General features: G+C 44.4%; 1 long non-coding RNA gene across 1 annotated transcript; it reads left to right on the forward strand.

The window, feature by feature from the left end:
* Window positions 1–28,305: 28,305 nt before the first annotated feature.
* On the forward strand, window positions 28,306–117,892 carry LOC137503815 (uncharacterized). The gene is made up of 3 exons (XR_011019344.1): window positions 28,306–28,392; window positions 96,900–96,956; window positions 117,823–117,892. It is a non-coding gene; the product is annotated as an uncharacterized lncRNA (long non-coding RNA).
* The last annotated feature ends 26,287 nt before the right edge of the window (window positions 117,893–144,179 follow it).

Below are 144,179 nucleotides of genomic sequence, written 5' to 3' on the forward strand. Positions count from 1 at the left end.
CAGAACAAGCTGGCAACTATGTTTTACAATGCGTTTAAGGGAGACGTCACAGCACAATGCAATAAAGGTACCACTGCCAGTAATCCTTCTCCCATGTCCACGCAGGCAAGGACAGGACCCTCCAGCGATCTCATGGTGATGTCGGACATGCGGACATTCCTTAGTCCGGATTCACCCTCCACCAACGCCTCAACCGGCAGGTAGCGGACTACCTGGCCTTAAGTGTGGATGCAGACACTGTGAGCAACAATGAACCCTTGGACTACTGGGTGCGCAGGCTTGACCTGTGGCCAGAGCTGTCCCAATTTGCCATCCAACTTCTGTCTTGCCCTGCCTCAAGCGTCCTGTCAGAAAGGACCTTCAGTGCAGCTGGAGGCCTTGTCACTGAGAAGAGAAGTCGCCTAAGTCACAAAAGTGTTCAGTACCTCACCTTTATCAAAATGAATGAGGCATGTATCCCAGAGGGCTACTGCCCGCCCGAAGACTAAGTCAGTCCCCACACACAGCATCTCTGCTTGCACGCCGTGTGACTGGCTGCCTTCCCCAAGACTAAGTCGGTCCCCACAAAGCATCTCTGCCTGCAGGCCGCTTGACTGCCTTCTCCGCCACCACCAACAGGGTCCAGGACTCCAGGCGGATTCCTGAATTTTTAAGGCTGCTGCTAGCAGCCAGTGGCCACTATAATAATTTTTCTGGTACGTGTACATTCCTGCCTTATTTTTCTGGCTACACTGTGGCTGCAACAACAAAACAAAAGGCATGTACATGTGTCAATTCCCCTTCGTGATCGTTACCTTGCCGCAGTGAAGGGGCTTGCGTATCACAATGAAGCAATGACCGTCGGCTATATGAGTGTCTCGGGTGGGGGTGGCACACCAAAGATAATAAGGTCTTTGCTTCATTGTGGAGAGACCAAATTCAATCAGCTGGACGGTCACTGTTGTTCTGTCATTGAGCTACCTCAGCCCGGCGACCATATGGGCTTGAAAACCCGCCATGGCCTGCACTCTCGCCATGGTGCGCACCAGTCCAGCACGGCCGTCACAACACAAACAGCTGTTTGCGGTGCGTTACACAGTGAGTTTGGTATGTCAGTGTGAAGCAGTACTCTAATTACACTCACTGATTGGTGTATACACATGCAAGATGTTTTAAAGCACTTTGGGCCTCCAATTAGCATGCAATGTGATTTCTGCCCTTAAAACGCTGCTTTGCGTCAAATCCATATTTTTCCCCGGGACTTTTGGCATCTATCCCACTTATCCATGCAAAAACTCAGATGTTAAACCCCTTGAAACATATTTTCCATCACTTTTGAGGCCAGCATAAAAGTTTCTAGATTTCAAAGTTCGCCTCTCCATTGAAGTCTATTGCAGTTCACGAACGTTCGCAAGTTCACGAACGTTTGTGGAGGTTTATGAATCCGGCTTGCGAACCTAAAAATCTGAGGTTTGGGCCATCTCTGAACTTGTTACATACTAAATTCCATAATGTCATATTTGGCCACTAAGCCATTCAATCAGCAGATTATATGGACGTGTGAGATATTACTTCTCATTTCTATAATGTATCTAAAATATGGGTCCTCTTCTTCACAGATTTCCTAAGTATGTTTGATTAAAGTTTTTGATATACAGAAATTGATTGGTGTAATTCTTTGCTTATTGATTTCTCTAAAAAAAAAATGCAATGATGGCATTTCATTAACTCAGAAATGGCCTAGTATAGCTTTTATCTCAGTCACCATTTCAGTATGTTCTATTACGTACCTAAATGCATTGAACTTTTTTTTTTAAACTAGGCTGATGTTTTTTCACTTACAAAAGCTCCATACTTCTTTTAGGTCTATTTTGAAATTAATTGCACATGGTTGTCATGGAAAAGCTTTTAGTCGGGACAGAATCCATTTGTGACAAAGTCTTCAAAAAGCCTGTTAGCTTATTTAGGTAAAGCACCCCAGCTTACATAGGCAGGATCATTTATATAAGTCCAGGGAGGACATTTGTCCGTCATTAAAGAAGATGGTCCCTGCTCCAGGTCTATGCAGGTCACAAGTAATGACATGACAAAGGTTATAACATAGCACAAGGTAGGATGCACTGATAAAATACTTTAATGGGTTAGAATGTGTTACATGCAGAAAAACAAAGTTAACAAAAAACTTATAAAGTAGACCAGTGGCTTCACCATGGAGAAATCTGGTCAAAGAACAACGGCTTTGCAGTGCTCAAAAGGTATATTCATTTGTATACATTAATTTACGAAACCAAATAGATGACAGCAATCTTTGACATTCCATGTACCAAGAAGTAATATAATTAACTACTTCAGCCTACAGGGTTGAAATTTTTTTGCATCTGAGCAACTTTCACCTCCCATTCATTTGCTAATAACTTTATCACTACTCGGCACAATGAATGGATCTATATCTTGTTTTTTCCGCCACCAATTAGGCTTTCTGTGGGTGATACATTTTGCTGAGAATTAATTTATTGTAAATCCATTTTAACAGGAATATTAAGAAAGAAATGGAAAAAAATCATTATTCCTCAGCTTTTGGCCATTATAGTTTGAAATTAATACATGCTACCATAATTAAAACCTATGTACTTTATTTACCAATTTGTCCCGCTTATTACACCATTTAAATTATGTCCCTATCACAATGTATGGCGCCGATATTCAATTTGGAAATAAAGGTGCATTTTTTCAATTTGCGTCCATCACTATTTAGAAGCCCATAATTTAATAAACCATATTGATATACTCCTTTGACATGAATATTTAAAAATCTCAGACCCTTAGGTAACTATTTATGTTTTTTTTTTTATTATTATTATTGTAATTTTTATTTTATTTTTTTATTAAAACTTGTATGTGGGTATTTTTTGGTGTGGGAGGTAAACAGGGGATTTTTAATGTTTAAAAATGTATTTATTTAATTCAAAGTGTGTTTTTGGTGTAGTTTGCTATTTGGCCACAAGATGGCCACAGTCAAAAAGTCCTGGGAGCGATCAATCTCGCTCCCAGGAAGAAGAAAGAAGACCAGAGCTCAGAAAAGCCGCAGTGTGTGAAGAGACGCTGTCGGCTTTTCTCCGGGGGGGGGGGGGGGGGGATCGATCAGTGTAAGGGATTTATAATCCCTTTCATTGATCGATGGGCTAACAGCCAGCAGCAGGGGCGCGCAGGGGGGGTCCGCGGGAGCGCGTGCGACCCGCGGGAGTGCGCGCAGCCTAACTGGATGAAAATTTTCGTCCAGTTAGGCCGATGTGGTTAAACATCTAATCCATATAAACATAAAATCTTGGCCAATTAGAATGTCTTCTGTGCATTGGCTACCTTTTTAAAGTCTTAACAGAAAGTCCACATTCAAATAACATGTACAGCCCTGAAACATGTGGCTATCCTGGATGTTTACAGGCAGCATTAACATTAGGCAGTGACCCAGAGACATGTCACAGAAGCAGGATTACTGTATTTCTCTTTGGCGGCACCAGCGATGACTCTTTTGAAAACATAGTTGTATGCCTTTACATTTGCTTTCCACTGGTTATTTTCTGTGTCTATATATTGTATGTTATTTGAATACGGACTAATTGTTGAGCTTCTAAAGAAGTGTAAAGAGTTGCCACCCACGAAAAACATGCATCAAGTGATTTAAAGAGAATCTGTACTCTAAAATTCTTACAATAAAAAGCATACCATTCTATTCATTCTGTTCTCCTGGGCTCCTCGGTGCTGTTTCTGCCACTCCCTGCTGCAATTCTGGCTTGTAATTGCCAGTTTTAGGCAGTGTTTACAAACAAAAGACATAGCTTCTAACCAGCATGTGATAGGCTGAGAGAAGCTCAGTCTGTGACACATAAAGAGACTGGAGGGGGCTTGGAGAGGGTTTGTATAGCTTCTATCCTATCACAAGCAGAGCGGCACGTTCCTGCCTGAGTGCCTGAGCCCGATAAAGTCGACAAAGGACAGAATAATTATATAACAGAGATAATACAGCCACTGTGCAACTAGGAAAGGCTGCAGTAAGACAGACCACATTAGAACATGTATAGGAACTTATAGGATAGAAGAAACAAGGCTGAAAATGTTGTTACAGAGTCTCTTTAACAGTGCGCAGAGGATATTTTAATAGGTCAAGATCTTATATTTATATGTATTTGATGTCTTCCTTCCTGTCGGTTAAGTGGAGATGTTGTGTCTGCAGTGTCTTCAACAACTGAAGATTGTTGTTTTTTATTTAGTTTATATTTATACAAGTGAATCTAACTTTTGAGCATCAGAAGTCTGTGACCCTTGTCAGTGTTTAAACTAGTCTCCTTTATTTTTTTCCTACTGTGGCTGATGTGTTTAAGGGTTATTCATTAGGATTATAGGTGGTTGTATTTAGCTTCATTAAATATAAACTTACCCAAAAGGGGAAAACAAGTTGGGGAGTAAAGAAGAACATATAGTAAGTGAATATAACTTTTTAGTGCCACAACCTTTTCTGAGAACCAGGTTTCTGTTCATCATGTCTGTTCTGAATGTTATGGATACAAAGTGTTTCTGATGGCAAGGAAAATAAGTATTCAGGAAGAGTGGACTAAGACATATAATGTATGGGTAGGGAAACTGTATTAATCTCGCTTCATTATTTGATGGTTATTATTTTGAGAACCTATTTTCCTATAAGCTCCGTCTTGCTATGAAAGTATGAACCTGATATCACTTCATAGTATTTAACCACTCATGCTCCATGCTTAACCACTTAAGGACCACAGTACTAAACCCCCCTAAAGACCAGGCCATTTTTACTGAAATGGGCCATGCAACTTTAAGGCCAAGCTGCAGGGCCGCACAACACACCACACAAGTGATCCCCCCCCCTCTTTTTTTCCCCACCAACAGAGCTTTCTGCTGGTGGGGTCTGATTGCCCCCCAATTGTTTATTTATTTTTTTTACAAATATTTATTGTCATTTTTTAAAAATAAATAAACATATTTTTTTTTCTCACCCTCCCTTCCTCCCTCCCCAGCCTATCACTGCCGACCGCTCTCTTGTGCCCCAGTGGGACAGCCGTGTCACCCAGCTGTCCCCAATACAGCTCTGCCTCAGATAGCAGCGCTGTACCCAGTAAAAAAAAAAGGCGGTTTCGCCATCTAACATCTAGCGTTCGCCGCTGGTAAAATTAAGGTGGGGTGGAGCTCCGCCTCCCAAGCAGGAGTTGGGCGCGCAGCCTGCGTGCGATCTCCTGCAGTAGCCGGCCCCAGGACTTGACGCCATTGGCATGACGCGGTCTTTAGGTAGTTAAATCTTTGGATGGATTAGAGCACATTAATTGTTTTGGTGGCATTGTGGATTAACAATAAACTTTTGATTCTACCCTACTTGAAATGCATATACTTTATGTATACATGCATGGGTGTGTGTTTATTTTTTATTGTTTCTAGTGTTGAATAGAGTGGTAGACAGTTCATGAATTAAACAATTGACTTATAATTAAAAAATGACAGAAAAAATTATATTAAGTGGATAAATAACAGGACAGAGCAACCAACTTTTTAATCCCATCCCACCTATTCAAAAAGATGCTAGTAAATGAGATAAAGGACCAATAACTATTTATCAAAATCTAACCAACATTAAGCCACAAGACACAAGACACTCAATATTTGTAAAAACATTTAAAACGTACTGACTAGTCACAAAGGGGACACATATGATGGCTTCTAGTAGTCCAGAAGTGCACTTCTCTGGACAAACTAGTGCGCAGTAAATCAAAATCATTCTCATATAATACCATATAGTGTAGACTGCACCATCCTCATCTGAGCAATGGCATCTCTTGCCTGTGCATACTGTGCGCAGCCTACACAGATTTACAATTCACTTGACCATAAAATGATATAGAACACTTTAAGATGGTTCAAAGATCTGAGACTTCTTTATAAAAACAAAAAACAATGTAACGATATGCTGAAGAAATACACTGCTAAGGTCCAGTGTACAAAGCTGTCTGTGTGTTAGACAAGTAAGAAAGACATCTACATAGATTTACAGAGACGTTCAAGGGAGTGAAATTAGTCACCAGCACAGAGAGGGCTTTATCACTATAAGAATAATCCGAACTTGAATTCTCTACTGAATGAGTTGGTAATGGCCAACAGCATAAGTGAATTTAAATGTAGATTGGATGCCTTTCTTACTAGTAATGGCATCTCTAGCTATAATTAGTAGGATCCATTAGTGCAGTCATTGATCCAAGGAATTAATCTGACTGCCACTGACAGAGCCAGGGAGGAGTTTTTCCCCCCTGTAAGGAAAGTGTGTGCCTCATTGGGGCTTTGTATTGTTTTCATCTAGAAGATCAACAGTATGAGAATAATATTTTGAATAGAAAGAGTTTTAGTTTGTTTCTACCGTCTCTACTTTTTAAATCATTTTTAGTGTCTTATTGTTCAGCAGTCACCATTATGAAAATAAAATCTCAATACTTCCTATGAATAGACAAGGCAGTGCCACACATAAATATTCAATTGGTTGTATAAAAAAGGGTGGCATGAAGCCCTGTACTTTCCACACTACTCACTACTTATATATGAGAAGTTACTGTGTAAACCAGCTTAGCGGTATGGACGAGCTCAGCTCGTCCATGACCGCTGCGCTGGATTGCTCTGGCCCCGGTGGGACGATTTTCATAATTTTTTTTAAAACACGCAGCTAGCACTTTGCTAGCTGCGTGTTTATACCGATCGCCGCCGCTCGCTGCTGATGCGCCGCTACCCGCCACGTAACAGGGCCCCCCCCTGAGACCCCGTGCGCAGCCTGGCCTATCAGCGCCAGGCAGTGCTAAAGGGTGGATCGGGACTCCCTCCGACGCCATGACGGGGATGACGTCGACGTCATCCCGATTGTCACCATGGTGACGGGGGAAGCCAAACAGGAAGTATCGTTCTGAACGGAATTTTCTGTTTGCTCTGATCACCGGAGGCGATCGGAAGGGGCGGGGGGATGCCGCTGCACAGCAGCTATCATGTAGCTAGCGCTACCTCAGCCCAGACACCATATGGGCTGGAAAGCCGCCATCACCTGCACTCTCATGGTGCGCACCAGTATAGCACGGCTGTCACTACACAAACAGTTGTTTGCAGTCACTGCATACCTTTCACTGCATCTTTGACTGCACATTGTATTATACCTGGCAGTCAGTGCATACCTTTCACTTGAATGGATGGCAGACTTGTCTTCCATAACAGATTCTCGTTAAAGGATTTAAAATGGATTCATCTCATATACAGCAGGGCCTCGAAAGTCCTCCTGTATTGTTATTTTTGGTCACTACCTCGGGACATGCATGCCATGCCTGCTGCCTTCCTTGGATGTGTGGTGGTAGCCATTCCTACTCCTTTGCCCACAGCGTGCCTGCTGCCTTCCTTGGATGTGTGGTGGTAGCCGTTTCTTAGACTCCCACTCCAGACCATTACCCATGGTCACCATGCTACTGAGAAAGTACCATCGAAAGTTTCACACAGTTGAATGAATGGCAGAATTGCCCTCCATAACACATTCTTGACAAATGCTTTTGATTTGGTTCGTCTTGCGCTGGGTCAAGGGTCCATGTGACCACAAATGCCTGGTCTGCAAAGCACGGTTAGTGCAGGTACAATACTTATACAGCAAATGGGTCCTTACTTGGATGTGTGGTGGTGGTAGCCAGTTCTCAGGCTCCCACTCCGCACTGGAATTGAACCCTGATTCCCCCGCCATTACCCGTGGTCACTCACAATGGCAGACTTGCCCTCCATAACAGATTCTCGTTACAGGTACTGAACAGCCAGCAGAAAATGTAATAAAAAAAATAGATGTAAGTTTTAACCATGCTAGAGAAAGAACCATCGAAAGTTGATAAGGCAGTCAGACATTACCTGATATCACTGAGGAAGAGCAATCTCGCCATGGTGCGCACCAGTCTAGCACGGCCATCAGAACACAAAAAGCTGTTTGCGGTGCGTTACACAGTGAGTTTGATGTGTTAGTGGGAAGCAGTACTCTAATTACACTCCCTGATTGATGTATACACATGCAAGATGTTTTATAGCACTTTAGGCCTGCAATTTAGCATTCAATGTGATTTCTGCCCTTAAAACGCTGCTTTGCGTCAAATCCAGATTTTTCCCTGGGACTTTTGGCGTCTATCCCACTTATCCATGCAAAAACTCAGATGTTAGACCCCGTGAAACATCTTTTTCATCACTTTTGTGGCCAGCATAAGTGTTTCTAGTTTTCAAAGTTCGCCTCCCCATTGAAGTCTATTGTGGTCCGCGAAAGTTTGTGCGAACTGAACTTTTGTGGAAGTTCTCGAACCTAAAATCAGAGGTTCGGGCCATCTCTATTTATTAAGCCCCCATCTTCTCCCAGTGCACACTGGGAGACCAGGTGTTGTTTCTGCTTTGTTTGGAACACACAAGAAACAAAAATTCTGCAGTGGTGCCCATTCATAGCAGTAAAGATGTTGCCAACTGTGATAGATTTAAAAATGTAAATCAGGGTGACGTTTTATGCTGGGCAAACACTGATTAAATAATTTATAATATTGTTTAAAAAAACCAATTTTATTCATTACTTTATATTCAGTAGTGTTTCCCTTTAAGACATTTATCACGTGACTTTGAGGTTTTCAGCCAGTTTACCCAAATCTATTTTGACTGATTATGCTAAGCATACCATCTGCTTTCTGTCACGTATGGGTACACTAAGATCAGTAAAAGGGCACAGGTTAGCTAAGGGGCAATAGGTGGAACGTATTACAATGTGTAAACATATTCCATGCCTTTTTAGAATGTTATGCATTCCCTCTACAATGTGTGAGGTTGATTCCTGTGATACTGATATTTCTAGTGATACAGGCAAATGTCAGCAGTAGCAATCTGAGCATGGACAATCCAGATGAAAGTGCTGAGAATATATTCCTCAGAAATCTTTCTCTTGCATCTGTCCTTGGTATGCTTCAATGTAATTTACTTCTCTAAGTTGCTCCCTCTTTCAAAACAGAATTCATCGTCACCAGAGTTCAGTGGCTGTGTGCTCTTGCCAGTTATCACTGTGGTAACAGGATTTATTCTCTTTGTCTCTTTCAGGGTCCCTGAATTCTTCCTCCTTCCCTGTAAAACAGTCTTTTTAGACAGGCTTATTAAAATAACAAGATAAATTGCTGAGAAGATTCATGATTCTACCAAGCAGTCCAATTTCTACACAGACGTAATTCATTTAGTGAATTTCTATGAAGGCTCTGGGAGATGGAATGGCTTCAAATCCTTATATCTCTTTGGTTACAGATAAGTGCAGAGTTTGAAAAAAAAGCAGTCTAGTCCACATGAGGATTGTTCTATTTTAGAACTGTTATTTTAAACAACAGGAAAATTTCAATAAGTCCCAGCAATATTTCACTTTAGTGTCAGCGGTGTAGCAATAGGGGATGCAGAAGTGATAATAATATTTGCCCTTTGGGGCAACCTTATTTACCCACTGTTCATTAGTGCTATAGTGGCAATGAGCACCCTTACCTCTTCTGTAAATACTGGTTACCATTAACCATTTCAGCCCGCATCTTATGCATCAGAGCAATTTTCACCTCCCATTTATTCGCTAATAACTTTATCACTTCTTAACACAATTTATTGATCTATATCTTGTTTTTTCCACCACTAATTAGGCTTTCTTTGGGTGGTACATTTTGCAAAGAATTTTTTTTTATAAATGCTTTTTAACAGGATTAATAAGAAAAAAATTGAAAAAAATTAATTATTTGTCCATTATAGCTTTAAAATAATCCATGCTACCATAATTAAAACCTATGTATTTTATTTGCCCGTTTGTCTTGGTTATGACACCATTTAAATTTTGTCCCTATCACAATGTATGGCGCCAATATTTTATTTGGAAATAAAGGTGCATTTTTTCCGTTTTGTGTCCATCACTATTTACAAGATTATCATTTAAAAAATGTTCATAGTATACCCCCTTCAAATGCATATTTAAAAAGTTCAGCCCCTTAGGTAACTATTTATGTTTTTGTTTTTTTGTTTTTTTTTTATTCTAATTTTTGTTTACACTAAAAATTTTATTTGGGTAATATTTTGGTGTGGGAAATAAACAGTTAATGTTTAATGTTATTATATGTGTAAATTGTAATGTAAAAAATATGTAGATGTAGTTTTACTATTTGGCCACAAGATGGCCACCTTGAGTTCTTTTTTTTTCCACCTTGTGCTTCTCGCTAACCGGAAGCACAAGGAGAATTTTATAAATTGTATTACTGTTTAATAGCTATATTGCAGCAATTTGGTGTGCCGCGATTGTGGTTGGAATAAAGTTTTACTTGCATGTCAGGTCTCGCCATTTCTGTGTGTGCTGGCTTCCTGTGTGTAGCCTAGTCCCCTTGCACAGAAGTGGATGTGTTTTGTGCAAGGAGATTGGGCAATGCTCCAGTTGCCATAGCACACAAACCCGACAGTCCCGCCTACAGCGCTTGCAAACACCGGAAAATTGTGCCGCAATTCACAGCCAAAAAAGACCCACAAAACACTTGCACTATAGCAAGCACTGCTTCCAGTGGACCACTGGCCTTAAAACTTTGAAAATATATAATCCGCCACAAATATGTATTAACCACTTCACCACTGAGGGGTTTTACCCCTTGAGCACCAGAGCAATTTTCACCTTTCAGCGCTCTTTCCATTCATTTGTCTATAACTTTATCATTACTTATCACAATTAAATGAACTATATCTTGTTTTTTCCACCACCAATTAGGCTTTATTTAGGTGGGACATTATGCCAAGAATTATTTTATTCTAAATCTTATTTTTCAGTTTTCGCCATTTTAGTTTTTAAATAATGCATGCTACTGTAATTAAAACCCATGAAATGTATTTGCCAATTTGTCCCGGTTATAAAACCATTTAAATTATGTCCCTATCACAATGTTTGGCGCCAATATTTTATTTGGAAATAAAGGTGCATTTTTTTCAGTTTTGCCATCCTTAATTCAGTTTTCATCCATCCCTAATTACAAGCCCATAGTTTATAAAGTAACAGTGTTGTACCCTCCTGACATAAATATTTAAAAAGTTCAGTCCCTAAGGTAACTATTTATGTATTTTTTTTAATTGTAAATTTTTTAATGTTTTTTTCATTACAAAAAAAAATGGGGAGTGTGGGAGGTAATGAGTTAATTTTTTGTGTATAAGTAATGTATTTGTATGTGAAAAATGCTTTAGGGTGTAGTTTTACTATTTGGCCACAAGATGGCAACAGTAACTTTTTGTTTAATGCGACCTCCAAGCGCTTGGAGGAAGTACTAGGAGGCTGGGAAAGTTTTTTTTTTTCACAATGATTGCGCTGCTTATCGGAGAAGCAGCGGATCATTGCGGGGCTTAGATCAACTAACGGTAATGTATTTTCATTGATCTCCGGGCGAGCGGCCGGCGGCATGTTTACGAGCGGGAGTGTGCGCTAGAGCGAGCGGGAGCGCGGGCAGCGGCGGGAGCGCGGAAAGTACGGATTTCTCCGTCCCTGGGGGTGAAAGGATGGAAAAAGAGACTGAGAAATTAGTACGGGCGGGGGTAAAGTGGTTAATATAATTATTAATACAAATAATATCAACCAAAATAAGTATTTCAGACAAAAAAATGACTTTACATATGTATCTAAATAACAGAAACATTACATATAAAAAGTCTACAAGCAATGCATTAAAACACACAAAAATAAGCTAAAATGTAATAGCATAGTGCCCTTTGCACAATGTGCCCTGGTATCATAGTCTCAACATATAATGTACATCTACAAATATGATTCAGTATGTGTCAGTACTAAGAGCCAGTTAAAGTGGTTGGGTGATGATAGCTCAGCAAAAAAAAAAAAAAAAAAAAAAAGAAGAAGAAGCTGGAAGACTGGCAAAGAAGACAGGAACAGAAGTTTGGTAATCATAAATGGACATGTGTATAAGGCCCTGTTAAATTCAGTGCTGGGATTCAATGTTTTTAGTGTTTACTGTTTATAAAGATTTAAGGAAGTGTTGCTTCTACGTTTATATGTAATTTATCATGTCACTCACATGCATGTCTAAAGTCAATGTTTAGCCCTTTCATACACTTCCATCAGACCTTAACTTTAGAATGCTGCCATGGTGATAATTCTACAACTACGTCTAGCATTCAATATGAAATGTTCACAAATATGTAATTTGTACAGTTCCCACACAGAAACAGACTCTTTTTTTGTACCTGAACAAAAAAGTTAAGAATGTTATTTTTTTTATTGCACTTAGAAAACAAAAATATTAGCTAGACTACCTTTTTTATATTGGGTCATGAAACATCTTGGTCTGAAGAACATGGGCATTCACAGAAAAACATTTTTGTGGCCCATAAAACAGCAGGCAATGGTCCCGGTGCAAGAATACACAGATGTTGAGAAGATCAACGACAGCACTTAAATTGTTGCCTAGTGTCCCATGCTAAGATAACACACTTGTTGTGCAATCTCATCCTGACCTTTTTGGCACAGGTTCCTGTGCAAAGCTCAAATTTATCTTCAGACTTATAGAGGTATTTTTTGGAGAAATTTATTGATGGGGATTTTTTTACGTTTTCCGGGGCATGGGACAGTGGAAGGTTTGGAGGAGGAAAAGTATTTAGAACAAAAAGGGTTATGTCAGGTCTCTGGCAGGGAGATGTTTAGCAGTGGGAAATTTGAGGGAATAGTAATGTTGTCTGGAGAAGGAATGAGTTGTGCTAGGCTTGGGGTAAAATGTTTTGCCCGAGGGTAAAGGTTATACCATGTACTCTGGAGGGATAGGAATTTAGACTGAAGGGGTTATTCTTGGCTTATTGTGCGTGTGTGTGCGCGTGCGTGCGTGTGTGTGCGTGTGTGCGTGTGCGCGTGTGCGCGTGTGTGTATGTGTGTGTGTGTGTGTGTGTGTGTGTGTAGGTGTAGGTGTGTTTGTGTGTGTAGGTGTGTGTGTTTTTAAAGTGGGGGAAGTATTTTTTGCCAGAGCAAATTGTAATAGGTTTAGAAAGGTAGGTAATCTTTCTCACTGAAGTAATTCAGTAATTCTCACTGAAGTAATTAGACATTTAAGGTATATTGAATTGGTGGCAAAAGCTAACAGGCCAGCTGCATGAAAGTATGCAGTGCTAACTAAGCCCTCAGACCAAATATTGTCAGGGGAGAAGTATATGTGACACAGCAAACATACTAAATAGAAGGTGTCTCTGCTAAACAAATCCCTAGTTCAGTCGCTGTTTTTTTTAATGCTTTATTCTGTTTCAGCTGCTGTGGCTATGTAATTACTGATCCCTAGACTGTCCCAAGTCCCAGTGGAATGGCAATAACTTACATAAGGGCAGTATCCACAGATAGGCGACTCAATGGACGGCACAGATGAAGATCTTGAAGAAGTTTAATCTTGCAGTGTAGATCTTACAGTGACAAATTCCATACATCAAAACGAAGTAACTTTACCAGGTACAGAGAGAAGATGCAGCACATGCTTACAGATACTTGTCTGAAGAGATACCAACTATGGGAGGAGTGGCTACATGGGTGGAACAAAACTACAGGGAAGGGAGAGGAACAAACTAGCTACAGGCAAACTTAGCTGCTGAACATCATAACACAAGTCCATGTATGTGGGACACAACACTCCCCGCCTGAAATCTTTAGATTTCACTAATATTATAGCAACATTAGTCTAATGTTAAGTTCATAGTTCAATAAACTTGTCCTCAGAAACCTTTAACATAAAGCGTAATATGTTGGCGCTATATAAATCTAATAAATAATAATAATAATAATAATAACAATAAACATAGCAATCTTTTGCTTGAGGAAGTCTCATTAGGTTTTCTTGACAAAGTTATTGTGATACAACCCATCTTCAAGTCAGAGAGGTCACAATATGTCAAACCTCAGCTGACTCACAATTGTAATCCAAGGGATAAACAGTTTCCAGGAGTTTCAAGTCTTGCCTTGACCTGAAGAGTGTTCTTCATGAGGTAGTAGCAACACCACCTCAGTAACAGGTCTGAAGAAGATTTTAGTTGTACCTCCTTTGGTAATCTTTACTTCGACCTTCCTAACTTTCCCATCTTCGCTGGGAATGGCCTTGAAAATAAGTCCAGTTGGCCAGTCATTGCGAGAAACGTCTTTATCTCTCAGTAGCACAAGGTCTCCTTCTTGAAGATTTGGCTTAGTCTCTTGCCATTTATGTCGGCTCTGAAGAGTATGCAGATATTCCTTCCTCCAACGGCTCCAGAATACATTTGCCAGATGTTGAACCTGCTTCCACTGACGTCTGGGAATGTTAGAGCAGTCCAAGTCCACGGGTGGTAGTAGGATGTTGCCAACCTTCTGAGTGAGAAGTGTTGCAGGAGTTAATATTGTTGGAGAATCTGGATCTGAGGACACGGGTACTAGTGGTCTTGCATTAATTATTGCGGAAACTTCAGCTAGAAGAGTAGTCAATGTCTCGTGGGTAAGTCGTCCTGAGTCTAACAACATGGAATTTAAGATTCGCCTTGTAATTCCGATCATGCGTTCCCAGGAACCTCCCATGTGTGAAGAGTGAGGGGGGTTAAAAACCCATGAACATCCACTGTTTTTCAAAAAATTATCAAGTTGCAGTTCCTTGCAGGCTCCAACAAAGTTGGTTCCACAGTCAGACCTGAGTTGCCTGACAGGTCCTCTAATGGCGAAAAATCTTCGAAGAGCATTGATGAAACAGGAGGAGTCCATAGACTCAATTACCTCAATATGCACAGCTCGTACACTTAGGCAAGTAAACAGTACGGCCCACCGTTTATTGTTAGCCATGCCACCACGGGTCTTGCATGCACAGACCGACCATGGGCCAAAGACATCCACTCCAACATAGGTAAAAGGCGAGCATCAGTTCCATACTCTTGTTCACCTTCTTGGGCAGTTCTTCTCAGTCCGTAGATTGCTACTGAAGGTGAAGGACTGTTCCCGAATACATGCACCTTCATGCAGTAGTCTATGACCTTGTCATTTAAGTCATTGTTTCTGTGCCATAGGAATCTAAGGTAATTCCTGTCCTGCTCACGGACAATGAAGCAGTGAAACATTTGTTGGATGTCAGCCATTACTGCTATAGGCTCTTGTCTGAATCGGATTAGCACTCCTATAAGGCTGTTGTTCAAGTTGTGCCCAGTAAGAAGAACATTGTTCAAACTGACTCCTTCATATTGAGCACTAGAGTCAAATACTACTCTAATTTGACTAGGTTTGCGGGGGTGGTACACACCAAAGGATGGAAGATACCAGCATTCTTCTCCCTCCTTCAATGGTGGAGCGGGTTCAACGTGATCATTTTCTAAAATCTTCTGCATAAAGGATACAAAATGTTTCTTCATCTCTGGTTTCTTCTCAAAGGAACGTTTTAATGAAGCAAATCTGGATACTGCTTGCTGACGGTTGTTTGGCAGTCTCTCTCTAGGTGTACGAAAGGGTAGAGGGGCTACCCAACTGTTTTCTTGGTTTTGAGTGAATTCCTTATCCATGATCTTGAGAAACTCTTTGACTTCAATGGCAAGTGCTGGTTTTTCATCATTACTAGTTGTAATGAACACTGTGTCACCAAAGCAATCTTCCTGGTGATGGAAGATGGGTTTACTGTCACTGGTGATGTTGAATCTCTCCTTAACACTGTAATGATAAGGACATGGTTCGAAAAGAGTTTTGCGCCCATTAGGTAGAATGTAAGTTTTGCAAGAAGAAATGTTGGTAGCTCTTTTCGTTCTGTTTACACACACATTTCCAATGACAACCCAGCCAAGATCAAGGCGCTGGGCATACGGAGCATCATGGGAACCATTTATTTGCTGGCGTGCTTTATGCACCCTTAGAATGTCTCTGCCGAGCAAAAGAAGAATTTCTGCATTTTCATCAAGTGGTGGTAAGTGTTTGGCGACAGCTCTTAAATGTGCATGATGAAAGGCAGCTTCAGGTGTAGGGATCTCTTCTCTGTGGGAAGGAATCTGGTTGCATTCAGCAAGGGTAGGCAGTGGCAGTTCTATAGTACCATCAAGAGACGCTATCATGAATCCATTAGCTCTTCTCCCTGTCACTTCTGAAACACCTCCACATGTGCCAAGTGTGTATGGCAGGGAATCTCCTTTAACTCTGAAGTGATCAAAGAATTGTGACTTGGCAAGTGAGTGATTGCTCTGATCATCCAGAATTGTATATAGTTTCATGGCTCTTTCAGGCTGTCCCCTGGGATACACTCTGACTAGGCATATCTTTGCACAAGACCTGTCACAAAGATCTTCTCCACAAACCTCAGTGCATGTAGAAGAAATTAAAGTAGAGTCTGCTGTCTGATTCGCATGCTCCCCACCATGATTTGTAGCAGGATCAGAATCTGCAGAAGAAGAAGTATGCTGAAGTGGATGGAGTGCTTGTACATGGGTATTGCTTCCACGATCTTTACATTTGATTTCAGCCTTACACTCTTTTGCAAGATGTTCTGTTGAAGCACAGCACTTAAAGCAAATCCCAAGTTTCTTTAAAATTTCTCTGCGTTCTTGCAATGGCTTTTTTCCGGAACCCAGGGCAGTTCTTAAGAGCATGTGGTTTCTTATGAATTGGACATTGGCGATTGGGATTATCTGTTTTATCTCCTTGTCTGCCCCTTTCAGGGTTATCAGCAGGATCAGGTAGCACATTAGTCTTTTTAACTGACACGGGACCCCTGTGACTCCTGGGTTTATTCAAAGCAAATTTGTCTTTAGCGAAATTTGAACCCGAGATGTTTGACTCATTGAAAAAGAAGCTTGGATCATTCTTGGTTTCTGCAATGTTCTTGATGAAGTCACAGAAGTAGAAGAATGGTGGGAAAGAAACCTTTTTCTCTTTCTTGTACTTTGAACCCATGGTTGCCCACTTCTCCTGTATTCCATATGGCAGTTTTGCAGCAATTGGATTCACACCATGGGCAGTGTCAAGATACCTAAGGCCTGGGAGGTGATGATCTGCCTTAGCAAGCTGTAGTTCAAGCAAAAGATCACTCAGTTCCTGAAATGTCTGATTATCCTTACCAGATATCTTGGGAAAGTCTTTCAACCTTTTAAGCAGAGCATCTTCTACAGCTTCCGGACTACCATAACTCTGGTATAGGCGTTCCCAAGCTGCATGTAGGCCTGCAGATGGATTGTCAACATGAACAGCTTTCAGTCGCTTCACACGTTTTCTTGACTGAGGGCCTAGCCACTTTATTAACATGTCAAATTCTTCACCAGGAGGTATTCGCAGGTCGTTTGTTGCAGCCTTAAAGGTAGACTTCCATCCTCTATCATTTTCAGGGTGGTCATCGAAGCTTGTGAGGCCAGTGCTTGTGAGCTCACGGCGAACCATGTATCTAGCTAGGTCTGACACATCAGCACATGGTGGCCTAGGGAAGTATGGATTTGCATGGGGGTTTAAGCCAGGAACAGGTTGAAAGTCCATTGCTACGGCAGGATGTGATTCAGAAGTAATGTTGTTTTCAGGAACCATATCAGTAACATGAAGAGGTGATGGTAGCTTGGCTTGGATGCTGGTCCCTGGGTTGTCAGCCAGATACTTAGTCTGAGACTTCACACTGTGGGAGTGGTTTCACCACAATGATGATTTATTCGAGAAAAGGTAAAGATTTTTCATGGGAAAGGGGATATCAGCTACTGATCGAAATTAAGTTCAATCCTTGGTTAAAGTTCCTCTTTAAGGTTCTCTAAATTCCTTCATCAGATGAGAGCAGACCGCTCAATCCAGCCCCATTCCTCCCACTGCACTAAATGTGTAATTCTCCTAAACACACACACACACACACACACACACACACACACAAACCTTACCCCGAGTATATGAAAAAAAAATCATTATTATTATTATTTAATATTGATATAGCATGGACAACACTTTACAGAGTACATAGTAATGTCACTAACTGTCTCTCAGAGGAGCTCACATTCTAATCCCTATTATAGTCATATGTCCATCATAGTCTAAGGATGATTTAGGTGGAAGCTGAAGTCATGCATACTTCTCATAGTCCTGCCCTGCCTGGCATAAACCACCATTTATCACTTTTTTTTGTTACATAAGATATAGGTAAGGTGAGGAAAATGTGAGAAACTCAGGAGTAACAACTTATTTATCATTGCCTTTAGCTTTTCACAAATCAGCATCATACCCATTTGACCACCTGGCCTGTGCTAAAGAACTATAAATAAGCTGAAAACCAACATTTACATAATCATGGTAACATGTTGCTTACTTGGCATGAAAGACAAAACGTTGATAAATTAAAATTATAAAACATGGTGTATGCTGTTAGAATGTTCATTTGATGTTCATTTGCAGGAACCTCTTTGATTCTTCTGCTTTCTTAAATTCTACCTTCAAAGTATTATTACATGAATAGAAGTAGTTAAGTTGAAGGAGTTAGTCTATTCTCTGTGGTACAGACAATATATGAAAACTTTGCCCCCCAAATTTGCTCTGAGCGGGCCCCGGGGGGGGGGGGGGGGGGCATCCAAACTTTCGCAGGAGGGCCCAATGATTTCTAGTTACACCCCTGCGTTGTTGATTGTTTCAGCAACATGCAGTGTATGCAATGCCCAGGGGCATCCGAAGTGCATGGACTGCGCTGTTTGAAGTCCCCCATTCATGCGTTGCTATTCACAGTGGAATCACAATGCATTGCTTCATGCATTCCTGCGTGTTTGGCCTTTGATCCCATTCATGATAAATTAATAAGATCTCAAACGCATTGGGAAGAGTTGTGTTGCAAAGAAGTCTGGTGTGTCTCGACAGACAGATTGCATTAAATGCAGAGTGCAGGGGGAAATGGAATGCAGGTGGAAGTGTAGTGGCCTACACTTTTTTCTAGGGGAACATTTTTGTTCTTCTGTTTAAAATAATTTTTCAGCACTCTGCACTTGTAAAGGTAGGTAAAAAAAAAGTACCATGGAACTTATTTTGTATTTTCTTTCTTGCTGGTTGTTTGAATTGCATTTTATTGATAAGATGTGAAAATATCTCCTAGGAGAAAACTTGGGAGAAAAAGGGAATTGTCTTGTGCTCTTTTTCATTGAAGAACTTTTTTTTAATGTGTTTTTTTTTGTTACATTTAACTTATAACTTATAACATATAACTTAGTGGCAAAAGGTAAGGGGTACTAATGCACCAGTGTATTCATTTGGCGTGGAGCAGGGGCTAATATCTGTGTCCTCCCTGATTATTAAGGGGCTTCTGGATTCCGACAAAAATCTCCCATTCCTTTTTTTTTTTACTTTTTACAGACTCATGTTTGTAAGATATCCGCAATTTTAAAAATTAGGATGGTAAACACTGGTAAAGGGGTAGAGTTCCACTCTTGGTGCTCTGCCCTCATGGTCACCCAATCTTCATGGTGAATGAAGAGTTAATAAAATAAATTTATTTTCTTATTGATTAAAAACAGAAAATATTGATTCAGCTTGTAAGAATTTTATGTTAACATTTCCTGTGTCATTCTTGTCAGATAAAAACATCCCGCATGTATTAACATACAGAAGAAGGAGCATCACTAGCTTTTTAGACAGTGATCATTGCAACCCTCTCCAGGAGCACAGTTATGTCCAGGAATCACTTAGTGAGTCTGTGATCTGCCATTATGTGCTATGCGAGTGTTTGCCAGCACACATACATGTGGCCTAGTTGATGTTGTAAATACGTAATAAGGATCTTTTTTCCTAACTTTGCTTTGCCATGATCTTGATCAATCAGGTCCATTATGTATCTCATCAGGAATAAATAATGTAGCCTAGCCGGCAGTTAACGTCTAATCACATGTCCCTTCCCTAACATAATAACTCTCTTATCATAAATGGTAGACTCATACAAACACATTTCAAGCTGGTAAGTCTAAATGCCATTGATTTCCTGCCATACCTTTTAAACAGCTGCAAAATACAGTTAATTATGTTGCCAATGAATGTAACTAGAAGCTTCGCAATCTGACTTAAGACACATGCAATCCAACTGCAACAATGTGTAGAGTGCTAATAACCACGGTCTCTGATGATTTATTTATTGCCTGGTTATTTTTACTTCATTAACTATTATTATTGTTGTCACAATGTGAAAAATTAGATTTCCATTGAGGATTTCATTATATCTGTCTGCATTATTCTAGCCTTAATTACACAGCAGCTCACTAGGTTTAGATAAAAGTAGAACACAAGCAGTGCTGCTTTAGCATGTGTTTCCATGGTGCCTTACTAGCATTCCCTGAAGTGTTTCCTGTGGGATCAGCTGATACATCCAGGACAACACCTTCCTGTTTCTCTACTGTGTTTCTATTGCAAGGTTGTTATCCTCTTTTTTAACTAATTCAGTGCCATTCCACACGAAACATATGCCTGTGTGCATACAATTGTGCCAAAAGAGAAAAAAATAGGGACTTAGGGAGGCAACTTGATCCCATAAATACAGGCATCAAAACAAAGTACTCAGTGTCACTTGGGATAAACAGTGGCATGATTCAATTAACATTTCTCCTGAGTTTCCTCTTAGAAGATGTGTTCTCATCTTATTTACAAAATACATTTCAGCACCTAAACAGTGAAAAAGTATTAAAGAGTATTTAAGGAAAGTTATGTTAAACTGTCTTTTTATGTCAAGTTATCTTCTAGAAGATACATTTCTCTATAAAATAGCTTTTAAAGAGACACTGAAGCGAAAAAAAAATATGATATAATGAATTGGTTGTGTACTATGAATAATTACTAGAAGATTAGCAGCAAAGAAAATATTCTCATATTTTTATTTTCAGGTACATAGTGTTTTTTCTAACATTGCATCGTTCTCTAATATGTGCAGATTACACAACACTCAGCATTCAAAATGATTCTTTCAGAGCAGTCTGTGAACTAATGACCTCTCCTCTGACAGAGAAAAAGTAAACAGTTGAGATAATAAAAGTCAGATAACAGCCCTCTCCACGACTTTGAAAGTAAGTCGTAGAGCTTAATGGCTTGTTTGCATAGAGATAACAACTGGAGTTTTTTTTAACTCTTCCTGTACTGGAAACAATTAGACTGATGTATCTGATCTTAATGTTTTATTTCTTAGCTGTACTACACATGCAAATCATAATATCATAATTTTTTTTTCGCTTCAGTGTCTCTTTAAGCATTTTACAGTACATAAAAGTTGGTACTACTGTATCAATTTTGAATATTTTTTTTTTTTGCTTGCTGGTGGGTTAAAAGGCATTTTATGACAATGGGCTCGATTCTCTAAAGCGTGATAACTGCTATCACAGCAGTTATCAGGCGATCTGCCGCATGCAAAGCATCAAGATAGCCATACACTGGTCGATTTGCCATCAGATTCGACCAACAGACAGATCCCTATCTGATCGAATCTGATCAGAGAGGGATCGTATGGCTACCTTTACTGCAAACAGATTGTGAACCGATTTCAGCCTGAAACCGATCACAATCTGTTGTGGTGGTGGTGCATTTTTTTTATGGTCTGGCCACCGGGGGGGGGGGGGCATAGTGGTAAGGGGGGGGGGGGCACATCTGGCTGCCCATAACAGAGGGTGGGGGTTCCAAATCTGAAGGGGAAATTATTATTGGGGCCCATCAGGTTAACGGGTGGAGGATTTCATAATGGGGGTCACACCTGATGGTCCTGAGGTACATAACTGAATGCTGGGGGCACATATGGCAATAATGGGGCGGGGGCGCTAATCCTGGGGGCACATCTGGCTATAATGGGGAACACTGATCCTGGGGACACATCTGGCTATAATGAGGGGTGCTTTATTGGGGTACGCAGCTGTATATATATATATATATATATATATATATATATATATATATGTGGGGGGGGTAGCAAATGCGGGGACATATCTGGCTATAATGGAGGCTGATATTGGGGGGCACATCTGGCTATACTGGGGGGGGGGGTCTTATACTGGGCACACATCTGGCTATCTATCCTTGGGGGACTTAATACTGATTGCATGTCTTTTACCTACTGTAGCACTTTTTATTTTTTACTAGAATTGAAGAAAACCTGAGAAATAATGCAATTTTAATGTGTTCCCCCCTTTTTTCCCGCTAAAATGCGCAGAAAAAAAAATTCTCGGGACAAAATATCCCCCAATGAAAGTCTAGTTTATCCTGAAAAAAACAATATGTAGATCATTTACGTGTCGTGAGTAGGGATAAAGTTATTGCTGATTGAATAGGGACATAGCTAAAATGTCAAAACTGCTCTGGTCAATAAGGGGAAAACAAGGTCTGGATGCGAAGTGGTTAAGCACACCTGAAGCGAGAGGCATATGGTGGCTGTTATATTTATTTACTTGATACAGTAGTACTTTTTCACTGTAAAATGCTTAAAAGCTATTTTATAGAGAAAATGATCTCCTAGAAGATAACTCAGGAGAAAAAGTGAATTACATACAGTATAGGCCACAGTCCCTATTTTAGAACAATATCCCATAATTCTTTGTTCCCCCTGTTAGAAGTGCAGACCTGTAAATAAATTGGTATTTATCTACTAAAAATATTATCTTAAAGCTCAGCAAGTAAATATAAATTGATCAATGACAATTTCAACAACAGTCAAGATGACAACACTAGACTTATCTAATGTTCCCTAAACCTATCATGCTCTTTGAGTGCTATTGAAAAAACAACAACAAAAAAACGCTTTACAAATGATATTGTATTATATGGTATTGTTTATCTTAAGGAATGCTAGGTTTCCCAGTGGTTATTGTGATTATGTCAATGACCTATTTATACTGTTTTTTTTTGGGGGGGGGGGAGGGGCTTAGACCATAGCAAACATGGCCAACAAAAATCCCCTTGTAGCCAGCTGGGAGCCTCCAGACGTGCCAGTGTTTGTTTAGTTAAAGGAGAACTGTAGTGAAAGGGATATGGAGGCTGCCATATTTATGTCCTTTTAAGCAATACCAGTTGCCTGGCAGCCCTGATGGTCTATTTGCCTAAAGAAGTGTCTGAATCACACCAGAAACCAGCATGCAGCTAATCTTGTCATATCTGTCTAAATTTGTCAGAAACACCTGATCTGCTGCATGCTTGTTCAGGGCCCATGGCTGAAAGTATTAGAGGCAGAGGATTAGCTGAATAGTCAGGCAACTGGTATTGCTTAAAAGGAAATAAATATGGCAGCCTCCATATACCTCTCACTACAGTTCTCCTTTAAGTCTGATGTATGATCTGGTTGTAGGTATTAGAGATGGCCCGAACGGTTTGGCCACAAACTTATTCACGCGAACTTCGGTGGTTTGCGTTCGCAGTGAACCTCAAACTATATGCTAGTTTGACCCACCCCCTATACTATATCATTAGGGTCAACTTTGACCCACTACATCACAGTCAGCAGTCACAGGGTAGCCAATCAGGCTACACTCCCTCCTGGAGCCCCCCCTAAAATGCAGGCAGTGTCAGCCTTTTCACTCACTCGTGTGGCTGCAGTAATTAGAGAAGGGAGAGAACCTGTCTGCTGACATAGGGAAAGCTTAGTTAGGCTCTTGTGTTAGGCTTGTTAGGTTGCTCCTTCTTGTTGATACTTATTGCTAAAAAGCACTCCTCATCCTCAACAGCTCTTTTGAGAGCTAATGTTGTTCTTGTGATCTTTTTTTTTTTATGTGTGTGTCCCACAGACACGGGTGTTGCATATACAGCCCTGTCAGTCAGTCTCAGCTGCTGGACCTTGGCCCCTTGGTAATGCCTACTGTGCCTCTGCTAGGCCCAGCACATTCAGTGACTACCTGTGTGTGACAGCTGCACATTTGTAATACCAATCACTGCAAACCAATACCCACCTGTTTAGTGCACCTACCTACCTACGTGAGCGCACGTAGTGTTATATACCACCAGTCACTGCACCCGTTGACGGTACCTGTGTGTGTGACAGCTGCACATTTGTAATACCAATCACTGCAAACCCACCTGTTCAGTGCACCTACTTACCTATGTGAGCGCACGCAGTGTTATATACCACCAGTCGCAGTACCTGTTCATGGTACCTGTGTGTGTGACAGCTACATATTTGTAATACCAATCACTGCATACCCACCTGTTCAGTGCACCTACCTACCAATGTGAGCGTACGCAGTGTTGCTGCACCCGTTCACGGTACCTGTGTGTGTGACAGCTGCACATTTGTAATACCAATCGCTGCATACCCATCTGTTCAGTGCACCTACCTACCTAAGTGAGCGCACGCAGTGTTATATACCACCAGTCGCTGCACCTATTCACTGTACCAGTCGCTGCACCTGTTCATGGTACCTGTGTGTGTGACAGCTGCACATTCACATTTGTAATACCAATCACTGCAAACCCACCTGTTCAGTGCACCTACCTACCGACGTGAGCGCAGTCAGTCCCTGCACCTATTCACGGTACCTGTATGTGTGACAGCTGCACATTTGTAATACCAATCACTGCATATCCACCTGTTCAGTGCACCTACCTACCTACGTGAGCGCATGCAGTGTTATATACCAGTCAGTCGCTGCACCTGTTCACGGTACCTTTGTGTTTGACAGCTGCACATTTGTAATGCCAATCACTGCATACCCACCTGTTCAGTGCACCTACCCATGTGAGCGTAGGACATGGTTGACTATTTAACACAGAACACCTCATCTTCCGCAGCCACCAGCGCTACTACAAGCAACACATCCACTGCATTTGACAATTCGCAGGAGTTATTTGGTGGGGAATTAACTGATTCACAGCCATTATTGTTACAAGGCGCTAAGCAAGTTACACAACCTCATATGTCTGAGTTAGGTGACACTATGGGCCTGATTCACAAAGCGGTGATAACTCAGTTATCACGCCTAAAAGACTTTAGGCATGATAACCTTTGCACCACACTGGTGAAAAGCCAGTTTAGGCATGATAAGTTTAGGCATGATAAGTTTAGGTGTGATAAGTTTAGGCATGCTAAGTTTAGATAAGTTTAGATCGCGCGCAAAGTCCCGCACGCAAAGCAGCGCCATTAAACTCTATGCGAAGTGCACCAGACTTTGCTAGAGCAAAACTTTTGATCAGCTGTGCACTGCGGTGCTAACGCAGTTGGTGCTAAAACTTATCACGCCTAAACTTATCACACCTAAACTTATTACGCCTAAACTTATCACACCTAGGGCTCGATTCACAAAGCGGTGCAAAGTGTTAGCACCATGGTGAAAAGGCCCTTATCACGCCTAAAGTCACTTTAGGCATGATAAGAAGAAACTCGCGCGAAGTTGCCGCGCGTACGCGCGTACGCGCGTAAGTGCGCGCGCAACACCCGACGCTTCGCGCGAAGCTCCCATTAAGCCCTATGGGACTTTGCGCGAAGAGCAGGAAAAATCGGTGATAACTCAGTGGTGAAAAGGTCATCACGCCTAAAGTCTTTTAGGCGTGATAACTGGGTTATCACCGCTTTGGGAATCGAGCCCCTAAACTTATCACACCTAAACTTATCATGCCTAAACTGAGTTTAGGCATGATAAAGGGCTTTTCACCAGGGTGCTAACTGTTAGCACCGCTTTGTGAATCAGGCCCTATGGATGTAAGGTGTGAGGAGGAGGATGATGACGTACCTGCTGTTGGTGCAGTTTGTGAGGTGTCTGAAATATATACAAAAATAGATGTTGTGCTCCTCCAAATGAAACTAGTCAATAATTAGTCAATAATTAGTCCTCTACCGGTTCGCATACACAGGGAACCCAGAGAAAGGGGCAGCTATGAGTATGCCTTCTTCACTGCCTTTAATTCTCAGTACAGAGATATTGAAGGAATTTTTAAGAGAAATTGGGGAATCCTGCTGAGTGACCCTGTGCTCAGAGACCATATACCGACGGCCCCTAAATTTATATACAGACGGTCGGAAAATCTGCAGAGAAAGTTGGTGAAAACATATATAGAGGAACCAGATGAAGGGAACGGGGGTGTCGACTTATTGGGACAGAGGTTTTTTTTTCCTTGCAGAAGATGTAATGCATGTATGAACACCAACCCCCAAAGGTATAATGAGGTTCAGTCTAGGGTCACTGGAAGAAGCCATAAAATCAAAGAATGTATTACATGTGCCAATACCCATGTGATATACCTGATCTGGTGTACATGCGGGTTACAGTATATAGGGCGCACCAAAAGAGCTCTGAAATCCAGGATTAATGAACATGTGAATAATATTAAGAAAGGTTACATGAACCACAGTGTATCTAGGCATTTTGCAGAGTGCCATGATAAAGACCCCCAGCATATGTCATTCTGCGGAGTACAAAAGTTGGTAGGGAGATGGCGTGGATGTCACAAAGTGAGGGAAATATCCAAGTTGGAGACCAGGTGGATACATGATATGAGGACACTGACCCCCAGAGGGTTAAATATTGAGATAGATTTGAACTGTTTTCTGGCGGATGACTAGTGTGCATTGAATATTATGGGAGATATATGTAGTCTACTGATTAATAAATATGATGGTTAAGGGGAAGTGAGAAGGGATGAAGAAAGTAGTGGGGTGTGGGTTAAGAGTATGTCTCACTAACTGACACTTAATTGACACGTAATATGTTCCACTATAATTGACACTCAAATGGAATGTATTGTACACATTGTATTGAACAGAAGTGGCAGATGGAGATTTGTATAGATGCTAGCACTTTATAGTTTATTTTTAGATAAGGTGTGATGTTTAATATGTATTAGAGTTATTGACATCTGGGAAGGCCCTCTCAGTGTCAACAGCTTGCACGGGACAGAGGGTAAGGGTAAACACATACATATTTACGTGAGGCGTAGTTTACAGTTTGGAGGGAGGAGGACTGGGGCAAGCTAACTTGGAGGGCGTTGCTAGGTGGTAACACATCAGCGCTGTTGTAAGCCAGTGGGCGGAGAGCTGCTAGGATTACCCGAGAACTAAGGTGAGGATTATGGGGCGTGGACTTCCTAATGAAGCCGGGGAACGAAGGGAGGGTTCCGTGCTACAGATCAGCATGATGGGTAATGTAGTTTGTTTTAGCCTTATGCCGGATAGGTTCCCCATTGGAGATACGGAGAGTCAGGTGGGTGGGGACATAGGGATTCTGGGTACTGTAGTTTCTAAGTGGACAGACGATTATACGTAATACGCAGCACACAGGCTACAGACGGCGCTGATGGTGATTGGAGAATCATGATGATAAAACCTCCGGTGTGCCGTCCTATCATTAGCCCCTGATGAGTCCATGTGACGAAACGCGTTGGGCGGAGCTTAGGACGGCACACGGAGGTCTAGAGGATTGCTTCCAGGCAGGGCCGGATTATCAACCAGGCAAAACAAGCAGCTGATTAGGGCCCCATAAAGGTCTAAAGGGCCCCATCAGCATTTATTCTTGTATCTTTTTCATGCCTGTTGCTGCGGCTAAGAGGCCCCATCAGCATGTAATCCTTCCTGTTAACTGCCTGCCGCTGTGCTGATATTGGTCCCCCCCTTTCCAAAAACAAGCTTCCATTGCCATGGTGAGGAGACGCTCTACCAGTCGGCAGAGAATCAGCGTTGGTCGCATCAGTGTGCTGCTCACTGTGGCTGGCTGACGCTGGCTGCTGACCTCATCTTTAGTGGCCCTCTCAAGAGCGGGAATAGGAAACGTGTTGTGACAGCAGCAGGAGGAAGCAGAGAACACTGGGGAAAACAGAGGAAGCCGCAAGATCTGATCAGCAGGAAAGGTAGATGTGGCATTTTTGGCAGAGATGTGCGTGCCCTCTTCTGCTGTGAGCTGTTGGAAGAGATCGGGTTTTGCCTATGTACTGGGAGGTGAACCTTGTTCCTCCTTCAGGCAAGCCTTGGGCAGTGTGATGGGTCTGTGAGTCAGGGGTGTGCTGGGGGCGATCCAGGGTCACCAGTGCTGGGCATGATTAGGATGACTTATTAAGCAGGTGGATCGTGGCAGGCAGGAACGACTATCTGCAGTAAGTAACCTGATCCACCTTTCCTGTGTGCTGTCATCATATACGTGTGCTGCCTGATCACACAGCTGACACAGCTATGCTCTCCTCCTGAACGAGTCTCAGCGTGGCATAGGTATGGAGCTGTGCTCCTTTACAAGCAGCCTCACGACCTGGACCTCCAAGAATCAGTCTGCCTCATGTGTAATGTGCCTGTGCATTCCAGGCATTCTTCCTCCAGGGCTATGGTGTGTGTGGTTGTCGAGGTAACCAGAGCCAGCTTCTTCGATTGCTTTAGGAAAAGACCGGAAGCACTACTATCTCCCCAGTTGCTGAAACATGCCTTCTGTTCTGGTCGTGCTTTGGGAGTATGTCTCCCCTCAGTGAGTACACACAATTTACCCCCTGCTCTCTAGACACCCTAGCATGCATTGCAGCTAGCTACAGCAGCAACCTATAGTTATATAACGTACTGTCCTGTGCAATTCTCAGCTACTTCTGGACTATAGTAGCATGTTGGCATTTTTGTCTTATATAAACTGTGTGTGTGTGTGTGTGTGTGTGTGTGTGTGTGTGTGTTCTAGGTGTGTGTGTATGTAGTGTGTGTGTGTGTGTGTGTGTTCTAGGTGTGTGTGTATGTAGTGTGTGTGTGTTCTAGGTGTGTATGTATTGTGTGTGTGTGTGTGTGTGTGTGTGTGTGTGTTCTAGGTGTGTGTGTATGTAGTGTGTGTGTGTGTGTGTGTGTGTGTGTGTGTGTGTGTGTGTGTGTGTGTGTGTGTGTGTGTTCTAGGTGTCTGTGTATGTAGTGTGTGTGTGTGTGTGTGTGTGTGTTCTAGGTGTGTATGTATTGTGTGTGTGTGTGTGTGTGTATATTGTGTGTGTGTGTGTGTGTGTGTGTGTGTGCGCGCACATGTGTTTGTGTGTGTTATATATGGGTGGGGGAGCAGAGGGGGTTGAGGGAGGGGGGCCCTAATCTGCAACTTTGCTTAGGGCCCCATGTGGCCTTAATCCGGCTCTGCTTCCAGGACGCTGGAATGATTTGTACAAAGCTGTTTTAATACTGTGAAAACGTGAGTGTGATATCACATTTCTTTTAACCTATTAAAAGTCTTTTATTGCGCTATGGAAGCGTATGTTTAGTTTTTAAGGAGGAAGTTTTCTGCTGGGGAGAGGATCCAGGATCTGATTGTTATTTGATATAACCACATGTGAGAGTGCTGTTTGTGATTGAGCAGCCAAAGAGTTTGGTGAGTGCGAATTTCAGTGACACCTGGGTGGCCCAAACTAGTGGAATATATCACGGTGTGGTGGATTGATTTACAAGAGAGGTACACTGCCATTGAGGGATGTTCATGGTGGAGGTTGGAACATAACTGGAAGTCCTGCACCATTATTGTGTTTCTGTTTTTTATGAGGGAATATCCACCAATAAGTCGTTGAGGGTGAATGGAGCAGCCCAGAGGAGGACATGTGGATTATGACACAAGCGCTGTGAGCTGTTTGTAATTGGGCAGCATCTCCATCTGGTGAGCGGTTGGCATTACTGTTGTTGGGTGCTTGATAAGTGATCTCTTTGAGATGAAGGTGGAGGTGCACTTGAGTTAAAGGCATACTACACTATTGTGCCCCCCTTTTTATCTTTTCATGTTCCCTTGAGGTACTTATAAAGACACAATGGAGATATACACCACTGAATGGACAAGAACTGTTACTGTCTGGCAATAGTGATTGAACTGGAACTGGTAAACTGGGAACGACCCTAAGAAACCGTATTGAGCGCATACACTTTTCTGAAATATATATGAGGTGTCTGAGGCAAGCGAAGGTAGGGAGGATGATTATGATGATTATGATGATACGGATGCCACGTGGGACATAGACAAGATGACCAAGGGGACAGTTCAGAGGGGGAGTCAGAGAGGAGTAGGAGGAGACAAGTTCCTTAAAGAAGAAGGGGGAGCTCGTCGTCAGAAACAGCTGGTGGCAGTGTCTGGCGCCATGTATCGCCACCTGTGGACAGCCAGCCAGCCAGCCAACATACCCTTCAATGTCAGCTGCTGATGCCACCCTAGAACCCACACCCCTGGGCTCAGCGGTGTGGAAATTGTTTCGTGTGTCTGCATCAGATCAGTGCAATGCCATCTGTTCTCTCTGCTGCCAAAAATTGAGCCATGGAAAGGCTAACACCCACGTAGGGCCAACTGCCTTACGAAGGCACAGGGAGAAAAGGCACAAACTGCAATGGGATGACCATCTGAGGAAAAGCAGCACACAAAAACAAAGCCACCCTCCTTCTCCTCTTCCTCCTTCAGGTGCACCATCTTCAGCTGCTTTCTCCCTTGCACCTTCACAATCACAGCCACCCTCCTCCACACCGCCTCTCACCTTGAGTGCTTCCTGCTCCTCTGCACACAGCAGCAGCCAGGTGTCCGTGAGGGAAATCTTTGAATGGAAGAAGCCAATGTCTGCCAGTCACCCCCTGGCCCGGCGTTTGACAGCTGGCTTGGCGGAACTGTTAGCTCGAAAAGCTGTTACCATACCAGCTGGTGGACTCTGAGGCCTTCCGAAAATTTGTGGACATTGGGACACCGCAGTGGAAGATACCAGGCCGCAATTATTTCTCCAAAAAGGCGATACCCAAACTGTACCATGAAGTTGAAATGCAAGTGGTGTCATCTCTGGCAAACAGCGTTGGGTCAAGGGTCCATCTGACCACGGATGCCTGGTCTGCCAAGCACGTTCAAGGCAGGTGCATTACTTACACAGCCCATTGGGTCAACCTGGTGACCGCTGGCAAGCAGAGCGTACGTGGCTGTGCAGCTGACCTAGTTGTGACACCTCCACGGCTTGCAGGCAGGCCTGCTGCCACCTCCTCTCCTCCTGCTACATCCTTTTCGCTGTCATCCTCCTCCTCCTCCTTGGCTGAGTGGCAGTTCAACTCTACTGGTGCTGCAATCTCCTCCCCGGGGCCTATGCTGCATGCCAGGTACGGCGGTGTCACGCTATCTTAGACATGTCTTGCCTCAAAGCAGAGAGTCACACTGGAGCAGCTCTCCTGGCTGCTCTGAACAAACAGGTAGATCAGTGGCTGACCCCGCACCAACTGGAAATCAGCAAAGTGGTGTGTGACAATGGCAGCAATCTCATTTTGGCTTTGAATTTGGGAAAGTTGACACATGTACCCTGCATGGCACATGTGCTCAATCTATTAATTCAGAGATTTGTGTCTAAGTACCCAGGCTTACAAGACGTCCTGAAGCAGTCCAGGAAGGTGTGTGGGCATTTCAGGCGCTCTTATACGGCCATGGCACGCTTTGCCGATATTCAGCGGAGAAACATCTTACTGGTGAGACGCTTGATTTGCGATAGCCCGACTCGCTGGAATTCAACGCTCCTGATGTTCGATCGCCTGCTACAATAGGAGAAAGCCATCAAACAGTATCTCTACAACTACAGTCAAAGGACATGCTCTGGGGAGATGGGGATGTTCTGGCCGAAGTACTGGACACTCATGCGATGCCTGCAGGCTCATGCGGCCGTTTGAGGAGGTGACAAACCTGGTGAGTTGCAGTGAAGGCGCCATCAGCGACTTGATTCCATATGCTTTCTTCCTGGAGTGTGTCGTGCGTAAAGTGGTGGATCAAGCTGTGAAGGAGAGTGAAAAGGAACAGGACAGGAGGAAGAGTTGTGGGATCAATTCTCAGCAGAAGCAGATGATTCCTCAACACCTGCGGCAGCACAGAGGGGGGAGGAGAAGGAGGAAGAGTCGAGTGGGGAAGAGGAGTCAGATGATGAGGAAGGAGGTTTTTTTGGGGGGGGGGGAGGAGGCAGAAGAACAACCGCAGCAGGTGTCGCAGGGGGCTTGGGCTGCTTAACTTTCCCGTGGTATTGTTCGTGGCTGGGGAAAGGAGGAGAACTTACCTGACATCACTGAGGAAGAGCAAGAGGAGATGAATAGTACGTCTGCATCCAAATGTGTGCAGATGCGCATCTTTCAAGCTGTCCAGCCTGTTGTGGAACCCCCGTATAAAAAAAACTCAAGGGGAATGAGCTCTACTGGGTGGACACAAAGTAGCGGAGATGTTTCCAAATCACCAGAAGGCAGAAAGGATGCAGCACTTGCAGAACAATCTGGCAACTATGCTTTACAGTGCGTTTAAGGGTGATGTCACAGCACAATAGAATAAAGGTACCACTGCCAGTAATCCTTCTCCCATGTCCATGCAGGCAAGGACAGGATGCTCTAGTGATCCCATGGTGATGTCAGACTTGCAGACATTCTTTAGTCCAACGTCTCGCCTTGGCCCTTCCGGATCCACCCTCCACTAATGCCTTGACCGGCAGGTAGCTGACTACCTGGCCTTGAGTGTGGATGTAGACACTGTGAGCAGAGGTGAACCCCTGGACTACTGGTTGCGCAGGCTTGACCTGTGGCCAGAGCTGTCCCAATTTGCCATCCAACTTCTGTCTTGCCCTGCCTCAAGTGTCCTGTCAGAAAGGACCTTCAGCACAGCTGGATGCATTGTCACTGAGAAGAGAAGTTGCCTAGGTCACAAAAGTGTTCAGTACCTCAGCTTTATCAAAATGAATGAGGCATGGATCCCGGCTACTGCCCGCTCGAAGACTAAGTCAGTCCCCACACACAGCATCTCTGCCTGCACGCTGTGTAACTGCCTGCCCCATAACTAAGTCGCTCCCCACACAGCATCTCTGCCTGCAGGCCGCTTGACTGTCTTCTCCACCAGCACCAACAGGGTCCAGGACTCCAGGCGGCTTCCTGAATTTTTAAGGCCGCAGCTTTAATAATTTTTCTGGTGCGTGTACATGCCTGCCTAATTTTTCTGGCTGTCCGCCGGCTATATGAGTGTCTCGGGGGGGGGGGGGGGGGGGGGCACACCCAAGATAATAAGGTTGTTGCTTCATTGTGGACAGACCAAATTCGATCAACTGGTCAGTCGCTGTTGTTCAGTCATTGAGCTACCACAGCCCGGCGACCATATGGGCTGGAAAGCCGCCATCACCTGCACTCTGGCCATGGTGCGCACCAGTCCAGCACGGCCGTCATTACACAAACAGCTGTGTGCAGTGCATTACACAGTGAGTTTTGTCTTTCAGTGTGAAGCAGTACTCTAATTACACTACCTGATTGATGTATACACATGCAATATATTTTAAAGCACTTTAGGCCTCCAATTTAGCATGCAATGTGATTTCTGCCCTAAAAAAAGCTGCTGTGCGTCAAATCCAGATTTTTCCCCGGGACTTTTGGCGTGTATCCCACTTCTCCATGCAAAAATTCAGATGTGAGACCCCTTGAAATATCTTTTCCGTCACTTTTGTGGCCAGCATGAATGTTTCTAGTTTTCAAAGTTCACCTCCCCATTGAAGTCTATTGTGGTTCGAAAAGTTTGCACGAACCGAACTTTTTGCGGAGGTTCGCGTTCAAGGTTCGCGAACCTAAAATCAGAGGTTCGAGCCTTGCCTAGTGGGTATTGCCAAAAGATCCAGAGGACCAGATTGTCTCGGCTGAGTATAGACTGAGCACATTGTTCCTCTACTTACTTCACACACTGGAAGCTGTTCTGCCATACAAGCCATAATTCTTCCACACTCCTCCATGGCAGCAGAACACATCCTTAGCCTGTAGGCTAGTCATGCTTCTGTGCAGCACTCAGCCCTGAACTGTCACTTGAGGGATTGCATTCTGGGCAACAAAAACTGTCTGTATTAAGTGAAGATTGCAACCCTTAGTTTGTTCATGAAACACCCTAGCAAGGGTAGCTGAAAAGTAAGTGGATTAGGGATTGTAAGACTGCAGTGGTACACATAGACCTGTAGCATGATTGAACATAACTGCAGCAAAAATGTTTTGTTAAAATATACAGGCAATTCCACACACATTATAAACCATCTGTGAGGTTCTGTATATGTCTTGAAAAGTTACTAATTCCCTGCTTTTTCAGCAGTCCAGAAAATGCTAATATGGCCAAAGTTTTTCAACTTATCTCACCTAATAACAGTCAGTTTTTAAAAGGAACCTGAGGTGGGAATCTACATTAAAATAAACAATGCTACCTGATCCGAAGGGCTGGAGCATCAGGTAGTCGCCATTCACTCCACTCTTTGCTGCTCCTGTAGCCTGCAATGTCTTGGTTTCGGTCTCTGTGACCCCTAGGGTCACGACGCTGTAAGAAGTGTCTTCACAGTGTGTGTCTTCACAGTGTCTGGAAGTGTTTGTCTTCACAGAGAAACGTGCAGGTAGGCGGGGGAGCGGCCAGAGAAAGACAGAGCTGCCCAATGGCAGCTAGGGAAAGCCTGCAAGAATGCCCCCAGTGGATATTTTGAGCAGTGAATGCCTCTCCTCCCTTAACCTCGAGGTTGGTGACAATTGTTGTCGCTAATTTTGGAGGTGAAAGCAGTGGGGGGCAGAGAGTGGTGGTGGGGGGGGGGGGGCAGAGGCATGTCCTGCAGCAGGGAACATGCCTCTGTGTCCCATATGTGCCCCCCCTGCCGCACTGCCTTGGGTACGCTTTAAGAAATCTACACTAGGTACACAGGATTACTTACATTTTTGAGTTTAGAAGAAAATTATTCAGGCAAAGTCACTGGGCCAGATTTATCAAGAGTGTCTGAGACAAAATGTTAGTAGGTTTTTAGAAATCCATGCAGAACTGTCTCAGGCATCTTGAGAAATCATTAGATAGTGCAGATTCCTTCTAAAACTGTTGTAAAATAGGAGGAGCTAGGAAGGTCTCTCAGACAGTGCAGTGTGTGAGGGGAATTGCTGTTGCTGAGGTAACCAACAAGCCCGCTGTATTGATAGCAGCAGGCTCTGAGGAGAAATTCAGCAGGGGGGAGGAGCACATCACATTATGTCTAGCTTGCACTCTGTAAGCATGTCTAGCCTGTAGTTCTACATCTGCAGAACTGCTAACACTTCTTAATCTGCGCCAGTTTAGGGGTGGATTTGCACTTTTCTTAACTGTAGTGCAGCTCTAGAAATTCATGCTAAACTGCCACTATTACCTAGGATTTAAGAAGGTTCTTATTATCATGCAGAACTGTTCTCCTTGCTGGATAGAACAGATTAAGAAGAAAAAACTGTTGGTAATGTGTTGATAAATCTCCCCCACTGACACTACGTCTACTCTCAGTTAAAGAAAACCTGTATTGAGAAAAACCTCCCCTGGAGGGTACTCACTTTAAGTGGGGGAAGCCTCCGGATCCTATTGAGGCTCCCCCCTTCCTCCTTGGTCCCACGGCAGGGGAGATAAAGATCCCCGAACAGTGGGGATGTAAATAAATACCTTCCCGACTCCAGCGCAGGCGCAGAATCGGCTTTCCGCCTCGGAGATAGGCGGAAATAGCCGATTGCTGTCAGTCCGCTCTACTGTGCAGGCGCAAGTCTCTTGTGTCTGCGCAGTAGAGTGGACCTGACGGAAATCAGCTATTTTCGCCTATCTCCATGCGGAAAGTCACAACAGCGCCCCCGCTGGAGGCTAGTGTTGGGCGAACATCTAGATGTTCGGGTTCGGGCCGAACAGGCCGAACATGGCCGCGATGTTCGGGTGTTCGACCCGAACTCCGAACATAATGGAAGTCAATGGGGACCCGAACTTTTGTGGTTTGTAAAGCCTCCTTGCATGCTACATACCCCAAATTTACAGGGTATGTGCACCTTGGGAGTGGGTACAAGAGGAAAAAAAAATTAGCAAAAAGAGCTTATAGTTTTTGAGAAAATCGATTTTAAAGTTTCAAAGGGAAAACTGTCTTTTAAATGCGGGAAATGTCTGTTTTCTTTGCACAGGTAACATGTTTTTTGTCGGCATGCAGTCATAAATGTAATACATATAAGAGGTTCCAGGAAAAGGGACCGGTAACGCTAACCCAGCAGCAGCACACGTGATGGAACAGGAGGAGGGTGGCGCAGGAGGAGAAGAAGGCCACGCTTTGTGAGACACAACAACCCCGGCCTTGCATGAGGGCAAGAAGCGTGCGGATAGCAGGCTTTGTACCGCCATGCAGTCATAAATGTAATAAAGATAAGTGGTTCAATAAACAGGGACCACGCGGCAACGCTAACCCAGCAGCAGCAGACGTGATGGAACAGGAGCAGGCGCAGGAGGAGAAGGCCACGCTTTGTGAGACACAACAACCCAGGCCTTGCATGAGGGCAAGAAGCGTGCGGATAGCATGCTTTGTACCGCCATGCAGTCATAAATGTAATAAAGATAAGTGGTTCAATAAACAGGGACCACGCGGCAACGCTAACCCAGCAGCAGCAGACGTGATGGAACAGGAGGAGGCGCAGGAGGAGAAGGCCACGCTTTGTGAGACACAACAACCCAGGCCTTGCATGAGGGCAAGAAGCGTGCGGATAGCATGCTTTGTACCGCCATGCAGTCATAAATGTAATAAAGATAAGTGGTTCAATAAACAGGGACCACGCGGCAACGCTAACCCAGCAGCAGCAGACGTGATGGAACAGGAGCAGGCGCAGGAGGAGAAGGCCACGCTTTGTGAGACACAACAACCCAGGCCTTGCATGAGGGCAAGAAGCGTGCGGATAGCATGCTTTGTACCGCCATGCAGTCATAAATGTAATAAAGATAAGTGGTTCAATAAACAGGGACCACGCGGCAACGCTAACCCAGCAGCAGCAGACGTGATGGAACAGGAGCAGGCGCAGGAGGAGAAGGCCACGCTTTGTGAGACACAACAACCCAGGCCTTGCATGAGGGCAAGAAGCGTGCGGATAGCATGCTTTGTACCGCCATGCAGTCATAAATGTAATAAAGATAAGTGGTTCAATAAACAGGGACCACGCGGCAACGCTAACCCAGCAGCAGCAGACGTGATGGAACAGGAGCAGGCGCAGGAGGAGAAGGCCACGCTTTGTGAGACACAACAACCCAGGCCTTGCATGTGGACAAAAAGCGTGCGGATATAGCAGCAATGCTTTTTGCCGCCATGCAGTCATAAATGTAATACAGATGAGAGGTTCAATAAACAGGGCCCGGAAACGCAACACCATCCCAGATGTTCATTGGTCATGTTACTTGGTTGGGGTCCTGGAGTGTTGCGTAGTCATTTCCAATCCAGGATTGATTCATTTTAATTTGAGTCAGACGGTCTGCATTTTCTGTAGAGAGGCGGATACGCCGATCTGTGACGATGCCTCCGGCAGCACTGAAACAGCGTTCCGACATAACGCTGGCTGCCGGGCAAGCCAGCACCTCTATTGCGTACATTGCCAGTTCGTGCCAGGTGTCTAGCTTCGATACCCAATAGTTGAAGGGTGCAGATGGATGGTTCGACACAGCTACGCCATCTGACATGTAGTCCTTGACCATCTTCTCCAGGCGATCGGTGTTGGAGGTGGATCTGCACGCTTGCTGTTCAGTGGGCTGCGGCTGCATGGGTGTCAGAAAATTTTCCCACTCCAAGGACACTGCCGATACCATTCCCTTTTGGGTACTAGCTGCGGCTTGCGTTGTTTGCTGCCCTCCTGGTCGTCCTGGGTTTGCGGAAGTCAGTCTGTCTGCGTACAACTGGCTAGAGGAGGGGGAGGATGTCAATCTCCTCTCTAAAGTCTCCACAAGGGCCTGCTGGTATTCTTCCATTTTGACCTGTCTGACTCTTTCTTCAAGCAGTTTTGGAACATTGTGTTTGTACCGTGGATCCAGAAGGGTATAAACCCAGTAATTGGTGTTGTCCAGAATGCGCACAATGCGTGGGTCACGTTCAATGCAGTCTAGCATGAATTGAGCCATGTGTGCCAGAGTCCTACCAGAATCCTCATCATCCTCTTGTGAGCGTTGTGATAGTTGTTGTGATGCATCATAGTCGTCACCTTCCTCCTGGTCTGCTTCTGCTGACCATTCGCGTTGAATTGTGGAAGTCCAACGTGCACCGCTCTGGCCCTCGTCAGTGGTGGCATGAAATTCCTGCTCCAACTCCAGCTGTTCCTCCTCCTCTTCTTCGTCATAGCTGCTGGGGCCAGCGTTCCCTGAGGCGGATGGCCTGATGTTGGTACCATCACGCTGATCGTTTTCTCCTTCAGATTCCCCCAGTTGCATCATGACAGCTGTTTCCTTGATTTTTAACATCGACCTCTTCAGTAAACACAGCAGTGGTATGGTAATGCTGACTGAAGAGTTGTCACTGCTCACAAGCAACGTGGATTGCTCAAAATTTTGGAGGACTTGGCAGAGGTCCAACATGTTGGCCCAATCGGATCCACAGAAGCTTGGCAGCTGGCCGGATGCGCCTCGGTACTGCGCCGTCATGTACTGGACCACTGCACTCTTCTGCTCGCAAAAGCGGGCTAGCATGTGCAGCGTAGAATTCCAGCGCGTAGGGACATCACACAGCAAGCGATGGTGGGGGAGATTGAAGCGCTCCTGCATCTTGGCGAGTGCCCCCGAAGCAGTACTGGAATTTCTACAATGTTTGGACACTCGACGCACCTTCAACAGCAGATCGGGCACGCCTGGGTATGTCCTCAGGAACCGCTGAACTACTAGGTTCATCACGTGCGCCAGGCAAGGGATGTGTGTCAGCTTAGCCAACCTTAAAGCGCGAATGAGATTACTCCCATTATCACACACAACCATGCCCGGTTTCAGGTCCAGCGGTGCCAGCCACAAATCCGTCTGTTCCTTTATTCCCCTCCAAATTTCCTCCCCTGTGTGCTGCTTATCCCCAAGGCAGATTAGCTTCAGCAACGCTTGCTGACGCATGCCAACAGCTGTGCTGCACTGCTTCCACGATCCTACTGCTGCTGGGTTAGCGTTTCCGGATGAGGTACAGCTTTGAGATGCGTTGGAGGAGAAGGAGTCAGAGAGGTAGGTGCTGCTGTTATCCAGTGGGAGGGACGGCGGTGCAGCTGTTTGTGGCGTGGGCAACACCCGTGCCGTAGCAGGTGAGGAATCGCTGCCAGGCTCCACAAGGTTCACCCAGTGCGCGGTAAGGGAGATGTATCGACCCTGGCCGAACGCACTCGTCCAGGTGTCAGTGGTGAGGTGAACCTTGCAGGCAACGGCATTCTTCAAGCTTCGGGTTATTTTGCTGACCACGTGCTCATGCAACTCAGGCACTGCAGAGCGTGCAAAGTGGTAGCGGCTGGGAACCACGTAACGTGGGATGGCCACTGACATCATGCCCTTGAAGCTGTTTGTCTCCACCAATCGATATGGCAGCATTTCGCAGGCCAGAAGCTTGGCTATGCTGGCTGTTACTGCCACGGCCCGGGGGTCATTTGCTGGCAATTTCCTCTTGCGCTCAAACATCTCCGACACAGACAACTGAACCGTAGCGCTGCACACGGAAGGGCTGTTGGTTGTTGTGTTTGATGAACACTGGGAGACCTCAAGAGCACTACTCCGGAAAGTGACAGTGTCAGCGTCGTCTGATGTTTGTGAATGTTGTGAACCACGCAATGGCTGGGCTACTGCTGCTGCTGAGGCGGGTCTGGTGGTGAGTCTGGTGAACCCAAGGGAGGCAGTGTTGTTTCTGGTACCCTGTCCTGACGCGTTTGCCCAAAGAGTGGGATGTTTGGATAGCATGTGACGGCTCATGCTGGTGGTGGAGAGGTTGTTAATATTTTTCCCCCTGCTCAGGCGGGTCTTGCACACCTTGCAAATCGCCATGGTAACATCCTCAGTGCAGTCTTCAAAGAAAGCCCAGACTTTGGAGCACCTGCCTCCTTGCTGGCGATTTCTGTTTGCTCCTCTTTTGCCTCTCACTTGAACTTCCACGCTTGTGGTGCCTGAAATTGCGCGCCGCCTACCTTGTGGCACAAGGCGAACTCGTGCAGCAGTGTGTTCTTCAACAGACTCATCTGTGCTGCTGCTACGACGGCGATGTTCTCGTTCACAAACAAAATCTGGGTCTCTGTCCACATTGTCCATACCCTCCTCTTCCATCTCCTCAAACTCGTCATATGTCATTGTGGGCCACCGCCGTGGAGTAGAGCTCCCCACAACAACCTCTGCGCAGCACACTCCAACGTCGTCTTCCAGATCTTGTCGGCCGACCTCCTGCAATTGCAACCCCTCCTGCCCAAATTGCTCTGGGATTTGGGTTTCCGAGTCCTCTTCGGACTCGCCTTGTATTTCAGTGCGCGGTGCATTTCCCACAGTTAACGGTTGTGAATCCAGGCACAACATTTCTGGCTGTTCCTCCATTGACCTTTGAAAGGTGGAAGTTTGTTGGGCTGGGAATAGCTCCTGCGAATACCCCATTGTGTCCTGAGGTAATTCATCGGACTGGTTATCTGGCAGTTGTGTGCGTGGTGTCGCTGCCGGTTGTGTCAGCTTTGTGCCCACTGGCTCCTTGTAACTGGCTGAGGACTCGGACCTCGTGCGTGATGTGCTGGTGCTGCTTAACCCACTGCTGGACGCTTGAGAGGTCATCCAAGTAATTATCTGGTCCTGTTCTTTTGGATTTGTGAGGGTTGTTGTCCTGGACAACATGGGCGGTATTGAGTGGGTTTTCTTGGGTGCTCCCCTGTGGCCTGTACGTGAACCGTCAGGGGAAACACCTCTTCCCTTGCCCCTCCCTCTTTCACCGGATTTCTTCCTCATTTCACTTATCCTTACAGTACACGCTGACTGGCAGCAGTACAGTGGCAGTACAGAAATGCTATACAGTACCACTATTCCCAGCAGCGACACAGAGCACAATGCTATACAGTGACGGGTGAGCGGTGTACCACTATTCCCAGCAGCGACACAGAGCACAATGCTATACAGTGACGGGTGAGCGGTGTACCACTATTCCCAGCAGCGACACAGAGCACAATGCTATACAGTGGCGAACGAGCGGTGTACCACTATTCCCAGCAGACACAGAACAGTACACAGAATGCTATATAGTGTGGCTGAACGAGCGGTGTACCACTATTCCCAGCAGACACAGAACAGTACACAGAATGCTATATAGTGTGGCTGAACGAGCGGTGTACTACTGTTCCCAGCAGACACAGAACAGTACACAGAATGCTATATAGTGTGGCTGAACGAGCGGTGTACTACTGTTCCCAGCAGACACAGAACAGTACACAGAATGCTATATAGTGTGGCTGAACGAGCGGTGTACTACTGTTCCCAGCAGACACAGAACAGTACACAGAATGCTATATAGTGTGGCTGAACGAGCGGTGTACTACTGTTCCCAGCAGACACAGAACAGTACACAGAATGCTATATAGTGTGGCTGAACGAGCGGTGTACCACTATTCCCAGCAGACACAGAACAGTACACAGAATGCTATATAGTGTGGCTGAACGAGCGGTGTACTACTGTTCCCAGCAGACACAGAACAGTACACAGAATGCTATATAGTGTGGCTGAACGAGCGGTGTACTACTGTTCCCAGCAGACACAGAACAGTACACAGAATGCTATATAGTGTGGCTGAACGAGCGGTGTACCACTATTCCCAGCAGACACAGAACAGTACACAGAATGCTATATAGTGTGGCTGAACGAGCGGTGTACTACTGTTCCCAGCAGACACAGAACAGTACACAGAATGCTATATAGTGTGGCTGAACGAGCGGTGTACTACTGTTCCCAGCAGACACAGAACAGTACACAGAATGCTATATAGTGTGGCTGAACGAGCGGTGTACTACTGTTCCCAGCAGACACAGAACAGTACACAGAATGCTATATAGTGTGGCTGAACGAGCGGTGTACTACTGTTCCCAGCAGACACAGAACAGTACACAGAATGCTATATAGTGTGGCTGAACGAGCGGTGTACCACTGTTCCCAGCAGACACAGAACAGTACACAGAATGCTATATAGTGTGGCTGAACGAGCGGTGTACTACTGTTCCCAGCAGACACAGAACAGTACACAGAATGCTATATAGTGTGGCTGAACGAGCGGTGTACTACTGTTCCCAGCAGACACAGAACAGTACACAGAATGCTATATAGTGTGGCTGAACGAGCGGTGTACTACTGTTCCCAGCAGACACAGAACAGTACACAGAATGCTATATAGTGTGGCTGAACGAGCGGTGTACCACTGTTCCCAGCAGACACAGAACAGTACACAGAATGCTATATAGTGTGGCTGAACGAGCGGTGTACCACTGTTCCCAGCAGACACAGAACAGTACACAGAATGCTATATAGTGTGGCTGAACGAGCGGTGTACTACTGTTCCCAGCAGTGACACACAATGACTGGGGGGGACCCTGGCTAGCGTGGCTGGAGCGCGAACTACCCTGCCTGCCTACCCAAAGCTAAACCCACAGACAAATGGCGGAGATATGACGTGGTTCGGGTATTTATTTACCCGAACCACGTGACAGTTCGGCCAATCAGAGCGCGTTCGGGTCCGAACCACGTGACCCGTTCGGCCAATCACAGCGCTAGCCGAACGTTCGGGGAACGTTCGGCCATGCGCTCTTAGTTCGGCCATATGGCCGAACGGTTTGGCCGAGCACCGTCAGGTGTTCGGCCGAACTCGAACATCACCCGAACAGGGTGATGTTCTGCAGAACCCGAACAGTGGCGAACACTGTTCGCCCAACACTAGCTGGAGCCAGGAAAGGTAAATAAATCAGCACTTATCAGCGCATGTCAGGCTTGTCGAGGGAGGATTCCAGGACGCTTTGGGGGAGCCAGTGCTGGACTGCCTGCAGCTACAGGGGAGGGGGAAGCCTCATTGGGACTCTGAGGCTTCCCCCTCCCGAGGTGAGTACCCCCCAGGGGAACTTTTTTTTGATACAGGGTCTCTTTAATCCAATAAACATTAATGACCCTACCACATCAAGTTAGTTGCATTGTGATAACATCACAATGCAACGTGGCTGAAAAGGCGCAAAGTGCATTACAACTGCAGTGTGGCAACACAACGCGTCTTACCACTGCAGTGTGGCAATACAGTGAAGCATACAGTACAATGAAATATGCCTCAGTGCTACTGCATGCAATGCAATTATATTGTAATGATATGCTCACTTTGAAACATTAGCAGTGTGGTGCAGTGGAATTCGTTGGCATCTATAATGCAATGCGTTACCATATAAAGCCCTTGTTAGCATTTGCAGTGAACTATACATTGCTGCATACTTCTCTACTGCATATGTTTTGCTTTGAGGCAAATGTGCTTTGCTGACCGCCAATATGCTTTTGCTATTTGCTCTCTGGTGAGCCTGTGATATTGAAAGGACAGCTCCAGCAACTACAGGTGGATTTGATTTGAGGTTATCAAGGAGAGGCTATGCAATGCTAACCCACTGCATTGTATCCATTAACCCATATGATAATTTACACCAGTGTTTCTCAAACCTGTCCTCGTGACCCCCCAACAGTGCACATTTTGCAGGCAACCTCACCTACGCACAACTAGGTGGAGTCCATGTAGCTGAGACACTAACTACCCCACCTGTGCATAGAGGAGGTTGCCGGCAAAACATGCACTGTTGGGGAGCCACGAGGACAGGTTTGAGAAACACTGCCTTAGACTGATACTGGATCTAATGTTTTCCAACATACGGTCACTGTATGTATGTTGTTTGAGTGGGAGGGTTTATGTGTGACGGGGAGGCCATTTGATGCGCTGTGATGTAACTTATTTGTTTGTTAATAAACGATTGTTACTTTTTGATTATGAACATTGTCTAAAGCTGGCCACTAATGATCCAATCTTTTTCATCCAATCTTACGATTTCTATGTAATATAAGGTAACTGCCTGAAGTATCCATTCAGTATATTCACTCAATTTACCCTTATACTACATAGATTTGGTAAGATTGGATGAAAAAGATTGGATCATTAGTGGCCACCATAAGGATTATTTGTGGCATATTTGGTGTGCTCCACCTATATTAGACCTATATTAGACCACTTTCCATAATGTTTAGTATTAAGTATACTATGTATGTACTGTATGTATGTACTGTATGCTTCACTGCAGAGATGAGGTGTAATGGGGCCCTAGGAAAAAGATTACATTTTGCGTCTTTTTGGTAAGCCAAAGTAGAAAGAGGCCAGAGAAGGCAGCAGTTTGGCCCCTTGCCACCCACTGGGCCCCAGGTATCTGCCTAGGTTGCCTGGTAAATGATCCTGCTGTGCTTCACTGTATGCATCATGCTGCATGCATTTAACACCCAATGCGACTTTTCCCCACCCTTGCATTGCAAATCTGCTTTTGCAAGCTCCTCGCAATATCTCACCATGAACACAGCCTTGTGATTCCTTTTTCTAACCACAGCAAGGCTCTTATTTATAGCAATCCTTCCAGGGAGCTGCAGAATCCATGCACATTTGATTTAATATAAATCAGCATGATCATTTGTTGTTGGGAGGCCTTTTTGCCAAATGTTGTCAGTCACATTTATTAGCAATGTGGAAACATGTGTCAGTTGTAAAAATTACATTATACCAGCATGCAATGTAAAACTTCCTAATTAGTCATTCTCTGTTCAGCGTCATTGAAGGGAAATAATTGTATGTTTAATTCAATTTCAAACAGTGATTATACTGTACATGTTGCTTAACAGAAGCAGCTCCGTTTGATTTAGATATGTTGCTGTGTGCTGTATCTGTAAATAATGTTAATAGGCATAGATTGTCACTAAGCATATCAGTTACTGTGTTCATCATTAGCCTGAGAGTAGCACAACAAACAGCTGGGATTTTTACAAGCATATAGTTATTTGCATAAAACAGAGTACAAAGTCAAGCCAGTGATTCCAGTAGCAATTAACAAAAAGCCCAGCAAGCACCACTAGTGTTGCTGCTCATTTTTGGATCAAATGTAGAACCATCCTGTATATAGTATCTATTCTGTTAAATAACCTTGTGTGTCTAGAGTATCCCATAAAGAACCCGTGAGAAAAAAAATATCCAAGTTAGTCATTACAGTAAAGGTAAGTTTCTGGATAATCCAAAGGTCCACATCCCCCTTGCCTGTACCGATCCAGCTTTGAGACCCTCCGAATATATTCCACAAGAACTTGAAGAATATGTTCTTGCAGATGCACTCCTGTCCATGTACAAGCGTGGCTGCACTTCCCAGGTGCAGGTACAGCCCATGTGTGCACAGTAGCAAGGAGCCGCTCTTGCACTGCAGAGAAACCCATGCATGAGCAGCTTTGAGCTACTGTGCAGACGCAGGCCCTACTTGTGTCTGTGACGTCGGCTGCACTTGTACATGGATAGGTGTGTGGTTGTAAAGAAGAAGGGGGTCCCAGCGACCATTGCTGGGGTGGATGAGGATTGGAGAAGCTTCTTGTTCATTCAGGGCCTCCCCTCAAATTAGCTAAGTATCTCACATTACTTTTTGTCCCCACACGTTTTCTTTAACCAGTTCCAGCCAGCCCATTGTGCTGGTGTGCGCTCCCCCTCGGCACCCGTGTATATGTATTGTCTGCCCTGCAAAATGGATTGTTTTAAAACTTCTGATTTGCAGGAACTAGTTAAGGCAGTCTACTAGGCAGAATCTATGCACTAGGACTTTCATAGGCCCAGTTGTTCTAAGTCAGTTAGTTAAGAGGTATGGGGTCTCAGAGAAAAAACAAACACATATATCAGTAGATAAATACTGCCTGTACTTACATAACATATGCATTGCACTGTCCACATTTTGATTTCTGTGATTTTTATATAGTATATAAAGAGATTTATGTTCCTGACAGTTCCTGACGGTTTCCATCTTTGACTGTCTGTGTCTGAAGACAATCGCGATGTACAGTGGTGTAAGGAGCTGTGGGCCCTGATGTAAGTTTTACTTTGGGGCCCCCAAAACACTCTATACAATATATAATATATAACAATATACAATATATAACAATTGATGCGGCGCACACCAAAACCTGCCAATGGCAACTACAGTGTCAGAGGTACAAGAAGGAATGGGGAGCAGTTTGTTAATGATTACCACTATTCAAAGTATCTATAGAAGGGATTAATATGACCACAGGACCAATAGAGAGCTACTACTGAAGTTCAGGGAGGGCCCTACAGGGCTCCAATGCGGTTGCAACCTCTGCACCTCCTATTGCTACGCCCCTGGTGATGTAATATCCTCCCTTACCCTTCTTCCTCTCTTTCTCCTGATTTAGTATGCATTAGCCCTCCCAACTCCCAGCCCTCAGACACTCCAACCAAGCTCTGTAGTAGGAAATTAATTCTAATTCACATAGCTTGGGTGGTAGTGCTCAACCCACAACTAACAACACTGTCTTTCCGTGCAGTATGCTCCTGCCAGGCACAAAGAAGAGCAGCACTGGCTGGCTGCTTGTCAGTACAGGCCAGTGTCCAGCACATGAAATGCCGCTCATCCACTTGGTGAAGCAGAGATAGGACAGATGAAGTGAAGGAGATTGTGCGCTGGCCTGCAGGGACGATTAGCCACGCCCATCAACTCTACAGCACAGGGATTTTACCGTAAAATGACATGCCAGTATAAAGTATATTCAGGGATAGCAGCTTTCAAGCTGTGAGGAATATTTTAGAGCAAAGTAGAAATGCTGACTTTCAGACCACTTTAAGATTTTAACATTTATTAACATGCTCAAACTAAGTGGAGTAACTATAGTGACTGTGGGGGTCCCGCTACTCCCCCTTCTGCAGCGCAGTGAAGCAGTTTAATATTTACCTGCTCTAGTGCTGCTTTGTGTCGTCTCTGTTCTTTCTGACAGCCACATGCTCTATCCTGCATACCTCTAGCTCTGAATGCATGTCATGTGATTGGAAGCTGGAGGTATGGAAACAGAGTGTGTGACGGGCAGGAACAACAGAAGAGACATAATGCATCACTGGAGCAGGTAAATATTATACTGCACTACTCTGCTATGTGGAGAGAGGGTGTCGGAGGGGAAATGTGAAATGTGTGTGTGTGCGTGTTTTACCAGCCACAGGGGAAGGGGGGGGGGGGGGGGGATTGGATCCCAGGAGAGGTCCCCATGCAAATTTCACTGGGAGGTCCCATGGGATGTTGCTGCACCCTGGCTCAAACTAAAATGTTTTATCCAGAAACATAGTCACCAGTGTGCTTTTCTGGATGGGATGGCAGTGTGCTGTTCTTTTGCTGCTTATAATGATGCACATTTGAAGCTCTTGAGGGCCACACAAAATGGAGGGCTGCATTTGGCTTGCAGACCTTGAGTTTGACACGTGTCCTAGATACAGTGGCGTCCCTACCATAGGGCAGCAAGGGGCGCCCTGCATCGGGTGTCGGGCGCCCCAGGGGGTGTCATCAAGGCCTCCCACAGAGGACTGTGCACTGTGTGCAGGACAGGAGGGGGAGCAGCACGGAAAGGAGGGGTGGCGGGGAAAGCGGCGGGGAGGGGGGCCGGACCCCCCACCTCCCTCACCTGGGTCCCCTCCTTCTGGCGCTTCCCCCTCCTAATTAGTAGCAGCGGGCAAGAGGACTTACTCACCTCCTTCCTGCGTTCCAGGCGATGGCAAATAGCGTCATCGTCAAGTGACGCTGGTCTCCGCCTTCTCCACCGCTCACTGTGCTTCCTGATTGGCGGAAGCACTGTGAGCAACAGAGAAGTCGGAGACCAGCGTCACGTGACGATGACGCTATGCGCCGCCGCCATCGCCAGGAGCAGGTGAGTGAGTCTTCTTCGCCGCTCCTGCCCACTGCTGCTTATTAGGAGGGGGAAGCGCCAGAAGGAGGGGACCCAGGTGGGGGGTCCGGCCCCCCTCCCCGCCACCCCTCCTTCCAGGCTTTCCTCACACTGGGGGCAACTATACTAGCTATACTGGGGGCAATTATACTAGCTATTCTGGGGGCAACTGTACTGGCTATACTGGGGGCAGCTATACTAGCTATTCTGGGGGCAACTGTACTGGCTATACTGGGGGCAACTGTACTAGCTATTCTGGGGGCAACTGTACTAGCTATACTGGGGCAACTGTACTGGCTATTCTGGGGGCAACTGTACTAGCTATTCTGGGGGCAACTGTACTAGCTATACTGGGGGCAACTGTACCAGCTATACTGGGGGCAGCTATACTGGGGGCAACTAAACTAGCTATACTAGGGGCAGCTATACTGGGGGCAGCTATACTAGCTATACTGGGGGCAGCTATACTAGCTATACTGGGGGCAGCTATACTAGCTATACTGGGCGCAGCTATACTAGCTATACTGGGGGCAGCTATACTAGCTATACTGGGGGCAGCTATACTAGCTATACTGGGGCAGCTATACTAGCTATACTGGGGGCAACTGTACCAGCTATACTGGGGGCAGCTATACTGGGGGCAACTAAACTAGCTATACTAGGGGCAGCTATACTGGGGGCAGCTATACTAGCTATACTGGGGGCAGCTATACTAGCTATACTGGGCGCAGCTATACTAGCTATACTGGGGGCAGCTATACTAGCTATACTGGGGGCAAATATACTAGCTATACTGGGGGCAAATATACTAGCTATACTGGGGGCAAATATATTAGCTATACTGGGGGCAACTAAACTAGCTATACTGGGGGCAACTAAACTAGCTATACTGGGTGCAACTAAACTAGCTATACTGGGGGCAACTAGTTTTACTGGGGGCAACTATACTAGCTCCACTGGGGGCAACTGTACTAGCTAATACTTTAAAATACAGTTAGCTCCGCCCTCATCTGGTCATGACCACGCCCATTTTTTGCCGCGAAGCACGCTGCAGGTTGTGGCAACGCCCATTTTTTTTAGGGGGGGGGGGTGTCTTTTAATACCCAGCACCGGGTGCCAAATGCCTTAGGTACGCCACTGCCTAGATTATCCAAGTAAGAGAGAGATGAATAGTGGGTGACACGAAAGTTTGATAGGAAGGAACAGCAGGGTGGATGATACATACCAAAAAGTACGCATATACCAAGAGTGTTTTTTATCAAAAAATTGTATAAACTTTATTAGTATCCAAATATAAAAATTGTGTTAAAAGTTGCCCAGACCTCAATACCTGACTACCCTCTGACTACCAATTGGGAGCTCCCTACATACATACCAACCACACATGCCAAACATCAGAGCCCCTTGAATGCATACACTGAGGTGCACCTCAATACATAGAACAGTGGATGAGAACGTTATTCAGTATAAGTTCCTCCTCACATATTGCTCTAGCAGATGCTTGAATAAAGATCATGAGTGTATCACATTGCTTTGTTCAAATGTTCGCTTTACTTCACTTCTCCAGTGATTCCTGATTGGTGAGATTCCAACTCAACTGGTGGATATATAACACACAGATGAAAGCTCAAGTAGCAAAGCGTAGCAAGCTAGCATTAGAGCAGCATTAATGTCAGCAATAGTCATGTAAGCTTCCGCTCAGCTGGATGCAGGGTGACCACCCTATTGGACCCTAGATGTAAGTGGATAAGGCACCTGATCATGTATTTTGTCTGCCAGTTACAAGAGTCCTTCCTCCCGTCTCACACTCAAGCTAATTCATGCCAGTGCACCTAGCAGATAACTGGTGGAAGCAAAGACAACACCACCAGCACTTCTGGCCATGCAGGTGAGCTGTTGAATCTGGTGAGGGAGATCCACGCTCCATGAACATCAGCAGTCATTGCCAACAGGTAGTTTGTATTGTGAAGGACTACATGGGGTCAGTTAGTGTGCCTGATACCATGTGCAGCGATAACAACATTAAGTACTCTCTTACCAGACTGGATACCTGTATAGCTGGAGGCTCACTCAGTAGATGCTGAGAGTATTGTCTAGGCTCTATTACAGCCTGGTGGTTTCTTAGTGGGCCTTCAGTGCTGCAGGAGGGGTTGTCACCTTTAGGAAAACACATCTTTCCACCTCAGACAGGCTAACATTCCTTAAAATGAATGAATGCTGGAAAGGCTGGAAGTACCTGGCCTCACCACAATATGCTTGTAAGACTCACTGGCCGCTCATGGCAGCGGAACGCCGAGACCCACGCTGAGGTGCAAGCCTCTGGGTCTCGGCCTGTCTCTGACATCACTGGAGCACATGGCGCTCAGCTCCCATTGGATAAACGGCGGATGCTCTCTCAGTACGCGCTCTGCCGCTGTAAACAATGACCACGTGCGCACACAGCATGTCAGCTGATCTGCTGACAGGCTCTCTGTGGATTGGTCACTTTGGATTCCTTTAGTTCTGATTGGTTAAGTGCTAGTATAAATGTAAGATGAGCACCCTCAGTTATCGCCCGTGATACCCTATGCTGGGCTTGTTGCTGAGATTGCGCTCACACCAAGTACTTGTCTTGCTATGGACTTGTGCCTGTCTCTTGACTAAGCTTCTTCTAGATTGGATACCCGTCATCGACCCAGCTTGTTCCTGACCACGCTTCTGTATTGGATACCTTGTTACCGACCCAGCTTGTTGAAAGGATTCGCATGAACGCTGCCTGTATTGACCATGGCCTGATTGGCCTTGCATCTGTCTAGTGATTACTTCAGCCATTCCCTGTTACCTTGTCTTCATCTGGATTGCTTCAGCCTACAGGCCTCAGGTGACTATTCAGTATATTGGATTACATAGCATTGCTGTGTTTGGTGATTGCTGACTGCCAGTCTGTATGCTACATCAGGGTATTGTAGTTGTATTAGACAGGAGCTTTCGCAGGTGTTAGGGCTGGGTTATATGTCAGTCATATGGGCATACAGTCTGACTCACAGCAGGTGACCAGGCCAGCCTGATACTTGTAATGATCTGCTCTGCTGTCTGCACAGGCAGACAGCTGTTTGACCATTTTGTAAATCTGAGTGCTGCAGGTCCCTGGAAAAGAGACCTGTCTCCACTCTGCAAGCTGCAGAGTTGCTGTTCTGGGGAGGAATTTGCATCCACTTGTCATGCAAATTGCTTAGCTGCTTCCTCTGATGGCTTGCAGTATAAAAAACATTTTTTCCCAGAATTCCTTGCTGGTCATCATGGTTTGTTCCTACTAACTTACTTGGAGTCTCAGCCTCTGCTAATTGTTTGCTAAGTTTATCTTAGAGTAATTCCTTGGGAGTGCACTAGGCATTTCTTCTAGCGTAGTCTACTAGTCAGGTTGTATTATCTGTATTGCCTTGTATTGTCTCTCTGTTACGATTGTCTTGTCGCCAGCGGCGGACGACAGGAAATCATTCTGTCTGTCTGAATCACATCCGCCCTAGTGGTAGTGGCGGTGGTTCCTTCTGTACTCTGTCTGGGAGTGTAGGCCAGAGCTGCGGTTGATACTGGTTACTCCTTCTGTCTGTCTTGTCTGGATCGCATCCGCCCTAGTGGTAGTGCCGGTGGTTCCTTCTGTATTCTGTCTGGGAGTGTAGGCCAGAGCTGCAGTTGTTACTGGTTACTCCTTCTGTCTGTCTGTCTGTCTGTCTTGTCTGGAGCAAACGCTTGCTGTAGTCTCGGTGAGGTAACCGTTTAGCAAGCGTCTGCGTGCTCTATTCATTTCCGTGTTTCATTGGTTAGTTAGGGTTGGCGTGTTTTGTCTCTATTGCGCTTTTCGTGCGGAGACCGCGCCATTAGCGTGCTTTGTCGCTGTTGCGCTTTTCGTGCGGCGACCGCGCTCAGCGAGTGCGTTTGTTATTTTCCTTAGCGTTCTGATCATTGTTATTTGCTGTGTCTTTCTTGCTACACTCGTGCTCTGTCTTGCTCGGTCTTGTGTCACTGTTGGCAATCGCCACTCTTGCGATTGCGTTCATACTTGGTTTCCGCTGTTGTGTGTTCACCGTCGCCAAGTGGCGACTAGATTGGTGGACACACATACATTCTGTCTCTGTGCTCACTTTCTCTCTACAGGTGTTTTGCACCAAAGCTGGGTTCTGCTATTTTAAACGCTTGTGGAGGATTTCCGCAGTGTCAGCGCACATCCTGTGCGCTGACCACGGAAATAATTCCCCAGTCGTTACAATACTCATGTACTCATTTATTTACGGTAATTATGAATTTATTTATTTTCTTTTTTTCATCAGGTCTTAGTTGACTGAACAATCAAGTATATTTAAATTTAGGCACTGTTTTTTTTATTACATAGGACAAAGCTCTCATTATAATCCATTGTGATTCCTCCAGCTGTGGCAGTATTTTGGTTATGCTAAATTCACTTTCTACTTGATGCTAAATACATAATGTTCTACTCAAGTCGATTTATTTTTTATATGTTCTTTCATAATCGCTCAAAATGAGAATAATATCAGAACTGTATAACATACACACAACAGCATTTTACATTCTGACCTTGACAATGTGGTTCCTGAATCCTACAATAAGCTTTTATTTGTGGCATTGCTATTCACACTTTACCATTTACTATTATATTATTTGCAAGAACCTCTCTCTCACCACTTATTATTAAAACATTTTTTTAGGGATCACTCAATAAACTTAATTGTTTTCAATCATATTGTTTGTCAGAATCTCTGTTGCCACTTGTTGAAAACATTTTCTATAATTTTTCGGCATCTCACCGAATAAACTTTATCACTTACAATCATATTAATTGCATGAACCTGTCTCACCACTTATTCTAAAGAATATTTGTGTGCTTTATTTGTTTTTGGTAGTATGAAAGGAATTGGCAGCACTCATCAATTAGATCCAATGTGCTGCCTTGTGGTCGATGTCCCTCGGCCCAGGGGAGCAGAATATAAGTAGACAAAAAGCAGAAAACAGCACTGCCTTCAATTGCATTATAACTTCTTGTATTCTGTACTTAAATAGCTTCAATTACATGAACAGAGCTATCATACACAATGTTTCGAGAGGAACCTCCTCTATTTTTCAAGCTAGCTAACCCTCTAACATTTAAAGTTGTTCCCCAGCTATTTATACCAAAAAGTCCCAAAGAAACCAATCAAAATGCCGGGGTGCCACTGCGCCAAACAATAGATCCAGCCACACAGGATGAGAGCATAGGTCACGCCCATGCACTAGACAAACCTGACGGGGAACTTACCAGTGTGTGGATGCACTAATGACTGAACCACATCTGAAAACCGCTGACCAATGACAGGCTTCGTCGCTGTTCAAAACACCAGAGTAATAGGGAAGAAAAACCTGGAAGCACCCCACATAACACCTGTGATGCTTACAATTGCCGCCTTGACTAGACCTGATGGAGAAAAGAGAGCTTGAAAACCCACCCACCATGTAGTGCACAATACTGAACAGGCACATTCCACTGTCACCACAGCACACCACACCATCAAGGGAAGGGGGCTATTGTAAATGTCAAAGGTGTGACATGTGGTGCTTCCAGGTTTCTTTCCTGTTACTCTAGTGTTTTGAACGGCAACGTGGCCTGATATTGGTCATTGGTTTTCAGCTGAGGTTCAGTCACTTGTTGTTAGTCTATGGGTGTGACCTATGCTCTTATCTTGTGTGGTTGGTTCTAGCAGTGCCAATTAGGTGTTAGCATGAAAAATAGAGGCGGCTCCTCTCAAAACATTGTGTATGCTAGCTCTGTTCTACATGTAATTGAAGCTATTTGAGTATGGAATAAAAAAAAAAAAAGCTATATCGCAAATTAAAGACAGTGCTGGATCCTGCTTTTTATTTATTTTGGGGGTATCACTCAATAAATTTCCTAGGTAATTCTATTGCAAGTGCCTCGCTCTCCTAAACCGTAAAAAATGTACATACTGTACGTGTTATATTTCTCACCTTCTCACCTCATCCTGGCTCCAGCAGCGAGTCAGGCTGCTTCTAGGAGCCTGTGTGAATGGACAAGCAGCTCACAGCAGGTAAACAACGTCTCTCCTACAGGCTTGCGTGGATGGAACCCCACTGTAGTTGCCAGGTGATGGGTACCATGGGCTTATGCTCCCCTGCTCTATCCATGAACCAGTAAGTGACTGACTATTCTGAGTAAGTCCCTGTAGGGGGGTCTAGTGTCCATTGGCTGGCTACTGCACTGAGGCCTCCAGATTGGAGGCCTGGAGTATTTAAGGGTGAAGTCAGCAGTAGCTCATTGCCCATTGATAGCATTAGAGCTAGCTGCTAGGCATTCCTTGGTAAGCTTCTATTACTTGTCTGAGCCGTTGCCTGTATACTGACCATTCTATTGTCTGTTGCCTGAACTGTCTCCTGCCTGCCTGATCACTCTCTTGTCTCATCCCTGTATTTGTCTGATCCTATGTGTATAACCTTTGGCTTACTGACTTATGGGAGCCTCCTCTGCCACATAAGGCTCCTGTAGGCATGAGCCTACAGTGCCTTATGGAAAATCCAGCCCTTTTCACAACTTCACATGAGCATAACAACTTATGGGTGACAAGTCCTCCTGATTATACTCCTTCTACTATTATGTAAAGATCTGATATTAGTTTTACTATTGCCTAAGTATTCTGGGGTTCAGGTCCTGGCCTCCTGGGAACTTCTGTTGCCATTTTATTACCTGCTGCAGTTGCAACACGTATCTGATGTCTTTTGCTTTATCTTATTAAGGCTCTTACTACAAAGGAGCTCTGCTCATGAAATTACCAAAACTTACTACAATGTGAAAGACTTGAAACTTGCAGAGCCTGTAGTGTCCCCCTGCTCAAGATAAGACATATGCAGGCCCATCTGCAGTCTGCTAATGCACATCTGAATGATCCAGATTCCAGATGTCCAGATGAGAACCAGGTGAAAGTGTTGTGGTCAGATGAGAATTGAGCTCTTTGGCATCAAGTCTGCAGATAGTGTTTAGGAGTAGGAATGCTCTCTATTACCACAACATCAGCATCTCCACCGTCAAACATGGAGGTGGACATATTATGCTTTGGGGGTACTTTTTCTGCTAAAAGGACAAAACACCTTAACCACATGGAAGTGGCTGTGGACTATTCAGTATATTGGATTACATTGCATTGCTGTGTTTGGTGATTGCTGACTGCCAGTCTGTATGCTACATCAGGGTATTGTAGTTGTATTAGACAGGAGCTTTCGCAGGTGTTAGGGCTGGGTTATATGTCAGTCATATGGGCATACAGTCTGACTCACAGCAAGTGACCAGGCAAGCCTGATACTCATGTATTCATTTATTTACGGTAATTGTGAATTTATTTATTTTCTTTTTTTCAACAGGTCTTAATTGACTGAACAACCAAGTATATGTAAATTTAGGCACTGTTTTTTTTATTACATAGGACAAAGCTCTCATTATAATCCAAGTACTGTCAAATCTTGGGTGAGCACCTCCTACCCTCAGCCAAGGCATTGAAAATAGGTCGTCGATAGGTATTCCAGCATGACAATGATCCAAAACACATAGCCAAGGCAACAAAGGAGTGACCCATGAGGAAGCACATATAGGTCTTGGAGTGGCCTAGTCAGTCTTTGGACTTTAATCCGATTGAAAATCTGTGAAGGGAGCTGAAGATCCAAAGTGCCAAACATCAGTCTTGAATCCTTGCAGACTTGGAAAGGATCTACAAAAAAAGTGAGACAAAATCCCTCCTGAGATGTGTGCAAACCTGGTGGCCAGCTACATGAAACGTTTGTCAACAAGGGTTTTGCCACCAGAGTGCTAAGTCATCCTTTGATAGGGGACCAATACTTATTTCATTAATTACAATGCATGTCAAGGATTGACTTTGGGGAACTGGGTTCTTGAGGGTTCTTTTTGTTGCTAATCTGTCTCTCACAGCTACAATAAACCTGTCATTACAATTATAGACAATTATAGGTCATTTATTGGTCAGAGGGCAAACAAGCAAAATCAGCACCACGCCTCCCTTGAGAAAGCTGGCCGTCTGCCAGCGAAACATGTCGGGTCTCCCGGCGTGGTGATCCATGAGTTGCCTTCTGTCCTTCCCTCCTCTCCACCGTGGTTTGCGGGATGCAGTCCGTCGCATCTCATCTGCCCTGCCTCTTGTGCATGATCCACCGATCCAGGATAGAACTCTGTATGCTCTTGAACAATCTTCTCTGTCTGACCATCTGGACGGTAGCCACGTATGGCTGGATCTCATGCAACATACATGAACGCAGGATGGGTAACATATACATCTACAGCACAGTAGCCTCCTCTTGTTGATGTCATATATGAGATATATTTTCCTTGCACGTGAGTCCCTGAAGGCCAAGTTTAGCTTGGCTGTTTCAGCGCGTTTGAAATACCAACATCGGCTTTTGCTGTTTTCCCTATATACCGGCTATGAACTGTTTATAGTGTACCTATGTTTGCTGCTCAAGTCAGTGATTATCTTTTGCCAGTGACTGGCCCATAATGCAAAGTGTTTTTGTCTGCTGCTTATGCTGAACTTAGAGCTATGCATCTTTGTCTTAGCGCATGTGGCTGCTATCTATGCTGAACTTTGCCTGCATGGTCTGTTTGCATATAAACTGTTATTCAATTCATTGATTCTTTGCTTGCCTGACTTGCTATTCAATGTGTTGAACTGTGCATCGATTATTGGAGATACTAAAACTATTGTGACGTCATTTCATGCTATATGGGTAACTGACACATAGGTGTCATCATTCCATGCAGGAGATTGTGCTACTACTACCTTAATAGAGGTTGTGTATGTATGAGTGTGTGCATGACGGCGCCTGGGGTGAGTGGGGTGGCCACCTGGTTACTCTTTTTAATTAGTTGTGTGTTTTTCTATATTTGATCTGATTAATAAAAATGTAAATTTTTGATATTTTTATAAAAACCATTGTGGTCATTTGACTTAATTTTCCCTCATGTTCTATCCTAAAGTTTTTTACATACTTATTTCACTAATTACAATGCATGTCAAGCTTTAACTTTGGGGAACTGGGTTTTTGAGGGTTCTTTTTGTTGCTAATCTGTCTCTCACAGCTACAATAAACCTATCATTACAATTATAGACGGGCCATTTATTGGTTAGAGCAAATGTATAATGAAATGTATAATAGAATTAGACCTTTCATTCTACGTGTGGAAAAGCTAAACTGTTTCCAGTGTCCATCTGTATTTAAGCAAGGATTGCTAAATTAGCAAGAAAGTTCTGAATTTTCCATACTAGTTCATTGGTAAATTGATTTACCTTTTTAAAACCTAGAAATAGTATTTTGAAGGCCCAATGAAAATATATATTTATCCATACTGCCAGCTGGTAAAATGTGACACTTAAAAAAAGATGCAAGACAAGATGATGTCTTTCTGCAAAGAAAACAAGAGAAATACTCTTGACAGCACTGACCAAAAGATGTCTCCACCCTGTCATGAAAACTATAGCTGGTATGACAGACAGGAGCAAGTCAAGGAAGCATATAGCATGACAGGAAACCATGAGACAAACATGACATTAAACCATAGTTTCTCTAAACAGAAAAGTGAATGCAGAGAGCACAGACATTTGTGTGTTTCACATCACCACTCACATTTATGCTGTCAAGAAATATCAAGATCCAACTTTAATTATAAGAAACACAATATAGAGTTTGCTTAACTTAGGAGTAGATCTTTATTCCCATGTGCCATTTCTAGGATCTGTACAAGACAAGGTTAAAGAAAGAGATAGGGACTGTAGATTTGTTCTTAACTTGAATCCGTTCATAAGTCGTGGCGTTTGAAACCGCTTCTTCAAACTTCCCCCATGGAAATGACATCATTGCGACGGGATCGGGCCGTTCATATTGGCGGGGGGTTTGTAAGTCGGGCGTCTGTAAACCGGGGACTACCTGTATTGGACTATTCTCCTGGCAAACTCAAAGCGCCAGAGCTGCAGCCACTAGGGGGGGGGGCTCTATAGGTTGTAGCAGCGTTAGGGAGTTTTGCCCAAGGTCTTCTCACTGAATAGGTGCTGGTTTACTAAACAGAAAGAGTCACGGTTCACACCCTGGATGCCTGTGTCAGAGGCAAAGCTCTCTGTGCATTCCCAGGCCACATAACACAAGTCAGAGTAGGCAATACTGTTAGAGTAAAATATGGTGGTGATAAATGAATTAAATCATTACCAAACAAGGGTGGTAGGATATTGGACTAACCTCCTCTAAAGAAGACCAAAGAAGACCACAGTGTGAGTCAAAAATATATCTTTACCAGACAAAATGTCTCGGGACAAACCCTATTCCTAAGGTCACAATACAAACAACACAATAAGGCTATATCAGAGTCAAATGCAGGGCAGTTTCTAGGCTAAATTGCACCCAGGGCGAGGGTGTAAAAATTTCGCCCCAACCCCTGTGGGCTTGCGAACCCTTACTCTTTAGGGACAGTCACACAGCCACAGGTCACAAGTAGATCTACCTACTTACTAGTGACCAGCCGCTAATCCAGGAGGAAGCAGGGAACAGGAAAACACACAAGTGAAGAGAGTCCGGAAAGCCGACTCCTTCATGGGCGCCGCGCACTGACAGCCTGCATTACTACTACAGGACATCAGGTACCATCACACGGTGGTGACGTGATGATGACTTGATGTCTAACGCTGGCAGCCCAGGAGGAGTCAAGGAAGGTAATTGTGCTGGTAATCTTCTTTCTTCTTCTATTTGGCTGCACCACATGTCACCAGCTCCCTAGAGGTTATGTCCTTCTGCCTGCACCCCCCTTTCTTCTACTTGCCGTCTGCACTCGGGGCGGTCACCCTGCCCGCACTGACCAAGACACAGCCCTGGTCAAATGCCTCCTACTATAATGTGAGGGGAATGGGAAAAGAGTTTAAATGTTGAATTGGTATCCAAGCCAGTAGAAAGTAAATGTGTGTGTGTGTGTGTGTGTGTGTGTGTGGTGATTGGGGGGGGGGGGTGATGCTACAAACAGTAGGTGTGCTTAAATGGAGTGGAGTGGGTAAAACATTGGATGGGAATGCATACAGTGAGGAGTAAACTGCTAGATTAGCATGCAGCAAGATAGTGAGAAAAGTGATGGATACTAGAGATGACCCGAACGGTTCGGCCGCGAACTTATTCTAGCAAACATCGCTGGTTCGCGTTTGTGTCGAATCAGTGCTGCTGTATTACTGAGAGAAGGGAGAGACGTTGGAGAGATAGGGACGGCTTAGTTAGGAGGTCTGTTAGCTTGCTCCTTGCTGATACTTATTGCTAAAAAGCACCCCAAAACAGCTCTTTTGAGAGCTAATGTTCTTGTGATGTGTTTTTTTTTTTTGTGGCCCACTGACACTTGCATATACAGCCCTGTCTGTCGCAGCTGGCCCTTGCTAATTGCTATACTGTGCCAGGCCCAGCACATTCAGTGCCTACCTTTTCACTGCACCTGTGTGTGTGACAGCTGCACATTTTTAATACCAGTCCGTGCCGTGCATACCTTTCACTGCACCTGTGTAACAGCACGCAGTTTTATATACCAGTCACTGCATACCTATTCACTGTACCTGTGTGTGTGACAGCTGCACATTTGTAATACCAGTTCATGCATACCTTTCACTGCACTTGCGTAACAGCACGCAGTTTTATATACCAGTCACTGCATACCTATTCACTGTACCTGTGTGTGTGTGACAGCTGAACATTTGTAATACCAGTCACTGCATACCTTCCACTGCACCTGTGTATTCGCACACTGTTGTACCAGCAGTCAACTTCTCACTGCACCTGTGTGACCGCACAATGTTGTACCAGCAGTCACTGCAACCTTTTCACTGCACCTGTGTAACCGCACATCGTATTAGTCAAGTCAGTGCATACCTTTCACTTCATCCCCGCCAATATGGACAACACAAGTGGCAGAGGCAGAGCCAGAGGCAGGCCACCCGACAGATCTGTTCGAGGTCATGCTGTCCTGATATTGTGCGGCCCTCGACCAAAGTACAGTGTTCAGAAGAAGGCACGTGCTATCAACCCCCAATGCTGTTAGGACGTAGTTGACTATTTAACAAGAACACCTCATCTTCCTCAGCTTCCGCACAGAAGCGTGACATATCTTCCTCCCCCTGCTCTGATTCTGGCACCCCACTTAACACTCCATCGGCAGCCATCACCAAAGTGCCATCCTCCCAGGGCTCAGCAGTGTGGAAATGTTTTTGTGTGTCTGCCTCAGATAAAAGCAATGCCATCTGTACTCTCTGCCACCAAAAATTGAGCCGTGGAAAGACCAAGACCTGCGTAGGGACAACTACCTTACGAAGACACATGATGAAAAACCACAAGCTGCAATGGGATGGCCACCTGAGGAAAATCAGCATATAAAAGCAAAGCCACACACCGCAGTGGAAGATACCAAGCCAGAATTATTTCTCAAAAAAGGGGATACCCAAACTGTACCGTGATGTTGAAAGGCAAGTGGTGTCATCTCTGGCACACAGCGTTGGGTCAAGGGTCCATCTGACCACAGGTGCCTGGTCTGCAAAGCTCGGTCAGTCCTGCCTGAAGACTAAGTCAGTCCCCACACACAGCATCTCTGCCTGCACGCCATGTGACTGCCTGCCCCAAGACTAAGTCGGTCCCCACACAGCATCTCTGCCTGCAGGCCGCTTGACTGCCTTCTCCGCCACCACCAACAGGGTCCAGGACTCCAGGTGGATTTCTGAATTTTTAAGCTGCTATAATAATTTTTCTGGTGCATGTACATGCCTGCATAATTTTTCTGGCTGCACTGCGGTTGCAACAACAAAACAAAAGGCATGTACATGTGTCAATTTCCCTTTGTGATTGTTACCTTGCCACGGTGAAGGGGCTTGTGTATCACAATGAAGCACTGACCGGCTAAATGAGTGTGTTGGGGTTGGGGGGCACACCTGATCCAAGAAGATAATAATGTCGTTGCTTCATTGTGGACAGACCAAATTCGATCAGCTGGACACTCAGTCACTGTTGTTCTGTCATTGAGCTACCTCAGCCCGACCATATGGGCTTGAAAACCACCATCGCCTGCACTCTCGCCATGGTGCGCACCAGTCCAGCACGGCCGTCACTACACAAACAGCTGTTTGCAGTGTGTTACACAGTGAGTTTAGTCTGTCAGTGTGAAGCAGTACACTAATTACACTACCTGATTGACGTATACACATACAAGATGTTTTAAAGCACTTTAGGCCTCCAATTTAGCAATGCAATGTGATTTCTTTCCTTAAACCCTGCTGTGCGTCAAATCCAGATTTTCCCTGGGACTTTTGGCATGTATCCCACTTTGTCATTCCCCCTCTAGGTGTTAGACCCCTTGAAACATCTTTTCCATCACTTTTGTGGCCAGAATTAGTGTTTGAAGTTTTGAAAGTTCGCCTGCCCATTGAAGTCTATGGCAGTTCGCAAAGTTTGCCGTTTTGCTAACTTTTTTCGCATGTTCACGTTCGAGGTTCGCATACCTAAAATCGGAGGTCCGAGACAACTCTAATGGATACATGTGCAGGTACGGAGGGGAAGGAGTAATGGTAGGGAGAGGGGGGGGGGGAGAAATATGGAGGCAGAGAGGAAGAAAATGACTGAATAAGTATAAAGGTAAGCTGGGAGTAAAGTGAGCAGGGAGACAATGTGCTTTATATAGTAGATATGCAGGCCAGGATGGGGATGAGAATCCTTGATGATGTAGCAAAATGACTTGGTGTTTTGTTGCTGTGTTTGGTCTTGCTACTCTGTAAAAATGTTTACATTGTCCTTGGTGACTTCAGCTCAAACAGCTGCATTTGTTCTACACAGGTTATACAGTTTGATTCAATAATTGCATTTTTAATGTGTATGCTCTCTTATGGATCACTAGCATATTTGCTGTCATTGGTCATTTACCCTCCAGACTTTATGCTTGCAAATTCTTCCTGAAAAGAAACCTAAACTTATGTGAAAAAAATGCTTCCTGGGCCATGATATTTGATTACTTATGAGCTGAATGGAAACTGAGTGTCTGCAAATGGACTGTATAAGCTCTGTATGCACAGTACTGGCATAGTGCATCAAACAGCGTACTCTATGATGGCTGCAAATAAGACTGAATCATCTGTTATGTCTGGAACAGCATAGCTGCAACATTTGGAAGAGTTAGTTTTAGTGGCTGCCCAACCATCATGTCCATAGATATGGAAAATACAGCATTTGCATCCTTTTATTTAGTAAGGATAGACCTTCAGAAGTAAGCAAATTCTCTGAATATCTGACCCAGTCATAGTCAATTGAATGCTGTATTTATGTCTGAAGGCTTATCCCAGGGATTTCAGCTATTAGCCAATGCTAACTTAAATGGGGACAACTAGGCCTCACAGCAACCATCTTTAATAGGGCAACTAGGCAGGCACCAGGCTAAATTACTCAAGGCCTATACACAATTAATGATGGCAAGCAGGGTCCCACCTTAGACTTAGTGTAAAAGCTCTCAAGCTCATTGTTATGCCTTTCCTGGGTCACCCAGGCAGCATGCCTTGGTAAATATCCACTTGGAATGTTGAAGGACCACTATCCCAAAAAATTGTAAAATATACATGTGGTTATAAATATAAGTACAATTATCCCAGATTAAAATGCACAAAAAAATAGATTTTTCCTGTTGCTTAAAATAGGAAGTAAAATTCTGAGGTTCTTACAGGTTTTGGACTAGTCCATATATAGAGGATTCTCAGTATTTCCTTTATTCTTTACAAAAGCAGTCCCTGGAAAGGATCTATACAAAGATATTGGCCAGCCTGCCTACGCATGTGCACACTATTTTGGCAGTTAGACTGAACAACTGCCATTCAGTAAAAGCCTTTGAAAATAAAGAAAACACTGGGAATATCCCATGAGGAGATAGACTAGCCCAAAACCTGTCAGATCTGATTTTTATTACCTACTGTAGGCAACAGGAACATAAGAGATAAGTAATTTGTGGTGCTGTTACAAATCCTCCATGTCCCTGTTCTGCATGCAATAAAGCTATGGCCAAATGAATGGGAGGACCGCTGAAAGGTGAAAATTACTTGTGTCCGTAAGGTGAAAACTACCTGATGGCTGAAGGGGTTAAATCACAAAAGTATAATCAAACTTTAAGGTCTATGTCCCACAAAAGACAATGGCCTTGATTCATAAACAGCAGTGCGATAAAAAAATCTTGTCGGGAAAATACCGCACTCTGTATTTTCCCGGTCTGTGTGCTAATTCATAAAGATTTCCCCAGCTGCCCTTGGAGGTCGGTAAATTACCGCAGCCCATTGAGCGGTAGAGTAGAGCAGTGTCTCGATTCTCTCTTTGCCCTGCAGAAATGAATCACAGAGACGGATCTTTCCACTGATGACTCAGACAGATGAGTCACACAGTCTTTCCCTGCCTGCTTAAAGAGAATCTGTATTGTTAAAATCGCACAAAAGTAAACATACCAGTGCGTTAGGGGACATCTCCTATTACCCTCTGTCACAATTTCGCCGCTCCTCGCCGCATTAAAAGTGGTTAAAAACAGTTTTTAAAAGTTTGTTTATAAACAAACAAAATGGCCACCAAAACAGGAAGTAGGTTGATGTACAGTATGTCCACACATAGAAAATACATTCATACACAAGCAGGCTGTATACACCCTTCCTTTTGAATCTCAAGAGATCATTTGTGTGTTTCTTTCCCCCTTCAGCTATCTTCCACTGAAGTGTCAGGCTGTTTCTTCCTGCAGAGTGCAGACAGCTCTGCCTGTCTGTAATTCTTCAGTATGTGAAAGCCCAGCCAGCTCAGAGGAGGATTTATCCAGCTTGTAAAAGATAAGATAGCAGAGTGAAGCTGCTCTAATCTAAATAACACACAGGCAGTGTGCAGAGAGGGGCCTGGATGGGGGAGATGCATCACAGAACCACAACACTGAAGAACTTTGCAGCCTTCCAGACACAGGCTGACAAGTCTGACAAGAGAGAGATAAGTTGATTTATTACAGAGACTGTTATAGTAGAAAGTGCTGCAGTAAGCCAGAACACATTAGAATAGCTTTTGGAACTTGTAGGATGATAAAAAACAGGATGCAATTTTTGTTACGGAGTCTCTTTAAATGATTCACACAGAGGGCTCTCTGGCTCTCTCCACTGATGACTCAAACAGACTTCGGCTCTCTGCACTTTTGCATTCATCAGAGCTGTCAGAGCTGTCGGTAACTTGTTATCGCCTCACCAGAGGCAACTACCGCCAGGCTTACCGCTTGTTGAAGGCTTTATGAATTGACATTTGCTGACAATTTACTGACATGTGTTGTCGGTAACTGCAGCCAAGTCGGTAATTTATCTCCCTGGTCGGTAATGTCAGCTTTTCATGCGGTAACAGCCTTTATGAATTGACACATTGCTAAGTGGTCGGTAAAGTCTGCTGTTTTCAGCATTACCGCATGAGGTAATGCTTTATGAATTGAGGCCTAAGTGGCAATTGTGGAATCTGTAAAAGTGAGAAGGAGACTCCATGCAACTAAAGCCTGTGGCACTGAGGGACTTACCGCTTCATCTTTAGTCATTAACAAGTTAGCGAGCAGTAGAGGTTTTAGTCACATCACTGACTAAATTTGATTTGGGCAGCTTATTTTAGTAGATATTGCTTGTTAACCACATGGCTGGCATTAGCTTAAAGTGGACCTGAACTTTTGCACAGGACAGAAGGAAAACATAGATAAATACACCCTGTATGTATTTAGAGAGTTTAGTCTCTCTAATTTCCCCTCATCTGTGACTAATCACAAGTTGTAATTTGATCTTTCCCCTATGTCAGCTGACTGCCACGGCAGACAAGCTTATTTGAAAGCACAGGATGTTAACACTATTTCTGCTACCATGAAATCAAGAAGTACAAACACATCCTGCAATAAAGCTGCAGTGTGTCAGCTGTAACAAAAATGTTTTTCTTTAAAGGATATTATGCTGCTGTGTATCTTTAACAGCAAAGAGGACGTTCTGAGTTCAGGTCCCCTTTAACTCATTGCTTGAACTGTTTATGGGTTTTAAATCCAGTGCATATTGATTATGGTGCTCACTGATATTGCTTTAAAAATCTATACGTATTTTATATTTTTACAGCTGCGAGTTGTAAGCCTACATGAATTCCAAATGCATTAGCAAAAGATTTAATAGACTGAAAAAAATAATGTACAAATAAAATGAGTTTGGTTGGAAAGAAAAGCAAGGCTGTTGCACTATATCTTGATTAAAGTTATTATTTTTGATACTCAGAAATAGATTTAAGATCATGTGTGCCATGTATTGTTGCCACATTGCCATTTTCACAGAGAAATGTAATTTTGACAATAAATACAGGTGTACATTAGCAATACATGCTCTTGTCAGCCCATAGAAAATTCAAGTTTTCCCTCCTATATAATTCATCTCTATTGATCCCTTAATTTAATTTTCTCAGCACAAAATTCAATTTCAAAACCCAGTAAAGCACAGCTTTATTTGAAGCTATTCGATTGGGCTCAATATTTTACAGTTTCACTGTGTTTAATTCATTAAAGGGTTTTCTATCTTTTATCATCATACTGTATATATATATATATATATATATATATATATATATATATATATATATATATATATATATATATATATATATATATATATATATTTTAAACAATATCATGTTCATAGTATATTTGTTGCGTTTGTGCTATAAATTAGTAATAGCACCATACATTATGGGACTAACAATGTTATTACTTTGTTCTCTGTATACCCTTAAAGAGACACTGAAGCGAAAAAAAATTATGATATTATGATTTGTATGTGTAGTACAGCTAAGAAATAAAACATTAAGATCAGATACATCAGTCTAATTGTTTCCAGTACAAGAAGAGTTAAGAAACTCCAGTTGTTATCTCTATGCAAAAAAGCCATTAAGCTCTGCGACTTTCAAAGTCGTGGAGAGGGCTGTTATTTGACTTTTATTATCTCAACTGTTTTCTTTTTCTCTGCCAGAGGAGAGGTCATTAGTTCACAGACTGCTCTGAAAGAATCATTTTGAATGCTGAGTGTTGTGTAATCTGCACACATTAGAGAATGATGCAATGTTAGAAAAAAACACTATATACCTGAAAATAAAAACATGAGAATATTTTCTTTGCTGCTAATCTTCTAGTAATTATTCATAGTACACAACCAATTCATTATATCATATATTTTTTTCCGCTTCAGTGTCTCTTTAATGTTGAAGGGTTTGTGTACTTTAATACTGCTTAGGGGAGGAAATGAGGAAAAGAAGGGGCTAGCCCAGATGTGCCCCCAGTATCGGGCAGCCAGAGGTGCCCCCAGGATCACATAGCCGGAAATGCTCCCAGTATTATTAGGTATGCATTATGCAGGCAATCTCTATGCGACCCACAGGGTGTCACCATGAGGCCCGCAATGGGTCCCCTTATCACCAGACACTCCCAGGCACAGCTGTGTCAGGTGTCTTGTGGGTAATCCAGCATTGAGCATGCCTTTCTGGCTATTGGGCCTCCCTGGTTGTGTGAACACATACCTAAATTGGCTATCCTATGGTAGCACTGCTGCTCTGACAGGGCACAGAAATGTAGTGAATGTTGTGCAGTCAACAAACCCGCAGTGCATAAGTAATGTTCCCATTGCTATGGTAATGCACATGATACTGGTAATGTAGCCCATGTTACCATAGCTACCCGAGTGTTACCATGTACCATGGGATGCGCTGATCCTGCAGTGTGTGCTACTCTAGGCTAGGGGCATTCGTATTGGTAAAATTGCTTTATGATTTTATCAGACAGCAGTTTTACCGTAGGGTAGTAAATCGACCCCATGGAGCGATAAATGTGTATGTACAGTCTGAATCCTACGTAAAACTAGACTAGACTAGATGTGCAGGGTACATATAAAGAATGTTAATACTTCATGATCTTTCATACGAGAGCTGTGAAAAAAAAGAATAATAATAATAAAAGAAAACTTTATGGTTAGATTTTTAGCTTTTAACCACAAAATAAGACATAATTATCTAATGTCTGCAAATAACTTCAAGCTTAAAGTGGTCTGAACGCCAGCATTTTTACTTTGCTCTAAAATATTCCTCACAGATTAAAAGCTACTATCCTAAACATTTTTTTTAAGCAGAACATCACTGAAATGGTTAAACAAAGCACTTTGTCCTGCTATTCAGCTTTAAACCTGCATCCAAACTAGTGATAACAGTATCTTTGTTTAAATTCCATTGTTGTTACAATGTGTGTAAACATAGTGTAACAAGTTAAAAGGAACTCTCTGTGCTTCAGAGACACACACAGCTCAGAATAGCTCATTAGAAGATGTTAATATACTGTATAATAAAAAGCAGTTTGAATGAAATGCAATGAGAGCTATTAGGGCACGATAAACTACACTTTGGAAACTTGTAATTTGTAAACAGACAATATTACATATGCACAAAAGCAAATATGATAACTGTATGAGTAATAAAAAGTAGGAAAACATATTTTTATTGAATGTTATGTCAGAGTTTCAAACCACGTTAAAGCGGTATCGTCACCATAAAAATTAAATTTCAACAGCAACTGGTCTGAGTGTATTAAGTGATAAAGATGCTAATCCTGCATTTAAAACTTTCAAAACTTTTTCTGCTGTTATGATTTGGAGTTATCACATACTTAAGGAACACTGGCCCTTTAGTAGTCGTGCCAAAGAATTGCATGCTGGGGGTTCTTTTTATCTATAATCTATTCCTCCTCTTCCCTCTATTTCCCTGCCAGCTTCTTATCTGAAACCTAATCCCCTACTCACTTGTGTTTACAAGCAAGGCTGAGGCGACTCAGTGATTGGAGGAGACAAGAAAAAAAGGAAAGGGCAGAAATGACATCACGAGATAGCCCTAACTGTGGGCAAAAGACATGGCCCCCACCAGGAACAGAATTCTCGTAATTTACGAGAATTCACTGAAATCAAAACGTGGACAGTATAATACATGTGTTATGTAAGTAGGTCAAGTATTTATCTACTTTTTTTCCCTGGCATAGTATGGCTGATTCTACTGCTTTAAGTCCAGGAATATTACATACAACATTATCCTGCACTCAAAATAACTTTCTTAACTACTTAAAGACCGCCCCACGCCAATGGGCGTGGTCGCGGTGGCAGCCCCAGGACCGCCTAATGCCAATTGGCGTCAAGTCCTGGGGCTGCATTTTGCAGGAGATTGCGCGCAGGATGCTCGGTGGGGCGGAGCTCTGCCCCTTCTTCGGGAGACTGTTAGACGGCATGATCGCCATCTATTTACATGTACAGCGCTGCGGTCGGCAGCAGCACTGTACTGGGGAACAAGAGAGTGATCAGCTCTCATAGGGTGAAGCCTATGAGAGCTGATCGCTATGATTGGCTGGCTGGGGGGAGGGAAAGTTTTAAATAAATAAATGTAGTAAAAATAGTGAAAAAAAATCGATCAGACCCCACCAACAGAGAACTCTGTTAGTCGGGAGAAAAGGGGGGGGGGGGGAATCACTCATGTGCTGTGTTGTGCGGTCCTGCAGCTTGGCCTTAAAGCTGCAGTGGCCAATTATGCAAAACACAGCCTGGTCTTTAGGGGGGTTTACCACTGTGGTCCACAAGAGAAACCGTAACCAAGAATTGAACTTCATCCCGATCAGTAGCTGATACCCCCTTTCCTATGAGAAATATATTCCTTTTCTCAAACGGATCATCAGGGGGCTCTGTATGGCTGATTTTGTGGTGAAACCCCTCCCACATGTGATATTAGCGCCTCACAGCTCTGAGGTCCTGACATCACACTGTGGGAGCCTTGTTGCATTGTGGGAAATAACAGCTGTTTCCAACTGCCAAAAAAGCAAGCAGCATCTCCTTCCAGTGATATCACCTGCTAGCAGTAAAAATGTCACCATGTGATAAATGTCAGAATATAAATCAGGGAGAGGAAAGATTTTACAATGAGCAAACACTGACTAAATCATTAATACATAATAATTGTAAAAATTAAGCACTTTTTTAATTACATTATTTTTACTGTTCCTCTTTAACCACTTGATGACCCAGCCTTTACCCCCCCCCCCCCTTAAGGACCAGCGCTATTTTTTCTGATCTGTGCTGGGTGGGCTCTGCAGCCCCCAGCACAGATCAGCTGGCACGCAGAGCGATCAGATCGCCCCCGTTTTTTCCCCCCTATGGGGATGATGTGCAGGGGGGTCTGATCGCTCCTCCTGGCTGGCATGTTGCAGGGGGGGCACCTCAAAGCCCCCCTCCGCAGCGAAATTCCCCCCTCCCTCTCCTCCCTCTCACCCCTGGTGATCCGGGCTGCACAGGACGCTATCCGTCCTGTGCAGCCAGTGACAGGCTGTCTCCTGTCACATGGCGGCGATCCCCGGCCGCTGATTGGCCGGGGATCGCCGATCTGCCTTACGGCGCTGCTGCGCAGCAGCGCCGTACAATGTAAACAAAGGAGACAAATGTCTCCTATGTTTACATTTAGTCTGCAAGCCGCTATCAGCGGCTCGCAGGCTATTCACGGAGACCTGCTCCGTGATCTAACAGGAAACGGCCGCTCGCGTAAGCGGCCTTTCCTGATTAATTAGGGAGGCACCTGGCGACGCAGATCTGCGTCGCTGGTCCTCCAGCTACCACTTTGCCGCCGCACAGTATGAGTGTGCGGTCGGCAAGTGGTTAAAGGATCCAAATAACATAAATACTGACCTAATCATATATGTCTTTAAGTTACAGCGTACAAATACGGAGACCTAAAATGCACAACTTTTTAACCATAAAAATATAAACGGTTTCCAGAAACAAAATAAAGTACTCATCACTAGCGTATATTTTACAGCAGTCTATAAGTTATCTTATTTTTGTGTCCTGTTAGTGATGATGTTTGGGTAAATGTATTTTTACAATACTGGAGGTCATCTTGAAGTCACTCTTGTCTGCGCTTCCTTTCTTATAGCGTTTATCGCTTTCCATCTGCTCTAGAAAGAACGGCCGTTAAGTTTAAACATGAATGCATGTTCATAAACTTATTTAGCAAAACATACATTTTATTACTGTTTTTATCAGATGAAACAGAATAATATAAAAAAAACAATATCATTATGTATTAGCAGCCATATCTATTCAAGAGACAATCATGTAACAGATGGTAGAACATACTTTGGAAAGTGTTCTATTATCAGACATTCATTTGCGAAGCTGACAACAAATAAGTCATAATATTTATAGGACACTATTCACCTGCAGTACTTGAAAAATAGGTTTTAAACATTGTGGATCACATTCAAAGAATTTAAAATAGTATTAACACAAATGATTTATTAGCAGCCAGGATTACATGAGAAACCATTGCACTATAGACAGTCATTGGACCTTTTTATGCTATTCCCTTTCATTTAAAGAGACACTGAAGTGCCTTTTTTACCTTATTTTATTATTCAGCCAGATTCAGCAGTAAATTCAAAGTGGATTTGCCGCATTCCCATGGCAAAACTAGTTATTTATGGCTAAGAAATAGCCCAGCAACGTTCCAGGGCTCGCAGATTTTCCTTCCTGGTAGAGGCTGAGCTGTGCGCACTAGAGATGACCTGAACGGTTCGACCGCGAAATCATTCGCGCAAACTTCGGTGGTTCGCGTTCGCAGTAAATTAGCGAACTATATGCGCGTTCAACCCGCCCCCTATACTACATCATTAGGGTCAACTTTGACCCTATACATCACAGTCAGCAGACACAGAGTAGCCAATCAGGCTACACTCCCTCCTGGAGCCCCCCCCCTAAAACGCAGCCAGCGTCAGCCTTTTCACTCACTCATGTGGCTGCAGTAATTAGAGAGGGGAGAGAACCTGGCTGCTGACATAGGGAAAGCTTAGTTAGGCTACAGTTAGGCTTGTTAGGTTGCTCCTTCTTGCTGATACTTATTGCTAAAAAGCACTCCTCATCCTCAACAGCTCTTTTGAGAGCTAATGTTCTTGTGATCTATTTTGTGTGTGTGTGTGTCCCACAGACACTTGTGTTGCATGTACAGCCCTGTCAGTCAGTCACAGCTGCTGGACCTTCGCCCCTTGGTAATTCCTACTGTGCCACTGCCAGGCCCAGAAAATTCAGTGACTACCTGTGTGTGTGACAGCTGCACATTTGTAATACCAATCACTGCATACCCACCTGTTCAGTGCACCTACCCAGGGCCGGGCCGAGGCATAGGCTGGAGAGGCTCCAGCCTCAGGGCGCAGTGTAGGACGGGGCGCACAATTCATTCAGCTGTCATTCCTAATTGTGTTTGAAGCAGAAAGAAATAAGAAAAGGAGATACATGGAAGTGACTACAAGCCTGATAACTAGAGATTAAGGTGCTGGGGAGGTTGTAGGCCCTGGGGCGCCTCTTAGTCTAATAGCAATCAGTGTGTGACGGCTGGGGTGGGAGGGATGGAGGGGCGCACTTTGGTGTCTCAGCCTTGGGTGCTGGAGGACCTTGTCCCGGCTCTGCACCTACCTACCTATGTGAGCGCACAAAGTTTTATATACCACCAGTCGCTGCACCTGTTGACAGTACCTGTGTGTGTAACAGCTGCACATTTGTAATACCAATCACTGCATACCCATCTGTTCAGTGCACCTACCTACCTATGTGAGCACACGCAGTTTTATATACCACCAGTCGCTGCACCTGTTGACGGTACCTGTGTTTGTGACAGCTGCACAGTTGTAATATCAATCATTGCATACCCACCTGTTCAGTGCACCTACCTACCTACATGAGCACACACAATTTTATATACCACCAGTCGCTGCACCTGTTGACGGTACCTGTGTGTGTGACACCTGCACATTTGTAATACCAATCACTGCATACCCACCTGTTCAGTTCACCTACCTACCTACGTAAGCACACGTAGTGTTATATACCACCAGTCACTGCACCTGTTCACGGTACCTGTGTGTGTGAAAGCTGCAAATACTAGTCATTGCATAATTCCCCTTCGTGATCGTTACCTTGCCACGGTGAAGGGGTTTGCGTATTACAATGAAGCAATGACCGCCAGCTATATGAGTGTCTCGGGGGGGGGGGGGGGGGGGGGGGGACACCCAAGATAATAATGTCGTTGCTTCATTGTGGACAGACCAAATTCGATCAGCTGGATAGTCACTGTTGTTCTGTCATTGAGCTACCTCAGCCCGACGACCATATTGGCTGGAAAGCCGCCATCACCTGCACTCTCGCCATGGTGCGCACCAGTCCAGCACGGCCGTCACTACACAAACAGCTGTTTGCAGTCACTGCATACTTTTCACTGCATCTGTGACTGCACATTGTATTATACTTGGCAGTCAGTGCATACCTTTCACTTGAATGGATGGCAGACGTGCCCTCCATAACAGATTCTCTGTAAAGGATTTAAAGTTGATTCATCTCATACAAAGCGTATTATACAGGCTGCCTCCTGCCCTGGTGGTCCCAGTGCAGGCTGCAGCCACCCTAGTCTGCACCCAAGCACACTGATCCTGCTCCCCCTGCCCTCTGATCGCCCACACCAGTGCATTGCTTGCATATATTCTCCCCTGTAATTACCTACTGATCACCTATCAATCACCCCGTCACCCACTGCCACCACCTGTCACTGCTACCCATCAGATTAGACCCTAATCTGCCTCCTGCGGACACCCAATCACCCGCCCACACCCTCAGATCGCCCACAGACCCCCTCCGATCAACTCGCCTGTGCATTGCTTGCATATATTCTCCCCTGTAATTACCTACTGATCACCTATCAATCACCCCGTCACCGCCTGTCACTGTGGGCTCCTGATCACTCCCCCTGCCCTTAGATCACCCCCCCTGCCATTGTGTACATCTAATCTCCTGTCTGTAACGCTTGATTGTGTTTTGATTGGCTCCGATTGGCTCAATTACCCTGTGATTGACTTAGATTGTCCCGTGATTGGTTTTTGATTGTCCAGTGATTGTTTTTTGATTGCCCCGTGATTGGTTTTCGATTGACCCGTGATTGGTTTTTGATTGTCCCGTGATTGGTTTTCAATTGTCCCATGATTGGTTTTCGATTGTCCCGGGATTGGCTTTGATTGCCCCGTGATAGGCTTCGATTGCCCCGTGATTGGCTTTGATTGCGCTGATTGTCTGTGATTGCCCTCTAATCACTCTTATTGGCTCTACAGTAATTGTGTTGTAATTGCCTTGATTGTCCTCTGTTTCTGATTGCCCCCATTGGTGTCTAATTGCTCCCTGACATCCCCCCCCCCCCCCGGTCACTATCCTAGTGATCTAAAAACAGTGATTAGTGAAACTGTTACTTTTTTAGTATCACTAGTGTTAACAGTTAGGCCAGTTAGCTAGGCCCCTGTGTTAGTGTCAGTTAGCGCTCAGCCCACCGCACCACAGTCACTAATTAGTCGCTGATTAGTGTCATCACTATCGCTAATCAACATTGGTACTATATAGTATCTGTAAGTGATCATTACTGATCGCAGTCAGATCTATATTAGGGTCACTAGGATCCACTAAAAACGCTGTGTTTGCCGATCAGGCCTGATCGTTCGCCTGCACTTGCGCTCAGCCCTCCCCAACGCAGTGACAGAATTTTTTTTCTGATCACTGCAAAAAACACTGTACAATAACTGTGGCACTGTAAAGATCAGTTTTGATTTTTTTTTAATCAAAACTCAGTGACCACAGCTTTCTACTCCACAAGTACTCCCTTTTGCTAGGTAGGTGCTCTTTTTCCTGGGTAGTCTCAGAGAAATACCCCCTAACGTTAGCAGTCCACCATGGCAAGAAAGGGGTATTCCGATGATGAGATGTATAGATACATGGCCCAGTTGGATAAGGATGATTGGGACGTCTCATCCGATGAATCTTCTGGGTCAGAGTATGAACTTTTAGACAGCAGTGGCTCGCTGACCAATAGCGATGACAAGGTTGAGGTCCCAGCTAGAGCCAGGTGTACCACATCCCATGTCACTATACCGCAGGTGGCGCAGGATCTGCCTCAAGGGCAGCAGAGTGGTGCTAGCGCTGGTCTGAGGTTTCATGGTGAGGCATACACCAGCAGCGCAGCATCTCCTGGACCTAACACCAGTACTTCCGTAGACCCTGGTGAAGTGGTGAGCACCAGAATGGAAGTTGAAACTGGTTCCAATGCGATTACTGTCGAATGCCACTCTTGCGGTATTCCCTGAAGGTCTGTTTTGGGCGATGCGGTGCGTGCGACCCACCGGATACGCCAATATGCAGTGTGAACCCAGACTTCAGGTTTCCAGAGACCCTAATACACAGTGCATAATGTACTTCGCCACATCTCTGTGCGATTTGCACTTTGCTCATTGTCCCATGGGGAGGAGAGGTTTGTCCTCGGAAAGGTAAGAAAAAAAAAAACAGGTAAGCAAAAAAGTTAATGTTTGGTTCCCAATGTTAATGTTTGGGTTAAAAGTTTATGTTAATGAAGTTATTGCTTTGCTGCTAGCTTGTTTTCTTGTGGGTTTTTTTCTTCTCTCTTTTTCCACCCTTTACCCTTCCAGGTCGACCGACCGACCAAGCAGCTACAGCACTGATGGTGCATCCTGACAGAAGCATTGTGCATCTGTCAGATTACACACAAGTCGGTGCATGCAGCGCTGCAGGACGAGATTTCTCCTCCACAGTAAAAAAGAAACGTTTGCTGAGGCATATGAGCTGAGGGGTGGTGTTGGAGCTCCTATGCTTTGGCAAGCACTTTGTATCAAAAAAGAACTCTGGCAATAATTTGTTCATCCACATCGATCGATGTGAATGGAGAAATCGGGTTTGCCAGGGCATACGAGCTGAGTGGGTTTGGACGTTTTTGGGTGGCAGCTCCTATGTCCTGGCAGACACCCTCCCCTCTTTTTTTCACATTTTTTAGCAGATAATTTTTCATCCACATTGATTGATTGATTGTTTGACGTTCATTTTTCTTTTCAGCCCAGAGTGCATTACCCATATGCCCAATTTAAGGAGTATAGCAGAAACTCCTAATACTGGCCATACATGTAATGATTGCAGAGACCCTAAAATGCCAGTACAGACCCCACGAATTATGCCATTTTGGAAAGAAGACACCCCAAAGTATTCCGTGAGGTGCATGGTGAGTTCATAGAAGATTTTATTTTTTGTCACAAGTTAGCAGAAATTGTTGTTTGGTTTTTTTTTTTACAAAGTGTCATTTTCCGCTAACTTATGACAATTTTTTTTTCTATGAACTCACCATGCCCCTCATGGAATTCCTTGGGGTGTCTTCTTTCCAAAATGGGGTCCTTTGTGAGGTTTGTTAACTGTCCTGGCATGTGGGGGGGGTGCTAAATTGTGAGCACCCCTGTAAATCCTAAAGGTACTCATTGGACTTTGGGCCCCTTAGTGCACCTAAGCTGCAAAAAAGTGTCACACATGTGGTATCACCGTACTCAGCAAAAGTAGTTTAATGTGTTTTGGGGGTATTTTTACACATACCCATGCTGGGTGGGAGAAATATCTCTGTAAATGGACAATTGTGTGTAAAACAGCGATACCACATGTGTGACACTTTTTTGCAGCCTAGGTGCGCTAAGGGGCCCAAAGTCCTATGAGTACCTTTAGGATTTCAAAGGTCATTTTAAAGGTATTTGATTTCCAGACTACTCCTCACGGTTTAGGGCCCCTAAATTGCCGTACTCAGGAGAAGTATTATAATGTGTTTTGGGGTGTATATTTACACAGACCCATGCTGGGTGGGAGAAATATCTCTGTAAATGAGTTTTTTTTATTTTTTTACACACAATTGTCCATTTACAGAGATATTTCTCTCACCCAGCATGGGTATATGTAAAAATACACCCCAAAACACATTACAATACTTCTCCTGAGTACGGCAATACCACAAGTGTGACACTTTTTTGCAGCCTAGGTGCGCTAAGGGGCCCAAAGTCCTAAAGTTTTTTTTTATCAAAGACATGTAGCACAATCAATTTGGACAAAAATGTATATAGAAATTTTACTTTATTTGAAAAATGTAAGCACAGAAAGTTAAAAAAAAAAAAATCTTTTTTTTTTTTTTTTTTTTTACAAAATTCATGTCTTTTTTGAGGAATATAATAAAAATCACAGCAGCAATCAAAGAGCACCAAAAGAAAGCTGTATTAGTGACAAGAAAAGGAGGTAAAATTCATTTAGGTGGTAGGTTGTATGACCGAGCAATAAACTGTTAAAGCTGCAGTGGTGAATAGAAAAAAAGTGTCTGGTCCTTAAGGGGTTTTATGACTGCAGTCCTTAAGTGGTTAAAAAAAGAAAAAAATGTAAAAGCGCACTTAGGTACTGATATTCTTTGTTTTTTAAAGTGTAACTACCAGTAGTGTAAATTATGGTAATAAAATATTGATATATGTTAATGATATTTTACTACAACTTAATCTAACCCTTCTCTCATACAGAACCCTCCCTTCCTGATGCCTAACCCTAAAATCCCCCTTCCTGACACCTAACACTAAAACCCCCCTTCCCAGGGGTCTAGTCCTTGGAAAAGAAGTGAGTGGACTCACTCGGAGAACTCCTGCGGCGCGCCAAAAATGGGCGTGGTCAAGCACACCGTGGGCGTGGTCATGGGTGGGGCCAAATATACATGACCTTAGCAGTGATGTAAAAGGTCTGCCGAGGAAGTTTGAGCTCTGCCGTAGTGTATCCCCCAAAAATAGATGTAATCTGACAGCATTTCACCAAAAAGACACATAATCTGGTAGAAGTTCCTCCAAAATACAGATAATATGGAAGTGGTTCCCCCAAAATAGACAATGTGGCAGCAGCAGTTCCACCAACATACACATAATTTGGAAGCAGTTCCCCAAAATACGCGAAACCTGGCAGTGGATCACCCAAAATACGCGTAACACCCAAAGGACATATAATCTGGCAGTAGTGGTCCCCCAAACATACACAATCTGGCAGCAGTTCCCCAAAATACACGTAATCTGGCAGCAGCCGTTCCCCTAACATACACATAATCTGGCAGCTGTTCCCCAAAATACATAACAGCGGTTCCACAAAAATGCAGATAATCTGACAGCAGTTCCCCCAAAATAGGTACCCCCAGGTAGCCAGGTCTATAGGTGTCCCCAGTATAAGTAGCCATGAGTATAGTAGTCCCCAGTATATGTAGCCAGAGGTATAAGTTGCCTAGTATATGTAGCCAGGGGTATATGTGCCCAGTATATGTAGGCAGGGGTATATGTGCCCAGTATATGTAGCCAGGGGTATATATGCCCAGTATATGTAGCCAGCAGTATATGTGCCCAGTATATGTAGCCAGGGGTATATATGCCCAGTATATGTAGGCAGGGGTATATATGCCCAGTATATGTAGGCAGGGGTATATATGCCCAGTATATGTAGGCAGGGGTATATATGCCCAGTATATGTAGTCAGGGGTATAAATGCCCAGTATATGTAATCAGGGGTATATGCCCCCAGTATATGTAGGCAGGGGTATATATGCCCAGTATATGTAGCCAGGGGTATATATGCCCAGTATATGTAGTCAGGGGTATATATGACCAGTATATGTAGGCAGGGGTATATGTCCCCAGTATATGTAGGCAGGGGTATATATGCCCAGTATATGTAGGCAGGGGTATATATGCCCAGTATATGTAGGCAGGGGTATATATGCCCAGTATATGTAGGCAGGGGTATATCTGCCCAGTATATGCAGCCAGGAGTATATATGCCCAGTATATGCAGCCAGGGGTATATATGCCCAGTATATGCAGCCAGGGGTATATATGCCCAGTATATGTAGGCAGAGGTATATATGCCCAGTATATGTAGCCAGGGGTATATATGCCCAGTATATGTAGTCAGGGGTATATATGCCCGGTATATGTAGGCAGGGGTATATGTCCCCAGTATATGTAGTCAGTGGTATATATGCCCAGTATATGTAGGCAGGGGTATATGTCCCCAGTATATGTAGGCAGGGGTATATATGCCCAGTATATGTAGGCAGGGGTATATATGCCCAGTATATGTAGTCAGGGGTATATATGCCCAGTATATGTAGGCAGGGGTATAAATGTCCAGTATATGTAGTCAGGGGTATATATGCCCAGTATATGAAGCTAGGGGTATATATGCCCAGTATATGCAGCCAGGGGTATATATGCCCAGTATATGTAGGCAGGGGTATATATGCCCAGTATATGTAGGCAGGGGTATATGTGCCCAGGTAGCCAGGTGTGCCCCCACCCGGAGGGAGCAGAGCAGAGAAGGCGAGCTATGGGGACAGCGGGGATGGGCGGACATCTCCCCCCCTCCCCCATCCCTCACCTTCGTGCTCACCTTTCTGCCTCTCCCCTCCAGCGTTGGGAAGTGTCGGGCCCGGCGGCGAAAGTGGGCGGAGACTTACCTCGTTCCAGCCGCAAGGGACACTCCGCTCTGTGTGCGGCTAGTCTGGTCTTCTAGCCGCACACAGAGCGGAGCGTCCCTATTGGCCGGAAGAAGGCGGAAAGTCTCCGCCCACTTTTGCCGCCGGGCCCGACATTTCACAACGCTGGAGGGGAGAGGCAGGAAGGTGAGCACGAAGGTGAGGGATGGGGGGGGGAGATGTCCGCCCATCCCCGCTGTCCCCATAGCTTGCCTTCTCTGCTCTGCTCCCTCCACACAAGCCAGGGTGAACGGCGTTCACCCTGAAGATAAAGTGGGTGGACGCCGTTCACCCGCGTCCATGAAGGACTCGACCCCTGCCCCTTCCTGACACCTAACACTAAAATCCCCCTTCCTGACGCCTAATCCTACAACCCCCCTTTCTAAACTTAGAATATTGAAAATAATACATTTCGAAATTGTAACTTTCAAAAAGAATTAATTTATAAATACTAAACATTAAAAATGGCAAAAACTTTAACATTCTAGTTTTTAAAACAATAAACATTTTTCAAAAACTATGACTTTAGGGTGCCTTATAGCTGATATTTGCATTAGGGCCTATGGTGCACCCAAATCATCCATTAGCTGTGGGCGCTCAAATTTCATGCACCGTTTGGAGACATCCAGACTGGGCATGTTGCAAGTATGGTCCAGTCAGGCCCAGTAGAATTGCTCATACATACATTAAAAAAAGCCATGACTTTGTTCTACTGGGCATGCAAGGAACTCATTTGCACAAGCCAAGTTTGGATGCACTTGTCCACAGCTCTGAGTGCGGCCAGGAGAAACTCATTTGACTAGTGCGATTCAAATACATTTAGAGGAATCCTTTGCTGGAAAAGTGGTCTGTAAGAGGATCCAGGAAGCCTCTGGAACAACCAAAGGCTTTTCGTTACCAAGGTGCAGCAAGGCAAAGAAGTATATGATCCCCTGCTGATTTTTGCTCCTTTGCCCTCTGACACAGAATGGCCAGTCTTCAACAGTAATGGTGGGTTTATTGTGGCTGTGAGAGACAGTCTGAGCTTGAAGTACATTATAATGAGTGAAATAAGTATTCTTTCATAGTGAGATACTCTGATGGACAGTTAGTCATGTAACTATGGACTCTGTAAAGTGCTGTGGAAGATGCCACTGCTAAATAAATACTACTACTACTAATAAGGGATGTCTGTTCAATAAGGCAATTGAAATGATTATGAAATGTAGTTTCAGTGACAAATGTCTAATCTCTTCCAATTGGAAAAGCTTAGAAGTGCTTAAACAAGCATGAGGTAACCACCAGGAAAGGAGGAAACTTTATCGGATGTTTATGTTTTCTACAATATTATATATCATACTATTGCTACAGAGTACTTCCATTTTCAGAGACATAATAAAAACCATTCTCTTCAAGATATGTATATTTGACTTATATGCACATATTTTTGGCATTGAAAATCTTTTGCTGAAACAACTACAACCTATGACCTTTTGCTCTGTCTGTCTTACCTGACAGCACAGGTGTAGTGAGAGAAGACTGAATTGGGTCTGCACTTGGAATCTGAATAGGCATTTAGGATTCTGTTATACCTGTAAAAACAAACAGTCCTACTAACATACATTAAACACTCACTGGAAAAAAAAGGGGAGTGTAGAAATGAGGATTTGGAAGTGTACCAAACAGTGGAATGCTGTTGTGATAGTAAGGCATAATTCAGCAAGTCTAGAAAAATCGTAGTTGGCTGCAGAATGAACTAGAAAACATTTTAATACTGTAACAATAAATTACAAAAAAAGCACGTGTATCAATCAGATGTTCTATATAGTGAAAGAAGAGCTACACTCAAATGCTACTGGAATGGCTTGGTAAGCCTAAGTGGTATAAAAGCAAACAGACAGAATTTATAGTTTCCAACTGACAAAGCTACTTTTGCTCTATACGTGTGAAGGCACTGCATTTACTGAACCGATAGCAAAACAACAGGGGAATCAAGAGACAATGGTAATTTGGAAGAGTAAGTTAAAGACAAGTCATCCTGAAAAATTGTACTAAAACAGATGGCAAAACAGCACCATTGCTTTCATTCAGCCATTACTCACAGAGCTGTGATTTGGCTTTGGTGCAATCTGAAAGCTAGCATTCAGTTTGTTTGTTTGTATTTTGGCATGGGATCGTGCTATACTGGGAAATGTAACAGACAATGAGCAAAACTCATTTGCATAGCTTGTGCTTTGTTGCATATTGGTGTGTATATACATGCACAGTTTTTCCACTGAAAAATAATCTGGACTTGTTATCTGATCCCTGCATTCATCACTCTAAATAAAAAGGATACAGTTCCAACCCCTTAGCAATTTCAGAACAATTCTTAAACTGGAGGAGGCAGCTGCTTGCTCAAATGTTATAGAGAATTAAGTGACACAACACAGCTTCAAGTATGACAACCAGTGGCATAGCAATAGCCCCCGTGACTCCCAGTGGGCCTGGGAGCTATAGGGCTCCACTCCTCCCTAGCAGCGGCCTTAAAAATTCAGGAATCCACCTGGAGTTCTAGACCCTGTTGGTGGTGGCGGAGAAGGCAGTCAAGCGGCTTGCGGGCAGAGATGCTGTGTGGGAGCGACTTAGTCTTTGGGCAGGCAGGCAGGCAGAGATGCTGTGTGGGAGCGACTTAGTCTTTGGGCAGGCAGGCAGGCAGAGATGCTGTGTGTGGGGACTGACTTAGTCTTCGGGCAGGTCTGACCGTGCTTTGCAGACCAGGCATCCGTGGTCAGATGGACCCTTGACCCAAAGCTGTGTGCCATAGATGTCACCACTTGCCTTTCAACATCACGGTACAGTTTAGGTATCATCTTTTTGAGAAAAAATTGCGGCCTGGTATCTTCCACTGCAGTGTGTGGCTTTGCTTTTGTGTGCTGCTTTTCCTCAGGTGGTCATCCCATTGCAGTTTGTGCTTTGTAATCATGTACCTTCGTAAGGTAGTTGTCCCTACGCGGCTCAATTTTCGGTGGCAGAGAGTACAGATGGCATTGCTCTCATCTGAGGCAGACACACAAAAAAAATTCCACACCGCTGAGCCCTGGGGTGTTGGCACTTTGGTGGTGGCGGCCGACTGAGTGTTAAGTGGGGTGCCAGAATCAGAGCAGGAGGAGGAAGATATGTCATGCTTCTGTGCGGAACTGAGAAAGATGAGGTGTTCTGTGTTAAGTAGTCCACTATGTCCTGACAATATTGGGGGTTGATGGCGTGTGCCTTCTTCTGAACACTGTACATTGATCGAGGGCCACACAAAATCACGACAGCGTGACTTTGATCAGACCTGCCAGGTGGCCTGCCTCTGCCTTTTGTTTTGTCCATATTGGGGGGATAAAGTGAAAGTTATGCACTGACTTGACTAATACAATGTGCAGTCACACAGGTGCAGTTAACAGGTATGCACGGAGTGGTATATCACACTACGTGCACTCACGTAGGTAGGTGGGTGCACTGAACACAACAGGTAGGTATATGTAGTGATGGGTATTACAATGTGCACCTGTCACACACAAACAGGTACTGGACAGGCCCAGTGACACTGCGTGCGCTCACGTAGGTAAGTGGGTGCACTGACTGAAGTGAACAACAGGTAGGTATATGCAGTGATAGGTATTACAATGTGCACCTGTCACACACAGACAGGTACCGCAGAGGCACAGTAACACTGCATGCGCTCACGTAGGTAGGTGGGTGCACTGAAGTGAGCAACAGGTAGTAGGTATATGCAGTGATGGGTATTACAATGTGCACCTGTCACACACAGACAGGTACCAGACAGGTACCAGTGACACTGCGTACGCTCACGTAGGTGGGTGGGTGCACTGACTGAAGTGAACAAGAGGTAGGTATATGCAGTGATGGGTATTACAATGTGCACCTGTTACACACACAGGTAGTAGTCACTGAATGTGCTGGGCCTGGCTGGCAGTGGCACACAGTAGGAATTACCAAGGCTGTCTATGCAACACAAGTGTCAGTGGGACACACACAAAAAAAAAAATAGATCACAAGAACAAGATTAGCTCTCAAAAGAGCTGTTGATGGGTGCTTTTTTAGCAATAAGAATCAGTAAGGAGCAAGCTAAGAAGCCTACAAGAGCCTAACTAAGCTTTCCCTATGAGAGTCTGCAGCAGCTTTCCCTTCTCTAATTACTGCAGGCACACGAGTGAGTAAAATGGCTGATGCTGCCTGTCTTTTATAAGGGGGGGAGTGGCTCCGGGAGGGAGTGTAGCCTGATTGGCTACAATGTGCTTGCTGACTGTGATGTGTAGGGTCAAAGTTGACCCTCATGATGCACTATGGGGGCGAATCGAACTTCCGGTAAAGTTCGTGGTTCTCCGCGTTCGCGAACCCCGGAAATTACTAGAGATTAGTTACGGAGAGCAGATTGAACGGGGAGACGGCGGGGGGGGGGGGGGAGGGACTGAACCGACGTTTAGTTTACCCGATGAGGCTTCCCCTATGCTGGATTTCAACTTGCAGAAGTCCGTCAGCGTTTAGTGCCTGGGCTGATGCCACAGGACATGGTGATTTGTGAATATTTAAAGGTACATGCAAGAAAATGAAAATAATTACACACTACAGCTTCTGTATCACTGATGTAACTACTATGAGGGTGATTAAAAACTAAATGTTTCGCGATAGTGGCCCTTTAAAAGTCTAATTTTAGGAAAATACAGATACAGCTGTGCAACTTTCTTCTTCTGTTATCACACACACAGGGCCGCCCCGCTCATGAGGCGGGGTGAAACTTTGGCCTCAGGCGGCAAATTTCTAGGGGCGGCATCCGCCCGTCAGTGGGTGCGGGGGGGCCGGCCGCCGAGCTGGAGGGGTAGCGGGCAGGACGGGGGTATTGGGGCTAGCGGTGGGGAGGGTGGTCGGCCCCCACCCTCCCTCGCCTGGGTCCCCCGATCTGCGCTCCCCTCCAGCTTTAAATGGCAAATAAGCAGCGGACAGTAAGATTACAAATGATTAATTAAAACTGTGATTAAATGTAAGAAAAACTGCTATTTTGTCATGGATTACATTTTTAATTTATATGATCCCCTGTTGTTGAGTAATGTCACAAGTCCAATTAATCTATGTAATGCTTATTTTGATGTACATGCAGTATATTGAGGCCTTGTAGAACATGCTTTGCAATTCTCTTCAGCATTTTATGTTGAAAAAATAATTCCAAATAGATTGTTTTGTGAACAAGTCTAAAGGCTAATTCACACCATGAACGCAAAACTTGAATTGCTATCGCAACCGCGATCACAAGTTTACACACGATTTGTGTTGGGATCCCTGTTCAACAGAATGAGAATCACAACGCAATTGCCCACAAAGCACTGCATGCAGCACGTTTGTGATTTATGCAAATCACAAACGCTGCAGTGAGAATGATCCCAAAGGGATACATTAGCAACAGCGCTTTCCTGATCAAAATCAATCAGCAAAGCAATGAAAATCGCTCAAGTGTGAACCAGCCCTAAGCCCTGGTAATGTGACCTTTGTACTACACCTCTCCACTAGGTGACTTTGGGTATGTTTACAGTACAAGTCATGCTTCCTCCCATAGGTAAAGCAGGAATGTGCAATATTATAACCTTTAATTTATAATTCACTAACTTGTTATGCAGAGCTCTATAATAAACAATGCTGATTATGCAGGAGCTTAATTATTCCTGATTTTTTTGTTGAACAAACCAGCATTCATTCTCAACCAGATATCAAATGAAGTTTGACTGAGAATTGATCACACCATTGCACTGCTAGAGTTGTGCACTGGGTTGGATTCAGTACAGAACTATGCAGCTGCCAGCAACACTTGACAAACCTTTACTGCCCCTCCTAATCATTCTTCTGATCTGAGAACTGTCCAAAATCCATTGGAAAGCTGGCAATGAGTAGATTTCTAATCCAATCAAGGTAATAAAATATGCCAGAAAAATGACAGGATAACAGGCTGACTGTTCTAAACTATGCCATCACAAAGATGTTTGTTACAGCTTTAAACATTACTGTATTTTTAAAGAGGTTTGGAACTTCAAATCTCTTGTTCCAATTTCCCCACCTCCTCCCTCATAGTGATGCATCCCCATGACAACAGTACTGCCAAAGCCTACTACGTCAAAGAAAACCAATTCCACTAAAGTTATTGTTCTATAGCTAAATGTGCAGTTTATATAATCTGCTGCTCTTGACACCTTTCTGATGACGTCTCTGATTAGAGTGGTGTAAAACAATATGTGGGATTTAAAAAAGAACCAGGGGTGTAACTAGTGGGGGGCAGCACTGTGATTGCAGGTGGGCCCAGAAGTGTGGGGGAGCCCCAACTACTAACCTTACCTTTCTCAGATACAGGGGACTATACTTCAGATCTGGTGTTTTTGTGGCAACAATAGTTATGGGTGTGGAGATCATGATGACCACACTTGTTTAATGATCCTTGTGAGATGGGCCCCCAGGCCGTGAAGGGCACCAAGGGGAGGCAAGGGAAACGGGTGTGGATATTGGATGGTCGCATCGAAGTTTTGCATGGTGGCCCCAAGAATTGCTGTTACACCACTGAAAAGAGACTCTTATTCTGATGAATCCAATTGGAGAAAAGGGTTTATATATGTTTATAATAAATAATATAGGAAGACTTCATATACGTTACATGAACTTATGAGAACAGTCTATGTCAGGCTGCCAATGATCCCTGCTACTGCATACCGACACCTTTTTGCTGCCTTTGCTGCTGACTTCTGTTTGCATGTCACCTCCTGCCAATTATTCTATTACGACATCCTTTACCATAACCAAATATGCCACATTTAATGGAACATCCCCACCCACTGGCTTACCCATTATCTGAAATATGCAAAATTACCCCAACCAGTCATAGGGCACTATGAGATTTTAGTTAGCTGGTATCTGATGGCAAACTTTGTGGAAGTGCAACCAGTGGTTCCCTCTTCATGTGTTTATAGGGGTTAGTAGGAAATTTACTATTAACAAGTGAAGTTATAAAGGTTTCATAGTTCTATAAATTTAGTGCCTAGCTTGATGGGTTTTTATAGTCCATCTGTTGTCCTTTTATTTTAATACACTGACATGATTTTGCAAATCATTTCTATTTCTTGAGAGCTTTTTTTTTTTTTTTTTTTTTTAACAAAACACGTCAGGACATTGGAGAACACTGGAGAACCTCCAAAACAAGGTTTCAGCCCCTGACAAAGTGGTCAGTGGCATCATGTAATAGAATATTGTACAAACCCCTGAATAACCCATTCCTAAATAGGTTGCAAAAACTTTTTCCTAAAGATGCAGGTTGTGTTCCATTGTCCTTTGCACATGACTAGGAACTAAAAGCTCTTCTGGCAGACTTTTATATTGCCGTCTAAAATATACATGTTATTTAGGTCCCTTGATGTAATGAATAGCGGAGATGCTGCTGTCTTGCCTGGTCCTTCTAGTGCACACATATGGAGAACTATGCGCGCGCGCACCAGGCGACAGGACCTTTATGCTGCTAGAAAGGGAGTCAGCTGATCATGCCGATCAGCTGACTCCAGCTATGCTCCGGATTGGCTGAGTGACTGGGGGGGGGGGGGGGGGGGCGCTGTGGAGCGCTTTTAGTATATATAGGTCTCGCTTGTCACTTGCAAGTTGTCTGCTGTTGCGAACATCTACGTGTGAGCGCTCAGACCTGAATCAGATCCCACAGTGTGTTAGAACTAGCCGGAGCTGGGAATTCACACTGAGTCAGATACCATTGATAGCTTTAAAGTACTATTGCTTTCTACTGTTTATGTGTTAGACTAGTTCCCAGGTGTTGAGACCAAGGACCTCACACCTAAGACTAGGAGATTGCTATATTGTTACTATCATCTGTTAGACTAGTTCCCAGGTGTTGAGACCAAGGACCTCACACCTAAGACTTGGAGATTGCTATATTGTTACTATCATCTGTTAGACTAGATCCCAGGTGTTGAGACCAAGGATCTCACACCTAAGACTAGGATTGAGAGAGATTTCTGTTACCTGTTATGACCTTTGGCTTTCCTGACTACTCTCCTGTCCTCTGATTCGGTACTTCCGCCCATCTGATTACCTGTTGCCAACATTGCCTGTACCTGGATACCGAATCAGTCTTCCGCTTCTGTACTTTGTCTGTCCGTTTGTTGCCGACCTGGCTTGTCTGACCTTTCTGGCTGTCACCTAGCCCCTGGGTGATCAGCCTTACTGTATACCTATGACGCCTGCTCTTCAGGTGGTTATTAGCTGCTATATTAGGCCTATGGTCACCAGTTCCACTGGAGACCATCGTGCAGCACAGTCAGTGGGTCTCTATCTATCTAAGGTCCACTGGCTGCAGTACAGTCTGATTCCCTGCCTCTCAGAGTATCCTTGGCTGCAGTACAGTCTGATTCCCTGCTCCTCAGGGAATCCCTAGCTGCAGACCAATCATCATCAATATTTCTCCAGACAGTGATCCCTGCTCCTCAGGTATCCACTGGCTGCAGTACAGCCTGTTTCCCTGCCCCTCAGGGAATCCCAGGCTGCAGAAGTGTTTGTATCTCCCGCTTCTCGTCAGATAATCTCTCCAATTACTTTTGCACAAAATACTATATCACATTGGGTGTCCTGTGTCTTGCTATACTAGTATTATTGGTGATTCTGCAGATCACCACATAATCAGGTATAGCATCTGTATTATTGGTGATACTGCAGATCACCAATAATCAGAAAAATCTGTGTTGCTGACACCAATCGTTACAGAGCAGCAGACCAAAACAATATGGACGCACTACACCGCCGAGTTGACAGTTTAGCCACTTCAGTGGATAATCTCATCTGGGTGCTTGATGGCCAGCAGACTCAAATCACAGCTTTGTCTGGGCCAATACAGGTTCTCCAAACGGCTGTGAATACAGTGCGATCCCCTCCAGTTACAGACCTTCGCATGTCTGTACCTGAAAAGTTTTCTGGACATAGATCTGACTTTCAGAATTTCAGAAATCGAGTGCTATCATATTTTGAGTTGAGGCCTACCCTTTCAGGAACTGAGTCTCAGAGAGTTACGTTTATAAAGACCCCTTTGTCAGGGGATTCACAGACATGGGCATATAGTCTTCACGCAGACATTCCTGACATCGGTTCAGGAATTTTTTAAAGCCATGGCCATTATATATGATGATCCGGATATTGCTTCCACCGCTGAACGGAAGCTAAAGACCCTGCGCCAGGGTCGAGATCCGGTAGAAGTTTATGCGGCAGAGTTCAGGAAGTGGGCTGTATCAGCTATGTGGGAAACATATGCACTATTAGACTGTTTTTTGTCAGGTTTTTCTGATGCAGTTTCCGAATTGATGTTGGGACATCCTGAGCCTAAATCCATTGACGAGGCAATCGCTTTAGCTGTACTGGTAGATCGCAGCTTCCGCTATCAAAAACAGTCCCGGGGTAGAAATGCTGTAAGATATGTCTCCTACGCCTCCTCTCCACCCTCATCACCCCCGCCAGAGCCGATGCAAATCGGACACTCTAGATTGACGCAGGTGGAAAAGAATCGCAGGAAATCGGAAAAACTCTGTTTATACTGTGCTGAGGAGGGTCACAGGGTTCAGAATTGTCCTAAGAAGTCGGGAAACGCTGCCGCCTAGGTGTAGTCAGAGGTAATACCCTAGACGAGCAGTCTCTACCTCTAAACAATAATCGTCTGCTCCTTCCCTGTTCCATCACGTGGGAGGGTCAGACTGTCCCCACAGAAGCCTTTGTAGACTCCGGCTCTGCAGCTAATTTCATAGATTATGACTTTGCTAAGAAATTAGGAATTCCTTTACTTTTATTAGACTGACAGATTCTTGTTACTGCAGTTGACAACTCTCCATTACAGAGTAGACAACCTCTTTCTCAGACCCCATTGTTGGTGTGTAATGTAGGGGTGTTACATAAAGAGAGTTTACAGTTCTTGGTCCTGCAGATGGCAACCTCTACCATTATTCTTGGTATGCCTTGGTTACAATTTCACTCTCCTCAAATTGACTGGGCTTTAGGTCAGCTAAAGAGCTGGTCGGCCCATTGTCATCATCATTGTTTAGAGAAAGTTGCTGTTTGCACTTCCAAGATTCAGGTTAAAGGTGTGCCAGTACAGTATGCGGAATTCGCTGATGTGTTCTGTCCCAAGTCTGCAGACAAACTCCCGCCTCACCGTAGCTTCGATTGTCCCATCGATTTAAGATCTGGTTGTATGCCTCCTAGGGGTCACCTTTATAATCTATCAGGACCTGAGAAGGTGGCAATGCAGGATTACATCAAAGATAATTTGGCTAAAGGCTTCATCCGCCCTTCTCGCTCACCAGCTGAGGCAGGATTCTTTTTCGTACAGAAAAAGGATGGAGGCCTCCGACCCTGCATTGACTACCGAGGTTTAAATAAGATTACAGTAAAAAATCGTTACCCTTTGCCTTTGATTGACGATTTATTCGCTCAGGTGACCAATGCCAGTATTTTTTCCAAACTGGATTTACGAGGTGCATACAACCTGGTACGGATTAGAGATGGTGACAAATGGAAGACGGCGTTCAACACACCTGACGGGCACTACGAGTATCTGGTGATGCCCTTCGGGTTGTGTAACACCCATGCCGTCTTCCAGGAGTTGATCAATGAGGTTTTCAGGGAGGTACTGGGGAAATTCGTGCTAGTGTATCTAGACGACATACTGATTTTTTCTCCTAATCTGACAGAACATTGTAAACATGTCAAGTACGTTTTGAGGAAATTAAGACAGAATTCACTGTATGCCAAGTTAGAGAAGTGCCTCTTCGAGGTCACTTCTGTTCCTTTTCTGGGTTATATTATCTCCACATCTGGTCTCTCCATGGATCCAGAAAAAAAGTCTCGGCTGTTTCGGAGTGGCCACAACCTGTGGGTTTGAAGGCACTCCAAAGATTTTTTTTATAAAATGGCTAAAGTAGCTGATAAATGAGATTACGTTTATAAAAGTGTGCCGAATGTAGCTGATAAATGTGAGTTTATCAGCAAGCAAGGATGAAGGAGGTTGTACATGCAAAAAAGGCACCTGGAAAAAAGGACGCCGGATGCAGCCGTTAAATGTGATTTTGTTTATAAAAGAGTGCTGGATGTAGCCAATAAAAGTAATTTTGTTTATAAAGGGGTGGCGGATGTAGACAATAAAAGTAATTTTGTTTATTAAGGGGTGCCGGATGTAGTCGATTAACACGATTTCCTATATAAAGGGGTGCCGGATGTAGCCGATAAACGTGAGTTTGTTTATTAAAAGAAACTTGTTTGTAGTTGATTATCATGATTCTATTTACCCTAAAACATGAGGCATTATTATGACCATTAATATGACCAGCAGATATGGTCAATGAGATACAAATTTCAACTTACATTTAAATTTAATGTACATTAAAATTGTGTGCAGCTGGAATTAGGACTGATCCAGACAACTTCCTGTCCAGTTTCAAACTGCATAAAATTTACATAAAATGTGAATGCTTGTTGGAATTGTTTGCATCTCTTTAACCATTCATAATTACTACATGTGCTTAGCCACTAACATGCAAACCTTTCAGCAAGCCCGCTATGCTCTGTTGTAACCCAGGCAAGGATGCAAAACTTAAATACTTAAAAGACAATTTTGAGTCCTCCAGTATACGTTTTTTTCACTCACTTACATCTTTGCATAAAGACTTCTTTGTTAAAGATTTAGCAAATTTAACTGAAAAATCAATTTCTTCCAGCCACCTCTTAAGTGTTCGTGTCATGTAACATGATTAACACAAACCTCTCAGGCATTCGTACAATATAGTTCCCACTATAAAACTTTATTGCTTTCTGTACCTGATAGAGAACATTTGACCATGCATTCCATTATTGCCATATAATATAGAGCATTCAAGACTCTAGCACAGCCCAGCCTAGGGAAAAGCACAATATCTCCCCTGCTGCAGCCCGATACTAGTTTATAACTCATTTGTCCCTCTGAGCATTAGTAAATATGTGATAAATTATCCTTTAACCCTATTTCTCAACACATTGCAATTAAAAAATGTCTGTTTCCTGGCATTCCCACTCTGCCTCAGGCATAAAATCTGCTATCTCATAAAAGCAAATTGTGGCTTCCTAATAGCTAAAACAGGTGACAACCATGATATAGTTATGTGTCACATTATAAAAAAAATGTATAAAAACATGTTTCACTTTTTTTTTCTTTTGCTGTGCTAGATATTTTTCAGTGAATGTGGTGGAAACACAATGTTGTGTTTGTAAATTAGGACTAACATTTTAGCTCTAGCTGTACGTGAGTAAAACAATCCAAATTACTTTATCTAAAAGATCAAATTTTGTGAATTGATATTACTAGGTGACCGGATGTAAAACATGGGAGCTTGATTTTACCGGAATAGGTAGCGCAAGCTTCTGATTATTTCAGAATAGATGAGAAATTAAACAAACAAGATTTTAAATGCTACCTAAGAGTTGCAAAAGGTTCTGGAGCAGCACTATGTGAAACATTTTGCTGTCTTAAAGGAAAACTATAGTAAACTAAAAAAAAAGTGATTCACTTACCTGGGGCTTCTACCAGCCCTTCAGCCGCCCTGGAACAATCCTCCGGTCCCCGCAGCAGCTGAGTTTCATTCCTGATAACTCAGCCAGTCGATGGCCTCTGTTCCACCACCGGGAGCATCCTGCTCATGCACAATTCACGATTTTCTCATACTGCGCATGCTCAGGATGCTCCCAGTGGTGGGAGCATGACCAAGGACGCCACGATGGCGCAGTAGCTATTGACTGGCTAAGTCATCAGGAACGAAACTCAGCTGCTGTGGGAGGATCGTTCCAGGATGGCGTGGGCACAGGGTGGCTGCAGGGGGCTAGTAGAAGCCCCAGGTAAATGAAACTCTTTTTTTAGTTTACTTTTGGTTTCCTTTTAAATGCTTATCCAAACCAGCACTTGTAATAAAAACTATTTATTTTAAAGTAGATATGAGATGAAATGTGAAGTCATTACTAATGGCCTACTTACATGTATATTATACTTCATTATACCCCCCTTATATATTTTTTTCCCCTCATATTAGGTAATGTAGCCTTTCCCCCCATCTCTTCAACTGCTGCGGCATTCTGGGTTCCACTTCCAGGATCACAAGTGCTCATGCTCCTACATTTTGCCTTTGCATTTTTGTGTTTGGGTTTTGCGTTTGTGTAGTTGCTTTTTTTAAGATGGTGGTGGCATAAATTTGGTACAGCAACCCACTTATCAGACATTTTACACAGTGGGTGATGTTTACCTAGTGTAGTATTTTCTATTTAAAGCGGAATATAACCCTGCATTTCAACTTTGCTCTAAAACATTATTTACAGCATATTATATGCAACCAGCATTTTTTTTTTACTAGACCAGCATTGGAAGGGTTAAACACAGAGGTTTAAAGTTCAGTGGAGAGATATGCAGAAGTTCAGATAGATACATTTAACTAAATAGAATGTAACAAGTGAGAAATGTTACACACTCTTTGACTGTACTCCAGATCCTTCTCAGTCAGAGAGAGTGAGTCACACTTAGATACATTTATGTAAACAAAATGTATCTATGTAAGCTTCGGATGCGTCTGCAGTTCTCTCCAGGAACTTTAAAGATCTGTGTAACCCTTCCAATGCTGGTCTAGTAAAAAAAAATGCTGGTTGCATATAATTTACTGTAAATAATGTTTTAGAGCAAAGTTGAAATGCAGGGTTATATTCCGCTTTAAAATTCTGTTGGTGCAATATATTCAAAACAGTTTTTAGTGTGTTCCTAATTAAATATTTACAAACTACTGAAACTTTTTTTACAGACTGCAAAAAGAATCTGTGCCCAGATATATCTCTGATGCCTTTCAGTACCACCTCTGCTTTACAAAATAATTGAATATACTGTATATTAATACCAGCCCTGATTTCTGTATTTTTCTTATGTGACAGTAACTTTTACAGCACAAATACCCCCCTAAAAAAGTTAGCTTTCCATAATGCAGCTGTCACTCCTACTCATGCAATTCTTTAATGCATATTTTGTAACATTTGTCTGATACCCCTTTTATCAGTTTTTTTCCCTTTAAAATAGATTTCCTAGTATACTAAAGTCTCGTTTATCCAGCACTGATGGGGATCAGCTGATCCAAGATAAGCTTTCTAGTTGCTTGAGACTCAATGTTAAAAATAGGCCTAGGTAATACAGCACTATACCCCACTTAATGTACATACTATGAAATCCATATTAAATCTTAATGTACAGTAATTGAAAGTATACAGTATTAACCTTGGTGGAGCCATGGAACCTAGTTTTTAAAGGAGTTATCAGGCATATTCAAAGAAAATAAGCGCTACTTACCCGGGGCTTCCTCCAGCCCCAAGCTCCCAGCATGTCCCTCGCCGCAGCTCTCCCCGCAGCTCCATCCCGGTCCCCGGCGATGACGTCAGGGTGACCTCCAGGTTGGCCTGTACTGCGCCTGCTTGAGCGGCGCTGTCAATCACCGCCACGTGGGCTGGAGCGGACTGCGAGCTGCGGTGAACGGCTGTGGGGAGAGCTGCGGCAAGGGACATGCTGGGAGCTTGGGGCTGGAGGAAGTCCCAGGTAAGTAGCACTTATTTACTTTGAATATGCCTGATAACTCCTTTAAGCACAGCAAAGCCCAGAAACAACCACAAAAAGTTGGCCCACACCACTGTGAGTACTGCCGGTGATTTGTGCTGGTTCTTTGAAACTTCCGGTTAGTTGAGTTCCAGACAACAGGGGCTGTACTGTACTGGTATAAACTATGTGCCAGATGCAACTAAAAAACAAAGAAACAGTAGCTGCATGAAGTGAAGATGTTAGCTGCACAGTATGACACTGGGGTTGTGCCAATACTAAAGAGATGTGCAACAAAAGAGATGTGGATTCCGGAACTCCAAAGCAGAACATTATTTATTCAAATAATAAGAACTTTTTATAGCACTGATTTCTACACCAATCCTACAAAGTTTTGTTTTCTTAATGATTCCACACGGTCATTTTTTTTTTAGTAGTTTGTATCTTTATGTTATGTCATGTATGAATAGTCTTTCTTTTACATATTTTTTTCTCCGATTTTTACTTTTTTCTTCTCAATGGCCCATGCAGACATTTCTGCTGGCACTTCAATAAGCTTAATAAATGTATTTAATACTTTAGAATACTTTAGAATTTTAAACATTTCTAAATTTAGAAACATGCATGGAGTGAGCCCCGCCACCAGCTGGATTTGTTTTCGCTGACAGGCCCTGACAGGGAGTTGGCGGGCTTTCTGCGCCTGCGTATGCCTGGCAACGCGTAACCTTCTTCATGTTCTCATTCTCGCGGACGGGAACGCGAAGTAAAATACACTTGGCCAGGCCTGTCAGCAAAAAGAAAACTAGCTGGCTGCGGGGGACCGAAGGCTCCGTGAGTGACTGCGAGGGCATGGGACGGCTGCAGGGGGCTGGTAGAAGCCCCAGGAAAGTAAAACTGATATTTTTATTCCTGGCTTAAGTGACCCTTTAACAATGACATTTCAGGAATGCACTATTTTTCACCCTCACAGCTTTGGTATAGATGTCCTGTGTTGAATGTAAGGTTAAAGCGGACCAGAACTCAAAACTTCCTCTCTGCTGTAAAAGATATGCAACAACATAATAACCATTAAAGATAAACCTTTCTTTGTTACAGCTGATACAAATCCTACAATAAATCTGTGTTTATACTTCCTGCTTTCATGGAAGCAGCCATATTGTTAACAGTCTGTGCTTTCAAATGAGCTTATCTGCCATTTCTGCCAGATCCAGGAGAGAGATCAAATTTCTACTTGTGATTAGACACAGATGAGAGGGAATTGGACAAATACAAACAAAAGTTCAGGTCCACTTTAAATCACCACTATATTCCCCAGGTATGCTTGACCTTACTATTCACAATCCAGAGGAAAAAAGAAGGGCCAAGTGTACATTTAAAAAATATATATTACTTTCAGGATTTTACTGAGAAATTTTCAGCTTACAAAAAAAGGTTAATGGGAATCTTATTAGTAAGACCATACATACTGTACACTCCACAATACCATATAAAAAATAATAGAAAAAAGCCTTTTAGACTTTAGTTTTTTTCTCATCTTTTGCAATTAAAGGTGGCCATACACTGGTCGATTTGCCATCAGATTCCACTAAAAGATAGATCCCTCACTGATCGAATCTGATCAGAGAGGGATTGTATGGCCACCTTACTGCAAACAGATTGTGAATCGATTTCAGCCTGAAACCGATCACAATCTGTGGAGCTGCTGCTGCTGCTGCCCCCCCTGCACACATTACCTGTTCCGGCCGTCGCGAGTCCCCTGGTCCCCGCTGTCTTCTTCTCCGCCTGGTCCTGGCATCTTCTCCGCATTGGCTCCCGGCTCGCATCTTCTCCCATCACCTTCCGCATCACACATCCGGCATCCGCATATAACTTTTTGTCACTCCAGTGACAGCGGAAGTTCAAATAGAGCGCCCTCTATTTGTACTTCCGCTGTCACTGCAGTGACACAGGAAGTTATGCCGGATGCCGTGATGCGGAAAAGATGCCAGCTGCGAGCCGGGAGGTGACAGCGGGGACTCGCGCCGGCAGAGCAGGTAATGTATCTCCGCATTATTGCGTCAATCGTCGGGCATTCGAACACCGCTATCGATGCACTCCCGACCCGCCGGTGATCGAGAAAAATCTTCCGCACGGATGGATCGACGGGAGTCGACGGGAACGATGGATTTCGGACGGAAATCCATCGTTCTGTCAGCGGTGTGCGCGGCGATTTCACGGCCGTTTCGATCACTGTGATCGAAACGGCCGTATTTCGGCGGGAAAATCGTTAGGTGTATGGGCCCCTTAACCTATTTTGGTTCCTGGACGTAGTTCCTACGTCCAGGAACCATGCGCGCTGCCGCGCGCCCCCGCGGCCGATCGTGCGCGTGCACGCGCACTCCCGGCTGCGGATCCGGTAGCCAAGGAATCAATGTATCGGGCTATGGAGCCCGATCATTGATTCCTTTCCCCCGCTGAAAAAGCGACAGCTTCTCTCGGAAGCTGAGCTTTTTCTGGCCGTCTCCTTCCCGATGCGTCACTCTAAGCGCGTGCTACGCTTAGAGTGACGTCATGTAAACAAACTCATGGCCGCCATCTTGTGGTCAAAAAGTAATACTACACCTGAAAAAAAAAAAAAAGAATTAACACACATTTACATTATAAATCTATTGTTTACCTCCCACCCTCCCAAAAGTACCCAAATAAAATGTTTAGTATAAAAAAAAAAACCATTACAATAAAAAAAAAAAAACATGTAAATATTTACCTAAGGGTCTAAACTTTTTAAATATCAATGTAAAGATGAAATATTTCTATATTTTTTTTATTTTAAACTTGTAAATAGTGATAGATGCAAAATGGAAAAAATGCACCTTTATTTCCAAATAAAATATTGTCGCCATACATTGTGATAGAGACATAATTTTAATGGTGTAATAACCGGGACATATGGACAAATACAATACGCGAGTTTTAATTATGGAGGCATGTATTATTTTAAAACTATAATGGCTGAAAACTGAGAAATAATGAATTTTTCCATGTTTTTCTTATTCTTCCTATTAAAATGCATTTACAGTAAAGTGGCTCTTAGCAAAATGTACCCCCCAAAAAAGCCTAATTGGTGGCGGAAAAAACAAGATATAGATCAGTGCATTGTGATAAGTAGTGATAAAGTTATAGGCTAATGAATGGGAGGTGAACATTTCTCACGTGAAAACGACGGAACCTGAATGGGTTAAGGGTGATATTTAACTTCACTTCTTTTTTCCCTGAAAACTATTCAACATCTACATAATAATACAAAAAGGACCATAAATATATTCTAACAGTCATATATAGGTAGGTGAAATTCTTATGAACCCTGCCACTGTAGAATGACTGGTATGTAGCCGAAGGCTAATCGGTAGCCTACTGTTCATATTCCCAGTATCATTATAGACACCCTGAAACCTGAATTAATTTCCCTTTTTTTTGTTACTATGCCTCAATCTGGTTTAGATAATTCTATAGTTTTGGCTTCTAGCATGCTGCAATATTACACTGGTTGGCTGCCCTTTGCAGCTCAGCACGTTGATTATTGTAATACATCAAGTTCCTGGTGAAGGATGTCAAGTGGATTTTGTTTTTAATATGTATCTGTTGTCATATAAATGTACTCTTGCAGTAGGTTTTGTTAAACGTTGAAAGCTCTACCTGATTGCAAATCGTGTTTTAAAATACTCTACTGCTTGAAAAAATAAAAAATAAAAAAGAATAAAAACAGTGTTATACTTCCAATGGCATTTACTGGCCCTGAAAGAGAGAAATGAGTCAGTGTGTGGCAACCATATAAAAAAGAAATGCTTTTATGTTTTTATATATATTATACATATTTGTCATGGTGAAAATCAGCATAAATCAACATATGTCAATTAATGTCAGTTGTTTCCCCACATTTCGTCAATTTAGTACTGTTTTAAACACAATAACTATTCAAAGATTAGTTGTCACTGTGCTTGAGGTGGATGCTAATTATAATTATGACTATTCTAAGAAACACATTTGAATATTATTTATATTTAAAGAAAAAAATGACATTGAAATAGTAAGTTAAATGGCAGAAAAGTTAGCATTGTAAATAACCTTTTTTTCTCCCCGAATTTTATATAGAATCAAGAGACAGCAGCAATTGCTATAGAGGGACTATCACAAGCTTTGAGTGACCCCGTAAGTATAATCATTGTAAATTACACCTTCCTCCCTACAGTGATGAAAAACAATAACCTACCTAACTTTAGCTAAATGGTACATTGTATGTGTATTGTCTAAATGTAGGTATGTTACTCTTTGTTCTGTTGCTGTAGTTCAATGGGATATTTACTTCATGATTTTCACCTATACTCATGTGGCATACAGTCAGGGGCGTAACTAGAAATCACTGGGCCCCCCTGCGAATATTTGGATGGGGCCCCCCCATAGGTGCCAAATAATCGTAATGGGGCAGCGTTTCACTGTAAATTAATTGTAAAGTGGGCAGCATTTTACCAGACAATCGTAATGTGGGCAGAGTTCACCAGAAAATCGTAATGTGGGCCAGAAAATCATAATGTGGGCAGAGTTCACCAGAGAATCGTAATGTGGGCAGCAGTTACCAGAAAATTGTAACGTGGGCAGCAGTCACCAGAAAATTGTAACGTGGGCAGCAGTCACCAGAAAATTGTAACGTGGACACCAGTCACCAGAAAATTGTAACGTGGACAGCATTCACCAGACAATCGTAATGTGGGCACTGCGTTCACCAGAATATCGTAATGTGGGCCAGAAAATCGTAATGTGGACAGAGTTCACCAGAAAATCGTAACGTGGACAGCATTCACCAGACAATCGTAACGTGGGCAGTGTTCGCCAGAAAATCGTAATGTGGGCCAGAAAATCGTAATGTGGGCAGCAGTCACCAGAAAATCGTAATGTGGGCAGCAGTCACCAGAAAATCGTAATGTGGGCAGCAGTCACCAGAAAATCGTAATGTGGGCAGCAGTCACCAGAAAATCGTAATGTGGGCAGCAGGCACCAGAAAATCGTAATGTGGGCAGCAGACACCAGAAAATCGTAATGTGGGCAGCAGTCACCAGAAAATCATAATGTGGGCAGCAGACACCAGAAAATCGTAATGTGGGCAGCAGACACCAGAAAATCGTAATGTGGGCAGCAGTCACCAGAAAATCCTAATGTGGGCAGCAGACACCAGAAAATCCTAATGTGGGCAGCAGTCAGTCACCAGAATATCGTAATGTGGGCAGCAGACACCAGAAAAAAAATGCCCCTGTAAAAAACATTCCTTACCTGTCAGGAGTCTCTCCAGGCCTCTCAGCTCCCCGACGATCCTCCTGTGCACTGCAGCACATCTCCCGCGCTGACAGGCACTGTGCAGGGCTACGGCAAGATGGCTGCCGAAGCCCTGTACTGGAGACACAAATAGTCATCTTGCCGTAGCCCTGCTCTGCCTGCCGGAGACTATGCAGACTATGCAGTGCAGGCTGCTGGAGCGGGGCTGCGGGGAATGAACTGGCGCAGCGTCTATCAGACGCTGCGGCCAGTTGAGCACCTTGCTGGGGGGTCCAGAGCAGCGCTCCCCCCGCGCACAGTGAGCGGGCCCCAGAGCAGCCCCGGGCCCCCCTGCAGCTGAGGGGGTCGCATCCCCGGTAGGTACGCCGGTGCATACAGTACAAGAGTAGAGTTACAGTTCATTCACAACTCCACACGATACAGTGACTGTAACATCACTCTTGCAATGCATGTTGTCACATGTGAGGACTGTCATATTCAGTATGTAGCCTCCAAAAACAGGCATTTAAAAGACATGGACAGGGAACATACACTCACTTAAAGGATTATTAGGAACACCATACTAATATGGTGTTTGACTCCTTTTTGCCTTCAGAACTGCCTTAATTATACGTAGCATTGATTCAACAAGGTACTGAAAGGCAGCATTCTTTAGAAATGTTGGCCCATATTGATAGGATAGCATCTTGCAGTTGATGGAGATTTGTGGGATGCACATCCAAGGCATGAAACTCCTGTTCCATCAGATTCCAAAGATGCTCTATTGGGTTGAGATCTGGTGACTGTGGGAGCCATTTTAGTACAGTGGACTTATTGTCATGTTCTTGAAACCAATTTGAAATGATTTGAGCTTTGTGACATGGTGCATTATCCTGCTTGAAGTAGCCATCAGAGGATGGGTACATGGTGGTCATGAAGGAATGGACATGGTCAGAAACAATGCTAAGGTGGCCGTAGCATTTAAACAATGCTGAATTGGCACTAAGGAGCCCAAAGTGTGCCAAGAAAACATCCCCCACACCATTACACCACCACCACCAGCCTGCACAGTGTTAACAAGGCATGATGGATCCATGTTCTCATTCTGTTTACGGCAAATTCTGACTCTATCGAGACTCATCAGACCAGGCAACATTTTACCAGTCTTCAATTGTCCAATTTTGGTGAGCTCGAGCAAATTTAAGCCTCTTTTTCCTATTTGTAGTGGAGATGAGTGGTACCCGTTGGGGCCTTCTGCTGTTGTAGCCCATCCACCTCAAGGTTGTGCGTGTTGTGGTTTCACAAATGCTTTGCTGCATACCTCGCTTGTAACAAGTGGTTATTTCAGTCAACGTTGCTTTTCTATCGGCTTGAATCAGTTGCCCCATTCTCCTCTAACCTCTAGCATCAACAAGGCATTTTTGCCCAGGCCAGGACTGCTGCAGCAGGACTGCTGCATACTAGTTTACCTTTTTCACACCATTCTTTGTAAACCCTAGAAATGGTTGTGCGGGAAAATCCCACTAACTGTGCAGATTGTGAAATACTCAGACCAGCCCGTCTGGCACCAACAACCATGCCACGCTCAAAATTGCTTAAATCACCTTTCTTTCCTTTTCTGACATTCAGTTTGGAGTTCAGGAGATTGTCTTGACCAGGACCACACCCCTAAATGCATTGAAGCAACTGCCATGTGATTGATTGATTGATTAGATAATTGCATTAATGAGAAATTGAACAGGTGTTCCTAATAATCCTTTAGGTGAGTGTATACAAGTCCTCCTAATATATCTAGGCAATTCAGGGACCACCATAATGGTAGTTTGGAAACTTGCTCTGTTCAGGGCATAGAACAAGTTATCCATTTGTTGATGATAGGTTTAAGATATTATACTGAAACATACTGGCTTTTTAACAATCGTAAATAATAATGCCAACATTTGTATAGCACTTTTCTCCTGCAGCCCGGAGCGTCTATGGTGCTAGCGCGTCTTATGGACTTTTTCGCCCAAACTGTCTCTATCTAAGCTACACTGCCCAGCTGCCCCACTAACTACACTGCACTACACTTCACTAACCCTTAATGCCTACCAACTACACTGACACTGCACTACACTACACCTCCAGTGGAAGATATGACCTGATTCTGCTGCTGTGCCCCTCTCCTCCTTGGTCTCGGGTCATCTGGCCACTGCACACTATGATGTGCCAGTTATCCGAGGGCAACGTCCTCCTGTAACGATCGGTGTAACACAGAGAGGGTCTGATTACCGGTGAACTGCAGTATCACCGAGAATACAGAATATACCCGATTATTGGTGATCTGCAGTATCACCGATAATCAGATATATCTACTAACCTCTGGACACCTGATGAACAAGTGAGTGTTTGTTGTTTAAATACAACAGTATACTTTGAGTACTTCTCCAGAAGTATGTTCCTTCCTCTGGCCTAGACTCTCCAGGGGGGAGGAGCTAGGCTGAGGGGAGGAAGGACAGAGCAAGAGTGACACCCGTGGGTGAGGGTGTCACTAACAGGTCTGTGAACTGCCTCTAACAGTAAGGCCAGTTCTCTGGGTCGGCAAGCCAGGTCGTTAACACACAGACAGATAAGGTACAGAATCAGGAGGCAGATACGGAATCCAATAAACAGACAGGGTTTGGCAACGGAGTATCAGAATAGCACAGTACAGAATCAGGAGGCCAATACAGAGTCCAGGAACGAGCAGAGATTGGCAACAGGGTAACAGAAATAGCGAGGTACAGAATCAGAGTTCAGAGGAATGGTCAGACAGGCAGAAGGTCATAACAAATAATACAGTTCAATATTCCTATTGCTAAGGTGTGAGCTCCTTGATGTCAACACCTTTGGAAACTATGCTAGAACACAGATACAGACAAGGTCTGAGTGCTACCACGTAGTGATCGCAACGGCAGACAACCAGAGAATGACCAGCACCCAGTATATATAGCAATAGCAAAGCGCTCTCCGGCGCCTCCCCTAAGTGCTGGACCAATGGCAGGTGGTGGAAATGTCAGCTGACCCGCCTGGTCAGCTGACCCTTTTCTGGCTGTCATATAAGCTCTGCCTCTCAGCGCGCGCACGCGTCCTTCTGAACCTGTGTGGACTAGCAGTCCCAGCCACACCAGACATGTCTTGCAATGTGACCACTGATTCAGGCGTGGGGACCGCCGCCCCGCTCTCTAGGCGAGCGGCGGTTTCCCCGCGTCCAGCCGCAATGCCATCTGCTTTGCCATGCGTACAATCTGCCACATCCAACGCGGACTCCACCGCTTTGCCCATGCGGCCTGCGGCGGTTTCTTCGCGTTGTGCCGCCATATTAGACGCGGAAACAGCCGCCTCACTCTAAGCCCTTGCGGCGGCTTTTCCGCGTTTCCTCACAGTACCCCCCCCCCCTGAGGAGTGGACTCCGGACAGCTCCTACCAGGCTTCTCAGGATGCAATGCGTGGAACTCCCTTCTTAATTTGTCAGCATGCATACGACATTCAGGTACCCAAGATCTCTCCTCAACACCATACCCTTTCCAATGAACCAGATATTGTACTGAGTTCTGAACTATGCGGGAGTCTAAAATCTTCTCTACTTCGTACTCAGGTTGGTCATCTATCATCACAGGAGGAGGAGGAGTGGGACCTACATGAACTGCTGGCTTAAGCAGGGACACATGAAAGGATCTTACGCCGCGCATACTGGCAGGGAGGTCAATGGCATAAGTGACATCGTTGATCTTTCTGGTTACTGGGAATGGACCCACATACCTGGGCCCCAACTTAGCTGAGGGCTGTTTCAAGGTCAAGTGACGTGTGGACACCCAGACTAAATCTCCTGGCAAAAACCTCCACTCTAAGGAACGTCTCTTGTCAGCTTGACCTTTTTGACTTTGAAACGGCTTCTCCAAATTATTTTTCACAATCCACCATATATCTTTAAATTACCTTTGCCAGGCCTCCAGAGCTGGAAACGGAGTGGAGGCAACTGGCAATGGGGAGAATTTAGGCAACTTCCCGGTCACTACCTGTAATGGACAAAATCCAGAAGAGGAACTTTTCAAATTATTGTGCGCAAATTCTGCGAAGGGTAAAAACTTAACCCAATCATTTTGCGCTTCTGCAACGTAACACCTCAAAAACTGTTCCAATGATTGGTTGACTCTTTCCGTCTGGCCATTGGTCTGTGGGTGGTAGCCCGACGAAAATGACAGTTCCATGCCCATTTGGTGACAGAATGCCCTCCAAAATCTGGAAACAAATTGGACTCCCCTATCTGACACGATGTTTTCCGTAATGCCATGCAATCGGAAAACGTGGATGATGAACAAATCGGCTAATTCCTGGGCCGAGGGGAGTCCTTTCAAGGGCACAAAATGGGCCATTTTACTAAAACGGTCGACTACCACCCAAATGACCGACATGCCCTCAGACCTGGGGAGCTCACCCACAAAATCCATGGATAAGTGAGTCCATGGTTCACTCGGGGTGGGCAAGGACTGCAATTTTCCCATAGGTGCCAGTCGGGAGGGCTTACTCCTCGCACACACCGCACACTCCCTAACAAACTCTTTACAATCGGCTGCCAGAGACGGCCACCAAGCGCATCTAGCTACAAGGTCCTGTGTTCTGGAGGCCCCAGGGTGTCCTGCATTCCTGTGTGAATGGAACATCTGCAAAATCTGAAGGCGAAATGGCAGTGGAATAAACATAACCCCTTTGGGCTTCCCCTCCGGGATGTCCTGCTGAAAAGGACCTAAAGTCTCTGTCCAATCTTCCCAAGTCTCAGTTGTAGCTAATACCAGTCTCTGTGGGACAATGGTCTCTGGGAGGGAGGGCTGTGCTGTCTCTGGCTCAAAGCATCTAGACAGGGCATCTGCCTTAATGTTTTTGCTCCCTGGGGTGTACGTAATTATAAATCTGAATCTCGAGAAAAATAATGACCATCGAGCCTGTCAGGGGCTTAATCTCTTGGCTCCCTCGATATATTCTAAATTTTTGTGGTCAGTGTAAACTGTAATCGTATGTTCTGCTCCTTCCAACCAATGACGCCATTCTTCAAAGGCCAATTTGATGGCCAGGAGCTCTCTGTTGCCTATATCGTAGTTTCTCTCTGCCGGAGAGAACCTACGAGAAAAATAGGCACATGGGTGCAATCTACCCTGCAATCCTGACCGCTGGGACAGCACAGCCCCTACCCCAACCCCTGAGGCGTCCACCTCAACAATAAAGGGATAGGAGGTGTCAACGTGTCTCAGGATGGGTGCAGAGCAAAACAAATCTTTCAGAGTGGAGAATGCATGCAAAGCCTCTGGATACCAGTGGGTAGTATCTGCCCCTTTCTCAGTGAGACTGGTGAGGGGTGCAATGACAGTGGAGTACCCCTTTATGAATCTTCTATAGTAATTGGCAAAGCCTAAAAATCTCTGAAGAGATTTTAACCCCACTGGTTGAGGCCATTCCAACACAGCAGAGACCTTGGCAGGATCTATAGACAGGCCCGAGGTGGAAATTATGTACCCTAAAAAGGTGACAAATGTTACCTCGAAGATGCATTTCTCCAATTTAGCGTAAAGCATGTTTTGTCTTAGTTTATCCAATACAAACTTGACATGTGTCCTGTGCTCAGAGAGGTTGTTGGAAAAAATAAGTATATCATCTAGGTAAACCAACACGAAAGTGCCCAATACCTCCCTGAATACTTCATTAATCAGTTCCTGAAAGACGGCCGGGGCGTTACACAGCCCGAAGGGCATCACCAAGTACTCGTAATGCCCGTCGGGTGTGTTAAAGGCCGTCTTCCATTCATCGCCCTTTCTGATCCGCACCAGGTTGTATGCACCCCGTAAATCCAATTTTGAAAAGATTTTTTAGCGTCGGTTATCTGTGTAAACAAGTGTAGAAGAAAAAAAAGAGGAAAACCGAGAGCCCCCAATAGTGTATTATTGTAGGTTTAAAATCATATGATTAATAATAGTGAGTTATACTCACAAGTGTGGGTTGCCGGACCAGGCAACCACTAGTATCACAGACGGGGAGATAAACCTGTCCCCGCTCAGGTTAAAAAGTCGCTCTCTGCGTAGAAGGAAAAAGAGGGGGGTGTCCACACCCATCCACCGAGTGGATATCACGTAATGAGAAAAAACAGAGGCGCCAATAGAATAAAAATGTACCAATTAAAACCAATTAAAATTGTGAGTGGCAGTGGTGGACATGCCTACCTCCAACAAAAAGGACCACTATGATGGTTAGCAATATAAATTTAATCAATTTAGTACTCCAATAATAACAATAAGTTTGCAACGCGTTTCATGGGACCCAAGCCCGCTTCCTCAGGCAAAAACACATACAATCAGGAGTAACTGAAACAAACAGGAAGGGGGGAGGGGAACATAAACACAGGGAACTCATAAAACCTTGAAAGGAAAAATAAAATACGATACGAAGATTGCTCATCTTAGGACCAAAAAATAAAGGTCCGTACATCAAATCTGCATCTAGACATATACATATACATATAAAACTTGGTTTGTCAGTGGCCAATGGCCCTAGAATTGGTCTGTCTTGAAGACCTCTGAATAGTAGAACACAAAACGTTTATACCTCATGGTAAAAGGTATCTTTATATAGGGTCGTATATGGGGTCCCTTAGGTGAGATGATTAGTTGGGTGAGGGAGCAGGGGATGGGGGTGAGGGAGGGGCAGGGGTGCGGGCCCCAAGAGGAGGAGGTAAGGGAGGGGTGAGGGAGCGGGCTCCAGAAGTGTTTGCGTAGGGGGGAAGGAGGGGGGGATATGGGGAAAGGTTGAAAAAGGAGAGATAGAGAGGGGTGGGGGAAGGGGGGGAAAATGGCAGGGTTGTGTCGGTATTTGAGGGGGGAGGAAAAAAGGGGGGGGGGGGAAAGCAATGGGGAGACCCTCTTTGGGATCCACATTATCCAGCATAATCATGTTATAACCTGAAACCTGCAACCATGCATATATATCTCTCAATGTCTGTATGTATACCAATATACTCATTATCAACAGAGCTTAAGGTTAGGTCAACATTTGCACATCACTCTATTATACTCTGCCCGCCCATATCATTATATATGGGGTTAGGTATGAGTGTCCCCTCGTTTTTTCACATTGTATAGGTGAGATAGAAATAAGGAATAAAATAGTAGTAAAGATAAATATAAACAGTTCTTACCCAGGTAGTAGTCTGTACTAGCGTGGCGTCTCTGCTGCGGATGGACGCCACGCCAGCTACTATATACTTTCCCTGATACGAGCGGCAAGTGTGGGTGGGCGGAGCTTGCAGTACGTGGAGAACGACGCTGTCCGCCGCCAGCCCATTGGTTGCTGGCCGTGGGCGGAAATGCGTCATCTAAGGGCACAGTGCCGGTGCCGCCATATTGCTTATGGTCAAAGCAGTCCGCTGTTGAGCGGAGAGATAGTATTGTAACAGCCAAACCTGTGGTTACTATCAAATGGTTACATAAGAGGAAATAAAGTGATGATTATTAGAACTAAATGAATATGGAAATTGTAATAGTTGCTCGTGTACTTCCTAGATGGGACATTAGGTTGTCATTTAGAGGGACCTATGATCGCGCCTGGCACTTTGTGCTCCCACTAGTGGTCAAATTCTAGATTACTTCAAAATGACAGGGTAGATTTACTTAGGTGCCTCTACATTAGGAATAACAGGGTGGGTTTTCATCTGCCTTGATTCCCAGAGGGCGATATATGTTCATGTAGTCATCTATATGTCAATCATAGAGAATGATGTTATAACAATAGTATTCAAATGATTGAAATAATTAAGAACCAGAAGCTAATTAATTTTGCTTCAGATAACCATAAATAATAAAAATAAAAGGGAATAATAAACCCAGATGGTGAAATATAAAATCTTAAATATATAATATATTACATAAAAAATTATTATTAAACACATGTGAACATGTATATATATATAAAAAATTCTAAAAAGAGAGCGACATATGAGAAACCTCAATGGGATGTGTAAAAATTGTGTTGAAGTTGAGGGGTTGTGTATGTACACGAAAAAATTGTTGAGGTTAATAAATTGGGCCCTAGGTGGTGGGTGTGTAAAAATCGGTTTCCCTCTAATTGTCTAATGTAAATGAATAATGGCCTGATGGAAACCGTGATGTGCATATGTGTATACACATATCTGTGTATACACACTGCTACATAATCAGAGCCCATAGCTAGAGTTGATGGGATAGATGATAGATTCCCTTAAGACCTCAGTAATATTTCTGTTATGTACTAGATCAAAATGTCTAGATAGACTGTGTGTGGCCAGCCCATTCAGAATATTCCGTCTGTGTTGTCTAATTCTATCTCGTAGTTGCTGGCTTGTGCGTCCTACATATTGTTTTTTGCATGGACATGTGGCTACATAGATCACCAATCTCGATTCACAATTTATGTGTTTTTTGATTGGAAAGATTCTCTCATTACTTGTTGCTATTAGGTGATCAGTCTTGTTTATGAATGTGCAGGCTAAGCAGCGTGTTTTGTTGCAAGCACAGGAGCCTATTGGTAACGGTGGTGTCTTGGTTGCTGTCCTAATTTTGCTTGGTGCTAATAAATTCCGGAGATTGGGGGCTCTGCGGTATGTCATAATAGGTTTTTTTGGGATGCATCCTTGTAGGAATGGATCCTGCTGTAGGATTTCCCATCTATGGGTCAAGATATTTTTGATATTTGTATGTTGGGCATTGTATTTTTCTCATCTGTGTAAACAAGTCATCCATAAAGGGCAACGGGTAGCGGTTCTTTACTGTGATTTTATTCAGGTCCTGGTAATCAATGCAAGGCCGCAGGCCTCCGTCTTTTTTCTTAACAAAAAAGAAACCTGCGTCAGCAGGTGACCAGGAAGGGTGAATTAACCCTTTGGCTAAATTTTCACGAATGTATTCCTGCATGGCTACTTTCTCTGGACCAGACAAATTGTAAAGATGGCCCCTAGGGGGCATACAACCTGATCGGAGATCAATGGGACAATCAAAGGGGCGATGTGGAGGTAACTTGTCTGCAGCCTTGGGACAGAACACATCAGAATACTCGGAATATTGTACTGGTACCCCCTCCAACTGGATCCTGGTCTCGCCCAGTGTCACTCTCCCTAAACACTGCTGAAAACAGTGGGTTGACCAGCTAGTTAGCTGACCGGTAGCCCAATTAATCTGTGGAGAGTGTAAGTGCAGCCATGGCATGCCAAGGATGACTGTGGAGGTGGTCATGTGTAACACAAAAAACTGTAGTCTCTCTTTATGTAACACCCCTTTAGTGACTTCCACCTCTGGTGTCTGGGACAGCGGATGATCACTTTGCAGGGGGGAATCATCTACTGCCGTAACCTGAATGGGTGGTTTTACTGGGGTGAACGGAATACCCAATTTCTTTGCAAATTCAAAATCCATAAAATTAGCTGCAGAGCCTGAATCAACAAAAGCCTCAGTAACCTCGGTTTTATCTTCCCATGTGACTGTACAGGGAAGAAGTAACCGTTTATCTACTAGGGGTAAAATCTGCGTGCCTAGGGTGCTACCCCCTACAACTCCTAGGCGATAGCGTTTCCCGGCTTGTTAGGACAATTACGTACTCTATGACCCCCTCTGCGCAGTAAAGACACAGCCGCTCAGACATCCTGCGTCTTCGCTCCACTTGGGATAGCTTCGACCGACCAATTTGCATTGGTTCGGGTGGAGGCGAGACAGGAGGAGGTGGAGTTACTGGAGGTGCAGCGTAGGACACCATTCTTACATGACTACTACCCCGGGTCTGTTTTTGATAGCGCAGTCTGCGATCGACTCGAATGGCAGATGAAATGGCCTCATCAAGTGTCTTAGGTTCAGGCAGACTTAACATGAGATCTGAAACCTCATCCAACAACGCTGATAAAAAGCAATCTAATAGGGCATAGGTGTCCCACCTGGCTGAAACTGACCACCTCCTAAATTCAGCTGCGTAATCTTCGACCGGATCCCTGCCTTGACGCAAGAGCTTGAGCTTCCGCTCTGAGGTCGCGGCAAGGTCTGGGTCATCGTAAATTACTGCCATGGCTTTAAAAAATTCATCCACTGAAGAGAGGGCCAAATCCCCGGTGGGCAAACTGTATGCCCACGTCTGAGAATCGCCTGATAACAAAGTCTTGATGAATGTGACCCTTTGGGCCACAGTTCCTGAAGATCGGGGTTTCAACTCAAAATAAGATAACACTCTACTTCTAAAATTTTGGAAGTCTGATCTGTGACCAGAAAATTTCTCAGGTACAGGCAAACGCATGTCAGAGCTAGGAGGGGATCGCACCTCATTCACTGCTGTCTGGAGGGTTTGTAAAGAACCAGACAAGGCTTCAATCATAGTCTTGTGACTACCCAGCACTTGATTGATGTTGTCCACCGAAGTGGCAAGTGCGCCCAAACGATCAGTGTGTGCGTCCATTTGTATTTTTTGGTCTGCCGTTCTGTACCGATCGGTGTAACACAGAGAGGGTCTGATTACCGGTGAACTGCAGTATCACCGAGAATACAGAATATACCCGATTATTGGTGATCTGCAGTATCACCGATAATCAGATATATCTACTAACCTCTGGACACCTGATGAATAAGTGAGTGTTTAGATGCAACAGTATACTTTGAGTACTTCTCCAGAAGTATGTTCCTTCCTCTGGCCTAGACTCTCCAGGGGGGAGGAGCTAGGCTGAGGGGAGGAAGGACAGAGCGAAAGTGACACCCGTGGGCGAGGGTGTCACTAACAGGTCTGTGAACTGCCTCTAACAGTAAGGCCAGTTCTCGGGGTCGGCAAGCCAGGTCGTTAACACACAGACAGATAAGGTACAGAATCAGGAGGCAGATACGGAATCCAATAAACAGACAGGGTTTGGCAACGGAGTATCAGAATAGCACAGTACAGAATCAGGAGGCCAATACAGAGTCCAGGAACGAGCAGAGATTGTCAACAGGGTAGCAGAAATAGCGAGGTACAGAATCAGAGTTCAGAGGAATGGTCAGACAGGCAGACGGTCATAACAAATAATACAGTTCAATATTCCTATTGCTAAGGTGTGAGCTCCTTGATGTCAACACCTTTGGAAACTATGCTAGAACACAGATACAGACAAGGTCTGAGTGCTACAACGTAGTGATCGCAACGGCAGACAACCAGAGAATGACCAGCACCCAGTATATATAGCAAAGCGCTCTCCGGCGCCTCCCCTAAGTGCTGGACCAATGGCAGGTGGTGGAAATGTCAGCTGACCCGCCTGGTCAGCTGACCCTTTTCTGGCTGTCATATAAGCTCTGCCTCTCAGCGCGTGCACGTCCTTCTGAACCTGTGTGGACTAGCAGTCCCAGCCACACCAGACATGTCTTGCAATGTGACCACTGATTCAGGCGCGGGGACCGCCGCCCCGCTCTCTAGGCGAGCGGCAGTTTCTACGCGTCCAGCCGCAATGCCATCTGCTTTGCCATGCGTACAATCTGCCGCATCCAACACGGACTCCACCGCTCTGCCCATGCGGCCTGCGGCGGTTTCATCGCGTCGTGCCACCATGTTAGACGCGGAAACAGCCGCCTCACTCTGAGCCCTTGCGGCGGCTTTTCCGCGTTTCCTCACACCTCCACACATCAGGACCCCAGCCACTGTGTCCCTCTTCCCCACAGTCTCCGTCTACAGGCTGCACCCACCACACATCCTTCTGCTGTATACATGTTTCCACCATCCTTTCTGGTTACAGCATCCTTCCTCAGCACTTAGTTACTGTTTCCCTTTTACTGCACATAAACATCATGCATGACCCTGGTGCACATGGACCTTAAAAATTCAGGAATCCACCTGGAGTCCTGGACCCTGTTGGTGGTGGCGGAGAAGGCAGTCAAGCGGCCTGCGGGCAGAGGTGCTGTGTGGGGAGCGACTTAGTCTTGGGGCAGGCAGTCACACGGCGTGCAGGCAGAGATGCTGTGTGTGGGGACTGACTTAGTCTTGGGGCGGGCAGTAGCCCTCCAGGATCCAGTCCTCATTCATTTTGATAAAGGTGAGGTACTGAACACTTTTGTGACTTAGGCGACTTCTCTTCTCAGTGACAATGCCTCCAGCTGCGCTGAAGGTCCTTTCTGACAGGACGCTTGAGGCAGGGAAAGACAGAAGTTGGATGGCAAATTGGGACAGCTCTGGCCACAGGTCAAGCCTGCGCACCCAGTAGTCCAAGAGTTCATCGCTACTCACAGTGTCTACATCCACACTTAAGGCCATGTAGTCGGCTACTTGCCAGTCCAGGCGTTGGTGGAGGGTGGATCTGGAAGGGCTAAGGCGAGGCGTTTGACTAAAGAATTTCCGCATGTCCGACATCACCATGAGATCGCTGGAGTGTCCTGTCCTTGCCTGTGTGGACATGGGAGAAGGATTACTGGCAGTGGTACCTTTATTGCGTTGTGCTGTGACATAACCCTTAAACACATTGTAAAGCATAGTTGCCAGCTTGCTCTGCAAGTGCTGCATCCTTTCTGCCTTCAGGTGAGTTGGTAACATGTCCGCCACTTTGTGCCTATTCCGAGGGTCTAGTAGCGTGGCCACCCAGTACAGCTCATTCCCCTTGAGTTTTTTTTATACGGGAGTCCCTCAACAGGCTGGACAGCATGAAAGACGCCATCTGCACAAAGTTGGATCCAGACGTACTATCCATCTCCTCTTGCTCTTCCTCAGTGACGTCAGGTAAGTCCTCCTCCTCCCCCAGCCACAAACAATACCACGGGAAGGTTGATCAGCACAAGCCCCTGTGATGCCTGCTGCGGTTGTTCTTCTGCCGCCGCCTTCTCCTCCTCCAAAGAGGCACCTTCCTCATCAGCCAAGTCTGACTACTCTTCCCCACATGACTCTTCCTCCTCTTCCTCCTCCCCCCTCTATGCTGCTGCAGGTGTTGAGGAATCATCTGGTTCTGATGAGAATTGATCCCACAATGCTTCCTCCCATAACTGTTCCTCTTCACGCTCCTCCACAGCTTGATCCACCACTCTACAAATGGTACGCTCCAGGAAGTAAGCATACGGGATCAAGTCGCTGATGGTGCCTTCACTGCGACTCACCAGGTTGGTCACCTCCTCAAAGGGCCGCGTGAGCCTGCATGCATTTCGCATGAGTGTCCAGTTGTTGGGCCAGAACATCCCTATCTCCTCAGACTGTGTCCTTCTACTGTAGTTGTATAGGTACTGGGTGACGGCTTTCTCCTGTTCTAGCAGGCGAGAGAACATAAGGAGGGACGAATTCCAGTGAGTCGAGCCATTGCAAATCAGGCGTCTCACTGGCAACTTGTTTCTCCGCTGAATGTCCGCAAAGCGTGCCATGGCCGTGTAAGACCGCCTGAAATTCCCACACAACTTCCTGGCCTGCTTCAGGACGTCCTCTAAGCCTGGGTACTTTGACGAAACTCTTTGAATGACTAGATTCAGTACATGTGCCCTGCAGGGTACATGTGTCAGCTTTCCCAATTTTAAAGTGGAAATGAGATTGCTGCCGTTGTCACACACCACATTGCCAATCTCCAGCTGGTGCGGGGTCAGCCACTGATCCACCTGTTTGTTAAGAGCAGCCAGGAGAGCTGGTCCAGTGTAACTCTACGCTTTGAGGCAAGACATGTCTAAAATGGCGTGACACCTTCGTACCTGGCACGCAGCATAGGCCCTGGGGAGCTGGGGCTGTGTAGCTGGAGAGGAGATCGCAGCACCAGTAGAGTTGAACTGCCACCCAGCCAAGGAGGAGGAGGATGACGACAGCGAAGAGGATGTAGCAGGAGGAGAGGAGGTGGCAGGAGGCCTGCCTGCAAGCCGCGGAGGTGTCACAAGTTGGTATGCTGCACAGCCACGTACTCCCTGCTTGCCATCGGTCACCAGGTTGACCCAATGGGCTGTGTAAGTAATGTACCTGCCCTGACCGTGCTTGGCAGACCAGGCATCCGTGGTCAGGTGGACCGTTGACCCAACGCTGTGTGCCAGAGATGGCACCACTTGCCTCTTAACTTCATGGTACAGTTTGGGTATCACCTTTTTAGATAAATAATTGCGGCCTGGCATCTTCCACTGCGGTGTCCCAATGGCCACAAATTTATGGAAGGCCTTAGAGTCCACCAGCTGGTATGGTAACAGCTGGCGAGCTAACAGTTCCGCCAAGCCAGCTGTCAGACGCCGGGCAAGGTGGTGACTGGCAGAAATTGGCTTCGTCCGCTCAAAGATTTCCTTCACAGACACCTGGCTGCTGTGGGCAGAGAAGCAGGAACCGCTCAAGGTCAGAGGCGGAGTGGAGGAGGATGGCTGTGAAGGTGCAAGGGAGAAAGCGGCTGAAGATGCGGCACCTGAAGGAGGAAGAAGAGAAAGAGGGTGGCTTTTCTTTTGTGTGCTGCTTTTCCTCTGGTGCTCTTCCATTGCAGTGTGTGCCTTTTCTCCATGTGCCTTCTTAAGGCAGTTGTCCCTACGTGGGTGTTGGCCTTTCCACGGCTCAATGAAGGCAGAGAGAACAGATGGCATTGCTCTGATCTACGGCAGACACACTAAAAAATTTCCAAACCGCTGAGCCACCCTGGGGTGATGGCACTATGGTGGCATCAGCAGCTGACGTTGAAGGGCATGTTGGCTGGATGTCCATAGGTGTCGATACATGGCCCCGGACACTGCCACCAGCTGTGTCTGACGACGAGCTCCCCCTGCTTCTTTCAGGTACTCGTCTCCTCCTACTCCTCTCTGACTGTCCCCCTGTTCATCTCCTCTATTGGGAACATACGTGGCATCCGTATCATCGTCATCATCATAATCATCCTGCCCAGCTTCGCTTGCCTCAGACACCTCCAAAACTGCACCAACAGCAGATACTTCTTCATTCTCCTCCTCACATGTTACGACCATAGTGTCACGTAACTCAGACATAAGAGGTGGTGTAACTTGCTTAGCGCCTTCATCTGGTTGTAACAATAATGGCTGTGCATCAGTGATTTCCTCACCAAATAACTCCTGCCAACTGTCAAATGTAGTGGATGTGGTACTTGGAGTAGCGCTGGTGGCTGCGGAAGATGAGGTGTTCTGTGTTAAACAGTCAACCACGTCCTGACAATGTTGAGAGTTGATGGGATGTGCCTTCTTCTGAGCACTGTACTTTGGTCCAGGGCTGCACGAAATCACATCAGCACGACCTCGCACAGACCTGCCGGGAGGCCTTCCTCTGGGTCTGCCTCTACCTCTGCCTCTACCTGTTTTGTCCGTTTTGTCCATATCGGGGGGGATGAAGTTAAAGGTATGCACTGACTTGACTAATACAATGTGCAGTCACATAGGTGCAGATAACTGGTATGCACAGAGTGGTATATCACACTGTGTGCACTCACATAGGTAGGTGGGTGCACTGTGAACAACAGGTAGGTATATGCAGTGATGGGTATTACAATGTGCACCTGTCACACACAGACAGGCACCAGACAGGCACAGTGACACTGCGTGCACTCACGTAGGTAGGTGGGTGCATTGTGAACAACAGGTAGGTATACGCAGTGATGGGTATTACAATGTGCACCTGTCACACACAGCCAGGTACCGGATAGGCACAGTGACACTGCGTGTGCTCACATAGGTAGGTGGGTGATGCAATGATGGGTATTACAATGTGCACCTGTCACACACACACACAGGTGCAATGATGGGTATTACAATGTGCACCTGTCACACACACACAGGTACCGGACAGGCACAGTGACACTGCATGCGCTCATGTGGGTGCACTGAAGTTAATAACAGGTATTAGGTAAGGTATTTGCAGTGATGGGTATTATAATGTGCACCTGGCACAGCAGTAATTATACCACCAAGGGGCCAAAGGCCAGCTGTGACTGACTGACAGGGCTGTATATAATGCAAGTGGGCCACACACAAAAAAAAATAGATCACAAAAACAAGATTAGCTTTCAAAAGAGCTGTTGAGGGGTGCTTTTTAGCAATAAGAATCAGAAAGGAGCAAGCTAAGAAGCCTACAAGAGCCTAACTAAGCTTTCCCTATAGGTCTCTGTACAACAGCTCTCCCTTCTCTAATTAATGCAGGCACACGAGTGAGGGAAAAGCCTGACGCTGCCTGCCTTTTATAAGGCGGGGGTGTGGCTCAAGGAGGGAGTGTAGCCTGATTGGCTACAATGTGCCTGCTGACTGTGATGTACAGGGTCAAAGTTGACCCTCATGATGCACTATGGGGCAAACTGAACTGCCGGAAAAGTTTGCGGTTCTCCGCGATCGCGAACCCCGGAAGTTCACCGGCGAACCGTTCAGGCCATCTCTGCTTGTTGCTAGCTGTCTGGCCTTGAATAACTGGTAACCCTAATTTTGTTTTCTAAGGTATTAGGGCAAACATTATTTTGTATCATTAATGCTACACATACAATTACCAATCTCATACATTTATTTTCAGTTCAAGTTTGCTTAAAGGCTTCATAAAACTTAATTTATCAATTTACCTTTAGATATAACTGTATAATCATTTGGAATGGCCCTTCCTTAAAACATTATACACATTTTTGCCATTTTATGTTGACTGTAGGATAATGGTGCATCTCTAAACCTTGAAGAAAAACAGATTAGTCAATAACTATCTTTGTTGGTAAAATTACTTTTATCATGCAAAATGAGCGTATAACTAGTGTTATGTTAGATGTGGTGTTAAGGTATGCTGTGGCCTGGGGTCCCAACTTTGAATATAGATTCCAGTGTTCTAACAAAATATATATTGATGAATTAGTTAGATGTATTGATGTCACAGACAATTGCAGTCTTGTAGCCTTGTAGTCCGATGGTTTATTGATGAGTTCTCTCTGTAAGACTGGACTAGCAATGGTGTATAATTTATACAATTTGGGCAAATCTCTTATTCCTTTAGTGCAATTCCGTTTCTCTTTTGACTAATTCTCATTTCTCTTTATTATTTTTTTTTGTATATTATACCATATATGTTCTATACAAAATGTATAAAAGCCAATTTAAAAAAAAAATAAATGAAAAAGACATTAACTCTGCATGGGTGAATTAAATAATAATAAACAGTACGCTCTCTGAGCTCTGTTGGTTACACCAAGCCAAAAACGAAGCAAAGGAGAAAAGGGATGTCTTGGAAGAACGAATTAAGTAAACATCTTCAATAAAAGACTGTTACAAACTGAAACACAAAAACCCTTAATGGGTGATGAATGTCTCTAAAAGTCAACTATTAAAGCTGGGTCTTTAATTTAAAAAAAAAAAAAAAAACTTGACTTCTGCATGTGTACTATTTTAAAGTAGAGATGATCAGGGTAATTTTAGTAATTGTAGCATTAATTAAGTAGTATCAAAGCACTTAAGATTTAGTGATTAGTTTTGCTACAAGAGAAAATATGTAGGCATAATCGATACAAAAAATGTAAATACATAACCTGTTCTTGACATTGGGACAAGCATGGTTTGCAAGTTCTACCCGCTATTGCAGTATATTTTCAAACGCATGTTTTCTTTAGCCTGCTGCCTTGAAAGATCACACAAATATGCTATTTCTGTTCCTGAAAAGAAAGTGTCTTGTCCTCAGTTTTAAATGACTTACCAGAAGGTTTTCTACAACTTATTGTGCCGACAAAAATAATCAAGTTCTTTCTTAGCATAGTTGTTTATTTTTTCATAAAAGTGGACCGAAACTCAGAACTAACTCTCTGCTCTAAAAGATTAGGCATAGCATGATAACCATTAGGGAACTAAAATTCTTCATTACTTACAGGGAGCACAGAAAGGGTTAAAACATTTGTGTTTTCCTATCCAGGCAGCAGAGCTGGCAGCACTGTGAGTCACAACTACTGATAAGGGACTCCTATGGATAATTACACTCTGATGTAGTTTACGAAATAATCACAGCTCAGTGCAGTTATTTCTACAGCATTTATATGTGGAATAAATACTTTTAATTGTGTGCTATGCAAGAGTTCGGGTCAGCTTTAAAGGACTACCGAGGCCACAATGAAGAAAATTACACTGTACCTTTTTATTAGCAGAATCCACGGAGGACGTCCTGCACGTCCCCCGCTCCATTCCGTCGTCAATGCAGGCCTTTCCGTTCCCCCAGGGCATGGCCCGACCCCACCGAACGGGTCACATCGATTTCACCTGTAAGATGGCCGCAGCCTCGATCTGTAGCTGCGCAGTACGCTTTGGCGTGAGTGCGGCTGTGAAGCCTTTAGCCCGCCTCCCGCCGCGTAGTCGGTCCCGGCATGCTCCCCAAGCGTACGTCGGGCGCACTCACATCACTGCGCAGTCACACTTGCGGCAAAGTGTACTGCGCAGCCGCGGATCAAGGCGGCGGCCATCTTCGAGGTGGAATCGATGCGACCCGTTCGGTGGGGTCGGGCCATGCCCTGGGGGAACGGAAAGGCCTGCATTGACGGCAGAACAGAGCGGGGGACGTGCAGGACACCCTCCGTGGATTCTGCTAATAAAAAGGTATAGTGTAATTTTCTTCATTTTGGCCTCGGAAGTCTTTTAAAGTGACTGTATTATCTTTGGATCTGTCAGTCAAGATATTAATCACTTCAGATGAATTTTCAGGCTTTAAGGGACACATACATACACTATGAGATGTTCCCAGCAGATTTGATAACTGTGCTCAAATCTACAGTAGATTGTTACCCAATATGCTGCATGGCTCAAATAATTGTAATCAATATGTAACAGGAATTAACCAAAATTACTGATTGGAAGAACTTTTTTTTGCGGGTAGAAGCAAGGTGGGAGGGCTAGAGCCTGTAATGTGTGTCCCTGCTCATGCTGCTCCCTGCGGACCAAAGCAGAGTAATAGCACAGCACTCACACTTATCTCTCCAGCTGGTGCCCCCCCCCCCCTTTCTGTACTGCTAAATCAAACTCATAGGGCCTGTTTCCACTACATGCGTTTTTTATCATACAGAAAAATTATGGATGGCATGTTGGAGATTTCTGCATCAGATTCTGGATGCAGAAAAACAGACTCCAATGAATGCCTATGGGCCTGTTTCCACTAACGTTTTAATTGTATGGGAAATGGATGTATGATGCAAAAATCTGCATCAGAAAAATTGTGTTTACTGAAAATAGGCCCATAGGCATTCATTGGAGTCAGTTTTTCTGCATCCAGAATCCATGTGTAGTGGAAACAGGCCCTAAATAGCCACATGCAGAAATCTGGATGCAGAAAAACTGATGCAGAACTGATGCAGAATTAGCGGAAATAGGTCTTAAGTGACCTGGTACCAGTGTACAGGAAGGGGCATGCCAGCTGGATAAACTGAGTATAAGAGAACACAAAGGAAGGGGCATGCCAGCTGGATATGCTGAGTATAAGAGAACTTCGCTGTGTTAATAATATGGGGCTCTGGGGATCATGCAATGGCAGCATCAGCTGTTTTATTGATTAGTAATAGATTTCATGCTAAAATTCATTAAAAAAATAATGTACAAAAATGATTTTTATTTAATTCCTAGTCCCTTAACACTTAGTAATTTCCCCCTTAAGTTTTTTTAAGCAACGCCCTCTTGAAAAGTCAAAAATGATGGCGCAGTTAATTAAAATGATCACTAATGTTATAAAAGAACCATTCATTATATTTGTTAATGTTTTAACTATATAGTAATGGGTAGCTAACTTATTAGTGGGAACTGCTAACTTGCAAAAACAAATTGGCCACTATTCAATTAACTTTTTCTCTTGCGTTTTCTCCTAGGGGATGTTTTCACACCTTGTCAATAAAATGCCTTTTAAGCCACCTGGAAGCAAAAAAAACAACACACTAAGTACATTTGGTATTACTTTTTAACCTACTTTTTGATACTTTTTCAACTGGAAAGTGGTAACAAGTTATTTTATAAGGAAAATGAAAAAATATCTCCTAGGACAGTGGTCCTCAAACTAAGGCCCGCGGGCCGAGTGCGGCCCCTAAAGCTTTTTTACCCGCCCCCCACACTCAAAATGTATTACTTATAGATGCGGTCTGCTTCGTATTTAAATATTGGTGGCCCACATATAGAATAGCAGTTCTGGCACCAACCTTCCACATGGAAGCCAGAAAGCAGTCATTCGCTGGCTTCTGGGTTGTGCTGCAGGATTTTGTAGGCCACTGGGTGACGTTATGGCTCACATATCACTTTCTATGCTAGGGTCACGATATCTGCACTGTATTGGTGGAATAATAGCTGCACATGCTACGTTGGAGGGCATACTACTTGCACATGCAGTGGTAGAGTGCATACTATCTGCACATGCAGTGGTAGAGTGCATACTATCTGCACATGCTGTGGTAGAGTGCATACTATCTGCACATGTTGTGTTGATGGCATAATATTTGTACTTGCTGAGTTGGGGGCATAACATCTGCTCTGATTAAATGGGAGACATGAGGGCTGCCCATGTTAATAGGCGCTGTCTACAATACCTAGGCTCAATGTTATGTTTTTCTTCATCATTTCATGTATATTCCGGCCCCCAAGAAGTCTGAAGTATGTTGACCCGGCCCTTGACCAAAAAAGTATGGGGACCCCTGTCCTAGGAGAAAACGTAATAAGGGCCATAGGCCAGCAAGTTACTGGCCTACACCTCAATAATTATTCATCTAAGATAACTTTTGTTAATTAAACATATCTTATAGCAAAGGAAATAAAGGTTTGGGTGAAGCAGAAAAAAACACTAATAATCAAAGCATGATAATAAATGGTTCCCAGTATGCAATTCATCTTACAGGGAATGTTAAATGTGAAGATGAGATTATATGGCCCAAGCAAAATCCACACTCAGTATGCATTATTTGAAAGATAATACAATAGTTTGTGTTTTCATTGTTCTGCCTCTGAGCAGCACTCAGCAGATGTTTAATTTACAAACCAGGCTATTACTACAGCTCTTCCAAACAAATAAAAGCAGATTAGTCAAACATTCACATCAACTTTTATGTTTATAATTAGTTTTATGATGTGTCATGAATATTCAGCACTTTGATAAACCACATATTTCTACCTGAACTCCTCAAAATGATACTTTGCAGCTGAGACCTTTTTGGTAATATGAACATCTATTAGTTAAGGTCCCACAAAGGGGCATTTTAACAGTTTCCTAGTTTTTTTTTTGTTTTTTTTTAACAAAAGTGAGATGATGCATAGTAGAGATATCTTCTAGGAATACCCAAAGCAACATGCAAGCAACAACGGAAAGCCAAACGTGTGAACCATGTCATTTTTGAAGCCATGTGCAGCTGCTATTGCAGCAGAACGTGATACCACCAACACAAACAGGGAACCGATGCACTTCAGCACACATTCCCTATACATCACTGGCCACAAATAGCTTTCCAGCTGCACATTTAAAATACCACAATCAGAGCCGCTGCCAGATCATCACAGGGGGGACTTTAGAATGGGGCCTGAGTAAGTATTGGACCCGGCAACAGGTGGCACACATGTGTGACACACATGCTGCTGGGCTCTGTCCTCCTACACCTCCCTGGTGTCTCTGTCTGTGTCCAGCACTGAGAGAAGATAAGTGAAGCTCTACCCCCCACATGTCTCTTCATACTGCACTCAGGTTGATGAAGAGGAAAATCCAGGAAGCCCCAGGCCAAGCAAGAAACAGCAAGAGGTGTCTTAACTTGCCAGCAGTCAGAAGCCAAGTGTTGCAGCAATAAGTTGAGAGTCCATTGATTGATTTTGTACAGACTTACAGTGTAACAGATATGATCAGGGACAACATGAGCCAGCAGTGGAGTCATTTGCATTGGAGTAGGAGAAAGCAGGTAACAGGTAAGATGTTTGAGCTTCGGGGCAGGAAACATGCAAGGCATAGTCAAAGAATAAGCAGGAGGTCGAAGGAAGGTGCAGCCCAGATGAGGTTGACATTTCAGGTAGAAATTGAGACAGGTGGCAGACTATGTAAAGATCACTTTGCATAATCATGTGAAGTTTGGACAGGCGAGGTTGGCAATGACAGCAGACGATAATACATGGTTGGAAAAGCTGCATGTAATAGGAGGAGCAGTGAGGCACAGTTTATATTACATGTTCTAGTGAGAACTGGAAGCAAGGATGGGCTGTTCCTTGAAGTCCTTAAATTTCCCCTCTTAACCACTGACACGCTCAGCCATATGAATGCATGCACCTTTGCTATGCCCTTCACAAACACCAACCTGCCTACCTATGTACGGGCTAGTGGTGCTCAAATACCCCTTTTTAAAATTCGAGTTTGGTCGAATTCGAATAGTAAATTATTCGAGGTCAGTCGAATATTCGAGTCGAATAAATTTTACTATTCGATTCGACCTCGGACTTCGAGCTCACTATTCGAGTCGGTATTCGAGCTCATTATTCGAGCTGACTATTCGAATTGGCCTTAAATAGCTTCCCAACACTTGTTTTGAGGGTGAATGATGCAAGAAACATCTTTTTTTCCAAGTAACAACAGCAAGTGATTATGTGGGGATGTTCCTTTAAAAAAAAAAAAAAGGTGAAAAGAGAAGTTGTGTCCAGAATTTTGTTCAGTACTGTATATACTTCTTCTTCTTCTTCTTCTTCTTTATCTTCTATATCTTCTTCTTCTTCTTCTATATCTTCTTCTTCTTCTTCATCTTCTTCTTCTTCATCTTCTTCTTCTTCTTCTTCTTCATCTTCTTCATCTTCATCTTCTTCATCTTCATCTTCTTCATCTTCATCTTCTTCATCTTCTTCTTCATCTTCTTCATCTTCTTCATCTTCATCTTCTTCATCTTCTTCTTCATCTTCTTCATCTTCTTCATCTTCATCTTCTTCATCTTCTTCTTCATCTTCTTCATCTTCTTCATCTTCATCTTCTTCATCTTCATCTTCTTCATCTTCTTCTTCATCTTCTTCATCTTCTTCATCTTCATCTTCTTCATCTTCTTCTTCATCTTCTTCATCTTCTTCATCTTCATCTTCTTCATCTTCTTCTTCATCTTCTTCATCTTCTTCATCTTCATCTTCTTCATCTTCTTCTTCATCTTCTTGTTCATCTTCTTCATCTTCTTCATCTTCATCTTCTTCATCTTCTTCTTCATCTTCTTCATCTTCTTCATCTTCATCTTCTTCATCTTCTTCTTCATCTTCTTCATCTTCTTCATCTTCATCTTCTTCATCTTCTTCTTCATCTTCTTCATCTTCATCTTCTTCATCTTCTTCATCTTCTTCATCTTCATCTTCTTCATCTTCTTCTTCATCTTCTTCATCTTCATCTTCTTCATCTTCTTCATCTTCATCTTCTTCATCTTCTTCATCTTCATCTTCATCTTCTTCTTCATCTTCTTCTTCTTCTTCTTCTTCTTCTTCTTCTTCTTCTTCTTCTTCTTCTTCTTCTTCATCTTCTTCATCTTCTTCTTCTTCTTCTTCATCTTCTTCTTCTTCATCTTCTTCTATATCGTCTTCTTCTTCACTTATTTCTCTTTTCATTTTTTTTTTTTAAAGAAATGCAGCTATTTTTGAGCGTAACAACAAATAGCTGGTGGCGCACGCATGTTGGAAGCGCCATTGTATGTGCTCCCTGGCAGTGGAAACACACAGACAGCAGGAGGTAAATTCAGCAGCAGGAGGAGGAGGATGAGTGTGTGGCAGCATGCAGTCAATGAGGCAGGCAGCGTGACATAATAGCCCTGGTACCTAGCGGTGATACCAGGGCTGTAAATAAACACAACAGGAGGTCCCAGACAGCGGTCGTGCAGCCCACATTGTGTCCAATACACAACTGGGACAACACAGTTTTCAACCCGGGCACCTCAGAAAAATTAAAACTTTTTTTGTAATGGTTTCGTAGTTTTGGTTTTACAACCAATTACACAGATATATAGCTATTTTTTGACGTAATAGCTGGTGGCAGAGTGGCAGCAGAAGGTAAATCTGTGTACCCTGGCGGTGGGAAACACAGACAGACAGCAGCAGCAGCAGGAGGAGGAATGGAGGAGTAATTATGTGAGCAGCTATTGTTTGACGTAATAGCTGGTGGCAGTGTGGCAGCAGAAGGTAATTCTGTGTACCCTGGCAGTGGGAAACACAGACAGACAGCAGCAGCAGGAGGAATGGAGGAGTAGTGTGAGTGTGGCAGCAGGTAGGCAGCGTGACATAATAGCCCTGGTACCTAGCGGTGATACCAGGGCTGTAAATAAACACAACAGGAGGTCCCAGACAGCGGTCGTGCAGCCCACATTGTGTCCAATACACAACTGGGACAACACAGTTTTCAACCCGGGCACCTCAGAAAAATTAAACCTTTTTTTGTAATGGTTTTGTAGTTTTGGTTTTACAACCAATTACACAGATATATAGCTATTGTTTGACGTAATAGCTGGTGGCAGAGTGGCAGCAGAAGGTAAATCTGTGTACCCTGGCGGTGGGAAACACAGACAGACAGCAGCAGCAGCAGGAGGAGGAATGGAGGAGTAATTATGTGAGCAGCTATTGTTTGACGTAATAGCTGGTGGCAGTGTGGCAGCAGAAGGTAATTCTGTGTACCCTGGCAGTGGGAAACACAGACAGACAGCAGCAGCAGGAGGAATGGAGGAGTAGTGTGAGTGTGGCAGCAGGTAGGCAGCGTGACATAATAGCCCTGGTACCTAGCGGTGATACCAGGGCTGTAAATAAACACAACAGGAGGTCCCAGACAGCGGTCGTGCAGCCCACATTGTGTCCAATACACAACTGGGACAACACAGTTTTCAACCCGGGCACCTCAGAAAAATTAAACCTTTTTTTGTAATGGTTTTGTAGTTTTGGTTTTACAACCAATTACACAGATATATAGCTATTGTTTGACGTAATAGCTGGTGGCAGAGTGGCAGCAGAAGGTAAATCTGTGTACCCTGGCGGTGGGAAACACAGACAGACAGCAGCAGCAGCAGGAGGAGGAATGGAGGAGTAATTATGTGAGCAGCTATTGTTTGACGTAATAGCTGGTGGCAGTGTGGCAGCAGAAGGTAATTCTGTGTACCCTGGCAGTGGGAAACACAGACAGACAGCAGCAGCAGGAGGAATGGAGGAGTAGTGTGAGTGTGGCAGCAGGTAGGCAGCGTGACATAATAGCCCTGGTACCTAGCGGTGATACCAGGGCTGTAAATAAACACAACAGGAGGTCCCAGACAGCGGTCGTGCAGCCCACATTGTGTCCAATACACAACTGGGACAACACAGTTTTCAACCCGGGCACCTCAGAAAAATTAAACCTTTTTTTGTAATGGTTTTGTAGTTTTTGGTTTTACAACCAATTACACAGATATATAGCTATTGTTTGACGTAATAGCTGGTGGCAGAGTGGCAGCAGAAGGTAAATCTGTGTACCCTGGCGGTGGGAAACACAGACAGACAGCAGCAGCAGCAGGAGGAGGAATGGAGGAGTAATTATGTGAGCAGCTATTGTTTGACGTAATAGCTGGTGGCAGTGTGGCAGCAGAAGGTAATTCTGTGTACCCTGGCAGTGGGAAACACAGACAGACAGCAGCAGCAGGAGGAATGGAGGAGTAGTGTGAGTGTGGCAGCAGGTAGGCAGCGTGACATAATAGCCCTGGTACCTAGCGGTGATACCAGGGCTGTAAATAAACACAACAGGAGGTCCCAGACAGCGGTCGTGCAGCCCACATTGTGTCCAATTCACAACTGGGACAACACAGTTTTCAACCCGGGCACCTCAGAAAAATTAAACCTTTTTTTTTTTATGGTTTTTTGGTTTTTGGTTTTACAACCAATTTAGCTATTTTTTGACGTAATAGCTGGTGGCAGAGTGGCAGCAGAAGAAGGTAATTCTGTGTACCCTGGCAGTGGGAAACACAGACAGACAGCAGCAGCAGGAGGAGGAATGGAGGAGTAGGCGAGCAGCTATTGTTTGACGTAATAGCTGGTGGCAGAGTGGCAGCAGAAGGTAAATCATCTGTGTACCCTGGCAGTGGGAAACACAGACAGACAGCAGCAGCAGCAGCAGGAGGAGGTATGGAGGAGCAGTGTGAGTGTGGCAGCAGGTAGGCAGCGTGACATAATAGCCCTGGTACCTAGCGGTGATACCAGGGCTGTAAATAAACACAACAGGAGGTCCCAGACAGCGGTCGTGCAGCCCACATTGTGTCCAATACACAACTGGAACAACACAGTTTTCAACCCGGGCACCTCAGAAAAATTAAACCTTTTTTTTTTTTAATGGTTTGTTTGGTTTTGGTTTTGCAACCAATATAGCTATTGTTTGACGTAATAGCTGGTGGCAGAGTGGCAGCAGAAGAAGGTAATTCTGTGTACCCTGGCAGTGGGAAACACAGACAGACAGCAGAAGGGCAGTACACAGCAGCCCACTGTAGGTGTAAAATGTGTGGCTGCAGGCGACGTAATAGTCAAAGTGAACCAGGCTGGCTTAGTGAGCAGGAGCCAGGAGGTGGTAAAGGGTGGTAAGGCACATTAACGATGGTTCCGGCAGCCAGTTCATGTCCCCCTCTCGCCGACAACAGGGGCCAGGAACTCGCCTTCCACCCACGCCTGGTTCATCTTCAGAAACGTCAGTCTGTCCACAGACTTGTGAGACAGACGTGAGCGTTTCTCGGTGACCACGCCACCAGCTGCACTGAAGCAGCGCTCGGATAGCACGATGGAAGGGGGGCAGGACAGCACTTCCAGGGCGTACTGCGCTAGCTCGCTCCAGATCTCCATGCGCTTGACCCAATACTCCATGGGATCAACAGGGGCATCGCTGTCAAGCCCGCTGTACGACCCCATGTAGTCAGCCACCATGCGGGTCAGGCGCTGGCTGTGACCGGAGGAGGATGCTGCTGCATGCATCTCCTCTCTAGTCACTGCTGCCGGAGCCTCTACAGTCCTGTAGAGCTCGTGGCTGAGAGACAGCAGGTCTGTGGGGCGTTTGCTGCTGCTGGATGCAGGCACCTGCTGCTGCCTCTGTGCTGGCTGCTGGACAGTGGGGGTGGAAGGCTGGGGGAAGGCTTCCTCCAAGCGCTCAACAAGGGCCTGCTGCAAGCTCCTTATTTGTTGCGCTGGGTCTCCTCCTGCAGGCGGCAGGAACTGGCTCAACTTCCCCTTGAGGCGTGGGTCCAACATCATGCTGATCCAGATGTCCTCCCTCTGCTTCATCTGGATCACCCTGGGGTCCCTGCGCAGGCACGTCAGCATGTGCGCTGCCATTGGGAAGAGGCGGGCCACGTCTGCTGGCACATCGACGTCAGTGCTGTCCTCATCCTCCTCCTCTGCCGCCTCATCCTCTCTCCACCCCCGCACCAACTCAGCTGCGCTGTGCTGATCCCCCTCATCAGCAGCCAGGTCAGGGACCTCCACCAAGTCCTCCTCCTCCCCCTCAGAGGTGGACTGCGCAGCTGGTTGCCGCTCCTGCTGGTCCAAGGCTGCCGCTCCCTGTTCCAGCAAAGCATCGAGGGCCCTGTTCAGCAGAGAAACCAGGGGCACCCACTCGCAGACCATAGCATGGTCCCTGCTCACCATGTTTGTGGCCTGCAGGAAGGGAGCCAGCACAAAGCACACCTGCTGCATGTGCCTCCAGTCATCATCGGGGACGATGGACGGGATGTTGCTGGTCTTGTCCCTTCTCTGAGCTGCGGAAACAGTGGCCAGGGCAAGGTACTGTTTGACAGCGTGCCTCTGTTCAACCAGACGCTCCAACATCGCCAGGGTGGAGTTCCAGCGAGTCGGAACGTCAAGGATCAGCCGATGGCGTGGCAGATCCAGCTCCTTTTGCACGTCTTCCAGGCTCGCACAGGCTGCAGCCGAGCGCCGGAAGTGACGCACAACATTCCTTGCCGTTTCCAGCAGTTCGCCCATCCCCTGGTAGGTGCGCAGGAACTTCTGCACCACCAGGTTCAGCACGTGGGCAAGACAGGGGATGTGGGTCAGGCTTCCCCTGTCTATGGCAGCAACCAGATTGGCCCCATTGTCAGACACCACCTCTCCGACTCTGAGGCCTCTGGGGGTCAGCCAAATCCTCTCCTGCTCCTGGAGTTTGGCCAACACGTGGGCTGCCGTCAGCTTGGTCTTGCCAAGGCTGACCAAGTGCAGCAGCGCTTGGCAGTGGCGGGCCTTCACGCTGCTGCTGAGGCGGGGGGTTTGGCCAGGTGTGGCGGAGGATGGCAGAGGATCGGAGGAACCCGCTGCAGTTCCCCTGACCCTGCGGGGTGGCACCACCCACTGTGTTGCTGCTGCTGCTGCTGTGCCCGCTGCTGCTCTCCCATCCTCACCCCCTTCCACCAAGCTGACCCAGTGGACAGTGAAGGACAGGTAGCGGCCTGTCCCGAAGCGGCTGCTCCAGGAGTCCATGGTGACGTGGACCCTTTCACCAACCGCGTGCTCCAGCCCTCGCTCCACATTGGCCATCACAAAGCGGTGCAGTGCAGGAATGGCCTTGCGGGCGAAGAAGTGTCTGCTGGGGAGCTGCCAGTCTGGGGCTGCGCAAGCAAGCAGCGCCCGCATGTCGCTCCCCTCCTGCACGAGCGTGTACGGCAGGAGTTGGGAGCACATGGCCCGTGCCAGCAAGCCGTTCAGCTGCCGCACGCGACGGCTGCTGGGAGGCAGAGCCCTAACCACCCCCTGGAAGGACTCGCTCAAAAGGCTCTGGCGTGGCCTTTTGCTGACACGGGAATCAGCAGACACAGCGGAGGAGGCCACTGAGGACTGGCTGCCAGAACAGGCCTCAGTGTCGGCGGCAGGAGTTGCAGAGGGGGGAGGAGCAGTGCGTTTCCGCACTCCTGCTGGTGCTGCTGGAGGAGCAGGAGGGCGGGTGGCTGCTGTTGCTGCTGCTGCTGCTGAAGGCTGTGCAGTGATGGGTGTGGTGCCACTGCCAGCACCAGATGCCTTCAGCCTCTGGAACTCCTCATGCTGGTGGAAATGTTTAGCCGCAAGGTGGTTGATGAGCGAGCTGGTGCTGAACTTTAAGGGGTCTGCACCTCTGCTCAACTTCCGCTGACAGTGGTTGCAAGTGGCGTACTTGCTGTACACAGTGGGCATGGTGAAAAAGCGCCAGATTGGTGACAGAAACATCCCCCTACGGCATGGAAGCGCTGCTGCCTGTCTCCCTGTGGTGGTTGGGGGGGGGGCTTGGGTGCGGCTGGTGGTGGTACTGGCTGATGCTGCTGCTGCTGCTGCTGAGCCTGAGACACCAGCAGGCTGTGGGACGCTGCCAATGCTTGCAATGATGCGCCTCCTTGCAAGGCCCACAAGCGCATCCTCCTCCTCCTCCGAGCTGCTGAGGACGACATCCCCTGGAGGTGGTGGCACCCAGTCTCTGTCTGTCACCGGGTCATCACCATCATCCTCCCCCTCCTGAAACATGTCCTGCTGGGATGATGACCCCCCAAACTCCTCTCCTGATGCATGGATGGGCTGCTTGACTGTCGCCACAGTCTTGCTGTCCAATCCCTCATCCCCCAAAGTGCCCATCAGCATCTCCTCCTCAAAATCGCCAACAACAGCAGACAATTGACTCATCATGCCTGGGGTCAAAAGAGTGCTGAATGACAGGTCGGCGACTGACGGTGAACTGGCCTCCTCCCCAGACCCTGCTGGGCGGCTGCTGCGAACAGGGGTGGTGGTGGTGGTGGTGGTGAGGGTGGAGGCCTCGGATGCAGAGCTGATGGCGGGCTGCTCATCCTCCGTCATGAGTTGCACCACAGTGTCTGCATCCTTTTCCTCAATGGGACGTTTCCGACCCGGCTGGAGGAAAATCGGAGCAGGTGCTACACGCTGCTGCTGCTGTGTCTCTGCAGCGTGAGTTGCAGATGCTCCTGCTGGGCGGCGCCCAAGGCGTCCACGGCCAGTGGCTATGGGAGGAATGTTAGCCACTGACGCTGCTGCTGCTGCTGCGGAACTGTGCATGGTGGCGCGCCCGCGGCCGCGGCTTGCCACAATGCTGCTCCCTCTCCTACTGATTCCCTTGCTGCCCTTCCCCTTGCCCAAACCGCGCTGGCTGCCACTTCCAGACATCTTCAATGTTTTGGGCGTATAGACAAAACTTTTTTAAAAGGGCGGATGAAAAGTGGGGTACTTTAATGGAGTGGGTTGGTTGGTGAGGTGACTGAGTGAGTGTCCCCTAGTACAGTAAGTAAGTAGTAACAGTCAGGAAGTACAACTAGCAGTTACAATAATCAGTAGTAATCACAAGTAAATTTAGTGTGTGTACACTCAGACAGTGAGTGCACGCAGGCAGGAGCTAGTAGCCTATGAACACAGTGACTGAGTGTCCTAGACTCCTAGTACAGTAAGAGTAAGTAGTAACACCAGTAAGTAGAACTAACTAATTACAATAATCAATCAGCGATCAGAAGGAAATGGAGTGTGGGTGTGTGTACACTCAGACAGTGAGTGCACGCAGGCAGGAGCTAGTAGCCTATGAACACAGTGACTGAGTGTCCTAGACTCCTAGTACAGTAAGAGTAAGTAGTAACAGTAAGTAGAACTAACTAATTACAATAATCAATCAGCGATCAGAAGGAAATGGAGTGTGGGTGTGTGTACACTCAGACAGTGAGTGCACGCAGGCAGGAGCTAGTAGCCTATGAACACAGTGACTGAGTGTCCTAGACTCCTAGTACAGTAAGAGTAAGTAGTAACAGTAAGTAGAACTAACTAATTACAATAATCAATCAGCGATCAGAAGGAGATGGAGTGTGGGTGTGTGTACACTCAGACAGTGAGTGCACGCAGGCAGGAGCTAGTAGCCTATGAACACAGTGACTGAGTGTCCTAGACTCCTAGTACAGTAAGAGTAAGTAGTAACACCAGTAAGTAGAACTAACTAATTACAATAATCAATCAGCAAACAGAAGGAAATGGAGTGTGGGTGTGTGTACACTCAGACAGTGAGTGCACGCACGCAGGAGCTAGTAGCCTATGAACACAGTGACTGAGTGTCCTAGACTCCTAGTACAGTAAGAGTAAGTAATAACAGTAAGTAGAACTAACTAATTACAATAATCAATCAGCGATCAGAAGGAAATGGAGTGTGGGTGTGTGTACACTCAGACAGTGAGTGCACGCAGGCAGGAGCTAGTAGCCTATGAACACAGTGACTGAGTGTCCTAGACTCCTAGTACAGTAAGAGTAAGTAGTAACAGTAAGTAGAACTAACTAATTACAATAATCAATCAGCGATCAGAAGGAAATGGAGTGTGGGTGTGTGTACACTCAGACAGTGAGTGCACGCAGGCAGGAGCTAGTAGCCTATGAACACAGTGACTGAGTGTCCTAGACTCCTAGTACAGTAAGAGTAAGTAGTAACACCAGTAAGTAGAACTAACTAATTACAATAATCAATCAGCGATCAGAAGGAAATGGAGTGTGGGTGTGTGTACACTCAGACAGTGAGTGCACGCAGGCAGGAGCTAGTAGCCTATGAACACAGTGACTGAGTGTCCTAGACTCCTAGTACAGTAAGAGTAAGTAGTAACAGTAAGTAGAACTAACTAATTACAATAATCAATCAGCGATCAGAAGGAAATGGAGTGTGGGTGTGTGTACACTCAGACAGTGAGTGCACGCAGGCAGGAGCTAGTAGCCTATGAACACAGTGACTGAGTGTCCTAGACTCCTAGTACAGTAAGAGTAAGTAGTAACAGTAAGTAGAACTAACTAATTACAATAATCAATCAGCGATCAGAAGGAAATGGAGTGTGGGTGTGTGTACACTCAGACAGTGAGTGCACGCACGCAGGAGCTAGTAGCCTATGAACACAGTGACTGAGTGTCCTAGACTCCTAGTACAGTAAGAGTAAGTAGTAACACCAGTAAGTAGAACTAACTAATTACAATAATCAATCAGCGATCAGAAGGAAATGGAGTGTGGGTGTGTGTACACTCAGACAGTGAGTGCACGCACGCAGGAGCTAGTAGCCTATGAACACAGTGACTGAGTGTCCTAGACTCCTAGTACAGTAAGAGTAAGTAATAACAGTAAGTAGAACTAACTAATTACAATAATCAATCAGCGATCAGAAGGAAATGGAGTGTGGGTGTGTGTACACTCAGACAGTGAGTGCACGCAGGCAGGAGCTAGTAGCCTATGAACACAGTGACTGAGTGTCCTAGACTCCTAGTACAGTAAGAGTAAGTAGTAACAGTAAGTAGAACTAACTAATTACAATAATCAATCAGCGATCAGAAGGAAATGGAGTGTGGGTGTGTGTACACTCAGACAGTGAGTGCACGCAGGCAGGAGCTAGTAGCCTATGAACACAGTGACTGAGTGTCCTAGACTCCTAGTACAGTAAGAGTAAGTAGTAACACCAGTAAGTAGAACTAACTAATTACAATAATCAATCAGCGATCAGAAGGAAATGGAGTGTGGGTGTGTGTACACTCAGACAGTGAGTGCACGCAGGCAGGAGCTAGTAGCCTATGAACACAGTGACTGAGTGTCCTAGACTCCTAGTACAGTAAGAGTAAGTAATAACAGTAAGTAGAACTAACTAATTACAATAATCAATCAGCGATCAGAAGGAAATGGAGTGTGGGTGTGTGTACACTCAGACAGTGAGTGCACGCACGCAGGAGCTAGTAGCCTATGAACACAGTGACTGAGTGTCCTAGACTCCTAGTACAGTAAGAGTAAGTAGTAACACCAGTAAGTAGAACTAACTAATTACAATAATCAATCAGCGATCAGAAGGAAATGGAGTGTGGGTGTGTGTACACTCAGACAGTGAGTGCACGCAGGCAGGAGCTAGTAGCCTATGAACACAGTGACTGAGTGTCCTAGACTCCTAGTACAGTAAGAGTAAGTAATAACAGTAAGTAGAACTAACTAATTACAATAATCAATCAGCGATCAGAAGGAAATGGAGTGTGGGTGTGTGTACACTCAGACAGTGAGTGCACGCACGCAGGAGCTAGTAGCCTATGAACACAGTGACTGAGTGTCCTAGACTCCTAGTACAGTAAGAGTAAGTAGTAACACCAGTAAGTAGAACTAACTAATTACAATAATCAATCAGCGATCAGAAGGAAATGGAGTGTGGGTGTGTGTACACTCAGACAGTGAGTGCACGCAGGCAGGAGCTAGTAGCCTATGAACACAGTGACTGAGTGTCCTAGACTCCTAGTACAGTAAGAGTAAGTAATAACAGTAAGTAGAACTAACTAATTACAATAATCAATCAGCGATCAGAAGGAAATGGAGTGTGGGTGTGTGTACACTCAGACAGTGAGTGCACGCACGCAGGAGCTAGTAGCCTATGAACACAGTGACTGAGTGTCCTAGACTCCTAGTACAGTAAGAGTAAGTAGTAACACCAGTAAGTAGAACTAACTAATTACAATAATCAATCAGCGATCAGAAGGAAATGGAGTGTGGGTGTGTGTACACTCAGACAGTGAGTGCACGCAGGCAGGAGCTAGTAGCCTATGAACACAGTGACTGAGTGTCCTAGACTCCTAGTACAGTAAGAGTAAGTAATAACAGTAAGTAGAACTAACTAATTACAATAATCAATCAGCGATCAGAAGGAAATGGAGTGTGGGTGTGTGTACACTCAGACAGTGAGTGCACGCACGCAGGAGCTAGTAGCCTATGAACACAGTGACTGAGTGTCCTAGACTCCTAGTACAGTAAGAGTAAGTAGTAACACCAGTAAGTAGAACTAACTAATTACAATAATCAATCAGCGATCAGAAGGAAATGGAGTGTGGGTGTGTGTACACTCAGACAGTGAGTGCACGCACGCAGGAGCTAGTAGCCTATGAACACAGTGACTGAGTGTCCTAGACTCCTAGTACAGTAAGAGTAAGTAATAACAGTAAGTAGAACTAACTAATTACAATAATCAATCAGCGATCAGAAGGAAATGGAGTGTGGGTGTGTGTACACTCAGACAGTGAGTGCACGCACGCAGGAGCTAGTAGCCTATGAACACAGTGACTGAGTGTCCTAGACTCCTAGTACAGTAAGAGTAAGTAATAACAGTAAGTAGAACTAACTAATTACAATAATCAATCAGCGATCAGAAGGAAATAGAGTGTGTGTTGTGTGTGTACACTCAGACAGTGAGTGCGCACACGCAGGAGCTAGTAGCCTATATGAACAGTGACAGTGAGTGTCCCTACGGGTACAGTAAGAGTAAGTAGTAAGTAAGTACAACTAACAATAATCAATCAGTAATCAGAAGGAAATAGAGTGTGTGTACACACAGACAGTGAGTGAGTGCACACACGCAGGAGCTAGCTAGTAGCCTATAAACAGTGACAGTCAGTGAGTGTCCTACTCCTAGTACAGTATAACTACAATACTATTAGTAAAGGACAGCAGAAATACTGGTATAGATGAGAGAAATAAACAGAGGACAGCTGCCCACAGAGGCAAGGCCCCCCTGAGGCCTAAACCTGTAAGCTTGCAGCAGCTGCCTGCAGTTCTCTAATGTAACACACAAGCTACTAACTAAAATACAATGTCTATCTAACTAACAACAATATAGGTGTATATGGCAGGTGTAGGTGAGCAAAAACGCTAGGTAAATGACCACAATAGAGCACTTGCTAAGCCAAAGCACAAAGGAGCAACTCTCTCTCTGTACAAGTATCAGGCAAGGACGGAGAAACGTAACATGGCGGCCGCTATTTATAGGGTAGGGGCTGGCCAGGGTCCCCCTCTGTGATTGGCTGCCGTCAGAGGGCCTGGGAGCCCTCTGATTGGCTCTAAGGACATCAATCTGGGCTATGACACTATTCGAGCTCGGTACCGAGCTCGAATAGCGCCGGTTTGCTCGAATAGCTCGAATAGTGAATGGGCTATTCGAGTGTACTCGGATAGCCCATTCGAATAGCTCCAGCTATTCGGAGCTCGAATACCGAGCTCGAATAGCTGAAAAAGAGCTCGAATATTCGAGCTACTCGAATGTTCGAGCTCTGCTGAGCACCACTAGTACGGGCACATAAATGTGACATGATGCTTTCCTGGACATATGCCAATTGCCAAAGCACAGCCATAGAGCCATACACAGCCCTGTACAGCATGTACATTTACTCAGGTACAGGATGCCAATGACCTTTCAGAAAGAATTGGTGACATCCAAATGGTCACTAGATCCCCTTCAAAAAACATCAATGATGTCACTTGGAGCTAGGGTTCTGATGTATTCTAGATAAGGACCTCTGTAAATATTGTAGCAACCCAGCCTCACACAGCTATTCCGGACAGGTAGCCTGATGCACAAGCCGGTTTCCCCTTTTTTTGCTTTCTGACTATTTTTTTGTGGGTCAAGTCCTGCTTTATGTTGGATAGAGGCCGCAGGAAGGGACTAGCTGAAGTGAGCTTTACTGGTTTCATAAATATAGCACTTCAAGGTCTGACATGATGTGCAGGTAAATATCAAAGGTTTCTGCATATACGGAAGAGCTAGTACATGGTTTGGAGGGGTCACAACCTCTTTAACCTTTATACACGATTCAGAATGAAAAAGGCCCAATACCTACCCATAAAACTAAAATTCAATATGAAACATTTTACATCAGAGCTAGATTTTCCAATGTTAATCTAGTTAAAGTTTTCCAAAAGTAAATTGGATATATTTATCAGTAAGCTGATACTTATATTATGACCTGAAGGTTAGAGCATACTTTTACCTCACAAGCTTTCATAAACTTGCCCGCTCAAGCTATATTTGTACAGTACTTTTAGCCATCTCACTAGGCCACATGGCACCTCTTTATTATCAATATTAGACATGATAGATGACTATATAAGAATTTCCATGCCTCTGTGCCTTGAGGCATTACATCAGCCCACGCAGTGGCAATGAGCTGATAAACTGTTAGCAGAACAGGAAATCACAATTGCAAAGGGAAGTTTGGCTTAACAGCTGAGATTTTCTGTGTGTTCTAAATGCTTGTCCCATGAGGAGCTGCTAAAGGTGCAATCTTATCACGTTTTCTAACAAAGCTCAATGAAGTTCTTGAAGCTTGGAAAGAAGCATTAATCTTCCACAGCTTTTCTTCCAACAATTTATCTTCAAAGACTTCAAGCAGAGTTAAGTTTGCCGAAAGATTAACAAGCTCTAAGTATTAAATTAACAAACAGACTAGAAAATTTGATTTACATAAATATTAATCTGTATTTATCCTTAGAAATGCTAGCATTGCAGGGGAAGAAAAATACGCCTTTTATATTAGAGCAGTTGATGTTAGTATCTGCCGTAAGCCCATGTTGGTTCAAGGACAAGTAACATAAGCCTAGATCAAGTCTGGTATTATATTAATGCAGGGAATTCATCTGTGAGAAAGCCTCCTGTCAGTTAAGTGCAAGACCCCGACTTTAATACATCCAAGTAAGTCCAAACATCCTCCCTTTTTTCTTCTCAGTTTCAATTTCCTTATGTTTTTCAAATGGCACAGACCTGCTGAAATGCGATTTCACCACCTAATCAATTTTTAAATGGGACAGGTTATTAAAAATGAGTTCTCCTAATACTATATTAAATAAATTATATTTGCAAAGGCTGTGTGCATGCCATTTCACAATGCATTTCAGTATTGTGCATTAAGCTAGGAAAATGGACTTGAATATGAAAATAAAGCAGTACCATTAACATTTTTTACATGGTGTGCAGCCTATATCTTCCCAAGGTAACATTTACAGAAAATGTGGCATCTTCTTGAAAATATGACTTATATATCATAAGCTCTTAGTAATTTTCTAAATTTAATGACATCAGTGTTGGCGGAGCTATAATATAATATTGTTTGCATTGAGCCTGGAGAACCAGTGATAAAAAATAAATGCATAAGGAAAAATTAGAGATGGCCAGCAATAATATTATTAAAGAAGATCATGGCTTGTACTGGAAATGCAAGTGTGCAGTGGATATTTTTTTTCCCCAAAAGCCAATGGAAGTATAACTCTAGCACCAGTTACCCCACATTTTAGATTTATTTATTTCCTTTTTTGGGAGGTGGGGCATGGAGAGCATGTTGTCTTTTGTTTTTGCAAGCTTACTTTACTTAACCAGAAATCTGGTCCTGGCCATAGCACTGCAGAGCACCAGTAAATAAAATAATACAAATGCGAGAGACATTAAACACAACAGGAAAAGTGGATGCTTCTTAGATAACCTTTCACTTTATCTCTTTCCAAACCTTTTCTTGTGATCACCCATGTTCCCCCAACACTTACTTTTTAACACAGTGCGGGGGGAGGGAATGCTGGTGAATGCTGTGAACTGAACAGCGTGCTTCTGGTTGAGGTCTCTCCTTGCAATAGTGTGAGTAGTTAGCATCAGCTAATTACATTATTACGTAGTGTGGCATGGTGCTGAAGGGGATCAAAGTTTCAGATTTTGTCTGACACTTTTATCCTAATAGCATGATGCCATGCTAGACTATATCCAGTGTTGCTGCATACAGCCCGTAATATATACGTAATGTAATATATACATTATGTGGTACAGTGGCTGAGCATAGGGCCAACAGTGGTTGACGCCATGCTGGACTAGATCCGGCACCGCTTTCTGCAGCCATGCTTTTCTGTATTTGTGTTCCACACTGTAACTGCAACTATGGTGGTGTAGTGGTTCGTATCCCAGCCAGGGCACTATCTGCATGGAGTTTGTATGTTCTCCCCATGTCTGCATGGGTTTCCTACATGCACTCTGGTTTCCTCCCACATCCCAAAAACATACAGATCAGTTAATTGGCTTCCCTCTAAATTGGTCCTAGACTATGATACATACATACAGGATACATACATAGACATATGACTACGTTAGGGACTAGATTCTGAGCCCCTCTGAGGGACAGTTAAGTGACAAGTCAATATATAGTACAGTGCTGCGGAAGATGTCAGCGCTATATAAATACTTAACAATAATAACAATATATATGTGAATGGGAATTCCCTTAATTTAAATTCAATATCTGGTAATAGGTTAAGTAATGATGAGCTGCAAAAAGAGAGATCTGGGCTCTGCTTCAATTCACCAAAAATAGCTTTATTCAAAAATAGAAAACACTATATTGCCACTATTGTGTCCTTTAAAACCATAAAATCACTCTCAAAGATGTAAATTGCACAGCCGGCTGGGCTCACACTAGCAAGCACACTGCATACATGCCAGCCACACCTGGGATCCCCACACGATACCGCCATACACTGTAACAGCTAACAGCTTAAAGTGAACCTCCGGACTAAAAATCTACTCAGCAGAACTGAAAAGGCTTGGTGTTTCTTTAACAGTTTCACAGCATCAGAACTTTGTTTTTCTTACCAAAACATAATTTTTAGCTGCATTTTTAACTAAGCTCCACCCATCAAAGAAAAAAAGCCTGGGCCTTTTTCCCCTGATGCTGTGCAGAGCATGATGGGATTTCCTATGTTGTTATTCACGTTGCCTAGCAACTGGGAGAGGTGCTCAGGACACAGGACAGTTGGAACTGTGTCTCATGCTCCCTGTCACCTCCTTTCAACCAAAAAGATGGCTGCCATCATGAAATCAAACCTTTGCCTGTTCTTTTAAAACAGTGTGGGTAAGAGATTATATTACCTATTTATTTTAATTAACATAACTAATGTAACTTAATGACAGTATGTTTGTTTAGGCTGGAGTTCCTCTTTAAGTAGTGATGAGCTACAATTTTTTTCATTTAGCTTAATTTGCAGAAAAAAAAATTAGCTTCTCAGTTGAAACATGCTCAGTGTTCTTTAATGTAAAAAAAGAGATTTGAGAAAGCAAAGGAAATTGCTTTTTCATATCTGCGAAATTCAATTTGCACTTGCCCTTTAATTTCTAAATTAGATTTTTCCATTACTTTTTATAGCAGTTAAAATATTAAAGTCCTAAGCATAAACACAGAAGTGTTCACATAATAATAATGATAATAATAATAGTAACAGTTTGTATTATTATTATTATTATAATTATAATTATAATTATTATTATTATTATTATTATTATTATTATTATTATATTAATTATTAATATTATTATTAATAATAATAATAATAATAATAATAATAATAATAATAATAATAATAATAATAATAATAATAATAATAATAATAATCATATTACATATCCTTTAGCATTTCACAGAAAACATTAAATTAATCAGATCACTGACTGCCCTCTAAGAAGCTAGTCTATTGTGTGTTAAGTTGTGCATTTGTAAATTTGCACTTGTTACTATTATTAATAAAATTAACATTGTTTAACTTGATGTTATTAGTATTATTAAAATGAACCTTATTTAATTTGCATCAATGTGATTAAATATATAGCTAGAATTGAACAACAAAATAACAATGTATTGGAGTTAGGCATACTTTTTAGTAGTAAGTATCTCATCTCATCAGTCATCTTCATAGAGAAAAGTTCTTTCTTGTGCATCCATAAGTGTATTAATGAAGCACATTTCACTCTTTTAGTTTGACACTTTTTCTAAAACACATTGATCTAAAAGAAGTGCAAGCTGTTGCCAAATGGTCTGGTATTTTCACCACTTTAGATTTTGCTGCAAAAATTGTATCATCAGCCTACTATAATTATTATCACAACCGCCAGGTTTCTTTTAATGTGTAAATCTTTGAAAAAGCCACAAAGAAATTCACTTGATTTCTACATAAAATGCATTTTTTGTGCATCAGCATGTAAAGATATAATGGCCAAGTGGTAGCAGGACTTATTGCTAACACACAAACAAACAACCTTCATCAGATTAGTATATAAATTGCAAGTATCTATATACAGTATGTTTCAGTACACTAACATAATTTCTTTGCACTAGAGTTAAGGTGCGTACCCACGCACGACAGCAGCCAACGACTGGTCCGTCGGCACCTCCCGCTTGGTGGGTTTTCAGCAGACTGTAGTGCATGTGTACGCACTGTCTGCGGACTAATAAGGCTTTTCCTGAATAATCCGCCGGGCGGATCGTTCAGGAACAGCCTTATCAGTCCGCCGACAGTGTGTACACACGCACTACAGTTTGCTGAAAACCCGCCCAGCGGGAGGTGCCGACTGACCCGTCGTTGGCTGCTGTCGTGCGTGGGTACGCACCTATAACTATATCATTCATCACCAAAAATCCTGTCTGGGATTAATGAGTTGGTGTGCTTTAGGTGCACTGAAAAGTCAGTATCCCTTTACACTGGTGGCTACTATGTGGGAGGAAACCAGAGTGCCTGTAGAGTGGCTATGGTCCACCGTTTCAGACCATCACAGTCCTTGTTCACGCCACACAGCCATTTGAACAAATGCAGACAGACAATTTATATAGTCCTCAATGCCGTTATGCAACCAATCAGAATCTATATGTAAATGAACGGACCTGATGGGGAAGTATAGGGTTGGACCACTGAAAGTCAGACCCTCCCCTCCAGTTGGTCAAAGGCTCATGATGTCATCAAAACATACAACACATATTAGGAAAACTTTCATAAATCTGATCTGGAGCATTCAATAGTTACCGAAATGATCCCAGGTGGAGAGCATGGATCCCCTCAAACAAAGGGCATAGCAGGAACATAACAGTATTGCAGCGATTAGTCTTACACCATGCTGCAAGGCAGAAAAGTGTTGCCCGCAATTGCCACGGCAACATAAGTCACATGACCACCACAATGGAATGACGTATACTCAATAGCGCCACCCAGACGCACAGTCGCCGCCGCTATGCGTAAAAACGGACGCAATAGACACGTAAGAAAGTATGGACACAAGCTTACAAAAATACGCATGCCCATAAGTTTGTATGGATATCCAAAATGTCTCCACCCATAAGGCAAGACCCCTATTCCCACCAATATTGTCAAAAGACAGGGGAACATGATACATCTAAAAGGTGATAAGAAAAGAACCCCCGGGCAATAACTCACCCTCAAAGCACCTTGCGCAGACAGAGTGACATTTACCATACAAAATTAAGATCGTACTCCCTGTTCAACCCCCCCACGTCCTATCGTCCCCAGTTCCCATATCCAGCGGGCCTCAAGCTTCAACGATTCTCTTCCCCTATTACCCAGATGCTTGTGCATTGCTTCTGCGGTGCCTAAAGCAGTTCCATCGCATTGCGTCGCACTGCAGGCAGTATGTCATGTCTCACTGACTTTAATCGCCACTGCGATGAGCTGCGTTGGGGGAGAGTACTGTGATGTGACTCGTTGCAATAAGTGTACAATGGGCCTAAGACATCCCCTGCATCACCATTTATCACAGTGTGATCAAAGGGTCATAGCAGTATATCTCGGGGACATTGAAAAGTTAAAATATATATATATATTTCTTTATTTTTCGATTTGTGCAGATTTCTTGGCAAGACATGAACAATGATACAAAAAAAAGAGATTATTTGGGGTAGTCTTGTACACCAAATATTACACAATGGTTTCACTCAAGCTTAATTTGAAAGTTTTAATACCATCAGTGGTTTACAGCAGGTGCTGGTTGAAATCCACTAAACAAATACAATACAGTACATTGGAAATTGTGAATACTGAAGACTGACCCCTAAGTGAAAAAAATATATTTCACCTTTTTTACTTCAAGTATGCTACAAAGAAGACTTATGAGAAATAATTGCTCTGCTAATTCATTTAGAACTATTGAGTTAAATTAGAAAACCATTTCTTCATTATTCGGCAAAGCATCAATCACAGAAATAAGTCTAGTTCGATACCTCACAGCCCATTAAACAAAAGAATAGAAATCGAGATTGTGCCTCTTTTTTGACAGATGGCATAAATGAATAATATAATCTATGTTACACCCCATACTTGCCAATATGAGCATGATAGATCGCTAATAACAATTCCATGTAGATATATTTACTGTTGTTAGCCTCAATTATTGTGTCTTTGTACAACAAATACATTTTAGTAAATGTAATTACAACTCACTGGCACTGTGGCATAAAACTGCAATTTGAGCTTGATTAATTCATGCTAATTTCAAGGAAAGATTTAATTTTTGGGTGTTTTTTTTAAACAAATGTTCTGCAGAGTTGGGGTAAATGAGATTGATTTAATTGAAAATTTGGTAACGCATGTTTTAACTCAGATTTATAGTGTACAGATATGTAATGAATCACTACCAGTATAATCATATGAGGAAAGTATTGCATTTATTTCCCACATACATTAATGTACATGTGTGAAATTGCATAACAATGTCTTGTTTGGTATTCTTGAAGGCCAAAATGCATACAACTAAGTAACTGTTTCCACGTGACAGGTGACAAATTAATGGCTGCAAGAATAAAATAAATTGAAAGAAAAGTATAGCATTTTGCACATATTATTGTATCTACTGTGTTAAGAACAAAAATGTAAACTTTTTATAAATAAAAATGTAAAGTAGGATAAAGAATTATGGCAGCTGCTGTACACACTGTAGATTGTTGGCAGCGATGGCCCTAAATGGCTGCCTTGGGCACAAACACTCTAGCATGTGTACTGATCTTAAAGAGGACCCATACCAACTTATAGCAGAGCATATAACATTATTCATGATACCCATTTTTGCGTTAATTATCCAAGTTTCAGCATCAAAAGTGTTTCTTCTAATTGTATATTGTAGTATATAGGTATGCAATCGCACCCTCCCAGAGACGTTTATCCTAGGATATATTGTCACACAGCCTTCTGCCCCAGAGTTTAGAGATTACAACAACAACAACAAATAACATTTGTAAAGTGCTTTTCTCCCATGGGACTCAAAGCGCATAAGCATGGCTCTGACCATCGTGGTACAGAGGAAGAATTTTATAAGTCCGGAAATGCCAGGCTAAACAGGTGGCTTTTCAGTCTGGATTTGAATAGCTCCAGGGATGGTGCTGTCTTTACTGGGTGTGGCAGGGAGTTCCAAAGAGTAGGGGCAGCATGACAGAAGGCTCTATCTCCAGATTTTTTGAGGTGCACTCTGAGAGTGACCAAGTTTATAGAACTTGCTGATCTGAGGTTGTGAGAGGTGTGGTGCAGCTTCAGCAGGTCCTTCATGTATCCAGGGCCCAGATTGTGCAGGGATTTGAATGTCAGCAGTCCAATCTTGAAGAGTATTCTCCATTCTACTGGTAGCCAGTGCAGTGAGCGAAGGATCGGTGTAATGTGACAGTGGCGAGGCTGGTTTGTTAGCAATCTGGCAGCAGCATTCTGCATTAATTGCAGGCGACGCAGGTCCTTTTTAGGGAGGCCAGCATAAAGGGCATTGCAGTAGTCCAGCCGTGATGTGATGAAGGCATGGACTAGGGTTGGAAGATCCTCTGGGGGAATCAGATGTTTATTCTTTGCAATGTTCTTCAGATGAAAGAAGGAAGATAACTACAGATGAAATTTGGTTTCTGAAACTCAATTCCCCATCGATTAGTACTCCAAGGCTGCGCACAAGGTTTGAGCTGTTTATGTCTGAATTCCCAATCCTGATTGGTGCTGCTTTAGGATAGAGCTGTTTTGATGGCGAGTGTTGGCTTTGGACAAACAGGACCTCAGTTTTGTCAGCATTCAATTTCAACCAGTTATCATTCATCCATGCCTGAAGCTCAGCTAAGCAAGAGTTTATTTTTGGGGTAGGGTCTGTTCCACCAGGTTTGAAGGACAGGTATAGCTGTGTGTCATCGGCGTAGCAGTGGTACGTCAGGCCATGATGTAGGATAAGTGTACCGAGTGGCAACATGTAGATTGCAAAAAGCAGAGGGGATAGGATTGATCCTTGTGGCACTCCGAATTGTAGAGGTGCAGGTTTGGACATTATAGGACCTAGGGATACTCTCTGTGTTCTGTCAGTCAGGAATGATCTGAACCACTGGAGGACTGATCCACTGATGCCACAGTACTCCCGCAGTCTGTTAAGCAGGATTTCATGGTCAACTGTATCAAAAGCCGCTAAGAGATCCAACAGGATTAGGATGGAGCATTCCCCTCTGTCCCTTGCCATGAGCATGTCGTTGCAGACTTGGATGAGGGCTGTTTCACAACTGTGGTGTTTCTTAAAGCCAGATTGTAGAGGGTCCAGGATGTTGTTTACTGACAGCCTGGTTTCAAGTTGCCGATAGACAGCCTTTTCAATAACTTTACCTAAGAAGGGGAGGATGGAGACAGGTCTGTAGCTGCTCATAGCATCTGGATCCATGGAAGGTTTTTTAAGAAGGGGCTTGATGATTCCTTCTTTTAGGTGGTGCTACTGCTCACTACACAGATGGGGAAAATCCCACATACCTTGCCAGCAGTAAAGATGCCAGTGCCACTGATAAGTTTAACCACTACTGGACCACCAGTAGTATTAAAACTTTCAATTGGTCCCTGTTAATGGATCAATGGATGTTTTAATGGTTAATGGACCTAAGAACGTCCAATGTTTCTGATGCTCGGGCACAAGCACAGGGCGGGTGCATGTGCACCCGCACATGCATGAGCATCCACACATGCACACGCATGTGCAAAGTAATGTGCACTTATGTGCACTCTAAAAATGAGAACCTGGGGCTTCCTCCAGCCCCTGGCAGCCTATATGTCGCTTGACGCAGGTCCGGTGTTCCGGGGTCCCCTTCAATGCAGATGCCAATCTTGCCAGGTCGGCATATTCTGTACCTGCGCAAGCGCTCACTCACGGGGCCTGGAGTATTCTGCGCAGGTGCGATTGTGAGCATCGCGGCTAGGCTAGGTGAGCCTGATTGCGTGCATCGCGGCCATGCGCTCGTGCAGACGCAAAGGATGCTGACCTGACGCAAACTGAATGAGAAGCAATATTGTTCATACACTTTGTACCAAAATGAAACACTTGTAAAAAAAAAAGTGACAGAATTGAAAAAGATAATGCATAAATAGTTACTTTAGGGACTTATTTTTGCTAATAAGGGCGTGTAATCAGTGATAGTGTGCAATGAGAAAATGAAAACCACAACATAGAAAAAATACACCTTTATTTCCAAATAATATAATGTCACCATACCGTACTAGAGACATAATTCATATCTTGTGATAACCAGTAGAAATAGGCAGATAAATTGTGTGGGTTTTATGTACGGTAGCATTGTTTATTGTAAAACTATAGGGAATGGGGTTGTAGAAATTGTGTATTTTTTCATTATTTTTCCTTTTAAAATGCATAGAAAGAAAAGTAATTACTGAAAACAAATATCACTCCAAAAAGCCTAATTTGTGGTGAAAAAAAAACAAGGTATAGATCATTTTGTTGTGATAAGTATTAAAAAAGTTATTGGCAAATGAAAGGGAAGAGCATTGACAGATGAAAATTGCTCTGGTCCGTTGGGGTAAAAACCCTAGGGGGTGAAGTGGTTAAGGATTTTAAATTAGGGTAAGATAATATCTTTTAAAGGGCAAACATCAACAAAATAATGTATAACATTAATGATGTTTATTGTAAAAATAAATAAAAATAAAAACAATTTCATGAATTCACTCAATACTTAACTTGCTAATTCAGTAATGTTCCTCTACATTCAGATACAAACATACAGTATTTCTGATTGATCAACAGCAAAGATGATGAATGACCAGTTTTCTGATCTTGACAGCAGTGAAATCTTTGCCAAAATGAACCATTTATCCACACAGGAAAGCAATGTATTTTTATAAGTTAGGATTATGAAGCCTTGCTTCTGTATCTAAACATATAGTTATTGAATGAGCTAATGTGGGAGATTGCTTGATCTACAATAAAGACAAATCTGGCATGCACTTTAAGCAGAATAATATTTGCATGTGAAATGAGAAATACTGCACACCTGACAACAGGTGAATGAAATACAAACAAATGTGTTATTACTTGGCAGCTACCTCAGTGAAACCATGATGTATTATGTATTTCTCAGAACTGCAAACAAACACATCTGCAGTTGGAAACAGTATGTTAAAAGAAGTAGGCATAATGCCAGAATGTGTGGTGTACAACAGACATAACCTTAGCATGCAAACTTTCCTCGATACTCTAGGATAAATAAAACACTGCTCACTTATAGCAGATTTTCTATAGTCATATGCTCATATCAAATGAAAACTTTTCATCTCAGAAACTTACAGTTGAAAATGGTGGTCATAAGATCCATGCTTATCGTTCATTAGTTTTCATATTCTCCATGTGGATGGGATGGGGTCTCCGTTCCCTGAGCAGGG

This window comes from Hyperolius riggenbachi, chromosome 4 (assembly GCF_040937935.1).
Source record: "Hyperolius riggenbachi isolate aHypRig1 chromosome 4, aHypRig1.pri, whole genome shotgun sequence".
NCBI lineage: Eukaryota > Metazoa > Chordata > Amphibia > Anura > Hyperoliidae > Hyperolius > Hyperolius riggenbachi.